Here is a 107,248-nt window from a genome sequence, read left to right on the forward strand (position 1 = left end):
GAATTAAAAGAGGGGTAAAAAATTGGCTAAAAGAAGCTCCCCAAACACACAAAAAATGTTATGGATTGAATTGTGTCATCTAAAAATCCATACGTTAAAACCCTAAACCTCAATGAAACTGTATTTGGAAATAGAAACTTTAAGGAGGTAAATAAGATTAATTGAGGTCATAAGAGTGGGGTCCTAATCTCTGAGAGAACTGGTGTCTTTCCAAGAAGAGGAAGAGACATTGGGGGAAGGGTGTACATAGAAAAGTCCATGTAAGGACACAGTACCAAGATGGCCATCTGTAATCCAAGGAGAAAGACCTCAGGAGGAATGAAACCTGCCAATACCTTGATCTTGAACTTCCAGCCTCCAAAACTGTGAGAAATAAATTTCTATTGTTTAAGCTGCCTAGTCTATAGTATTTGTTGTGGTAGCCTTAGAAGACAAGTGATGGGACCTTCAGAAAGGAAAAGAACAATGGAATGATGATATATAGAGCTGAACATAACAGGCTATTCTTCACCATTATAGTTTCTTTAATTATACTTTGTGTTTGAAGCCAAAATTACAACACCATTTAATATTGTGCTTAATGTATGTAATGGAAACACTTAAGAGAAAAAAATTGTATTTTAAAATTGGGAAGAGTAAAGGGATCTAAATGGAAGTGTTTTCTACACTTCACTCAAAGGAGTGAAACCCTGACACTGTAGGTGGTGATAAATTACAGAGGCATCAGGAAATACCCACAGCAACAACCAAAAAAACTATACAAAGCAGTGTACGAAAAATTATTCAATAAAAAAGAATCTAATGCTAAAAACGTTCAAGTAACTCACAAGAAAGGAAAAAGGGAAAAAACTCGGAAAAATGAGAAACAAGGGGACAGCTAGAAAACAAGTACTAAAATGGATTTAAGCTCTAACATGACAATAACTAATTTAAATGTAAGTAGTATAAATACACCAATTAAAAAATAGAAGTCAATTATTTGTCAGTAAAGTTAAAAAACTAAAAATAAAAAAAGATAAAGTGGATAACACACATGAATGATTATATGCAGTCTATAAGAAAATAACTTCAAAAGTAACAGCAATAGATAAGTAGAAAATATAAGGATGGAAAATATATGTCATTGAAATATGAATTAGAAAAAAGCAAGAGAGACTTAATAATAACATCTAATAAAATAAACTTCAGAGCAAAAAAAATTGTTAGGAACAAAAATGGATATAATAAAGGATCAATCAATCCACCAAGATATAGCAAATCCACAGTTTGCGGGCAACGCATAACAGAGTTTCAAAATACATGAAGCAAAAACTGATAAAGATGAAAAGAGAAATAGACAAATTCACAATCGTAGTCAAGGATCTCAAAAGTGAACTAAAAACAATTGATAGAACTACTAGAGATAAAATCAGCAAGGATATAGAGGAATGAACAAATACCACCAGCCTACTGGATTTGATATTTATAGAATACTCCAACCAACAAAAGCAGAATACACATTCCACTCAAGTTATCATGGAACACTCATCATGAAGACCATGTCCTAGGTCACACAACAAACTATAATCAATTTAAAAGAATTTAAATAATACAGAATATACTTTCTGACCATGATGAAATTAAATTACAAATCAATAACTGAAAGACAACCAAAAAATCTCCAAATAATTGGAAATTAAACAAAACACTTTTATTTTTATTTTTTTAAATTTATTTATTTTTATTATGGTAACATTGGTTAATGAAATCTAGTAAGTTTCAGGTGTACAATTCAACAGTAAGACATATATATATATCTTCTGCCTCATCTACCGCCTCCTTCTTCCCCCACCCCTTACCCTCCGGTAATCACTAGTCTATTTTCCATGCCCGGAAGTCTCTGTTTATTTGTCCTGTTTGCTTGTTGCTTTTAGGTTTATATCCTACGTATTAGCAATATTAAGTGGTTTTCAACTTTTTCTGTCTGGCTTATTTCGCTTAGCATGGTTATCTCGAGGTCCATCCATGTTGTCGCAAATAGCAGTATGTCATCTCTTCTTATGGCTTAGTAATGTTCCATTGTATATATGTACCACAGCTTCTTTAGCCATCTATTGTAGGATACTTCAGTTGCTTGATGTCCTAGCCACCATGAATAATGCTGCTATGAACATCAGTATGCAAATATCTTTATGGATATGAGTTTTCAAGTCTTTGGGGTAAATACCCAGAAGAGGGATTGCTGGATCATATGGTAGGTCAATTCTTAGTTTTTTGAGGAACCTCCATAGTGTTTTCCATAGTGGCTGTACAAATTTGCAGTCTCACCAGCAGTGTATGAGAATTCCTTATTCTCTGCATCCTCTCCAACAATTGTTATTATTTGTCATATTGATAACAGCTATTCTAATAGGTGTGAGATGGTTTCATATTGTGGTTTTGATTTGCATTTCCCTAATAGCTAGCAATGTTGAGCATCTTTTCATATGTTTGTTGGTCATTTGCATGTCTTCTTGGGAGAAGTGTCTGTTCAGGTCCTCTGCCCACTTTTAGTTTGGATTGTTGGTTTTTTTGTTGTTATTGAGTTGTATGAGTTCTTTATATATTTGGATATTAGGCCCTTATTGAAGGCATTGCTTGTAAAATATTTTCCCATTCGGATGGTTGACTCTTTACCTCGATGACAGTTTCTTTTGCTGAGCAGAAGCTTTTTAGTTTAATGTAGTCCCATTCATTTATTTTAGCTTTTACTTCCCTTGACATTGAAGCCAAATTCATAAAATCCTCTTTAAGTCCAAGGTCCTTCCTTGAGTTTAGTTCCTATGTTATCTTCTATGCATTTTATTGTTTCAGGTCTTATATTCAGGTCCTTAATCCATTTGAGTTAATTTTGGTGTGTGGTGATAGACAACAGTCTAGTTTCATTCTTTTGCAGGTGACCTTCCGGTTTTGCCAGCACCATTTATTGAAGAGGCTTTCTTTTCTCCACCGTATTTTTTGGCTCCTTTGTCTAGAATTATTTGCCCATATAAACATGGGTTTATTTCTAGACTTTCAAATCTGTTCTACTGGCTTGTGTTTCTGTTTTTCTGCCAATACAATGCTGTTTTGATTATTGTCACTTTGTGGTATAATTTGTACTCGGGCAGAGTGATGCCTCCAGCCTCATTCTTTTTTGTCAGGATAGCTTTGGCAATTTGGGGTCTTTTGTGCTTCCATACAAATCTGATGATTGTTGGTTCTATTTCTTTAAAAAATGCTGATGAGATTTTGATAGAGATTGCATTAAATCTGTATAATACTTTAGGTAATAAGGTCATTTAACTATGTTGATTCTTCTAATCTAAGAATACGGAATATCTTCCCATTTCTTTGTATCTTCTTCAAATTCTTTTAATAGGATCTTATAGTTTTCACATGTTTTGTTAGATTATTCCTAGATATTTTATTCTATTTGGTGTATTACAAAAGGAATTATTTTTTCCACTTTTTTTCTGATACTTCATTATTAGACTATAGGAACGCTATGGATTTTTGAACATTGATTTTGTATCCAGAAATTTTACTGTATTTGCTTGTTGTTTCTAGTAGTGTTCTTGTGGAGTCTTTAGGGTTTTTTATATAGAGAATCATGTCATCCACAAGTAATGACAGTTTGACTTCTTCATTTCCTATTTGGATGCCTTTTATATATTTCTCTTGTCTGATTGTACTTGCTAGGACCTCCAAATGTTATATCAAATTACAGTGGCTGTAGTAGACAGACTTGTCTTGTTCCTGATCTTAGAGAAAAGGTTTTTAGTTTTTTACCTTTAAGTATAATGTTGACTGAGGGTTTGTCAGATATGGCCTTTATTTTGTTAAGATACTTCCCTTCCATACCGATTTTGTTAAGTGTTTTGATCATAAATGGATGCTGTATCTTGTCAAAGGCTTTTTCTGCATCTATTGATATGATCATATGATTCTTATTTTCTAACTTGTTTATGTGGTATATCACATTAATTGATTTGCGTATGTTGAACCATCCCTGTACCCCTGGTATGAATTGATTGTGGTGTATGATCTTTTTAATATGTTGCTGTATTTGTTCGCTAGTATCTTATTTAGGATTTTTGCATCTGTGTTCATGAGGGATACTGGTTCATAGTTTCCTTTTTCTTTGTACCTTTATCAGGTTTTGGAATCAGGATATTATTGGGTTCATAAAATGAGTTAGGCAGTGTTGCCTCCTCTTCGATTTTTGGAAGAGTTTGAGGAGAAAAGGTATTGAATGTTCTTGAATGTTTGGTAGAATTCACTAGTAAAGCCATCTAGTCCTGAACTTTTACTTTTTGGTAGGTTTTTGATAATTGTTTCAATTTGCATACTGCTGATTGGTCTATTTAGATTTTCCATTCTTGATTCAGTCTAGGAAGGTTGTTTCTTTGTAAGTACTGGTTCATTTCTTCTAGGTTATTAAATTTGGTGTTATATACTTTTTCATAGTATTCTTGTATGAACCTTTGTATTTCTGCAGTGTCTGTCATCATTTCTCCTCTTTTATCTCTGATTTCATTTGTGTCCTCTTTTTTCTTTAGTGAGTCTAGCAAGGAGTTTGTTAATTATATTAACCTCAAAGAACCAGCTCTTTGTTGCATTTATTTTTTCCATTTTGTTTGTTTGTTTGTTTTGCTTTCAATATCATCTATTTCTGCTCTAATTTTGATTATTTCTTTCCTTCTGCTGACTTTAGGTTTCATTTGTTCTTCCTTTTCTAGTTTTTTAAGATTAAGCGTTAAGTTGTTTATTTGGGCTCGTTCTTGTTTTTGGAGTTAGGCCTGTCATGATATGAACTTTCTTCTTATGACCTCTTGCTGTCCCAAAAGTTTTGATATGTTGTAGTATCATTATCATTCATTTATATTTATCCCTTATCTCTCCTTTTATTTCTTCTCTGACCCAGTTATTCTTTTGTAACATGTTGTTTAATCTTTATGCATTTGTGGTTCTTCCTGCTTTCTTTTAACAGTTCATCTCCAGCTTCAAAGCATTATGATCAGAGATTATGGTTGATATGATTTCAACCCTCTTATATTTGTTAAAGCTATCTCCATGTCCCAGTATGTGGTCATTCCTAGAGAATGTTCCGTGTGTACTAGAGAAGAATGTATAAGCAGCTGTTTTGGGATGGAAGGTTCTATAAATGTCAATTATGTCAGTTGGTCTAATATGTCATTTAAGGATGTTATTTCCTTATTGATTTTCTGTTTGGATGATCTGTCCATATCCGACAGTGGGGTATTTAGGTCCCCTACTATGATAGTGTTTTGGTCTGTTTCTCTCTTTAGCTCTGTTAGTAAATGCTTACATATTTCAGGGATTCCTGATTGGGAGCATAAATATTAATAAATGTTATGTCTTCTGGGTACATGATTCCCTTTATCATTATGAAGTGTCCCTCAGTATCTTTCTTTACCTTTTTGATTTCGAAGTCGATTTCATCTGATATTAGTACCACTACTCCTGCTCTTCCTTGAATGTCATTTGGTTGAAATATCATTTTCCACCCTTTCACTTTGAGTCTATATTTGTCTTTGGAACTGAGGTGTGTCTTCTGGAGGCAGCAAATGGTTGGGTTTTGTTTTTTGATCCAATCCACAACTCTGTCCCTTTTTATTGGTGAGTTCGGTCCATTTACATTTAGGGTGATTATTGAATATGATATTTTCCTATAGCCATTTTATCTTTTGCTTTCTGGTAGGTTGGTGTTTCCAATGCTTCTTTGTCCATGTGTTTCTGTTTTTTTTAATTTTTGTTGTTTTTTTTTGTGTATTTTGCTTCTTGTCCTTCTGGTTTTAATGTTATACACTTCAGTTCTGAATCTTTGTCGTGTGGTTACCATTGCATATATGTAGAGGACTGTTACATATATGTGTGTATGTGTGTGTGTGTGTGTGTGTGTGTGTGTGTGTGTGTAGTAGTAGTAGTAGTAGTAGTAGTAGTAGTAGTAGTAGTCCATTTTCTTCTGCATGTGCCTTATCTCCATTCCCCTTTTCGAATTTGGATCTTTGAATCCTCCCCTTTTCTGTTATTCTTGTCCCTATGTATGCTGAATGTTCATTTGTATCTGACAATAGCAAATCTCTTCTTATTGTTTAAGCTTATAATGCCTGTTCTTAATAAGAGTTGCACTCCTCTACTTCTATCTGCTAGTCGCCTTACTCATAAATATGTACTTTTTTTGTCATTTTGTTTTAGGTGAGCTTAACCTTTTCAACATATCCTTTAATGCAGACCTCGTAGTGGAGAATGCCCTCAATATTTGTATGTCTGGAAAGGTCTTTATTTCTCCTTCATATCTAAAAGAGAGCTTTGCTGGATATATTATTTTTGGCTGGTAGTTTTTTTCATTTAATAGTTTGAATATTTGATTCTACTTCTTTCTTGCTTGTAGGGTTTGTGCTGAGAAGTCTGATGATAATCTAATGGATTTTCCTTTATAGGTTACCGTCATTTTTTCACTTGCTGCCCTGAGAATTCTTTAATACGATGTGTCTTGGAGAAGGCTTTTTTGGGTGAGATAATTGAGTGTTCTGTTGACTTCTTGAATTCCAAGTTCCAGCTCATTCCTTAGATTTGGGAAATGCTCATCCACTATTTGTCTAAAAATGCTTTCTAGTCTCTGCTCCTTTTCCTTGCCTTCGGTAATGCCCATTTTTCTTATGCTTCCTTTCCTGGTGGTATGAGCTTGTTCTTGTACGTCTCTTTCATTATTTTTCATTCTTTGGTTTCTCTTTTCTTCTTTCTGATTTATTTCTAGATTTCTGTCGTCGATATTGCTGATCCTTTCCTCCATTTGGTTCATTCTATTTCCCAGGCTTGCTATTTCACTCTTCATCTCTCTCAATGTGTTCTCGATCACCAGAGGTTCGATTTGGTTTTTTTAAGGGTTACAATCTCTTTGCTAAAAGACTCATTCAGCTGATCTAGTTGTTTTTTCAATTCCTGGAATTGTTGATATGAATTATTTTGGATCTCACTGAGTTTTTTCTGAATTCTCTGTCATTTACGTCTCATATTTCTATGTCTTTAGGCTTATTTTCTGAAGATTTTTCTCTTTCTTTCTGAGGTTCCTTGTCACCTTGGTTGTTGATGGTGTTTAATGGACTATTTCTCTGCCAGGGCATTAATGGAAGTATATTCTGTCTTTTCTTTCCTAGGAATATTTATTATATAAAGATCTCTCTTTAGTCTGTGGTTAAGAAGGCAATTTTTTTGTTTGTTTGTTTCCTATAGGTAGTGTCTAGGCCTCTTGGATTCTTGCTTTACATAAAGTCTTAAAAATGTCTTTTTTTTTCTTATAAATATTCAATCATGTTCAGTTTCTGTCAGTGTTAGTGACAGTTTCAGTAGCGTTTGCTCAGATTCCCCTGGGACTCTGTGGTGTTCGGTCTTGGAGGATATAGGGGGAGGTGCTCTCTGGGTTGAGGATGGGGGCTCAGCTCAGCCTCCTGTTTTGCAAATGTGGCTGATAATAATCAACTGTTGTTTCTCTGGCTGATAATAATCAACTGTTGTTTGTTGTCCTCACTCTTCTGCTTTCTGTCCTGATCCCTCAGCACTGCTCCTGCATGGAGCTCACAGGTCTCCCAGGCAGGGCTGTTCAGGAAACTTGCCAAAACTTCTCCTCTCCCCCACCTCCTACAGGGAGCTCCGGCTAGGAGAGGCAGCTTCTTTGTTTCTCCCAGTCTATTGCCTGACTATTGGGGTTGTGACTTGTGATAGCTCATATTTGCAGATCCCACATTCAGATGTGCTGGTATGCCAGTTGAGTGTTTTATTGTTGAATTTTAGATGTTCAGTTTATTGTTGTTTCAAGGGCTGATGAGGAAAGGTTTCAGCGGTGAGACACCCAGTTGAAAAATCGCATGAGGAGCTGACATGAGGACTAGACTGCAAGTCTTTATTATGGGGACAGCTTGACTTTATGTAGGTACAAGAACAATAGTGGCATTTGGCCACGCATGTCGGGTATAGCAAGCTGATTCATTTTTACATAAGCTGAGCACAGGTACACTACAGTGTCTTATGTGACATGCTAGATCTGGGGTCATGTCCTTAGCTGTGATCCTGAATTGCATCAGCCAGGCCTTGCCCTGGGACCCACAGATGCCCACTACCATTGTCACCATTTAATATTGTTCTGGAGATCCTGGACAATGCTGTAACAAAAGAAAAGTAAGAGGTATAATGAACATCTATCTAGGAGAAAAAAACACAAAAGGACCAACAAACAATTAGAACATATACATGAGTTCAGCAAGTTTTCCCGATCAACTTAAAAATATCAATGACCTTTCTCTACACCTGTAGTAACTGACTATAAATATAATAATAGATACCAACTACAATAACTAAAAGTATAAAATATTGAGGAATTACCCAAGAATCCAAAATCCCTCTATGGGAAAACTCAAAAAGTCTAATAATGGAGACCAAAAGTCTGAATAAATACAAAGACACCCCAAATTCTTAGGACAATTTAGTATTACAAGTAGTGATTTTTCCTAAATTAATCTATGAATGAAATGCAATACCAGTCAAAATTCCAGTTGGATATTTTTGAGGAACTCACTAAATTTATTTTTAAAATATATATGAAAGAATAAAAATCTATGAATAGTAAAGTCAATTTTAGAGAAAACAAAAGGGGAGAGTGTGTCCTTCCAGATTTAAGACATACTAAAATTTTTGTAAAGACATAGTAAACTTGGCACAAAAACAAATGAATAGACCAAGGGAACATGATAGCTTAGAGACCGACCCATGTTTGTATAAGACAATATAAGATAAATTATAAAAAATAATGGGGAAACAATAATTTATTTAGTGAGTGATTTGGGGAAAGTCTCACTATATAAAAAGAGTAAAAATAAAATTGGATACTTACCTCATCCCAGATATAGGAGTAGACTCTAGATGGGTTGAAAACCAAAATGTGAAAGATAAATAGCTGAAATCAGCAGAGAGCTAAGAGTGCTGAAAAGTCCTTAAACAAAACTTCAAAAGCACAAACTGTAAGGAAAAAATATCAATGGTTCTCATCACATAAAAATTCAGGCTAGTGTTCAATGAGACAGCTAAGATAAAGAGACAGATATTTAACAATGCAATTGCATGAAACTATAAGGGGTTATGACCTAGTGTAATCCAGGACCCCCTAGAAAAGTAAACAAGTGAAGGGTGGAATTCAAATAGAAAAATGGGGAAAGACTACGTACAAAATATTTTCAGAATAGGAGATCCTAATTACTGCTTGAGGTTGATAACCAAGGAAATAGGGGAATGATATTATTTAGACAAATGTTTGGTTCTCCAGGAGAAATAAGGAGAAAATGATTTAAGGGGTTGCTTCTTGAGATGCATGCGCTGAAGGTAGGAACAGTTGGGGTGGAAATCCTTCAATACGATTTAATTTCTTAACCATTTGCACATATTACTTTGTTGATATTTTTAAATTAAAAAAAAAAAGCACTAATGTCAAATGGCCTTATTTATATCTAAAAGTCCCTTGGTCTTTTAAAAAGTTAAAAAACATATCTTACTTAAGAGTCACCCAGTAATAATTACACCTGACCCTTGAACAACACAGGTTTAAACTGTGAGGGTCCACTTATATGTGAATTTCAAACGTCAACTATATTTTTCATCTGCAGGTGGGAACCCTTGGATGAGAATCCAAATATTGAAGGGACAACTGTAAGTTATACAAAGATTTCCAACTTTGTGGGGGTCGGCACCCCCAAACCCCACATTGTTCAAGGGTCAACTGTATATTGTAAATATTGCATAAGAATGAAAATTTAAAAATATAACTCCAAAAATGATGGCAACATATTATTCACAAAATAGAAGGATTCGAATAGTTATGGATAAGTGTTTGACAAATAAAAAACAGATCTAATAAATCTTATACCAATTAAATATGTTCCAGTTACTCTACAAGGCTTTTTTTAAAGCAGATTATAATATAAAAACACATTAAACAGAAAAGTTAGATTAAGAATGCAATAGACATGAAATATAACAGTGAAAGAGTGCATAGAATATAACCCAATACACTTTTATTTCTAAAGTGCTTTATAGTTTCCAAAGCATTTTTCTTTTAAATATGAATTTCATTTTTTAAAAAAACTGAAGCAAGTTTATTACTGAATTCTCAAGTAATGTCAGAAAATAATAAAGAAACTGCCATTTCCCAAAATTCAAGCACCTGGAAATAACTACCACTGACATTAGCTGAACATCAATCCGGATATCTTACTTTGGAGACAGATGTATATCACAGATAGACAGCTAACAATTTCAGGGTTCTTAGATATATATAATCAACAGAGAGAGAGATAGCACATTGAAAATGTGATCTTGCACCAGAGGCTCTGTGATTTGGTGGGCAGGCACATAGATGTGGAGCCAAACCGCATGGGTTCTTATCCAGATTCTACCTCTCACTGGCTGCATGATGTTGAACAAGTCACCTCTCTGTGCCTTAGTTTTCTCGACCATAAAATGTAGATATCAATAGTACCAACCTCACATGATTTTCGTGAGGATTAAAAAGTGCTCAGAACAGCATCTGGTACATTGTAAGCCTTCAATCAAGGAACATTTTTTACCTGGGTCTGATTTGAGGTGAAAAGGCATAGAAGGAACATAGGCAGGTGAGGGTAAGGATAGGAGGAAGGGCCTTTGCTGGTCTGAGCTCTGAGCACTCTTGCCATTTTGTCAGAGGTTCTAAGTAGAGGTTTATCTATCATTTGGGGAGGTGTTCTACTCTTCCAGGTCCCAGGCCGCTCCCTAAGGCTTTCAGGGAGCCTGTGAATGGGATGTCTCTTGTCTCTTCTAAAGCCCATTGTGAGTGGTTGAGGATGTTTGACAGATAATTGGGGGAGAATGTTTTAATTTCTTTGCTGGCTTTTACCTATATTTTCACCTTCTCCCCTTTTCATTTCATTCCCAGAATCGGCGGTCTCCTAGCACCCATTGCATCATCTGGTCCTAGAATCATGGTGAGGAAGGCAGGCCATGTACAACTGTTCCCATATTATTAACGAGAAATTAGCTGTCATGGAGGTAAATCCATGTGCTCAGGGCTGTATAGCAACTATGAGGAAGAGCTGGCATTGTGAGTCGATACCAAGAGCACATTGCTCTTGTCCTAGACATCTCCTTGCTCAGTGTCTGTGAGGGTCAGGTCCCATTGGTGCTGGGAGGACAAATATAAATAAATATAACCCTTCTACCCCCATGGACTTTCTACCCTAGTCTGTTTAGAAGGGGTTTCCATCCACATAGCTGGTGGCAGCATTGGACCTTTGTACCTGAGAGAGTTAATCTCCTCATCAACATGTTTGAAGGAGATACAGTGCAGATACACCATGTTGATTTTAAAATATGATAAGCTGATTCTAACATTCCTCTAGAAGAGAAAAAGTATAAGGATGACTGAGAACACTGTAAAAAAGAGAAGGATGGGACACTTATCCTATCAGATACAAAAATATATAGAAATTTATAATAGTTGGGAAATTTTAGTATTGGCCAAGAGAAGTCAAATAGCTAACCAAGTGATGATGAATCCATAGGAAGAAGTATTTAAAGGGGAAGGAATCCATAGGAAGAAGTATTTAAAGGGGAAAGAATAGCCTTCTTATGGTTCTGGGTGGGAACACCTTTATAAGCAGGACAAAACTTTCAGGCCGTAATGAAAGAGACTGGCAGATTTGACAACAGAAAAATTTGAAGCAGTTGTAAAGAGAAAGATATTAAGCTCAAGAACAGAAAGAAGAAAAATATATTTGTGATATACAGACGTACCTCATTTTATTGCATTTTACAAATATTGTGTTTTTACAAATCGAAGGTTTGTGGCAACCTTGTGTTGAACGAGTCTAACAGTGCCATTTTCCCAAGAAGCTCAGATGATGGTTAGCATTTTTTAATTGACGCGTGTACATTTTTTTAGATATAATGCTATTGAACACTTAATAGACTACAGTATAGTATAAAGGTAACTTTTATATGCACTAGAAAACCAAAAAAATTCATGTGACTTGCTTTATTGTAATATTAACTTTATTGTGGTGGTCTGGAACCGAGGTATGCCTATAGATACCTGATAAAATGTTTTTTGGTATCTATCAAAAGAAAGTCTTTGTAAACTCTTAGACTCAGATTCCAATTCTAGAAATCCACATCACAGAAACTCCTGCAGAGGCAAGCAAAATTACATGTTTAAGGATGTTCACTCCTGCATTTTTTGTTATAGGAAAAAAATAAGAAGCTTCAATGTCTACCAAAAAATTGGTCGAATAAATTGTAACACATTCAAACTACAGAATATTTAGCATGGAATAAAAGGAATGTTAAGTCAGAGCAATGCAATTGTTCTGTTTTTGTGTTTTAAAAAATCCATTTGAGAATATAGGTACACGTATAAATGCTTCTAAACCATTCTTGGGGGAACTCCAACAAACTGTGAAGAGAGATACCCTTGGGAAGGGAGTGGAATGGCATAGAAATAGGATTTTCAAGTTTTATTTTTCATGCCTTCTTATTGTTTGGATGTTTAATATGAATGTTTATCATTCATATAATTTAAAAAATATAAGCAATAGGAAAGCAAGTCTCCTTTGTCACCAGGGGTGAATAAGAACCTTGCGCCTTTATCTTAAGCTGAGAGTAAAACAAGCCAGAGGTCACCCAGGAGTTAGGGGACTGGAAACAGACATGTTGGAGCCCGGGGGCCACGCACACTCACAAGTCCCTTTCATGCTCAGCAGAGATTATGGGTTGTCAAGGACAGTATCAGGTTGCTCAGAGAAAGCCATCTATGATGGGGACCCAGGCCTGCCTGTGTGGAGGCAGCCTTTAGGGAGTCCTGGACTCCAGACCTCACTTCCTAGCTTGGAGCTTGTGAACTGAGAAAGAGCTGAGTTGTAAATACTTCTTATCTGGAAGGAGCTGGGAAAGCGATCAACACATCGCATTTTCCCCTTTCTCTTTTAGGGGCATTGGCTGACGATGCACTGGTGCCTGAAGACACATGCTAAGAATTGTTGACTTCAGCTGTAGCCCTCTGTGTGGGAGGCAGAAGGGTGGGCTTGGAATTTATCGTCAGGAGGTCTGGATTCTCAACACAACATCCAGGAAGCTGGTTCTAAGGCATGCATGTAAATTAAAGGGAATGGAAATATTATTTTTCTTGGAAGTCTTCAGTATTTGGGGTGGCTTCTGTAGAGCACTGAAGGAAAAATCATGAACCTGAATGTCATGGAAGTCACATGAGAGGAGAATGACTTCCTCCTGGGTCCCATAGGAGGTAAGCGATCTGTAGTTCTGTATGGAGTTCTTTTTGCCAACTTGTCTCTGTCATGTTATTATCATTAAAAGTGACAACATATAATAAGTATTTGCTACGTAATTTTAAGTACTTGCTTGCATAATTCTCACCATGGCTTTGTGGGCTTGGACATAATCATTCTCAATTTGCAGATGAAGAAACTGAGGCACAGAGGATTTAAGCCACTGTCCAGGCTCACATGGATGGTAAGTGGTGATGTGGGTCCTCATCTAGGTGAGTTGTCACTAAAACCTGCACTCCTCTGCACTGTGCATGAAACCCTCGGAGGCCTCCTGGGATGTTCCAGGGTCTGTGGAACAAATAAAGGTGAGAAGACAAAGTGTCCTTGCAGTAACACACAGCAGAGAGGGTGCCTCAAAAAAAGGGCATGGAAGTCATTGAGTAGGGTGGGATGGTATGGGGATCTGAGGGACAGATACTTTCTGCCAATATTAGTGACAATTGCAAGAATGAAGCCCAATAATTGAAGATTTCTGGCTGATGCATTATCATCAAATTGGGACATTGGTGGTGTGATAATTAAAGGGCCTCTGTGTGTATGGTAGTTCTTTCTCATTGACAGAGGTCTGTCTGGAGGCAAGTAGAATTTTGCAACTTGGCCTGAGTGAACACTATGAGAGCAGTCGGATTCAGATAATTCAGACAAATATAGTCCCTTCAGCTCAATCTTCTATTTCATAGGTAAGAACTTGTCCAGTGAGGAGCAGGGTCTCGTCCAAGGACTCACGACTATTGAATAAATGAGCTAGGACCAAGCTCTGCTCTCTAGCATTTTGTTCTCACATTTGCCTTGGTTCCCAGCTCTGCCTCTTCCAATTCTAGAGGCTGCTGGTGTTCCTTGGCTTGTTGGCTGAATCTCTCCAACCTCTGTCTACTTACTGCCCTCTTCTCTGGGATCATCTCTGTGTGTCTATGGGTCATCCATCTCCTTCTGCCTCCATTTTGTAAGAACACTTGAGATGGAATTTAGGGTAATAATTCAGGGTAATCTCATTTTGTAATTCAAGGTATATAATTCAGGGTAATCTCATCTTTATATCCTTAACTTAATAGCAGCCACACAGATCTCTTGTTCTAGATATGGTAACATTTACAACGTAAGGGATTAGGACTTGATTCTTTGGGTGGCTATCATTCAGCCTACTACAATATCTAATTCTTGGCAATATTTGTTGAAAAGACTATCTTTTCTCCCATTGAATTGTCTTGGCACTTTGTCGAAAATCAACTGACCATAAATATATGGGTTTATTTCTGAACTCTGTTCTATTGATATGTCCTTGAATCAGTATCAATCAGTATCATTGTCTTGCTAACTGTACTATTACAGTAAATTTTAAAATCAGGTAGAGTAGGTCCTCCAACTTTGTTCTCTTTGTTTAAAAAAATTGTTTTGCCTACTATAGGTCTTTGTATTTTCATATGAATTTTAGAATTGGCATTGGTTTCTACGTAACAGTCTGCTGGACTTTTGATAGGAATTGCATTGAATCTATAAATCAATTTGGGGAATCTTCCAACCTATGAACATGGAATGTCTCTCCACTTATTCAAATCCTAATTTCTCATAGCAATATTTCAGTTTTCAGTATATAAGTCTTACGCTTATTAAATTTATTTTTTATTATTCTTTTTAATGCTATTATGAATGGAATTGTTTTCTTAATTTCATTTCAGATTGTTCATTGGTAATATATAGAAATATAATTCATTTTTATATATTGATCTTATATCTGCCTATCTTGCTAAACATATATATTGCTTTAGAATTTTCTACGTATAGTGTCATGTCATCTGCAAAGAAGGGTATTTTTTACTTCTTCCTTTCCAATCCAGATGGCTGTAATTTTCTTTCCAATAAGGAAAAAAATGCTGATTGCACAGGCTAGATTCTCTGGTAAAATTTTGGATAAGAGTTAAGGCTTTTTGTGTCCATGTTCATGAGGGAAATTGTATGTAGTTTTCTTATAACTTGTATGCAGTTTTCTTATAATTTGTCTGGCTTCAGTATTAAGGTAATATTAACCTCAGAGAATGGAGACATGTTCCCATTTCTCCTGCTTTTCTGAAAGAAATTTGTAAGTGATTTGTATCACTTCTTTAAATAGAATTCACTAGTGAAATCATATGGATCTGGACATTTTTATGGGAAGATTTAAAATTAATTCAATTTCCTTACTTGTTATAGGTCTATTCAGATTTTCTATTTCTTTTAGTTTGTTTTGACAATTTGTGTCTTTCTTGGAGTTTGATTTAGTCATTTAAATTGTCTAATTTGTTGGCATAAATTTGTTTGTAATATTCCTTTATAATCCTTTTATTTCTGAAGAATTGGCGGTGATGATTTTGGTCCTGATTTTGGTAATTTGTGTCTTCTTTGTTATTTTCTTGGCCAGTTCAGCTAAGGATTTGCCAATTTTATTCATCTTTTCGAAGAAATAACTTTTGGTCTCATTATTTTTTAAAATTTATTTATTTAAATTAGTTTCAAGTATACAATACATTGGTTAGACATCTATATTGTTCATAAAACAATCCCCCCAATTGCTCCCTCCCTCCCCTGGCCCTCCACTTAGCCATCATATTAATGCTAACTGCATTCCCTGTGCCTTGCTCCCCATCCTGGTGTCCAACTATTAACGACTAATTTGTACTTCTTTAATCTTTCACCATTCCCAGCCCCCAACCCCCCTTCCTCTGTCACCAAATTGTTCACTCTATTTGTGAGTCTGTTTTTGATTAGTTCTTTTTGTTCCTTAGATTCCACATATCAGTGAAACCATATGGTATTTATCTTTCTCTGACTTATTTCACTCAGCATAAGAACCTCTAGGTCTATCCATATCATTGCAAATGGTAGGATTTCATTTTTTTAATGGCTGAGTAATATTCCATTGTACATATGAATCATAATTTCTTTATCCAATTGTCTGTTGATGGGCATTTAGGTTGCTTCCATATCTTGGCTATTGTATATTGTGCTGCCATGAATATTGAAGTGCATAGATCTTTACGAATTATTATTTTGGTTTTCTTTGGGTAAATACCCAGAAGTGCAATTGCTGAGTCAAAAGTATAACCATTTTTAATTTTTTGAGAAACCTCCATACTATTTTCCATAGCAGCTGTACCAATTTGCAATCCCACCAACAATGCACGAGGTTACCTTTTCTTTGCATCCTCGCCAACACCTGCCGTTTTTTGATTTATTGATGATAGCCATTCTGACAGGTATGAGGTGATATCTCATTATGGTTTTAATTTGCATTTCTCTGATGATTAGTGACCTTGAGCATCTTTTCATATGTCTGTTAGCCATCTGTATTTCCTCTTTGGAGAAGTATCTGTTCAGGTCTTCTGCCATTTTTTAATTGGATTGTTCTTTTGCTGCTGAGTTGTATAAGTTCTTTATAAATTTTGGATATTAACCCCTTATCAGATGTGTCATTAGCGAATATCTTCTCCCAGTCGGTTTTCTTTTTATTTTGTTGATGGTTTCTTTTGCTGTACAAAATGGTCTCATTAATTTATCTATTGTGTTCCTGTCTTCTATTCCATAGATTTCCTCTTTTATCTTTATTTCCTGTCTTAGGCTTGCTTTGAGTTTAGCTTATTCTTTTTCCAGTTTTTAAGGTAGAAGCTTAGGTTGATTTGAAACCTCTCTTCTTTTTTGATACAGGCATTTAAAGCTTAAATTCTTTTAACCACTGCGTTAGCTTGTGTTACATAAATTTTGATGTGTTGTATTTAATTCATTCAGTTGAGAACATTTAAAAATTTTCCTTTGTGATTCTTCCTTGATCCATGAGTTATTTAGAAGTATGCTGGTTAATTACCATATATATGGGTAACCTTACTTTCTTTCTGGTTGTTATTTACAGTGGGCTATTCAAATCTTTAACTATCATTGTTAAATTATTTATTTCTCCTTTCAATTATATCAGTTCTGCTTTATATATATTTAGGTCTCTTTTTAAGAAAATATATAATTGTGTTTTCTCTATGTATTGTTTTACCCTTTTATCATTCTGAAATGATATGCATATCACTTTTCATCTCTTTACTTTCTACTTGTGTCTTTGAATGTAAAGTATATCTTTCATATACATCATAGTTTTTTATTTTTATTTTTTTAAATTCAGCCTGCCAAACTCAGTCTTTCAAATGAAATGTTTAAACCATTCACATTCTAATGGAATTCTTAATATAGTTTTGGGCTTTTACTGTTTCATATTTTTATATCTTTGTTGCTCCTTTACTGCTTTATTTTCTGTTATTTTTTAGTTTACTGTTTTAATTATCCTAATTTTTGAGCTATTTTTAATACTTTGTGAGCTATTTTCTTATTTTTTGCTCTATTAATTACAATGAGCATTTTATCATAATCTACTTCAGAGTAATAGTTACCTAATTCTGATAACATATAAAGCTTTTCTATTTTTATTTCCCATTTCTTTGTGCTATTATTGCCATCTATATTATGTGTATGTTGTAAACTCCCCAAAAGCGGTGTTATAATCATTACACGATCATAACTTTTAATTGAATAAAGGGAAAAAATGGGAAATATATTTATAATTAAAAAAAATTTACCTGCATATTTATCATTTCTAGAGATCTTCATTTCTTCCTGTAGATTTGAGTTACTGTTTGGTGTCCCTTTTGTATTTAGCATCAACTTCCTTTAGTATTTCTTGTAAGGCCCATGTACTAGCAATGAATTCTTGCAGTTTTAGTTTTCTTAGGAATGTCTTTTTTTCTCTTTCATTTTTTGAAGGATAATTTTGCTGGATATATAATTCTTGGTTGACAGGTTTTTCTTCCAGGACTTCAAATATCTTTCCACTGCATTCTGGCTTCTGTTGTTTCCATTAAGTCAGCTGCTAATCATGCTGTTGCATGATGAGTCATTTTTATCTTGCTGCTTTCAAATCTGTCTTTCAACATTTTGACTATGGTCTGGCTGTGAATCTCTGTGTTTATGCTACTTTATATTTGTTGAGATTTTTGAAAGTGTAGATTAATTTTTAAAATAAAATTTAGGAAGTTTTTAGACATTATTTCTTCAAATATATTTTCTGCCCTGTTCTCTTTTTTTCCTCTCTTCTGACTCTCCCAGACACATATGTTGAAATGCTTGATCTTGCCCTAGAGGTGTCTGAGGCTCTATTCATTTTTTTCAATCATTATGTTCTTTCTTCTCCCTTGTGGGTTATTTTCAACTTATCAAGTTGTTGATCCTCTTTTGTATCCCTTAGTGAGTTTTTTCTTACTTTTTAACTCCAGAATTTTCATATCTCTTTTAAAACAAATTCTGAGATTTATTGATTCATTGTTAATTTTTATAAACATGGTTGAACATATTTGTAGTAACTGCCTTGACATCTTTGCTAAATGCAACGACATATGGTGGTGATCAAGATAGCTTCTATTGGCTGGTTTTTCTATTATGGGTCACACCTTTTTTGCAAACCTTATAACGTTTGAAATTAATTCATGCTTTCTAGTGTGTAATCAATATTTGCAAAATTGTTTGAGAATAAGGTTTTCTCTAATATCTGGTGTAAACTTGATGTATTGCTATATGACCTATCTTATTATGTTGCTTAGGTCATCTATAGCCTTTTTTCCTACTTGACATTTGTTGGACTAAAAGTCGAAACCTCCTACTCTTAAGTGTATTTCTACTTTCCCTTGAATCTCTATGGTATCTGTTTTGAGACTGTGGGTTGTGATATTTATTCATAACTGTTATATGATTTTGAATTGTGCCCTTTAGCAAAACATGCTTAATGCCTATTAGTCTGAATTCTACCTTGAAATATCAGAATTTCTATCTCTTTTGTTTCCATTTTTCTTTATGTTCAGACTTTCTGAGTAATTAAGTTTGGTTTGTTTCTTGTTTATAGCATAGAGTTGTATTTTGCTTTGCGGACCAATTTAAAAATTTTTCTTGGAGTGGGCATTAATTGAAAGCACATTTACTGGCATGATTTATGTTTGGTCTCAAATCATTCTATTCATTGTATTAACTGTGTATAAGGTGTTATAGTTTATTTTTCCTTGTATGAGGTTTAATTTATTTTGCTTAAAACAAAATCTATGAAGGTTTGTATTTGGCTATACTAATTATCTTTACACTCATAACTTCTTATAATGCCCTTAATCTTTTTTTTCTTAATCTTCTAGCATTTCCCTTGTTCTAAATATCCTGAACTCCCAATGTCTTCACAATGAGCTTGTTTGCATTTTTCCTCTCTCCCATATTAGTATCATCTTTGTCAGAATATATAACATTTACATATTATTTTTCCACTTGTCCCATCTTTAGTCTTGTATCTAATTATATTCATTGCTCATATCTATCTTTTTGATGGAATTTTCTGTTATTTCTGGATTACATGAGGCTGTCTCTGAGTAGATTCTTCAGGAAAGGCTCATGAACACAGTATTGAGCTCTAATTTTAAATTGTTTTTCTATAAACTTGTTACATGAAAGACCGCTATTCTGGATATAAAGTCCTTGATTCACTTTCATTTTTTGCCTTGGATCTCTTGAAAATGCTGCTTCACTTTTGTTTTGCTTTGTATGTTGATGCTGAGAAATAAATTTTTGTGTTCCATCATCCTTAAGCCTCCTACTCCATTCTCTTTATCAGGCAATAAGTAGGGAAATAAAGTTTAAGTACTCTCTACAGCAGAATCCATACTGTAAGTATGGGTTATGGTTGTTTGATGTCACCATATAGACAGTGTTTTAGGAAGATGGAGATAGATTTAGGTGGCCACGATTCTCCTCAAACATCTCTATCAATCATCTGGGACAAAGGTTTTATGTCCATAAGGAAAGATGACATCAGGTTCACACATCAGATTATTGTCTTATTTCATAGATTTTAAGACAAACCTTTCTCACTCACATTACTATCTGATATTGAAATGCATCTTACAATTGATAGCATATTACAGACAGCAGAGTTGTTTTCTTTAGTGGTACCTAACATAAACACACATGGTCAAGTTAGTGGGGTTCTGAATTGGAAGTACTGCTATCTTTTCTGACTTGATTTGCCTCAAATCTCCAATTTTTTTTGAGTTGAAACCTCACTGTAGACAATAAAAAGGGCGCAGTCATTTGTCTTCTTCCCCCGTGGGCAACTGTGCTGAGTGGAAATAGGCTCCCAATGATTCAAATGCTGCTTGCCACAGCCACTGCCTTTCTCAAGAGGATTATTCTAGTGCACCTCAGAACTAAGAGAAATTTGTAACTTGCTTCATATTTGAGAAGACTGTTTTTTCCTTGGCATTCTGCCTCATTTTTATACAAATTTATCATTTCTAGCAGATATTTTTGGTGTTGTACATTATTGGATTGTGGTCACTCCATAGTTTTAATAAAAAGACTTTATTTTTGTTTAAATTGTTGGTATGTTTCAAGGATTGAAGTTAAACAATGTGTGTTGTTCCACCATCTTTCCCAGGAACTTCCAATCCCTTTTGAAAAGTAGCAATAAACATGTAGATGTTGCAATTTTGACTTAGAAAGTATAAAAGCAGCTGAAAAGTTACTATCCTCATCCCTTTATAAAATAATGGTTCTGGTGTTTCTGTAGTTCTATGCAGCCAAGGTTTAAACTAGTAAGAACTTAGGAAACTTCAGATACTGTACACTGAAATACTAAGAAAATAAATTAATATTTTCAAATACCCCTCCCCACAAACAATACCACTCTAGATTTACAAAAGCAAGAGACTATTCTGTTGAATACATTACATACACAAATAGACTCATTATCGGGAATGTAGATTTATTTCATTAAAAATAAAACATTCATTCCCAGAGTACTGTATCCATTAAAGCAGCAGCAGCGATCACAAGGCACGTATATGAAATATCTCAAGCAAAATCGAAACCAAACATTAAAAAATGTGTTATTTAAAAAGATGGTGAACACAGATTATAAAAATGACATTTTTAAAAACAATTTTCTTCCTTTACCTTTAATATGATAGGAATAATGGTGTAATATTTATGCAACATCTTGTGGCACATATCACAAACATTTATACCACCTAACATGATTTGCTAAAGAAAAAACCGCTAAAGTACAGCTTAAAATGTTTATTTATAGTGCTTTACATTATTTTTTAGATATTTGGAATTAATAAGCTGAAAAGAAAAGAATTCTTTTCCTTAGCTTAGAAAAATCCTAGTTATATGTCCCTAGGCAAACCCACCATACAAAAGAGAAATATACTGAAGATATTCTAAAATACCGAGGACATGATTTATATTTGGGATCATCACAATAACCCTCTTTCCTAAAAACAGAGTAGAGGTCAACACATAATAAATGTAAAGGTCAATTATATTAAAATAAGATAGTATCTGATTTAAATTATTGCTCACATAGGAAGTATAATGACAAGTCTCCGGTTAGGGATGCTAAGATTAGCTGTTAGAAATTGTGTGCAATCAATATTTAGTGTATATAAAATTTCCAGGATTCAAATATCTTATAAAGTTTATAATAATTGCACAAAAAGTGTTCCGTTATATAGTAGCCACCATTGAGCTTCACACGATGAAGACTGTAAAAGATGTGGTTGAATTAGATCTTCAAGAATATATTTTGTGTCATCTATGCTGAAGTGTTCCTCTAAGCTGTAATGTTGTAGACAATTTTCTATGAAATCTTAAGGAGTGCTTAGAGAATCTTCACTAGCAGAAGGAGAGAAGATAAACTGAAGCTCCATTTTTTAAATAATGAAAACAAAAAAAAAAGAATAGAAAATACTCGTATAATAAAACATTTAAATAGTACTAAACAGCATGGTTTAAATATCAGTTATATGCTGTCATTAGTTTTCATTACAAAAAACAAACAAAAAAATCAAAATAAAAACAAAAAAAGAGTTCCTGGGCTTTTAGATGTGTTTTCTTTGTAAAAATAACCAGCATCTTTCTCAAGGTCGCACACCGAATCCACATCCACAGCATCTGGCAACAATGCAGGTAAAAGGCTCGCTCATTCCTAACAATACCGAGGCCTGTCTACATGTTGTGTGGCAGGGCAACCACCAGGCCCTGAGACAGACTATAGCAGGACAGCCTGGGCCACCTCCTTGATTGTGGATGCAGCTTTCTCCAGTTCTTCTTCTGTTTGTTCCACTGTGACCACAACCCTAATGCTGAGAAATAAAGGACACAAAAAATCCACCAGTCAGCTTGCCACGGGTTTTTGTGAATGAAGCTAATGGAACACAGCCCACTCAGTAGCTGACCTGTTGTCTACAGCTGTTTTCTCACTTCTATGTCAGGGTGAGGAAGTGTGGCAGGGACCCTGTGTCCTGTAAGCCTAAAACATTCATTACCAGGCCATTTACAGATGTTTGCCACTCCCCACTTAGACTGTTAGTATGTGTCTACTTGAAATAACCCTGCAGTGGGGCTCTGCCCAGGATGTGAGGAAACTTGGTCTTTTTAAATAATCTAATGCTTCAAGCAGTTATAGGCCCAAAACAAGAACTCTAATTTCTCAAATTAATGAATTGATTGCTCATATTTATAATTCAGTAAGTCATGTAGAAGTTCTATAATACTTTGGGGCAAGACGGACATTTTCAAATTTTCAGGAAATTGAAATGACAAGAAATAACAGCGTCTCAGGGCAATTCTACCTCTGTCTCTCTGCAAACATCTGCTTCATCCACTGGACACATTTACTGAGATGTACTGTGCTGGGCATGGAGCCCCAGGGCATAAAATAAACATGGCCCCTGTTCTCCCAACATATTGGATTATACTTCTGGATGTGTTAGAAATAAGAAAGCAGGATCTTTAGGGTGCTTCTGAGCTGCTGCTATAGTGGTCTTCCAGAATCTCGGCCTGGCCATCCATGTCTGGACAGCACTCTGACTCTGGTGCCCCTAGCTACTCCTGGGGCCTTCCCTAGGTTCCCTCTCACTGGTGCCTCTCAAGCTTGTGCTCTGGCTCCCGCTACACACCTGGAGGTCTCCATGCCACGGTATGCCCTGCTAAAAGGCTGATGCCCATGAGATCGTCTCACATATTCCATTTTCTGGGCTTGGCGTATGCATTATCTGCTGTCAGATATCTGAGTCCCTCCTAGGCCAGAAGGAACTATGGTTTCCTCTTTCGTGACCTCACTACCCTTGTGCCATGACCCTGAACATGCCATGCTTTGGGTGTCTACCTCCTTCAACTATACTGGATGTGCTTAGAGAGCAGGATGTTTTGTTAAATCATGAATCAAAGCGCATGCCTATGCAGGGCTTTCTGAATTCCTCAATTTTTCCTGCCACTGCTTTATTTCATGGGTGTTTTGTAAGTTCATCTGCTGGATGAATTGCCCACATGGTGTTCCACCCACAGATGAGGTAAGCACTGCGACCGAATATGCCCCTCTGCAGGACTGTCCTCAAGGTAAAAACTGCTGGCATGGTGTGTGCCACTTCAGGGGTGTGGTAGATATTTGCTAATTGAAACTTCCACTGTCCCAGTCTGTTCTGATATCTCGGACATTTCTTTAAGTCAACTAAGGGGGTACTGCGAGTCCTGAGGGGATTTTCAGTTATCATTTGAAAACATCTAGTTTAAGAACAGAAAACAGGTGATATACTATGTTTTAACGGTACACATTCCTCCTTGCTCTGTGAGTCTTTCCCAAAATTTCACAACATAACACATTTCATACAGATTTCAGAGTAGGAAAGAAAATAAGGTCATACTTTAATATTCACCAACCTTGGAGGAGGGAGGCACTTCTCTTCTTTTTCCAAGTAACGTGCCTGAGTTAAAGCGATGCTTCTGTTCATGCACTGTATGAAGAAAAGGAATACATTTGCATCTAGATGCAGACACTGTTATATAATTAAAACAGGGGGGTATACTGAAATGCTATCTTCAACAGTAATTTTAATTCATTTTTCCAACTATAACTGCTAGAAGATAAAACTAAAATATCACAACATAATCAAGAGCAGCACTGTTCTATAGAATTTTCCACAGTGATGGAGGTGTTTGTTCTGCACTGTCTAGTACAGTAGCCATGAGCCCACGTGGCTATCAAGCACTTTAAAATATGGCTAGTGCCACTGGGAGACTGAGTTTTTAGTTCTACTTAATTTAAGTTTAAACAGTCACAGGTAGCTAGTGGTTACCATTTTAGACAAAACAGAGTTAGGACACAGGGGAACAATGGCAGCAAAGCCCTGTAGGCTAACCAAGAGTTGCACTTAAGAACAACGCCAGCAGAACATTTCGGAGAGAAACTGCTCATACTTCAAATACTAGCAATACCTCTGATTCCTGTGTGCTACATTTTGCCAGGTGCTACCAGGCACAGAAGAGCCTGGTGTCACAAATGTTTTGCACGGCTTTCCCATGCATTAACCACCTGCCAACATTAAAAAACAAAACAAAACAAAAAAACAAAAAAACTAAAACATTCTCTATCAAAATAAAGCGTAAAAATCAGATCAAGGTAGTAGGTTACAGGGGGTTCTTTTATGGTGATGAAAACGCTTTGGAATTAGAATGATGGATGCACAATCTTGTGAGTATATGAAAAACCAATCAACTGTATACTTTATTTATTTATAATTTATTTTTTTTAGGCAAGGCAACCTTTGGTTGACCTCACAGATTGCAAGAAACTTGTCAGCTTACAATCTCTTATTTTTTATGCCTACAGCACCTGGTCTTCCTAGGTGGTCTCTCATCCAAGTACTAACCAGGCCCGACCCTGCTTAGCTTCCAAGATCAGATGGGATCAGGCTTGTTCAGGGTGGCATGGCCATAGACTCAACTGTATATTTTAAAGGTAACTTTTATGGTACGTGAATCATATTTTTAAAAAAGAATCAATCAGAGCAAGTGGTGGTATAAGGAGAGAACTATTATTCCCTGTGTGTGGCAGTAAAGCATTTGCCAGAAACTGGGCTGTTTTGTAAGCTGCAAGGCTGGTTTTTCTCTGCTAGGAAAATATGGAAAACAATACCAGGCAATGATGATAGACTTGTGCTGCTTCTACATTCTGGAAGTGTACCTGGAAAAGTTCACTCCTGAAAACATCTGGACTGGCTGATTTTAGCCCTGGCTAGTTAAGGAACATTATAAACCAACCTTCAGTATGTAAAAACAGTGTTTTGTCAAGCAACTCAACAAAAACTTGACAAGACTTCTACGAAGCTTAAACAAGTTACATTCCATGATTCTTTCCTCTCTCTCAAATACTGAAAAGAAAGAGAGGAGTGGGACAAAGGATTTTTAAGATGGAAGCTGTGATGACGCCAAGAAACGGTAAAAACTTTCTTTTTCCTTCCTACAAATGCAGTTTCCAGCCAGTATTTTGTTCCCTCTCCAAAGACTATGTTCTCTTCTCATTCAGTTCTCAAGATGATTTCTTGAAGACAGCCCATGTCGTGCTGGGGCCCAGACAGTATTTGGTGACCTGTGAGTTGTCCAGTGACTTTCACATTCTCTTTTCCATTATGAGGATAATCTGTGTAAGTGGAATATATTAGTATCCAGTCATTTCATTCACTTGCCCTCTTCTGTGTGTCTCTCTGCATATAGTAGTAAGACCTAACCTGTTGCTGTCTAGTGAGAAAAGAACAGATGTGGATTTAACAAGGACATGACATCCCATATGGCATCTAGAGAAGGCCCATGTCCCGCATACAAAGCGTGTTCAGAGAATTGTCCTGAGGAGGTTTAGGTGTCCCTGTAGACTCCAACATGGGACATGCAGCTTCAAAGGCCTGCTCTGCACCAGTTGCGTCTGTCATACCACCAGGGCAATCCAGTTTAGGAAACAAACTTGCTGTCACATGGAGGCAATGTGATGAATTTGACTTTTAATGCCTCGTCTGTTTAGCTTCTACTTAATTTATAAACTTGTTTTGGTATCACATTTGTATACGAACTGTAATCTCAAGGATGCTGTACTTCTTTTTATGTCTGTAAGCATTTAAGTGACATTACGATAAAAACACCAAGGCAGTAAATGTGGTCTATGGGATGTCTGTCCTTTTAAAGACCTGCCTTTTTTCACTTTTGCAGAGGTGTACCTGAGGAGACATCTATGATATTTCTTTACTCAGCAAGGCATAAGCCCTCACTCCAGCCCAATCCTTTGTAAGCTGACACGTTTTCTTAATTAGGAATCTCACATTATGGGTTTGGTTTTATTTTGGCTTTTTAAGATGACTGACTCCAGAAGGCCACAAAGTGTATGAACCTGTCCAGGAATCTGTTATTCTAGGTGATACGGTTCATACATTGTAGGCACAGGATGCCCAAAGCAAGCTGTGAAGCCAGAGGATGGTTTCACACTGTGGTCTCCATAGCCACGTGACTATAGGCGAGGGTCTGACCTCCATGAGCCACAGCTGGAAGAAGGCATATGACAGACGGCAGCCATCACAATTACCCTGACTCTGGGCAGCAGGGGCTTGGAGAGGAGCCTCCAGAATGTCAACAGGAACAAGTAGGATAAGGGAAAAGAATATAGCCCATTTTTGCTTTCAAATACATAGTAAATGCATTTCAGATTCAAGTAAAAGGCAGTGCCACCCCTGGGCACATGTGCTCACGGAGCTGCAGGGCCACTGGACAGTTTTGAGGGGGAGCGGCAGCATGGAGGATGCCAAGGAACGTAGCTCTGCCGAACAGAGAAGGGCGAGTGGTCTTCCCCAGTGAACATTTTCTGATTAATAAGATTAGTAGTAAATTGACTTTAAGATGATAAAGATATTGAAATCAACTTCCCAAATCAGGCATGGCAACAAAGTGGTCTTCTTCCTTTTTGGTTATAAGAGTATTATGGCCTGTTTCTGAGCTGTGCTGGGGGTTCACTCCTTGACAGTCAGCTGTTCAGTGCTGCATGCAGTCTGTCACTATACACAATGCCATACCCGCACATATACAGAAAGCCTGGCTTGCTTGCTCGAGTGCACGCGCGCGTGCGCGTTCTCTCTCCTTCTATCTAATCTATTTATTTTTAGGCGAGGCAACCCTTGGTTGACCTCACAGATTGCAAGGATCTTGTCAGCTTACAATCCCTTATTATTATTATTATTTTTTATTTTTTACGCCTACAGCATCTGGTCTTCCTGGGTGGTTTCCCATCCAAGTACTAATCAGGCCTGACCCTGCTTAGCTTCCAAGATCAGATGGGATCGGGCTTGTTGAGGGTAGCATGGCCGTAGACAAGCCTGGCTTTCTAAATAGTAAGCGAATGGGTTTTCTGGAAGGCTAGTTATTCAGAGAAGAAGCGAAGTTAATTTTAATACAGTGTGGCACAGAACACAACACCTTCAATAAGAGGTGAAAACCCTTTGATGTGATATAAAAATGGACCCAATGGGATGAACTGTGTCTGTCATAGAGACATACTACAGGCAGAGTCAGACACGGGCAAGGCTGGGCATCAGAACAATTCTCCGAAAGGGGTGGCCAGCCACTTGTTACACCCTATCCCTGGGGGCAAAGAGAGCTGTCTTAAAAATGACATTAAAAAACTGCTTGGGATCAGGGGAGGGGTGGTACAAGGAGATTCACTTGATTAACTAGATACTTACTTGATTTACAATTTCCTGAAGTAGTTTAACATCCTTTTCTCTTGATCCAGTGCTCTCTGCTAGCTGCAGGTGAAATGCTGGAGAAACTGCCTCCCCCACCACTTTTAATCCAGAAATGCTGAAGAAGGGAAACATATACAAACACACACAAATCAAAGCATAAATCCCTCCCAGGCTCAGATATTTCTCATACAAATAATTTTAACAAAGTCTGCATTAATAAATGTAACAGAAACCTGTGACTTTTACGGGAAATATCCTGTGGTGGGGTTCCGATTCTGACAAAGAAAGGTTAAATGCAGTGCTCCTACTCTAGGACCCTGGAATGCTGTTACTGTGTACACTGCAGGGAGGGAGGCACCTACTCTCGTGGTTACCTCTGGTTCACATGTCACAGAAGCACAGGAGTCATCTCTAGTTTCTCACCAGGAGGTGTGCAGGCCCTGCTCCCTCACCCACCTTGGCTCAGGTGGCCACTCCTCATAGGCTGCTCAGCCCTTAGATCTCAGCCCTGTCATTTCCTTTCCTCATCTGTTCTCCCATTCTTCCACTGCTAGAGCCAGACACACCTGGTCCCAGCCCCAGTATCACTTCCCAGGGGCTTCCCTCATCATCCACTTTAGGAAAGGGTCTGCGTCATCATTTTCTATTACCTCCTCTGTTTGTTTCCTTCATGGACTACTTATTACAGTTGATGATGTTTCCTTACGTAGTCCTTAGTTTGTATCTTGTCTTCTCATAAATTATAGGGATGATTTCTGACATTGAAAGTGTTATAATTTGACTACCAGTAACAGCTTTAGATTAAAAAGTTCCCTTATTATTTGCATGCTTAATTTTAAATTTTACTTGAGTTAACAGTTATTTTCTTCTTTCTTACGATTAACAGCATAGAGATCTGCTGCTTCTCAGAGAGAAAGACATTTCTTTAAGTATGAAACCCTGTATTTTCAAATGATTATTATGGATGTCATGAGAACTGTATTTAGTCAGGTTCATTTAGTCAAGTCTATTTTATCCTATAATAAAAATACTGTTTGATTTTTGACCTCCTAGAACACAAATGGTAATACTTATTTATCTCAAATTAGGCTAAACATTTTAGATTGCTTTCATTTAGTTTGTTTTACCTTGAAAGATGTGTTTTTCTCTTAGAATGGAATGAGTACAGAAAGCACTTGGTAGCATATTTGATTTCTCAAATACGTCTAGGACTCAACAGCTTTTACTCAGTGAGCACCACATGTCACGTTATCATGTGAAGTGCTGGAAGCTAAAGTCATCTGGCTTTCAAAGGTAATACACCATGCTATGATTTCTCAATAAACCAGGGTGAGGATTTGAATCATAAAATCGTATTTTGTACCAGCCTAGGAATCAGTATTTTGGTAGCTTCAATAAATGATTGAGCAGTTTTTCTACTTTTCCTGCTTTATGAAGCCACTGTATAAGACCAGGCTTGATATTTGTTTCTTCAAAGTTGGGCAGGACTCCCTCCCAACTTTGGCCGCACCTCTTTAAAGCTCTACCTTCAAAATCCAAACACTTCCCACTACTACTATGAAGGTCAGAGTCACCATCACCTTTTGCACACAGTAATGTGATAATCTCCTGACTGGTTCTCCTTGCCTCCAAACTTGCCACCGCGTAATCTAATCTAATCTGATCTGATCTAATCTAATATTTTTCACAAATCAAGAACGATTTTGCTAAGACAGAAGTTTAGTCACATCACACCACTCTTTTGGTTAGAACAAAGCCATGGCTTCTCATGTGAGCTAGGTTCTGGTTGTGGTCTCCAAGGCCCAGCATGCCCTGGTCTCATCATCTTATCCTTATCTTCTACTATGTTCCCCCAGTTTTTCCCCCTTGCCACGCTGGCCTCCTTGCTGTTTCATCTCTTGTTCCCTCTAAACATCTAGATACCTGTGCGATGTGCTTCCATACCTGCCTTACTGTGTGTTTAGTATGAGATGCCTACAGATTCCTTCAAGTAGAAAAACCGAGTAAACCACTGGATATGAGAACTGGAACCCTAATGAGTGGGACAGACTGGAGATACAAATTTGGGAGTTGCCCACATACATGTATCATGAAACAATCTGAATCTCCAGGGGTGGAAGAACACAGTTCTCCAAGGAGGTGACAGAGAAAAGAATACCACAGACTAAGCCCTGCTGATGAGGATGATGCTAAAAGAAAGGCTTCAAAGGAGACCAAGATGAAGCGATTCAAAGACGCAGAAGAAAACCATAGTGTGGTGTAACAGGATCCAAAGAAATAAAGAGCTGCAAGACGGAAAGAGCAGTCAACAGTGTTGAAGGCTAATGAGGTAAGTAAGGTGAGCTCTGAAGATTGTATGCTGGATTTAGCAACAAGGAGTCATTGGTGACCTCTACAGGAACAATCTGGGTAAAGTATAAGAACAGAGGCAGATTCAGTAGTTTCAAGTGTAAATGAGAAGGATGTGTACAAAACACAAACAACTCTGGAGACAACTAGCTACAAGGAGAAGCAGAGCGACAGGCTAGCTGCTAGAGGAAAAGGGGGGTCATGGAAAGAGGAATTTGAGAGGGCAGAGTGTACCTGAATGCTAATCGCATGACTCAGGAAAGAGGAGAGACTCATTACAAATGAGAGGGACAACCAAGGGTACTCGATCTTTAGAAAGAAAAGCGTTATGGTTAGAGTAATATCTTTGTAACACAGGGTAAGACTAGTTCAGACACCTGTAGGTGTGTAGATTTGTTAAGGAAAATGAGGGAGTTTCCAAGTGACAGTGAGAGACAAGACTGTCAGCTAAAAGTTGGTGGAGTGAGAGGGTTAGGGACATTGCAGAGATGAAAAGCTATAAAAGATGAAAATAAGCAAAGGACTGGATTTATAAAATAAACACATTAACACTTCCAGACAGAATAAAGGGCACGTTCCTGAATTTATAGTGACTCCAATGTGCTGGCCTATGTCGGTATATTAATATTTTATAAACCAATGTAACTGGAACCAATATAAGTAATATCTCTCTACCATAAATCATGCAAGAACTTGTATTACTATTATGTAGACACACCCAGAACTTTCATTATTTCTGTCCTTACTTTATCTGGAACAGCTGTGATCTGCTCATTTTTCAACTGTCCTTTTCTTTTAGAAAAGTTTTTAGTTTCCATTTCTGGCAATGGAGAGAGGACTTTCACGACCAAAACGGCATGTTTCTCCTCAGGAAAAGGCAAAAACAAACACCCTGGGCAATGTGAGATCATTTTCTCTAACACCAAGAATCTGCCTGAAGATGTTACCAACCTGAAGTTTTTTCTCAACTCCAGAGCAATCTTAAAGAAAATGTAGTTAAAACAAATAAAAACAAACCACTCATATGGTTCATTTGTTTCTTTATCTTGTATTAACTGAAAACTTAATAATTTTCTAAAAGTAACACGGACAGTATGAACACACTGTCATTTAATTACATAGCATATAAGCATATCCTTTCATTTGTACAGATGTGGAGAGATTCTTCAGTGTTTAGGAATCTGTAGGCATCTGTAGGTTATTTCTGGTGGTAGAATGTCAGATTATTTGTTCTTTTCATCTTTGTATCTTCTATATTGCTATAATATTTTATCAATCTATCATTTTTAGAAAAACAAAATCATGATTTTTTAAAACAATACAACAGATGTTCTGGTTTCATATACACACATTTGAGTGAACTGAGTTTTTGGTTTTTTAGTTGCAATTCAGTCAAACTGACCCAAGTCTATCAAATGTATTCAAAACCAAAGAGATGATATACAAATTTTTCATTAGTTGTTTAACTGTGGTATGGATTAACTTTAAGTTTGTTGAAAACATATAAAACTTACCCTTGTAAAGCTTTATGAATTTGTTTGCACTTTTGCTTCAACACTGCAAAAATACCTGAATGAAAAAAATACATTTGATAGTACAGCTGCTCTTTGAACAGTATGAGGGAGTGGGATGATTAGGGACACTGAACCCACTGCACAGTTGAAAATTCGAGTATGACATTTGATTCCCCCAAAACTTAAGTTGTCCCTTGGTATTTGCAAGGACACCAAAATCCACGAATGCTTGTCTCCTATATAAAATGACATAAATCAATGCATATAGTCAGCTTTCTGCATCCTTGGACTTCCAACCACGGATCGAAAACAATATAGGTATTTATTAAAAAAAACTGTGCATCAGTGGACCCGTGCAGTTCAAACCTGTGCTGTTCAAGGGTCAATTGTAAATTCGGAAAATCTGATATTACTAATCTAAAAATATTTTTTAAAGTTCAGTTCAAGTTCATCAAATTAAAATGCTGCAAATCCTTCTATATATTAATAATACACAAATAGACAGCCAGTAACTCCTCTGAAGACACAAGCTTTTGTTCTTGGTACATACTGACACCTCCTCACTCTGCTTTCAGCAAAATTGGGGATGAGGTTTTCTACAACAAAACAATGCCTCTCGTTTTTATCAACACTACAAACAAACTGGCTAAGAATAAAAGTACAAATATATTTCTTATTTCTGGGCCCTAAACAATTTGGTAAAAGATAGAGACTGTAGTAATCTTTTCCTTGATATTTTCCCTTTACTCAAGAAAAATTTGGAAACTAAAATAACTGAGTGGAAGACTGAAGGGGCCAGTCTATTTGACAAGCAAGCATATGAACATGCACACAGAAACACATTTCTTGATCCTCTGAATTAAAACTAAAGTTGAAAATTTAGAAATTTAGAAAATTTAAAATTCAGAAATACCAGGTAGTGCTTTTACTGTTTTAGGCTTTGGTGAAGAGGCACGATCATAGCCATAAGCCACACTTTAAATTTAATCAACTTTGTCTGTTAAGTAAGCTTCAGTGGTTGGTAAACTAGGTGCCAACTGATGACTCAAAGGCTGAAGGGGAAACTAGACAACAGTTATAAAATTATATATTACAAAAATTAGTAGCATACTTCAGCAAATTTCTCAAAAAAATGATAAACCTAAAGATAAGTGGCCCAGAGCTGAACCCCTCCTTTGGGAATCTTCACCCACCAAGAGAGCCAGTTGCGTTGGCTCCAGCCCTGGGACCAGGGGAGAAACTCTAAAGCTAATCTCTGAGGTAGGAACAACTGCTTCTCTGTTGTTCTTTCTATAAATGCCTGATAATGAAATTCCGAGCCAGACTTTTGTTTGATAAATCATTTCTTCTAGGTAATTCCTCCAAAAAGCACACCAGGAGCATGGCTAACATAATCTACAATGTCTTTGACCTCCTGGGTTTGTAGGTTATACCTGGATTCTCTTCCATGATGTTGAGGGCCTCAATTGCAGCAGCAGCTAACAGGGGAGGTAATGAAGCTGAAAAGCAGTATCCCTGACCGGAAAGTCGCTGAGAAGAAACAAGTTAAAAACATAAATATATTTCTCTTTATTTTTTGGCTAAAACATCTAAAGGCACCAAATCTCTGCATCACCTACTGAACAGTAAGTGCAAGTGGTGGGATAGTAAGATCCAGGCATGTATAAAAGTCACACATGTAACAAAAACAAGACATTTTCTTAAAAAGGAGATATTTTCTAAATATAAATATTTTAACAAATTGACTCAAATAAAAATTGTGGTAAACTCTGAATGAAATATTGTAATTACGAGTTACATTCTGAGGTGACAGGGCAATGAGTTTCAGTTGCTTTTGTTTTTAAAAAGAACCTACCTGATGGTCAATTACGAAAGACCTGCCACAGCAAAAACCCCCAATAGAAGCAAGTGAATTCTCCATGTTGGCACTGATAAGATCAATATCATCGATCTGCCAGAAAAGAGGGACAGTGCCAATTATTCCTCAATTAAAAAACAACAACAAGAACAACAAAAAGACCAATGTCAAGCCTAGAGACAGTTTCATCACTAATCATGTCAAATCTGGATTCTACAAACTACTTATATGAGAACAGAAGATAAACCACACAAAATCTATCATTAAAAGGATTGACTGATGTCTCAAAGGCTGCCTGAAAGTGTCTTGCTTTAAACTTTTTGCCATTTCATCATGCATTCAAAATTTATACACAATGGAAGAGAGAGATAAATTAAAAGATGAAATCCAAAGCTATATGATACTAAAAATATTCAGAAGCACAAAAGTAAGATCACTTCCTAACCTTTTCCACAGAAGGTACTTGAGGTAAATAAAAATCTATCAGTTTTGAGCACTTTATCCCTCCTTGCATTCCATTTACCCTTCATCTTTCAAAAATAAAATCAATTTATCCAAATACACATTGCAATAAATTCTTTGACCAAACTAGACAAACTGGGCAATTGGATAAACCTAATGTGCCCCGTGGGCTTCTGAGTTCCCACTATCATCTCAGCTCCACAGTATTCCTTTGATCCTCACTTTCTGTGCCAGCCCCCAGAACCAAGTTCCATTATGGCTATGGAGCAGCCATTCAATAATTACTCACTGATGGCCATGATAATGACTAGTCAAATCACATCTGGTGTTTTTCTAAGTGTTCCAGAGATCCAACAAAGAAACCTGTGCACTCTTATCCATTTTTTTTAAAAAAACCTATTATTATGAAAAATTTCAAAATACACAAAAGTAGAGAGAGAACAGAAGAAAGAATCCCATAATTATCAAATCAGGGACAGTCTTGTTCCATGTCTAGCCCCTGATTATTCTTGTTTCTTTGGAGCAAATCACAGACTTCATATGGTTTCATCTATAATATTTCAGTGTGTATTTCTAAAAGGCATGTAAAAAATTTCTTAAAATCATCAAATATTTGGTGGTTAAACATGTCTCACAAAGCTTGTTTTTGTTTTACAGTATTTGTCTGAATCGGGATCCAAATAAGGACTATACACTCTGTACTTACTAAAGCCCTCATACATATTATCTCTGTGACAACTGCTGAAAGCAGTTAGAAAACTAAAATAGTGATATTAGTGACTTTTGCTTCTTTAAAATTTTCATGTCTTTAAAATTTTCTATTGTAAATTTTGAATTATGTTTCTTTCCATTTATCTTTGATTTCTCAGTGCACGTAACTGCCAAATGTCAGTTTGTCTCTGAAGAGCATGTGTCAATCTAACTTTTCTAGGTCTGTTATGGGTAGTGAGATGCAGTTAATCTAAGGTGATTTTATGTTTTATAGTTGAACTTCTTAACACAGGTTGCAAAACTTTTATGCACAAGATCTGGAGAAAAGCTTCCTTGAACTTGACTACACAGTAGAGAGTAAAGATGGTTCTCCAGATGGCCAACTTGCTCCTCCCTGAGGCATTAGGAGCACAAACCACTAAGATTGGGAACAGCTGGGGCTCACTTTTCTTCAGCAAAAGAAAACATGACAAACTCACTCCAGTTGTCTGGGACTTTAAAGGGGCTTTGTGAATTCGTGCCAGTGGTGTTTCTGATACTACATATCTATAAAGGCATGACTCTATCACCCCCATACACACAAATTACAGAAAATATAGAACTTTGAATATTAAAAAGAACATCCTTTCACTGCCATCATATATACTTTCTAAGGACTACTTAGGCAATTCTTACTGACTTTAAGAAAAAAACAGAAGGCATATTTAACTGTTTCTAAAGGAGAAACACTGAAAGCCAGGATCAAAAGCTACCATGTAAACAGAAGACAAATTCTATATGATTAGCCACTCTGAGTTTACAGGTTCTGAGGGAAGACAGGCCCCCTGATCTGACTGACCTGATTCTCTCTATGAGCGCAGTGAAGTGACAGACGTTAGAGCTGCACAGCCCTGTACATCCATGAGGAGCACTGTCTGTTGCCTATAAACCTACCCAGCAGAATAGAACCACATATTTTCAATATGAGGGAATGTTCTAAAAAGGAGAACTTACATTGATTCCAAAATGTTCGGTGACTCCTCGGCCATGCTCCCCCAGGACTCCAAATGAAAGACTTTCCTCCAGGAAGATCCTAGCTTTGTATTTGTATTTTAACCTCACCTAAATGTTAATAAAACATAACTTTAAGATACTAACAATTAGCAACAAATAAAACATACAGGGAAGAACAAAATTGAACCTAAAATGAAAAGGAGAAAAAACCATGTTCCGTTGATCCTCAACATAGGAGGATTCTTATTTGTGAATCTGCCTACTTGCTAAAATTTATTTGCAACCCCAAAATTAATACTCAGAGCATAGGAGCAGAGTGGTGAAAACTCTTGAGACACCTGATATGGACATTTAACAGGTGACTGCTTCAGCTTATATTGTAAGTAACTGTCCTTTTCACAGTCTATTTATTGCCATGTTTTTTTTTTTGCATTTTGTGATTTTTGTTGGTAATCTTGTTTAGAATGGCCCAAGTATAATATTGAAATACTGTCTAGTGTCCCTAAGTGAATAAGGCTGTGATGTGCCTTATGGAGAAAATACGTTAGATAAGCTTCATTCAGGCATGAGTTATGTTGTTGGCTACGAATTCGATGTGAATGAATCAACAATATTTATTAAATAAGGTGTCTTTAAACAGAAACATATAAAATGAGGTTATATATTGAGCAACTGATGAAAATATAAACAGAGGCCTGCAGAAAACTAACTCTGTGCTTGTCCTAGGAACAACAGTTCAAAATTCCGTAATTTATTATTTGCAGCATGCTTATAGAACATAACTACCACGAACAATAAAAACTGACTGTACTTCAGATACTCTAAAATAATTCAATTTAACTCAGTAATACAGAGAGCACAATGCCAATTTTTACAGAGGGAAATGTTAAGATATTATGAGTATAGATATGTAATCTATCTGTTAAATACTGATCTGATTACATAAAAACTCCTGGAGAAATGTATGCATTCTTCCCTTAGTGGCACTGTGTTTTAATTTGGATTCATAGCATTTTTTGTAATGCAGAAAGCTTTCATCAATATATCTTCCCATCTGTTTTCCCCTTTGCTTTCAGGCTTATAAGAAAGTCCTTTCCCATCAAAGGTTCAGATGCACATTTACCTCTACATTTTTCTAACTATTTCATGTTATTTTTTTGTTTACACATTGAGTTGAACATATCATGTTTATAGACCCCCCAATGTTTAATTGATTTACTCCTATATGATATGTATGAGATCAGTTTCACAGGTGAATTTAAATATAGTGATTATTAACCATTGAATTTATATATATATGAGAAATTGACATGTCAAATATTCCTGTGACTCATACATCTTTTCCTGTGCCAGCATCATACTTTTAATTCATGAAGATTTAATTACTAAGATCTTTTTCCACTGAAACCACAGAAACAATGCACAAAATGTATAAGATGGTTTGATGTCCCATAACACATCTCAGATAATTTATTTTTTAATTATCAAGATTTTATTGGCTAATCTTGCTAATCAATATCGTATTTGCTAATTGATATCAAAAAGCCCAAAGAGGCCTCACTGGGCTTTTTGCTGAATGTTCATTAAAAATGAATAAACTCATTTGGGGAGAATCAAATCTTTTCAACAATGACTCTTTTCTATCCATTAATATAAATGAGATAGTTTCTAAAAACATGTTTCTGCATACATTTATGATAGTACTGTTACACAAATAGACAAGTCAGTGAAAGAAAAGTAATCCCAGAGTCAAACCCTAATTTGTATATCTTTACATACTCAATACTTATATATACTTGATCTATTCCTACACTTTATGTTTTGTTTCATTGCTTGGCTGTTTCATTGCTTGCCCATCGGCTCTGTTCTATTATTGCAGCACTATAGCATACATTTCTAGTATCTTTTGGCCCACTCTCTCTCTCTCTCTTATTATTCTATCAGTCTTTGATACTCACAAAAACAAGGAGAGGTGAATAAATACACCTCTTTTATTGACATTTAGGATGTACCTACGTTTTCTCAAAAAATAGTGAAAAATTTTAAAAATAAGATATGAAATCCTTAAATTTATTTGATTGATGGGCTCAGTGATTCAAACTTATTTATTTTTAGTGCTATTAATTTTTTATTGTCTAAAAGAAAAAAATTAATGAGTGTCAACGTCAGTGTAGTGCTTTTCATATATACAGATTTCAATTTTATTCTGAGGCAATATTTTAATTTATTAAATTTATTGGGGTGACACTGTTTAATAAAATTATATAGGTTTCGAGTGTACAATTCTATAATACATTATCTGTATCTTGCATGTGTGTTTACCACCCAAAGTCGAATCTCCTTCATCATCATTTATTTGACCCCTTTTACCCTTTTATACTCCCTTCCCCCTTTTCCCTCTGGTAACCACCATACTGTTGTCTGTATCTATGAGTTTTTGTTTGTTGCTTTCAATTTTATATCTGAAAAATCATGATTCTTGACTTTTTCCATCTGACTTATTTTGCTTAGCGTAGATTCAAATTTCAATGGTCAAATGCAAGGATGGTTCAACATAGGAAAATCATTCAGTGTAATACATCATAATAACAGAATGAAGGAAAACCACATAATAATACAACTGATGCAGAAAAAGCATTGGACAAAATCCAAACCTTTCATGCAAAAACACTCAACAAATTAGGAATAGGAGGGAACTTCCTCAACTTGATAAAGGACATTTATGGAAAACCCGCAGCTAACATATGGTCAGTGGTAATAGCCTGAAAGCATCCTCCTAAGATCAGAAACAAGACATGATACCCACTCTCGCCACTTTTAGTCAATATTGTACTGGAAGTTCTATCCAGAGCAATAAGGCAAGAAAAAGAAATATAAGACATCCAAATTGAAATGGAAGAAGTACCGTACCTATTCACAGATGGCATCATCTTATATATAGAATAAGATTCACAAAAATACTATTTGAGCTAATAAACAAGTTCAGCTAAAGTTGCACAATACTAGATCAATACACAAAAATCAGTTGTATTTCTAGATACTAGCAATGAACAATCCAAAAAAGAAATTAAGAAAACAATTCCATTTATAACAGCATCCAAAAGAATAAATACTTAGGAATAAATTTAACCAAAGAAGTACAAGACTTGTATAGTGAAAACCATAAAACATTGCTCAAAGAGATTAAAGACAATCTAAATAAATGAAAACACATTTCCTGTTCATGAATTAAAAGACATAATATTATTAATATTATTACTTCTCAGAGCAATCCATCCATATATTCAATACAATTCGTATGAAAATTTAATGGAATTTTTGTAGAAATGGGAAAGCTGATCCTAAAATTCAAATGGAATTTCAAGGAACCCCAAATAACCAAAACAATCTTTAAAAAGAACAAAGCTGTAGAACTTACATGTCTTGATTTCAAAATTTACTATAAAGCTACAGTAACTGAGACTGTGTGGTACTGACATAAAGATAGAAATATAAACAAATAGAATGAATTTAGAGTCTAGAAATAAGCCCATATAACTACAGTTAATTGAGTTTTGACAAAGGGTGCCAAGACCATTCAGTGTGAGAACAATAGTTTCTTCAACAAATGGTGCAGAGACAACTGGATAACCACATACAAAATAATGAAGGTGGGCCCCTCCCTCATAGCATATACAAAAACTAAGTCAAAATGATTCCAAGAACTAAAATAAGAGCTAAAACTATAAAACTCTTAGAAGAAAACACAGAGATATATCTTCATGCCACTAGATTTCACGACAGATTTTTTAGATAAGACACCAAAAACAACAGTATGAGCAACAACAAAATACTAGATAAACTGTACTTCATCAAAATTAAACTTTTGTACATTAAAAGACGCTATAAGGAAATGAAAAGTTAAACTACAGAATGGGTCAAAATATTTGTAAAGCATATATCTGATAAGGGTCTAGTGTCCAGAATGTATAAAGAATTTTTATAACTTAATGACAAAAATACAAACAACCCAATATAAAAATGTACAAAAGACTTCTATAAACATACTTCTAAAGAAAATACACAAATGGCCAACAAATACAAGAAAAGAGGCTAAATGTCATTAGCGATTTCAGAAATGCAAATTAAAACCACATACTTTACATCTATTATGAGGTCAAAAATTAAAAAAAAAACAAGTAAGTGTCAGTGAAGATTTGGAGAAACTAGAACCGTCCTCCATTGCTGGTGGGAATATAAACTGGTACAGCCACTATGAAAAATAGTATGGCAGTTCCTTAGTAAAACATAAAATTTCTATGTAACCCAGCAATTACAGTGCTAGGTATATACACAAAGGAATCGAAAAGTGAAAACAAGGACTCAGACAAATACTTGTACACAAATGTTTATAGCAGCACTATTTATAACAGCTAAAACGTGGAAGCAATCCAAATATTTATCAATGGATAAACAAAATGCCAAATATCCACAAAATGAAATATTACTTAGCATTAAAAAAGAATGAAGTACTGATGAAATATGAAAACATTAAGCTAATTGAATGAATCTAGACACAAAAGGTCATGTAATATAGTAGTCCCCTCTTAGGCTTAGTTTATGTTCTGTGGTTTCAGTTATCTACAGCCAACTGCAGTTCAAAAATATTAATTGAAAAATTCCAGAAATAAACAATTCATAAGCTTTAAACTGTGTACTCTTTGGAATAGTGTGATGAAATCTTGAGCTATCCCACTCTGTCCTGCCTGGGACATGAATCATCCTTTGTCCAGCGTATTCACACTGTAGACACTCCGCTAGTCGCTTAGGAGCATTTGGTTACCAGATCAACTATCATGATATCACAGTGCTTGTGCTCAAGTAACCCTGATTTTACTTAATAATAGCCCCAAAATGCAAGAGTAGTGATGCTGGCAATTCAGTTATGCCAAAGAGAAGCTGTAAAGTGCTTCCTTTAAGTGAAAAGATGAAAGTTCTCAACTTTAGGAAAGAAAAAATTGTATGCTAAAGGTGCTAAGACCTATGGTAAGAACAAATCTATCCGTGAAATTATGAAGATGGAAAAAGAAATTTGTGCTTGTTTTGCTGCTGCACCTAAAACTGCAAAAGTTACAGCCACAGTGCATGATAAGGCTTAGTTAAGATGGACAAGGCATTAAATTTGTGGGTAGAAGACATGATCAGAAAATGCATTCCAATTAATGGCGACATGTTGCACCAGAAAGCGCTGAGCCCTGAAGACTTCAGCAAGGGACTCCCCCGAAAGAAGTGACCACACTGACATAACTTTTATTACAGTATATTTTATTATTATTGTTGTTACTCTTACTGTGCCTAATTTGTAATTAATCTTCACCATAGGTATGCAGGTATATATAGAGTTTGGTAGTATCTGCAGTTTCAGGCATCCACTGGGGGTCTTGGAACATATCTCCTCCCACAGGTAAGGGGGGATGACTGAATATCATTCCATTTACAGAAATATCCAGAAAAGGTAAATCCACATAGACAGAAAGCACATTGGTGGTTGCTCAGGGCTAAGGGAGAGGGAAAATGGGGAGTGACTGTTTAATTGGTATGAGGTTTTCATTGGGAGTGATGAAAAGTTGTTAGAACTAGATAGTTGATGGTTGTGCAACACTATGCAAGTACTAAATGCCTTGTTTTATGTGTATTTCACCTCAATTAAAAAATCTCTAGTCATGGTTTCTAAAAACATATTGTTCTCCTTGTTAAAAAGCTGAGTTTTATAAAAGACATATTGTATAGCTTTATTTATATGAAATTTTATAAAAGGCAAAACTACAGGAATAGAAAGTAGATCAATGGTTGCACTGGGCCAGGTTTGTGGGTACTGACTACAAAGGGGTATGAGGAAACATTCTGCAGTGATAAATCGATATTTTCTACATCTTGACCACGGTGGTGGTGATAGGGGTATATACATCTGTCAAAACTTATTGAACTGTACACTTCAAGTGTATTTTATGATATGTCAATTATACCTCAATAAAGTTAGTTTTAAAAGCTGAGTCTTGATTACTCTTTAAAGGCCATAGTTGGCATCATTTAATGTTAATCTACTTCCCTGGTATGATCAGAATGTGCTTATGGTACCTATTATGCAAAGCAATGCAGATGTTATACATTAAAAATGGTCATAAACAAAAGGCAAACTGCCAAATAGTCTGAATACTAAAATAATTAATAATCACGGTTGCTTACCAATTCTGGAAGAGGACAAATAGTTCCAGTATTCATGTATAACCCTTCGACTACAATAAAACGTCGAGTTACACGAGCCTTGCGAGGATTCTTTAAAACAAAAATAAAAAATTCAGACATTTTAAATTTCAGTGACTCTAAATACAGTCTGTTGTATGCACTTTCCCCTTGCAAGATTCATCAAAATAAGTAGACAGACAGACAGGTAGGTAGTCTGGATGAATTTCAAGCCCAGGTTTAAGATACTGTTACTATGAGATGAAGATAGTGCTTTCTTCTCTCAGGCATGTTTTTCAGTTCACACAATCAACTAGGCTACCTTACACACACACACGATCCCCAGGCACTGAGAATATTAAAACAAAAACTAAACCTTCCAAGTCCAGAATGACTGGGAAGGGGCCCAGGGAATTTCCTGGTGAGATAGGGATGTTTGATGTCATGACAGGGGCCATGATACTCAGGTTACATGGGTCTAACCAGTGGTCAAAACTGTATGGCTAGGATTGTGCATTTCAGTGTCTGTAGATTTTATCTAAAATAAAAAGAACTATAACAATGATGTCAATCATCAACATAGAGATGTAGTAGTAGGGAGTCAGGTGGAAGATAAGATGATACAGGCTGGGAGAAGGGGAAGGAGGCTTCATTACACTATTGTTTCCTTTGAATGTGCCCCAAACTTTCTGTAACAAAAGTTAAACAGACAAACTCTGCTTTCCCTAATCAACCAAAAGAACAGATGAAAGCCTTTTCCTTCCTTATTCCTCACTACTGGGTCAAGTAAAATTCGACTATGACCTCATCTGGTAATGTCTGAAGCCAGGGAGGTAGAAGGGCTTTTTCAGACAACACACACCTTCCCACACCCCACTGATGGTGGGCTGCTAATAAACCACTCATGCTGCTGAATTTGTAGATGCTTCAGGTGTACTGGGCTGAAAAACAATGAGATCCACAGAGTTTGCTACCATCTTCCTACTCAAAGCCTTCTTGTCTCTAAGCTTCTGTCTGATGGATAACTAAAAACTCAGATATCAGAGCTATACTTTAATGAATATTTTAGAACCCATACTTGGAATGCTCAGAAAGTGTCTGTTTAAATATGCAAAAGTATCCACTGAGTTTCCTCGGTCATCTCCACTCGGTTATTAACACAAACCCGAAGGCTGGGGGTCCTGGATGAGGACATAGGGGCATCCTGCCTCTGACTACCTTTCAAAAATGAAGTATTTTTCTTAGGATTTAAAAATATTCAATGTAGAAATCTTGTGAAATAAAAAAGTACAAAAAAGAATTTAACAAATTAGCTTATCACACCATAAATTGATAACTTTTGTCTCTCTTGTACATACATATCTTTATAAATTAATTTGTTCAAATCAGGATTTTACTGCAGTAGTTTTAGGACCTGAGTTTTAAAAACATTATGTTATGAATATTTCCACATTATTTAATATTATTTAAAACATGATTTCGGGAAAGATATAATATTCCACCTTGTAGATATTCAAAAATTAATGATTCTTCCAATGTTAGGACTAAGGTTGTTTCTCTTATTTTGCCTTTTCACATTGTATTGTGAATATCCTTCAATCTTTGACACTACTTCTAATAATCTTCTAAAGACAGCACCCCAGAAACAAGTCAGAAGGGTATGGATATTTAAGAATCCTGGAATATATTTGCTCACTTACCCTCTAGAAAGGCTGTCACTTGAAACTCTTCCCAGAATTACGGGACGGCTCTCTGTCTCATCACAGATATCAGTGTTTGGCATAGATTATTATTATTAAGAAATGTTCCCTACTTGAATAGGCAAAAACTCCTGGCCTAATTTTTCTAATTATTAGCGAGGCTACACTATTTTTCACTTGCTCATAGTTATTTGTATTTCTTCTTTGAATATATTTGTATTCTATTTTTAACAACTGTCATTTAACTATTTTTAGAAGAGTTAGTATGGAACAAGAGAACCCTGAAGGAAAAAAAAGAAAAGAAAATCATCTTGGGAAATCAACAACAAAAAAATTTGATTCAAACCTAAATTAAACTGCAATATTTTTATTTACTTTCAAGGGAAAGATGAACATTTAAGTAAAAAAAAATCCCCAAATTTAACATTTATATTTATGTGAAAATGAAAGTGAGAAAGAATTATTTTTAAAAAGCAAAATGTAAAGTTATTTAGAAAGCCAACTCTTAGCAGGAAAATATAAATTCACTAGCAAAAAAGGTAAAAACTCTAAAATAAAAATAAATTTCAAGATGATTTCTTGTTATTCATAAAGAAAGTTCCATGGATAATAATTCTGGTAAAACACACATATGAGAAACTTGAAATGTTTTCCAAATCTGTACAATACCAAGTTGGTAAAATAAATTCTATAGCAGACTGATCAGTGTTCTTCAATCTGGTAGCATTCTATTATTAAATCAGAATAAGAGACATCTTTTGATAATATGTAGAAATAAAGTCATCAGTGGAATGGTCTCAATTTTAAGATTTTCCCTACAGATTTTCCTAAATTGTGTAACTATAAAACACTGGCCTATTGCATGTCTGGCATAAAATAGCAAGAGTCTATGCATATTCATCATAGATAAAAATTCATCATAGAATATATATATTCACTAAATGCTGTTCTTAGGCTGTCATCTAAACAAAGATGACAGAATCCTAAAGGAATAATGCAAATATCTGGAAAAAATGGAAATTAACACAAAAAGGTACATGATGAGTATTTTTATCAGTTACTCTAGTAACGAATGAGCTGTATTGGAAAAGTCCACCACTTGCAAGTGGTGTTTGAGACAAAAGCTGTGTTGACCAGGTTCCTTGTATAGTTCACATATAATGGTTCCTGATGCAGAACCATAGACCAGAACTACTTTTTTCATCCAGGTGACCAGAAGAAAATAAATGATAATTCGAACAGTGACACTTTGAACATTTCCTCTGCTACACTCTAATTGAACAGTGAGGAGTGAGTTCCACTCCGCCACTCCCCAAAGGGAAGAAACAGTGTTAAGTGGCTGCAAGATGGCAGGAAACCATGTTTGGGGTGGCTGTTTCTCACAGGTTGCAGCTGCTCAGAGCTCCGGCATGAAGTGGGGGTGGGGAGAGTCTCATTTTGTTCATAAACTAATAAATTAAAGATCTGCTGAAATTGTTTCTTCTACTTAATTGATATGTGATTTATTCTGATATGAATTAAACTATTTTGAATTCTACAGGTACATCTCATTAACACCCTAATGAGTTTCAGTGCTATTTCTGTCGAGGTGAAAGTGTATATCCTCATACCCTCAAAGTGCATGCTCTTTTTCTCTCTGTCTTTTAGAAAGGTGCCTGGATTAATTTCTCCCAACCTGCCATATATAATTATGGCAGTGATGAGGCAATTACAATCAGACTTGGCTCTTTAACATGAAGTACATTTAATAAGCAGTAACGCCCTTATATCCAAATGTGATCCACAGGCAAGTTTTCATGACAAATTACCATTTCATATATAATTTAGCCGGTTAGAAAGTACAAAAGAACTGCATAATTTTCTTCAAAAGAATACCTTTTGATCTTCGATCTCTTGTTCTTTTAGTAGTTGCTCCAGGTCAGCCATATCATTATGCTTAAATAACTTAATGTCACTACGTGATGCTTGTAATCCTTTCTGTATAGCAAAGCAGGCAGCTCTGTCTCTGCAAGAAAGAGACACCCACCAAAGTGGAGTTTAGAGGGCCTTGTCAACATTCTTAGAAAAGGAATGCTTCCTTTTGTAGGTTGACCAACAAACAATTGTTAATGTGAACACAGCAAATAAATAAAACATGTTTGAACATTTATACATTGTTTTGCACTTCACTCTGCAAGTTCTTTTCACAAAATTACCATATTGATTCTATTTCAAGAACCACACTCTTGCCATATTTTCACCTCTCAGAAATCAGCATGCTTCTTATTATGGATAGTATCTCGGTTTACTCACAGTACTTTTCTCTGAGAACTGTGTGAAACATTGTGTATGTCACCATCAGTGGCATCTGATTTGACTGCCACACTCTTCTACCATTACTTTGTCATGAGAAGCAATACTGGATCATTGATTCTATAGAACCTAGAGAAGAACTCTGGGTCTTGCATATTAAACTTCAGTAAGATCTTCTAAATTGGGTTAATTTGGAGGAAGCATATTTTTTAAATTAAATTGTATTATTTAAAAGTATATGCAAGACTTCTACTTTTGGGAAGATGGAGTAGATGTATTTTCCCTATTTTTCTCATTAGGTACAACAAAACCCCCTGGACATTACGTGTAAAACAAACAGAAGACAACTCTGAAAAGTGCAGAAAAAAAAGCAGACCAGGTAGGGACTTGAGAAATGACATGAAATGGGTTCTCTGAATTTTCCTGACTTGGAGCTGATGAAGCTGGCCACATGGAAATGCCAGAGGCACAGACCAAAAATGCTCTAACAGAAGCCTCGGCTCTGTAGCTAAAGGGACAGGAAAGGGGGCATCCCAGTAAACAATAACAGCTCTATTATAGCCACACCACAGAAAAACCTAGGCTCATCTCTTCCATACCAGCTAAGGCTGAGTGGGGGAGGAACCTGGACTCTGACTCTTGTGAGGCTACAACAAGGCACCCCAGCACCCCCCGTTGGTGTCCGTAAAGGGAGGTGAAACTTTTATTCATGCTGGACAGTAATAAGTGGCTCTCTCCACTGTAGTGTCAGTGACACCATGTGGAGAGCCCCAAGTTCCATGCCCCCTGCAGTGAGAGGCACCCTCCCTCTCTTGGCATGGGTTATGTCAGAGGAAGCTCAGGGGAGAGTAGATGGGAGATAAAAACACCTCACCTTGGTGTCAACAGAGGCTGAGTGGAGACCCTGGATTTGGATCTCCACCTGGCAGTAATGAGGCAGTAGTACCCCCCTGTCCTCTGGAAGAGTGTCAGAGAAAGCCAATTAAAACAGTAGATTTAAATAAAACATCAACTATAATAACATAATATGAAAATGTTCAGGTTTCAACCAACTATCACTTGTACGTATACTAAGAACCAGAAGACATTAAACAGAATGAAAGAAAATAATAAAAAATACCAATACTGAGGTGACAAAAATGTTTCCTCAAAATATTAAAAATAGAATTATCATACCATTCAGTGATATAGAAATTGTACATCTGGGAATTCATCTGAAGAAAATGAAAACACTAATTTGAAGAGATATATGCATCCCTACATCACTGCAGCATTATTTACAATAGCCAAGATATGGAAGCAACCTAAGTGTTCACTGATAGACAAATGGATAAAAATGATGTGATACATATATACAATGGAGTATTATCAGCCATAAAAAAGAATATAATCTTGCCATGTGCAATAACATGGATGGACCTAGAAGGAACCATGCTGAGTGAAATAAGTCAGACAGAAACACAAATACCGTATGATTTCACTAATATGTGACATCTAAGAAAACCAAACAAATCAAAACAAAAACAGACTAAAGATTAATAGAGGAAACAAACTGGTGTTTATCAGAGTGGAGCGTGGTGCGGGGGCGGGGGGGCAGGTATTGAAGGAGATTAGGAGGAACAAACTTGCAGTTATAAAAATTTAAGTAAGTCATACAGATATGATATACAGCACAGGAACTATGGCAATAATATTGTAATAACTTAGTATGGTGACAGACGGTAACTAAACTTATGTGGGGATTATTTCGTAAAGTATATAAATATCGAATCACATACACCTGAAACTAATGGAACATATTGATTATACGTCAATCAAAAAAGTTTCAATCAGCAATTATGAACACACTCAAAACAAATGAAAAAAACAGAAAACCTCAGCAAAGAAATAGAAGATATAAAGAAGACTCTTATGGAGATATTAGAACTGAAAAACAAAATAACCAGAAGAAAAAACTTGGTGGATGGGTTCAGCAGCAGAATGGAGGAGACAGAAGAAAGAATTACTGAATTGAAAGATGTAATAATATAAATTAGCCAATGTGAACCATACAGAGAAAATAGACTAGAAAGAAAAGAACAGGGCCTCTGGGACAAGTGGGACTACAACAGATGATGCAACATTCATGTCAGAGGGGTTGCAACGAAGAGAAAGAGGATGGGGCTAAAAAGGTACTCAAAGAAATAACGGCTGAAAATGTCCCAAGTTTAGAAAGAGGGTTAAACCTACAGATTATCAGAGAAATTCATACATGTAAACCCAGAAGAATAAATGCCAAGACAATTATAGCCAAACTTCTGAAAATGAATGACAAAGAAAAAAATCTTGAAAGCAGCCCAAGAAAAACGACACGTTACATGTAAGAGAAAAACAATTTAAATGGCAGCAGATTTGTCATTAGAATCCATGGAGACCAGAAAAAAAGGTGTCATAATATATTTCAAATGCTGAAAGAAAAGAAATGTCAACCAACATTCCTATAACCAGCAAAAATATCCTTTAGGAGTGAAGGAGAATCCAATGCATTCTCAGTTGAAAGAAAACTAAGAATCTGTCATCTAGACCTCCTCTAAAGAAAGTTCTCCACATAGAAACATAAGTAAAATAAAATAAAGAATTTTAGAATATCAGGAAGAAAGAAAGGACATTACATAAAAAGTATGGACAAACACACTAGGCTTTTCTTCCCTCTTGAGTTTTCTAAATTATTTTGGTTAAAGTAAAAATTATTACACTGTCTGATGTGGTTCTCAATGTATGTATCGGAAGTACTTGAAATAATTACGTTATAAACAAGGAGAATAAAGAAATATAAAAGAAGGTAAAGGTTTTATAGTTGAACTAGTAAAATGATCAGTAGAATGTGAAAACTTATGCATATATATATAATGTAATATTTAGAGCAACAATTGTAAAAATGATACAAAGAGAAACATTACAAAACACTATGTATAAATAAAAATGGAATTCTAAAACATAATCAATTAACCAACAAAGAGGCAGGAAAAAAAAAAGAACAAAAAATAAATAAAATGGCAGATTTAAGCCTTCACATATCATGAATGATTACAGCAAACATAAACGGCCAAACATACCATTTAAAGATAGGGATTGGCAAAGTGGATTAAACATGACCCAACCATATGCTGCATATGTGTATGTTATGTACAATATACATTATGTACAATAAATATATTATGCAAACATTTATAAAGGGAAAGCAGAATTGCCTATGTTAATATCTGATAAAGTAGACTTTGGAACAAAGAAAATTACCAGAGACAAAGGACATTATGTAATGATAACAAAGGTCAAATAACCAAGATGACTTATCCTAAATATGCACTAAATAGCAGAGCTGCAAAAGATGAGAAGCAAAAACTGATAAAAGTGAAAGGACAAATAGACAAATCACAACTGAGAGAACTACTAGACAGAAAATCAGCAAGGATATAAAAGAACTCAACAACATCATTAACCAACAAGCTCCAACTGTCATTTATAGAACACTTCACTGAACAACAGCAGAACATTTGAAACATATTTCAAGATAGACCACATCATGAGCCATAAAACAAACTGCAAAAAATTTGAAATCTCCAATTATATGGAAATTAAAAAATATACTTCTATATAACCCATGGGTCAAAGAGAAGGTTTAAAAGAAAGTAACATACAATGAACTAAATGAAAATGAGCAAATCAAAATTTGCAGGATACAACTAAAGCAATGACAACAGGGAAATTCAAAGCCCTAATGCATTAGAAAAGAGGAAAAGTCTCAAATCAATAATTTAGGTCCCCACCTCAAGAACCTAGAAAAAGAAAAGCAAAATAAGCCAAAAATGAGCAGAAGGCAGGAAATAATACTAAAAATCAACAGAACTGGAAACAAAAATACAATGGAAAAAAAAAATCAATAAAACAAAGAGCCGACTGAAAAAAATCAACAAAATTGACAAACCTTAGCAAGACTGACAAAAGGAGAGTAGACACAAATTACAAGTTATAAATGAAACGGGATATCACTGCAGGCTCTGCAGACATCAGAAGGATAAGAAGGGAATATTACAAAGAATGCTACACATATGAATTTGACAACTTAAAAGAAATGGACCAGTTCCTTGAAAGACACAATCTCAACTCTCTCAATAAGGATAATTTGAATAGCCTTATAAGTACTATGGAAATTAAATTTGTAAGCAAAATACTTCCAAAAACTAAATCTCAGATCCAGTTGATTTTACTGGAGAACTCTACTAAACATTTAAAAAGTTAACAACAATTTTATACATTTTCTCTAGAAAACAGAAGAGGAGGGAACACTTTCCAATCGATTTCATGAAGTATTATCCTGACGCCAAAACCAGACAAAGTCTAAAAAAAGTAAACATCATTAGCTAGCAGGGAAATGTAAATTAACACAATGAGACACCTCTACACACCTATGAGAATGACTTAAGGATACTCTTAAGGATGTGGAGAAACTAAATCTCTTAGCTGCTGTGGATGGGAATGCAGAATGGCACAGCCACTCTGGCAAATAGTTTCTCAATTTCTTAAAACACTAAATATGTAATACCATGTGATCTAGCAACTACACTCCTTGGCATTTATGCCAGAGAAATGAAAATTTACATTCACAGAAAAACCTGTATGTGAATGTTTACAGCAGCTTTATTTGTAATAGCCCCAAACTGGAAACAACTCAGATATCCTTAATAGGTGAATGGTTCAACAAACTGTGATGCATCCATACCATGGAATATGACTCAGCAATTCAAAGGAAGAAAGTCTTCATCCACACAACAACTTGAATGAATCTCCAGAGAATTAATGCTGACTAAAGAAAGCCTATCCCAAAATGTTACCTATTGTATGACTGCACTTGCCCAACGATCTTGAAATGACAGAACAGGAATGGAGAACAGATTAGTGGTTGCCAGGGATTGAGTGGGTAGGGTGGGAGGGATATGGGAGTGGCAACATGAGAGATCCTTCTGATGATGGAAATGTTCTGTATTTTGACTTTATCAATGTCAAGTTTCCAGCTGTGAAACTGTATTATAGTTTTGCAAGAGGTGATCACTAGGAGAGACTGTAAAGGGCATACAGAATCAATGTATTATTTCTTAGAAATGTATATAAATTACAATTACTTCAAAATAAAATGTTGCATTAAAAAAGGTATATGAAGTAATATGAAGTAATATGAGCACAGACTTAGTAAAGTAACTGGGACAGACTTTAAGTACGTGAACAATCACTGTGCTGAGACCTACGCTTGGCAAAGCGTTATGTTTACTAAAAAGAAAGAAAATGAAGCATAGGATCTTTTGTCTATGCCTTTATCAAAAACAATTTCTCAAGCAATTTACTATTGCCATTTTTACCTCTAATGTTCCTTTCAACTGAATTTCAAGCAGACTATTAAAAATTCTGTATAAGAGAATAATTAAGTTGTCTAATGACTCACTAGAAACTGAAGTTCTAAGACACTGGGTATAACATCTGGAAGTGAATTTGGCTTAAGTTTGATACTGGATGACATTATACTTGTAATTATGCTTTTACTAAAAATCCAGAAACAATGTTTAAATCAGTCGTTCTCAAGTTTGTGATGTCTTTATTATTTGATTTTTTAACTATGTGCAAAAAATTAATGAAAATATTCATTTTCATGGTCACATCAAGAAGCACTACTTCAGGGCAGGTGCTGGAGTGCTCCCAGGTTGTTGCAGGGTGATGGGCAAGAATGGGCCACATGTACTCTGAAGTCCCCGGGCAGAGCCAGTGTTGCAGCATGTGCTTGAGCTTACTGCACTAGCAGGAGTTCCAACAGCAAGAGAGAAGCAGTAGGAGGCTGCAAGGGCTGAGGAAAGCCAAAACCTGAAGTCCAATCAATCATTTGGACCCCTCTTTTGAGCTCCAGCCTCCGTTCATTCATTTTTTGAACTGGTATTTTACTAAGCACTATTAAATGGCAAATGCTATCCCAGGCAATGAACTAGTATAAACTGTTGCAAGTGCTATAAAAGAGTACAGTGAGTCTGAGGCAAGATGGGTAGAGAGCAGAGGATGTGTGTCTGTGTGTGCACACATGTGAGCATAAGGAAGGTATGAGAAGCAGAGTGACTTTACAGGCAGTGTGAGTGCCCACGTGGTCTAGATTCACAATGATACTATACTCCTCTGGCTTTAAGATCTTCTCCACATGCAGCAGGGGATCTTGACCTGAGAGGCTGGGGAAGGCTTTCCTGCAGAGGTGATACAAGTGCAGGGTGAGGAGGATAAGCAAGAATTAAGTAGAAGAGATGAGGAACAATATTCTAGGAATAGGGACTAGCATGCGCAAAGGCCCTAAGGCAGGAGAAAACTAGCACTTAAGGCTGATGAGGCTACAATGTGACCACCTGAGGGAAAATGGTAAAAAAACGAGCCTGCAGAGGTAGTTTATAACACACGAAAGGCACAAAAAAGCATACTAAAGACTTGGATCCTTATTCTAGGAACAATAGAAACTCTTAAATGGAATGTGACATTTTGCATTTTTCAAAAAAGGTTATTCTAGCTATGATGTTAAAAAGGAAAGAAGCAGCAAAAGTAAATGGCAAAAGTAGATGTTTTTTTTTAAAATTAAAAGTCATTTAATAGTCTACTCAAAAGATAACAGAGGCTTGAACTAGAGGCAGGCACTTCTGACAGGTGTAACCAGCTGCCTGGGCTGTGCTAGCCCACACCCTGCTCCTCTCTGCTCTTCCCCTCCAGCAAATGGCAACACCATCCATCCAGTGCACATACATGGAAGCATGTAGATTTACTCATAAGAAGTTAAAGATGTCCCAAACTCATGGCTTCTATGTTCTTAACAAGCCATAAAACAAGACCAGCAGAGACTAGGAGTTGGGGGTGGAGGTGATGGTAAGATGGTAAGTGGAGTGACTCTGCCACGTAGTGTAAGTGAGTTGTGACCACAGATTCACAAGGATACCACACTGTCACGGAGCTGCATAAAGAAGGCAGATGGTTGGCCTCATCCTGGGAAAGTCTGGCCTTCTTAATATCAATAAATAAAATCATAATGAAAGATAACTGAGCACCGATAACTTTAGGCATTCTTCTAGTGACGGTTTCAAAAATTCTATAGAACTACTTTGGCCAGGGTGACTACATATTTCTTTAAAAACAAAAAAATCAATATTATTTCAGGCAGATAACCTCTAGCAAAGGAATTTTCTAGGCGGATCAATATTATTTCCAATAGAATTTTGATTAGAAATGTAGGTAAAGGTTACTTACACAAATATAATGTCCCCTCTCTTAGAGTAAGCAGGAATAGCACTGGCTATGGTGGCGAATCCATATGAGTAGAGAATGGCTTCTTCTGTCTTCATAAATTTTGCTAGTCGGTCTTCCAAATCCAAGTGCACATCTGTTTCAATAATAAAAAGTTAAATGGTTAAACTGTCTTATAATTTTTTTCTTCACTAAATAATAAAGAAAATAAGCAGTTTAGTTATTAGTACTGTCACCTTATGGCCAAAATGTAATTATTTTTAAGTTATAAATTATATAAGATCTATTAAGATCTTATACTATTTCTAAAATTTGTGAACTGAATCAGCTACTCATCATTTATCCATATGATGTTACTACTATAACAGTTCCAACTCAGGGTTTTGCTTTGATAACACCCTAGCCCAAGAACTCAAGGCCTAGTGACTTTACCTGCTTTGAAATCCCTCAACCAACCATTTCACCTGCTTTGAAGTCCCTCAGCCAATAGCAACAGTACTTTACCAATCTACAACATGAAATTACTAATGCAATTTTGCATTTTAGCAGAAGGTACCAAACCAGGGACTGAGACAACTGTCAACCAACTTTTAACAGGAAAAGAAATAAAAATGAAAAATAGTTCATTTATAAAGAACCCCATATGCTCTGCATCAAGACAGTAAAGACTTTCAGGAGTGGCTGAAAGTCTTTGTATACTAGTTCATTGCCTCTAACAGCTGGTGTCAGTACTTAGTTGTAGCACCTGCCATCACTCTGCAGGACTGAGTTTCTGTCTGAATTCCTTTTTAAGTGTTCTGGAGAATTAAAATTTACAGTACAAAAGAGAAATATGGTCCTCTTATAAAAGCAGTTTAAGAAAAACACTGATGTAATAATGAGAATAAATAGTAATTGTTAAAACTGGTAATTTTTTCTCTCTTATATCATGGTTCCTTATAGCCTTTCACCTTCCCAGGTCTAGTCATGAGGTTTCATGTCCTAGGATGGAGGGACCAGTGATGTCTAGAATAAACTGCATTAACTGGCTTTAAACCTGAAAATTTCAAAGTGGCCTTAAAATGAGGCATTATTCAGGAGAGAAAAAAATGTTTTTAAAACTTACTTTAGCTCTTTAACTACAACAAGACCCAAGCCAGGAGAACAGGATCGGAGTTTTACCACATGCCCTGTGCAAGGAGAACTCAAGCTAATCAGAAAGGATGCGGTCAGGCCCCTCTAGCTTTGGAGCTTCATGGCAAAAAGGAGGGAGGTCACAGGTGATAAAGGCAGACTTTGAGGCTGTGGAAGGGGGAGTTGCAGTGTGTCATGTCCACTGAGGAGAACCTGGAAGTCTAGGCAGCAGCAGGGGCTCCAACATGGTCCCCAGTGAGGGGTGATACAGAGGGCTGATGGGCCAACAGAGCCCTCTGGCCTAGATGTCAAGGTCCCATGTGTGGGAGCATCACTCCAAGAGACCGGTGAACCCATGCCCTCAGCATCAGCCTTCTCTTTAGGGAGCAATGGCACCTCACTCCAGAGATCAGGGAGAAGGCAGAGTCCTCCGCTTCCTCACACCAGAGGGACAGGTATGCCCCTGACTCTCATAGGCATTCTTGATGAGAACAGAGAGAAGGACAGGACCCGAAGACCTGAGATACACAAAGGAGACAATTTAACCCATTTGGGTACAACACTTTATTGTGAATGGACTAAATGTTTCCACTGTAAGGGATGTGGTTAACTGTCAAGGGCAAAGTTTTCACCACCTTCCAGGGAGGGACAATTAAGTAAGGTCAGTTCAGCTACAGCAAATAAAGAAACAACTTCTTAGCACATTTGAATAAAGTGTCTAAAATCTGTAAACCCACTCACTGATTTATGAGGCAAGCTAATCTACTGTGATGCTTTTTAACTAGTAAAAGGAAAAATTAAGGATTATAAAAGTTGCAACTTCACGAAGGACTAAATTAAAAAAAAGTAGTCAGATGAGGGGAATTCAACAATCTTCTCAGTTAATTTATTAATCAAACATTTAATGAATATCACATAAAGACATACTCTGATTAAACACTGGATCAAGGAGAAATACAGGGTTTCTGACATGGATCAGGGAGAAATACAGGGTTTCTGACACTTGACAAAGTGACACAGCTAAGAGAGGCATTTGGCAGCTGTCAATGGAGAACTTCAGGCTAGAGAGCTGGTACAAGGTGAAGCCGTGCCTTCAACTGACAGGTCTGAAACACTTAGTCCCTTCCACACTCAGAACCACCACATATCCAGTGATTTCTGACTAAAGACAGAGAACACTCAATGGTGAACCAAAGGTGAGGGAGAGAGCTAGCTACTGAGTAAGAGATGGGAAGACACACATGGTCTAAACTAAATCCCAGCTGGATAGCAAGAGAAATACATTGAGGAATTAGAAAATTTAATAGCAATATCCAGAAACTGAAGCCCACTTTATTTACAGATTTCTTATAGAATGTTATAGAATGACACTGTGAAAATGAACTATTTATCCCATTCTGATCAGATAATGATAAAAAACTAAGTATGTTTCTTCCCATTTGCAAGCTAAAATATGTATATGAACATAGTCTATTATAGAAAAAAAAACACGAAAATCATTTGATTTCCATTACTAATTGGTTATAGTCATTTTATAGAACTGACATTTTCATTATATCAACATTAAATAAAAATGAGGTCTTTACAATAACAAAGAAGAATGTATCCATTTGATCAAAATGGTACCAAAGGGGCATTAGCTCTTCAAGCATCAGGTCTGTGATATCAACATCACCAAATGTGAGCACCTGACTGCTTGCCTTTCTATGAAAGATGCTGCCAGTGGAAGGTTTCAGAAAAAATCTGGTAAGAATTAGGAAACAGCAAAGCACTAGAAAACAGTCACCTCCCATGCAGCTGAGCTCAGACATGTCTTCCTCTTCCTTCTCCTTAGTGCTCTCTGGGCGCCTCCCTACAGACAGGTCTCCACCACCTGCCACTTCTCACTTCCAATCAAACATAAAGGCAGGTCCCCTGTGGAAGGCCTCCTTCAAATTACAATGCTGCCTCTAAACTGGACTATCTACCCTAAATCTTCAAAATTTAGCTACAGTGCATTATACTTTCATTCAATATATCTATTTCATAAAGAAAAACATGCTTTGGATGTAAACTACTTTTGCTAACTACAAAACGGGTTTTAAATCATTCTTTAAACTTAGCTCTAAAGGACTCTTTCTCTTGATTAGTGATGAGACAGTAAAACAAAACTTGGCTTTGTTTTGGAGCCTCAGAGTTAGTTATCCAGTTTATAAAAATTGTATGTTAGGAATACTCACAACCATTTTTATGTCATTGCCATAAAGTGGTAAGAAGAATCTCTATATAATAAATCAATGACTTACTGGTTCTTGCCTAGTCTTAAAAGTTTAAAAAAGACTGACCTTGTCCTCCTCTGATCTAAAGACACTGGGTTTCAGCTGATGTCAGCCTTGCAAAGCAGGTTTTGTCATAGGTAAACATGGATAAACTGCCTAACTTCTCCTGATGTTTGATAGCTACTGTGTGCAATGAAGGAACTCTTTACCCAAGGGATGGGGAAGCAGCAAACAGAACTGCCAGGGTGTGTTCTCCAACTTCTAATGTCTGTCTTGTGTGTGTATGATCCACTTCACTGACTGGTGCCATAGCTTTGCATGGAGTGAGAGCAGAGCACTTCATTCTCTGATTCACTGCCAGAAGCAAACACAGTAGGAAAGAGGCCACGGAGGGATGTGGTCAGAAAGCCTCTGTATCTTCTCCCAGAACCTGCTTCCCTTTTCAGAACCTGCTCTATCACCAGAAAGTAAGATCTGGGGGTAGGGTCAGTACAGGGTGCCTGGAACCCTGCAAAGGGCTTGCTCATGGCAATCACAGGGGGTTCAAATCTAGGCTCTCTCATCACTAAGTGTGAATCCTGGATAGGACTGAAACTGCTCTGTGCCTCCTTCTGTCAAATGGGTAATAGTTGTACCTGACTCAAGGGCTGTTTTGAGAACCACTGGAGTTAATGCTTATAAAACACTCAGAACAAAGCCTGGCATGGAAAATGCAATATGCTATGTGTTTGTTCAATTAAGTCATATTTCTAGAATTACAATTCTAAAAATATAAATCAAAATTCTAGAATTTTCTCTTTTAAAAGGGAAAAGGTTGCACTATCTTCTAATTAATTTATTCAAATCCTGGATATTTAAGGACTATCTTATATTAAAGTTACTTGTTCAGTTTCCCATTTATATTATATAATATCTTCTCTTAATCTGATAAGAGGAGACATCAACTTTAGAATAAACCAACTATGTTTTCTCTTAAGGCTTTCATATTTTCATGTTATATACTGTTAGTTTTTTAATCCCTTGAGACTTGGGTAATTTCTCCTAAAAGTATGAGTATTATAACTTACGCACTCATTAGAACATAACTACAGTGCTGAATGTTTGTCAAGATGTTTTCACATGTAGTATCTTACAAGATTTTTACCAAAACGTTCTAAGTTGTGCAAACAAGGAGTGTTCCCCTCCTGCTCTGTGCAAACTACACTAGCATGACTGGTAGGAAGAAGTGGCAAATCTAGGAATTTCATGATCCAATGCTCTTCCTACTGGTTTTGTTGAGTACTCTAAAACAAAGAAAAAAATATGTTTAAAAATAAACAAATGAACAATTATTTACTGCTGGCTTTAGAACACAATTCAATGCCATTCTCTCTTACCAAGAAACCCTGACATTAAGTGTCTTTGACCTAGTTTAAGACTAAAGAGCCAGGTAGGCATTACATACGCAAAGCAGATTCTGGGCACTGGCAATAAACCACAGCTATATGAGATTTGTATGAATTATAAACAAAACAAATAAAGACATTCTCAACAAGAGAAACTATCAAAGTGCACTGGGACTCCATTAGCCTTACAGGAAAAGAAGGCTCCACAATCTGATAAAACCACTTACTTGCTCAGTTCTAAAATACACATTAAAACAATAAAATGGGAAGGTGGAAAAACTTCTGATCATACAGTCCTTACAAGACTACCATAAGAACCTGCCAGGCCTTTAGGAGGCAGAACTTTTAGCCTAAGAAATTAGATGAATTTTGACTCAATAGTTATTTGATTTTTCTTTTTCTGTATTAATCATCTAATAACATCTAATATGTTACTATGAAATAAAAAAAGTTTTAATAACAAGTGATTTCATTATCTGAAAAAGAGCTAAGAGAGAGAATATTTTCATCTTTGAAAACAGATGCCTGAATTTGATACTTCCAGGAAAAAAAGAAAAGACAAAATTAAAAGCAACCTTTTGAGGATCCAGGGAAAGAGACTCTAGGCCTCATGAATACACAAGCAACTACAAACAAGAGGAAAGGAGCCCTCAAGTCTGCTTTATTGCTCAGTGCAAAGGGCAAAAGAACCCTAAACATTTAAGGTAAGTTAAATGTACAGGGTATTTTAGAGATTTGAAATTTAGCCTTACTGACCTGGAGTAGCTTCTCTGATCTTATCTAACACTGAAATTTCAAGGTAACTTAATATCACTTATGATAATTAAACTGATTACTTCCAGAATAGGAAACACATAGAAAATATCTTGTTAGAAAACGGAAAAGGAAACATATGGACAATATACATCCAAAGAAAGAAAAAAGATGACAAGTAAATATGGGCAACTATTAAGAAACAAGACAAGTTTATCCATAGGACAATGTACTAGGAAAACATTACACATGACTATAAGCTATAGGTTTAGTGTCTTGTTACGAAAACACTACAAATTAACCTTCAACCTTTGCCAGATGCCACAGTCTGAAGCTTCAACCACAGTTAGAATAAATATGACTCAGTGACCAATAAAGTTGTTTACAGAGGAGCTGATATATAACAATGTGTCCATTATACTGCCTCTGGTGATCCATTCAGACACCGGAACAATCAAATCCAATTTAAAACACTCCAACAGCAAGGTACAGAATGTGTGTGGTATACTACTATTTTTGTAAAAATGAGGGGAAATATACATGTATGGAAGTGGTTTGTATATTCTAAAAAAAAAAAGCCTCTGTTAGAACTGATAAACTACTGATTGATAGTAGCTGTCTTTTTGTGGGGTAGGATGGTAGTAAGAAAGGAAAGACTTTTCACTATCTCTATATACCTTTGAAGTTTATATCATGGCCTGAATTATTCAATCAAGAAAATTATTTAAAAACCATTTATCCAAATACCCCACATTTGGAAGCACAAAGCACACTGTTATACATATTAAATTTCAGGTGATCCAACTGGAAAGTTGACTGGGCTATCCTAATAATGCACTTCCACAGCTCTTGGAAAACTGGTCTTGAAGATTTAAAACATTTGTTTTTTATGACTTGATTTAGCAATAAATCTCTTATCTGTCATCTCAGATTAACACTCAAGCAGGGGCCAAGGCCACACACACAAATAAAATCTACTAAAAAGAGAGGCTTTTAGGAAAGTAACTACTTTAGCCCAGCAAGCAGATCATAGAAAGCAAGCCTTGTTGATCAGATTACAACAACCTCCCTCATAAAAAATGCTGTTTCTAGTTTTCTAATACTTTTCAAGAAAAATCATTCCCTATGGATCAAAACCAAGAAATCAACCCATGTTCACACTAGGCTAGAGAATAAAGGGAGACTGAGCTGAGCTCGTTTAAGTCTTTGATCCTGCCATTAATACTGGGAGTCAGCATAACTTGGTTTCTAGTTTTAGGGCCGAAGTTAATGAGCTGTGTGACTGTGTGGCAGTCACTTAACCTCTCTGGGCTTTCTATTCCTCTTATGAATAATTGGGATGCTGGAATACAAGATTTTTAAGATCTTTTCCAGCTGTAGGATTCTTGTACACTAACTCCAGTCACCTGTTTCCAATATAAATAATTTAACCATCAAGCTAGCTAAGGAATAAAGAAAGGTGCTCCCTTAAATAAAAACATCTTAAATGTTAAAGTGAAAAAAAAACACACACACAAAGACCCAGAGGTAGAAATGAGTATAGAAGCTCTACCTTCCCCACACTCTAACTCTGACATTTTGTAAGTCAGAATGTTATTTCCAGTAGTATATTCATTTAACAGTTATTTAGCATTTTTGAAATTTTCAGAACCAAATAATTATGCATTTAATAAACATAACCACAAAATGCCAGGGTCATCTTTGACAACTCTCAGGTAGTTTGTAGTGTCTGAAATCACACACTCATCCTAATATTTAGTTAGCCTGTCCTGGGATCACCTGAACACAAGAAAATCAATGATCCTTCATCTTTATCCCAGAAGGAAAAAGCTACAGAGTCTACTGCCCCCCAATCTGTTCTTGCCTTTTTTCTTAGCATGTGGTGGCTGCCCAGCTAGGCTATTTCCTTGCCTCCTTTGCAGTGAAGCATGACCTGGGTTATGTTCTCACCAATGTAATGTGGACAGAGTGATGTGCAGTGCCACCTGCCCACCTAAAAGGGTACTGCTGCCCTGCATTCCTGTTCCCCACATACTTCCTACATGGCAGCCACGCAAACCAGGAAGGTCTCCTCCACACTGGAGCAGAGAAGATTAGGATTTCTACACAATTATGAAGAGCAGAACTGCCCACAACCGGACCCTTCCCGTTACAACTGTCATGCACAACAGAAACAAACTGTGTCTCCTCATACCTCTGGCCTCTTGAGGCACATGCAATAGCAGCTTGGGCTTAGACCTATGAGGTACACACCTAACGTACCTACAGCTCTTCTCCACAAGTGTCATTGAACCCCAGATCAATGCACCTCCCACCAACGGTTCCAAATACACACTAGAAAATTAGGCAAGAAATAGCACTCACCAACTTAACAACATAACTAATTAAGGCTATCTTTTGCTGAGAGTTTTGAAATTGAATAGAATCTTAATTCTTGAAAGTATCAGTCTGAAAAATACAACAAAAACATACCAAATGTGCCATAAAACCCTCTAGGTCCACAAGTCCCCACACCGTACTTCTTTAGAGATGCCAAAGCTGCTGCCTTTGGGGAAGAAAAGAAAATTAGATTTTAATAATTTATCTTTAAGAGTTCAAAATTTACATTTCCTATTCATTAACCTACATAACTCCTCCCTCCCTCAACCATTTTCCTTCCTTTCTCAGAAATGACATTCTAACAACAGAATGTAAAGAAAAGTCAAACATTAAGGGTTTAGGGATAACTTAAAACATAGAAATGTTCTATTAGTTCGAATATCAAAACCTGATTAACTCAATGCCTTTGTAGTTTCTGGTATTTTGTAGACATAGTCTGTCCTCAAAAATGTTTACTAGCCAACACTCTCAATAGGAAATAGAGTAATTTCTTAGATACATCTCCAACTATCTCTAGGTCTGGCTTGTACAACACTAAGCCTCATTAGACATTCCTGCCACCATCTGTGTAAATCCAGGTCACAGTTCTTCCAGAAAAGAGTAATGGTAGACACTTATGGAGCCCTTTCTAAAATTGTGCATTTGTCTTTGATTTTATGTCCAGTTTCTTAAGTCAGTCATGCTATCTGTCCACTTCAGCATAGGTGCTGCTTACCTTGACCCTAGGGTCATCCAACAATCCAAGAAAATTAAATGAGGCAAAGTTTATACATTTTTTTCCATTCACTATGATGTTGTGGCTTGGAGGGCTGGGGAAAAGAGACAAGAGTGGTTTACTTCAGCAGGTATTCATGTTATAGCACACACACTATGACATTACCCTGGTAGTAGTCAGGATATACAAATGTTACCATTCTACCCTATTTGCATACCAGTCTCCTAGCTCTTTAACTTTTTATTTTAAAAAGTAAAATTAGACAATGGTATATTAAAAATCAGATACCCTGTCATTAATTCCATTCTTAATAGGCTACCCTGCACTACTTACATTAAAAAGTGAGCTTGAATTTCAAGATGGATGGATGGCAAATCTTTGTTTTGATTTTAAATTCACGTAAGAAAGAACAGCTAAATAAAGTACCTCAGAAAAATTCTGGGATAAGATAAAAAGAGAGGAAAGTATAAAAAAGACCAAGATCAAAGGCAAGAATAGGCAGAACAAGTTATGATCTTACAGTTAAGTCATTTACAAATAAATTTATCTATAGGAAGCCACGAAAAAAGTAAGTGGACAAGTGCCTAATTTCTTAAGTTAATGCTGGCATACTATTAAGAGGAATTCCTAGGTCACACCTGAAAAAAGAAAGTTTTTAAAAGAATCAGAAGCGTGGATCCAAGTATGGCTGGGGCAGGAAGTGGGCTCTTGAGGAGACAATTTGTCAAGTCCTTTGCTGACAAACACTCTAGCTCTAGGCCATGCTTCAAAAACACAGGGCCATGAGCTCTTTATTAAAGGGCTGTGAGACCAATTTAGTCAGTCACAACCAGTCTATTTTAACTAAAGAAAACCCTTAGAATGGAATGGAAATGTCACAATACACTGCATAGGGGAAGAGAAAGGACTGTGGCCAGGAACTTATTATGCATCTGCACTGGTCTGCATACTGGGCTGCAGCCAGGAAAGACTGAGAAACTGCTCTCACTGGTATGTTTTAACAGAACTGGTTTTCTATGAGAAAAATAACAAGATGCAGGAAAACTAGGGAAGGGAATGAATGACAGCTTGAAGTAAATTCACAAAATCAGATAAACTCATAAAAGCCAAGATGACTCACTGAAAAGAACACAGGCTGTAGTCAGTCAGACAGATCTCATCTGCATTATTGCTACTGATGGCTTCTGAGACTTGGGGACATTACCTGGCGTCCGTGAGCCTCAGTTTCTTCATTTACAGAATGAGGAGAGAACCTTTCTCTCAAGGTAATTGTCATCATAAAAGTGCCTGTCCCATAAGAGGTGCTCTTTAAATATTTTCTTCCTTCTTCCCTATGGCTTCAAGGGCGTCTTCTATTTCAAATCACCCACTGTGATTGTGAATCCATCGCATCATTTAGCTTCCTAATTCTCAAGGCTTCTTTAAGTTTCTCAAGTCCTCCCTGGTGTGTAGGTTCTGGCACTCACAAAAAGATGAAAAAAAAAAAACACCCATGTAGACAACCCTGTAGTAATGGTTGCTGCTATGAAAGTCAAGGCCATTCTACAAAAACTGTAACACAGAGAGAAATCAAACTATCAAGAGTAAACACACCCAAAGCCTCTGACCACAGTCAAGAGGCAGCATGACACAGGGATGTCGGGATCTGATTTCTGTCCAGCACTTGGAACAGGGAAGGAAAACTGTTTCATGTGAGAAATGAAAGGCTCACACCTGTGCCCAATGCAGGCTCCTGACACAGGAATCCTGGAGCATAAGACCTTTCAGGATCACCTTGCAGAAGCAAATAAAACCAACCTAGAAAGACATCTCCACAAGCGAGGTCTCAAAGGACTAGAAAGAGGGAAAATAAAACCCTTTCCAATCAAAACCCACAACCTTATTATTAGTGAGAGTCATTAATTATTTGGATGAATAAAGGTTCGTGAATGGTAAGTGAACTTAGAAATAGGGAGGATGGTGCTTTACCAGAAAGAATAAAATATAACAGATCTCTGTTAACATCAGGTTTGAAACTGCAAGAATAGACAACCAGACCAATGAAAGAATCTAGTACTCAAGAAAACTGTGTATACATAAATACTTGGCAAATGATAGCAGTTGCCCCACAAACCACTAAGTTATACATAGATTTTTCTCTATAAAGAAAAATAAAGTTGCAGAACTATGTACAAAGGTGAATTCCAGACATATTAAAAACCTAAAAGACATCTGGAAAAGATAATAGAAGAAAATGTAGAAGAATGTCTTTGTGAACTTAGAGTAGGAAATGATCTCTAAAACACACAAACCATGAGGCCAAAATGGATGAATCTGACCAAGTCAAAATTAAGAATTCTGGTTCAACGAAGATACCTAAGACAAAGTTAACAGATGTGTGATGAAGATATTTACTGTATTTCATTGAATCTAAGAAGGCATAACTGTATCTTGTCTGCAACAAGGAAGAAAAACACTGCCAATTAAAAAGTAATGATATTTACTTGTCATCTAGAATTTTTTAGTTTATATTTGATGAAAACATCTACTAGGTATTCTTAGGCACAGATTCTTGTTACACTCTTTTGTACTTATGAAAAGGAAAATGTAAGCAAGTTAAATCAGTCAAGACATGCCTAACCACTTTACCCCAGTTCTGACCATCTGTTCTCCTCTACTAAGTCATGCATACCATGGATATTCACACAACATTCTGCTACTTGCCATCAAGTATCCCAGCATTACTTTGCAGGATGCTCCACTATCATCCATGAGATTACCTGACAAGTTAGTGTCACCCATTCTCTAATGTTTAATGCTGGAACTTTGCTATTGGACTAAACTCCTAGTTCCATCTTTTGCCAATGGAATCAGGTTTCTAGAAAGATAACAAATAAACTAAAACTCATAGACACAGACAACAGTTTAGTAGTTACCAGAGGGAAAGGGAGGTAGAAAAGGGTAAAGGGGTCAAATATATGATGATGGAAGGTTTGCCTTTGAGTGGTGATCACACAATGAAATATACAGATGATGTAATATACAACTGCACACTTGAAACCTATATAGTTTTATTAACCAATGTCACCCCAATATATTTAATAATTAAAAAAAAAAGAACGTAAGCTATTATTATTCAAAGTAAGCAGAAATTTGACAAAGGGATGTTCAAAGCCTTAGTCACAGCAGCCTGTGTTCACCTGCTCGGAAGAGTCTAGCCATTTCTCCTGCCATCAGCTGATTTAAATACCAGTGTGCATAACTCAACTGAAGTTCTGGCAGTAAGCACAACCATGACCAAGGTTATTGGTACACAGGCAATGATGACCCCCGCCCCCACCCAGTTAACAATGACTCTCAGCAGCTGTAAGATTCACTCCATTTCAGAGATCTTAAAATAGAGGGCAAAAAGTGTGTCTTTGAATCAATGTAATAGAGTACTACACCAAAAACTGACCAAAGATTAAAATCAACATGGTATATGGAATTTGCTAATCAAAAGACAGGCTGGGAATCAGCAGAAAAAGAGGTAAAAGAACAGAAAGGAAAACCCCGGCAGCTAATAAAGAAATGAAATGATATTTAAAGGTTCAAATAATCAGAGAAATGCAAAATAAAACAATGTTACTAACCCGGGCTGGGGGGAACTATGCTCACATATACTAACTCAGGGGAGCATAGATGGGTGGATCATGATGGAGAAAAGTCCCAGAGGTATATCAAATGAGCATGTACCCCATTCCTGGCTGTATACTCCCAGAGGGACTCAAACAGGTCCACAGGGGATATTAACCACAGGATTTTTTGTGGCCTCTTTTTCCTTGAGATGGAATTTTTTACCACCTCGAGGAAAATGGCTAAATATTGGTGACTATACCCATCGGAATAATTTGTAGTGGTCAGAAGAAATGAACAAAAAGTACATCTAACACCCCCATCTCTGTTTGCCCTGCTTTAATATCTCTTTATACCATTTAACATTAGCTAATGTTATATTTATTTCATTGTTGATCTGTCTGCCCTAAGAAAACTAAGATTGTGATTTATTGTTATATAAACCAATGTGCTCAGCACATTCCTTGAACAGGCGCTCAAATACTTGTTGGAAAAAATAAGTGTTGAGAAAAAATCTTGTAAAAAATTCAGAATGAAGTCTAGAACAGAAAATTAAAAACATACATTCATAAAATAGTAAGTTATGAGGTTTCAAATATACATACAATATATAAATAAAATGTAGCATTTTAATAACATAGAAATGTATAACACACGAAATGATGATGAAAGCGTAACAAGGTACTACAGTGAGGTACCTTCGTGGGGAGAATGGATGTGGGCAGAAGGTTAATGTCTGTGTCTCCAAGAAAGGCTCAAAAATGGAGAAAATAAAACAAAAGAGACTCAACTAAACCAGAAGACAAACTTCTGGAGAATTTGACTGAGGAGACCCGAAACCCACAGATGTGTCATTATACAGATCTGTATAATAAAGTTACATGTATATATTTTCCATATCCATGCCCAGGAGAATCCTATAAACTATTCATACCAACATATTTGAAACATGAGAAATGGACAATGACTAAATGATGGTAAACAAAACTTACTCTAGAAGGAAAGCCGAATAGCTTTACAAACTAAATGAAGACACTGAATCAGGATTCAAAAAATCTATATTCAGTAGAACACACACAGGTAATACACAGTGTCCCAAATATTATCAAAACAAATCCTGCAATGTATAAAAACCAAATTCATGCTTAAATAGGTTTATTCTAGGGATGTAAGGATTATTTATTAATAGAAAAACCTACTAGTGACTTCTGATAAACAAGACAAAAGAAAAAAAAAAACATTTCAACCTCTGGTCCCTTCTGATACCTCACAAAAAATGCCTACAAAGTCTAAAGGTCTAACCTTACCAATCCCGGGACATAGGAGATGACAGTAACGCCCAAAATGCTCCCAATCTTGGGACACGGCTCTCTGTGACAGTGGGGAACGTGTGGGGTGAACTATAAGAGGACAGCCTGAAAACCTTCACCTCCCAGGCTGGGATCATGACTCCTTGTGAGAGTGGGGAACAGGAGGGGTGGACTAGTGGAGGATGGCTCAGAAACCTTCATAAGCAGCAATCGTTACCTCAAATTTCCTTCTCACCCTACAGAAAGGCTGGAGATTCAGTCTCTAGAAGGGCTGAATATAAACTGAAAGTCTGAAGGTCCAGTGAGGGGACAGATGTCACTCTAGAAACAGAAATTAAGCATAAACCTACATAATAAAATATGAGACACTGAGCCTTCCACCTCCAACTCAGTTCTCAGAAAGCTAGAAATCAGGTTTACCTCCCTGCCCCCAGCACACTGGAAGATTCCTTTTTGGTGAAACTCAAAGTTCAGAGAAAATAGAAAATGCTGAGATTGGGGTCCCCTAAGATAAATGAACAGGTCCCTGTCCAATTATCCTAGAGTGATGCCCATCACCAGTCAGGAAGTTCAATCCATTTACACAGGGCTTCCAGTTAGCATTTCAGTATCTCATTCTTAAAATGAATGGACAATCTAACATTTATGGTCAACTGATTTTCAAGAGAGTGCCAAGACAATTCAATATGGACAGAACAGTCTTTTCAACAACTGATGCTGAGACAACTGGGTATACATGTAAAAGAATGAAGATGAACCCCTATCTCACACCATTATAAAAATTAACTCGAAATAAATCACAGATCTAAATTTAAGAGTAAAAATTATAAACTCTTAAAAGAAAACAAAGGTATAAAATCTTCATAATCTTGAATGAGGTAAAGATTTTTAGATTTAACACAAAAGCACAAGCAACAAAATAAAAAATAGATTAACTGGACTTCATTAAAATTAAAAACACTTGTGCTTCAAAGTATACTATGAGAGAAGTGATACAAAAACCCACAGGAGAAAATATTTACAAGTCATATATTTGATAAAGGCCTAGTATCCAAAATATATAAAGAACTCTTACAACTCAATGATAAAAAGACAGATAAACTAAGTAAAAAATGGGCAAATGACTTAAGTAGACAATTCTCTGAAGAAGACATATTAATGGCCAATAAGCGCACATGAAAGGATGTTCAATATCATTAACCATTTGAAAAATGCAAATCAAAAGTACAATGAGATACCACTTCCTACCTATCAGGATGCCAATAGTCAAAAAGACAGAGAGTCAATGTTAGCCAGGATGTGAAGAAAAGAACTCATACATTGCCCTGGGATGTAAACTGATTCAGCCAGTTTACATCCCAGAAGACAGAATGGTGGTTCCTCAACATAAGTTACCGTATGACTCAACAACTCCTCTTAGGTAAATACCCAAGAGAAATGAAAACATATGTCTACACAAAAAGTATGTATACAAGTATTCATAGGAATGATATACATGTTTTTTTTTTTCCCCATGCATTTCCAAGTAGAAACAACCCAAATGCCCATCAACTGAGGAATGTGGAAACAAAATGTGATCTATATACACAGTAGAATATTATTCGCTCATAAAAATCAGTGAAGCACTGATATATGCTACAACATGGATGAACTTTGAAAATATTATGCTTAAGAAGGCATACACAAAAGGCCACGTATTGCATGATTCCTTTTATGTAAAATTTCCAGAATAGGCAAGTTTATATGAAATGTCCAGAAGAGGCAAATCTAGTAAGTAGATTAGTGGCTGTCAGGGCCTGGGGAGTGACTACTAATGGGTGTGGGATTTCTTATTGGGGTGATGAAAATATTCTGGAGTTAGATGGTGGCGATGGTTACACAACTCTGTGAATATACTAAAACTCACTTAATTGTATACCTTACAAGGGTAAATTTTATGGTATGTGGATATATCTCAATAAGGCTGTTATTTCAAGAAAAAGACATATCCAAGTTAATTCATTTATTTTTGTGTCAACTCAGTATTGAATGTAAAGAAATATTGCATAAATTGAAAAGTAACTCCTAATTTATCAATATCAACAAAACATCATAGTTTTTGTGGTTTTTGCAGACTATTTTCATAATGCTGTTTATTATAATGAAAATATTCTGTATACTGGGGAAAAAAAAGACACTAAGGATCACTAGACATTGAGAAAGCGTCTAACAGAGCAATAAAAACAGATAAAACAATCACTTTAGTGTGAAAGAGTAAACTAAAAACTAATTTTAAGACCTGTAAAGTTTCAAAAACTTACCTTCCATAGGCCTTCCTCAGAAGTCCACCTGTACTCTATCAATATCTGGGAGTAAACCAAGAGAGAGGGCACTGACAATGCAGGAAAGACACAAAGGGAATTCCAGAGCTAATGGTGAGGTTGAAATTCCAAGGCCACCCTGGGCAGCAGCTCAGTACAGCAACCAGTCAAGACTGAAGCAGGACAACAATAGTTCCAGGAAGAATAATGAAAGTGAACCCAAGAGATAACTCCTGCGTCTGAACATTCTGAATAAAGATTTACATTTTCTTGGAGGAAGATAAAGGGATGAATTAGACTGTTACATAAAACAAGCAAGCAAGTGGACCAAAAAAAAACCCCGATTAACTCTAGAGAAAACAAGAAAAGTAATTAAAATATTCTGCATATTGAAAAAAATGGACACTAACCTAAATTAATGAACGATATTAATGCAGTCATAAAAATGCAAACACTAATCACATGATGCAATAATAGAACTATATTGGGAGAAAGGGGAACGACAGGGCAGCAGCGTGTGGCTGCGCAGCTGGTGTCTTGTCAATGGTGCCCAGGGAGCCACACCACAGCCAAGGTCCACATCAGACTGTTGCATTTGCCAGAGGAAGGGTGGTTTTTCTAGTCCACACGAAGACAACATAGGGGCTACTATGGACCTGGAGATAGCCAAGTGTGCATTTTTTTTTCAGAGAGCCTAAAATTAATTTACCTCCTAAAATTAATAAATGTAATTAAACCTGGGGGGAAAAAGAAATTAAGAAATAACATTATAAGCAAGTTCCTTCAAATAAGAGATAAATATAAAGTGGTTACTTCTACAGAGTGGGAATCTGAGGTGAAGAAGGGTGGCATGGTGGATTGCAATTTCTGTCATAAAAATTTACATATATGCATAACTAATTAAAAAAGTCTATCAGTATAACTCAATATAGTAACTAATTAGAGGAGAAAAGTCATAACCATCTCAACAGATACAGAAAACATATTGGATAAATTTTAATATTCTGATTTATAAAAACAAAAAGTTCTGTTAGCAAACTAGAGAAAGGAAGGCCCTTAACTTGATACAGGTTATCTCTTAAAAGCCATCAGGAATAGGACACTGAGGCCCTTGCTACCACCCATATTCTACACTACATGCAAGTGTCCCACCTACTTCAATAACACAGGAACAAGAAGAAAAAGACACTTCTCATGACAGAAACGAAAACACTCTGTAACCTAGGGATGAATCTATTAGTCAATACACAATGTCAATTTCTGGTTGTTGGGAAAACTAAGGAATGGTATGTGGACTCTCTCTGTATTATTTCTTACAACCACATGAGAATCTACACGTTTCAAAATAAAAGCAGAAACAGAAAAGACAGACCAAGTCTTTACAAAGAAAATCATGTAGCTTTATTGCAGGACATAAAGGACTTAAGTATACAAGTGACACACCAAGTACATGGTGATGAAATTCAGTATTAGGAAGATTTCACTCCAAATTAATCGGTAAGTTCAATGCACCGCTAGTCATAAACTCAATTTTTAGACAAATGCACCGCTACTCATAAACTCAATTTTTGGACAAATTTGATCACAGTGAAGAGTGACGAATCAAGAGTAGCCTAGATGGTTTTGAAGAACAGGGAGGTGAAGGACCGATTCTTATCAAGGCCTCTTCTTAAGCCGTATTTATATGAGTGAGGTTCTGGCACAGGGAGAAACAAATACACCGAAAAAATAGAAACGAAGCCAGAAACAGATCCTTTACAAGAGAACTTAGTGTACAAAAGAAGAGAAATTTCTAACCAGTCAATAGGTAAAAAATGGACTATTCAACTAACAATGCTAAGACAACTGACCATCACAAGGAAAAAAGGCAAATTAGACTTTTGGGGTAGGGAAGGATTTCTTCCACAAGATTAATGATTTGTAAGTTTGATTTTAGAAAATGCAGAATTTTTTTAAGAACAAAGAAATCCATGGTAGTGAAAAATACAAGGCTCTCACAGATCAAACCAGAAGTAGGACACACTGAAAATTTCCTGCATCACATTTTAAACAAAATACTAAATATTTTCATGACAACAGGCATATGTGGAAAAAGTATAAACATAAGCAAAGGAAAAACACCCACCAACTTTAAGATAGTGGTTATCTAGTGTGGGAGGCAAGAGTAAGTGATAGATGGGAAGGGGTTACTTTAGCTATATTTGTAACATTTTACTTTTTTAAAAAACATTTCAACTAAAGGTAGCAAAATGTTAATGCCTATTAATTCTAGATGGTTGATACAAATGTGTCTGATATTTCCTGTATTTTAAAAATACTTCTTAAATAAAGCACATACAATAAAGCAAAGATAACTAATAGAACTAAAAGTAAAATCGAATAAGATACTGAAAGAAAGAGGAGAGGTAGCCTAAGTGAGCTAAAGTTTCATAATTCATATTATGAGAGTCAACAGGCGTTGTCTATAGTTAATCAATCAAGAAAGAGTAGTGTAAGCATGCTATTACCATCTAGTTATAATTGTAACCTGCAGCAAAAGAAAAATCAGAAACAAAACCAGGTGAGAAAAAGCAGAAGTGTTGCTTTTCATTTTAAGTATGTTGACCATTTGACATATGTGCATGTACTATTTTGAAAAAGAGGTATTTTTATTTTTTAGAAAAAATGGACAAACTATAATGCCCGAATTGAAAACTATAAAAAATGCCCATACCATTCCTAAAAAAATTTTTTTACATTGAGAAGTAAAACAGTTAGTTCTGATCTGTGGAAATTTCTACATGTTTTACTGCAGTTAAAAAAGGAACACCAATTGAACCACTGTATACTTTGTCTAGTTTACCTGCATGAAACCAAATACAAATCCTTCAGTAGCAAACAGATTTACCCTGAAACAATGTTGTAGTTGAGAGCTGGATGGTCTTTTGAGATAGGAGGAACAAGAGGTTCTGGTTGCCACTCTTCTATCAATTCTTCCTTTTCCTATAGAAGAAAAGGTGTTAAAATACAGCACAATGCTAATCACTGGACAGTGACTCCAGCAGTACCTAAATTTTTTGTTGTTATGGAACCGTCATAATGAACACATCCAGAAAGAGCTGTGTGGCTATCAATGAAAGAGAATCATTTTTGAGTTTTGGGCACTTAACTTCTTCACCTCTTCTACAAGCCAAAGGCTCTTTTTCCTTATAGTTTTGCAAATAAAATAAGAAAATTTTATTTCTATGCTCAGGATTTTTCTCTGTGGGAAATGGAAGTATAACTTATAGTGATTATAAAACAAAAAGAAAGTCTACAACACAAAGATGAGAAGCATGATTTCTGCTAAGTCAGCTTAGCATTTATTCTAAGACAACACAGAAAGTGATACTCAAAGTGTTTATAGAGGTGACTGTCATGGGACAGAATCAACCAGATCACAGAGCACTGTTTCTATAAGCCATGTGCAGGGATTCAGATGTAGCTGAAATACAGAAAAAAACTCTCTTATAATTATTATAATGCGATTTTGTTTGGAAATTTCTCACAAAAAGCTACTTTGTTCCTTTTACCTGTTACTTCATGCATTTTAAGTATTTTGACTATTTTGAGTTTATTATCCTTTCTTGACTCAGAATAAAAGGTAATTCTGAGAATGTAGTTTGGATATACAGGATAAGATGGGGCACTTAAATTAACATGACGGCCACAGACTCTTGCCTCACAGATAGACCTCTCAATAGTTCCAGTCTCATACGTCTGGTCAAATGCTTCTGTGCATTTTTCTTCTGATAGGCAACTCCAGAGCAGGACCAAGAGCATATTTGCCTGATGTTCAGGCACTCAAAGATACTGGCTGAATAAATCAGCCAATAAAGTCCTCATCTGCTTCTGACCTTATGGTAGAGAACAGCAGCCCGAACTGGCCTGGAGTACATACATGTCATGCACTTGCTACTGTGCAGACAGCTGTTAGAATCCACTCAAGATGCTCTGGTATTCAAGAAATTCTGGAGGTCTATCAAACTGAGGAAGTCATTTCTCACTCGCAACACTCAGGTTTTTTCTTCTACTACTTTTAGGGAAAGATGTCAGTAATTACCAAATCTTGTTCTAAGTTTGCTTTCAGAGGTTTACTCTAAAATTATGTTTATGTAGCACTCTAAAACATGTACATATGTGTGGATCGATATGTTTAAACTAAAACTAAGAAAATTTAGATTAATCAATCCATTTAAAAAGCTGGCCTAGAAATCTGTTTCATGGCCACCTAATGATTCACAAGGAGTTTCTAAATACTGAGGATAAAAAGAACAGATGGGATTTCTAGCCTGGAAGGCCCAGTCTTACTGCAATGCTATCGAAAGAGTGTTCCACAGCACATTAATCCCACAAAGTATTCACAAAATAAAAGGTGAAGGAGAGAGGTCTGTGGTCAGGTTTAGGGTATTCCTTCAAACAGAGGTTCAAATATTCACTGGCATATTAAAGATTGCAAGAAATCATGCAATGAGACATTTCTATTTTGCTTTACCCAGGTTGCCGAAACTTTTGCTCTAAGAACCATATGCTGCATGTTCCCTAGGGGGCAGTGTCTTACTGTTTCGTGATTAATGATCAGCACAGCAGCAGCTAGCTAGTGAAACCATGGAAGCAATCGCACATTGCTGTGGTAATTCCACTCCACTTGCATTTTCTTCTGTGAATGCTTCAGAAAGTAAAGAAAATCCCAGTGCTTCATCTTTGTGCTGCACTCAATGTTGCCTTGTGAACAAAAGTTTTATAGATTTTGTGGGGAAACATGTCTCATAGACCCTGCCTCCCTAAGTATTCTGGCACAACAATTCGAATGACAGAAACTATGCTGCAGTCAAATCTGCCCTTCCCCTCCAACACTGAGGCATAGTCACTAAGTACTCCTACCTGAGTGAGAAGGGTAAGCATCTTTTCCTCAAGCCCCCTTGTCCCTCATAGTAATGGGATGCAAGTGGGCAACACCATAGATCCTCTAGACACTTCTGCTTCCTAAGGTTTGCCTGGCTTGGGCTTGAGCTGGGTCCCTTGCCATATAGAACACATCGAAACTGAAATTTGCTTTGGTGTGGGGAAGTGGGGAGTATGTGGTGAGGAGGATTCTTTCCAACTCTGAATTTCCTTTACAAAGACCACAAGGGAAATCTTCACTCATGCTTCAAAAATAGTAGGGCTTTTCCCTGAGCAAGTCCTGTAATCTTGCATATGGATATGTAAAATCCAGTAATTGTCTATGCTTCCCTTTCATCACCTATTCATAAGACCTCTCTTTATCCCTGGCAAAGTGGAGAGGTCTGTAACATGGTGCTCTTCTAAGTAGTTACTTTACCAGGGCTTCCCTGTATTTTGCCTACCCTGATATTTCATTCCCTTTGATTTCCTTACATTACAGAAAATATTTTAGCACCTTTTAGCATATAGTTGAGCCACTACAAGTCCTTTTTGGAAAGATGTAACAACTATAATAATATACCAAATAACAGAGATTTAATTTCTTACCTTGACTGTAAGATCAGATCGTTCCTGTAATTTATAAGTTTTAGAGAAGAGAAGTCTGATTATCCAGAGTATCAGAATTCCTTCCAAGATAAGATGGTAAGCAGGAGCCTGACAATTAAAAACAAAACAAAAAATGAACACTTCTAAAACTTGCATATAAAATTTAATGTACCTGCAAATACTGCTTCCCTATGACCTTTAACCTATTACTTCTTAAAATTTACTTTCAAAGCTCTTTTCATTTCTACTCATTCCTTTTCCCATTTCTAACAGTGGGCAATTTCTTCTACATAATAAAAATCTCTAATACTGCAGCTTTAAAACCTCTTCAGAAAAAAAAAAATCTTTAAAATAATAAAATCTTACACAGAATCCCAACATGTCAAACAATATCAACTATCAGATCGTTTAGGTAATTCAAATTTTTACTGATGGGAAATTACCATAACAAACATTTCATGGTTTCACAAGCCTACAACCCCATCTGTCATGGATGAGTTAAGAGTGTTATTTGGAAACTAGTTTCCACAATTCTTAAACAGTTTTGCACATCTTACTACATTTTCTGTATTCCTGATCAGCCTCTTTAAATCCTTCTTGGAATGTGACAGAGAAAAAAAAGACTTAAAAAATGCTTAAAGGGATAGCAGGTCTTTTTTCTACTGTAGTTCCCCAAAAGTATGTAGTGTTGTCCATGTCAATAGGCATAAAGACACTTTAATGAAATGTCTTCTTTTCAGCTTCTACATTTCCAGGATAAAGACCATGCTGACTTCTATGTTTTGTCCAACGAAACACAAAAAGTTCATGTGGAAGATTCCACATATCAAATAAACCCCAGGCAGTCAGTTACAGGGTGCCCTACTCCAAAAGGTTGTCAGTGGAAAATCATTTTAAAAAGGTGTTTAGAAACATAAACACAAATTATTTTCAAACATTGGAAAGAAAGCGATAATGATTAACCACAGTCTAAAAAAAATCAAGAACGACAATGAGACAGGAAAGCTGCTGACAAATTTGTATGTAAGCTTCCAGGTCGATGTACAAATAAATTTCAAACTATATATATATATATATATTACATACACACATTGCTATCTTTTTTGGGCACACTATACAAGACTCCTCAAATTCTACACACCAAGAGTATAGAAAGTGAAGCAAGAACAGAAATTTCTCATTAAGATGATTTTTTTTTTAATTTGCCAATCTCCCTTGAATATAATTCATTTAAGAAGAACTCTAGTCTAAATATCCTTTTAGTTTTCTCAATAATTGGATTCTAGTAGGCAACTATCTGCCCAAGTCACTAAACATTCCACTTCACAGAGAAAGCATCCTAAGAAAAATTTATACTGTCTACCGAATTAATAAAACTCACAAATGCAGCTTCTTTTCTTGGAAATGTTACATCCGGGAGAACTTCTACCAAGTCTCACTCTTGTTCAATTAAGGAGTTTTCAAGAAGGGAGCAACAAAGGATAACAGACAATTATTCATTTATGCAACAAATAATAAAATTTTAGTGGCTCATCTGTTTTTACTATAATTAACCTAATGTTGGACATAACTTTTGCCACATTCACTCTGTCAACTGTTTTTCAGAAAGTCTTGATAAGCCTTGCAATAGAAGACACCATCATCGCCCAAGCCAGAGAGCAGCAATGTTAAAATTTTTTTCAATTGTCAAAAGAAAACCAAGGTTCACTTTCTAAGCACAGCGACTTTTGCCTAAATCCTCAATCATTTGGCTTTCTTGTAACACAACCCCTCGACAAATACAAACGCCAACTTATTACAATTCTTTCCCCTATTACTTGCTCCACAGTTCCAAGTACCAGACTTCCTTAGGACCTCCCCAGACGGGGCAGTACTACTGTATTTTCACCAACCTGTTTTACCTTCAGTCCCAGTTCTGGTGTTTGAGGACCAGCCTCTCTCCCGTGCCCCCTCCCTGCGCCCAGACAGGATCCAGGGTGGGCTCCGCGCTCGCAGCTCAAACCGAGACTCTCGATTTCTGCTCCCGCGAGTCCCTCCATACACTTCGCGACGGGGACCGTGTGCCCCCACGAGCTCTTCCAGCGAGACACCGAGGGTCCGGGAGTGATGGGGCCAACCCTTCTTCCCGCCCCCCACCCCCCACCCCCCGCCTCTGACCACAGTCCACAGGAGCCGGCACGCCTCCCCCGAGCCAGGTGTGGTTGGGGGCCGCTCGGGCTGCCAAGCTCACCTCATAGAGCGCCTGTACCATCTCCACCAGCACCCATTGCTCTGTCGCAGTCGCCATGGTCAGCTGCCGGGGCCTCCTTCCGGAAGGCGGGTCGCAGGTACGCTCCAGCGCGCGTGGCGCGGCCCAGTGACGTCATCGCGCCAGGGGGCGGGGCGGAGCGGCCGAGCGCTTGACTCTGTCCTCTCTTCCCCGGCACTGAGAAGCTGGGGCTACGCGGGGTGGGCAAAGCTTAGGGCCCTGGAGGGTTGAATATGGACTTAGGGCATCGCCAGACGTTCGGGAGAGGTGGGAAACAGCAGGCTGGTTCCTGGGGCTAGTGTTTCCACGTGGCCATTATATGCCAGGCCCCTGCCGTGTTCTGGGGATGGAGGGATCAAATGGCCCTTGGCCCCCATTTGGGCGAGTGTTATTAATATAATTGAAAACATAAGTAAAAATTTCAGAATGTAATATCATTAAAAATACAGAAATGTAAATAAAAATAGCCAACTCTTATATAGCACTTACTGTGTGTCATGCAGATATTAAGTCACTAGCAGGTAGGTGTGGAACATTCCAATGTCTTCATAGTGTCAGAGGAAAGAATATCCAACCTATAGAAAAGTTTTATAAGAGTTTATTAGAGCCAAAAATTTGAGGACATGCCTGGAAACAATCTCCCGGATTGAAAAAATGCTTTGGAGTATTGCAGTTTCGCAGTTCATTTTATACGTTGGAATCAAAGGAGAAGACCTAAGGGAGGTTCCATAATATAATATCCATTGGTGAAAGATTAAAGAGGCTGGAGAAAGCAAAGCGGAAAAATGTCTAGGATTGAATGAAAAGTAAAATGGAGAGATACATACTTCTTTTACATTGCTGGATGCAGGGTAGTTAACAATAAACAGATGGTCTTGTGCTCTGGTGCTAGCTGTTGTGACTTCTAGAGGTCTGGAAAAGAAAATTCCTCAAAGTTATGTTATCTTAGATGCACGAAGACAATAGAAAGTTTCACTTAAAGTAAAGACTGACCTTTATCATGAAAGCTACAGGCCTGGGACTTGAATACCCACCATGATCCACTTAGGAATTTTTTTATGTTTGTAATATCTTGTGTGGTTACTTTCAGTCACCGAATTTGTTAAGGCCTGCCATGTGCTTTCACCTACCCCGAGCCTGTCGGTTTTAGTGTATAGCCCCCTTTTCGGTTCACAGTAGGTATATACAAACACAGTGTGCATACACATTTCCTTGCATTGGATTTCTTAAATACAATTGCAATCATAGGGATAATGTTGTCCTACAACTTGCTTTTTTCTATTATTTTTTCTTGTAGTTTTTGGTCTATAAATCTTGTATTTTTAAAGGCTGAAGAAGACTATTTTCTTGAAATATTTTCTTATACTTCTTGTTCCATTTTATTTAAACATTTTCCTACTGGTGGACATTTAGATTTCCCCTTATTTTTTCCCTGTTACAAATAATGCTGCAGTCAATATATATGTGCGTATATCTTTCTGTGTATGTCAGAGCGTTTCTGATGAGCTTCCTCAAAGTGAAATTATAGTCAAAGAGTATACATGTTGTTAATATTGATAAATACTGCCATACTGTTCTCCAGAATGGCTCAACCAATTTAAAATGTTTGAAAGTGTGGCTGCACTCTAACCCATGATAACTATAATCAATCTTTTTAAAGTTTTTGCCAATTTAATGGAGATAAAATGATACCTTACTGAGTTTTATTTTCCATGCTGCTGGTTATTCATGAGGTTTAGCAACTTTTTATGTTTATTGGCATCAATGGTCCTTCTGTGAGTCACCAATTCATATATTTTGCCCATTTTTCTATTGGTTATTCTGTATTTTCTTATAGCTCTATAGGAGCTCTTTATACATTTCGAATATCTTATGTTTTCCTATTTCATGTTTGACAGTAATTTTTGCTGAGTTTCTTCTAGTTGTTTATGTTTTCTGTCATACCTACATTTTAAATTTTATGTAATGTATTAGTCTGTTCCTTTATTACCTCTGGGTTTGTATCTTGCTTAGAAAGACCATCTTTACCACATGTATGTTTTCCTCCCATATTTGCATCAGTTTGTTGTAGTTTATAGTTAGCTCTTTAATTACTCTGGAAATTATATTTTTGTATGATGAGAGGTATGGGCCTTATAATTATCTTTTCCTAAAGGAATAACAAAATTTGCCAGTGCCATTTATTTGCCTAATTCTGACTTTTCCCAGTCCTGTGAAATGACACTAGCACTATGCATTACATTTCCAAATGGAGTTGGCACTAATTACCAGATGATGTCGGAGCTCTGCCAACACCCCCCAGAATCCAGTACAGTATGTCTTTTGCCTACTCTAGGTGCTTTTATTCCCAACAGCCATCATCTGCATTTTTAAGAGGCTTACCTTCAGGCTGCCAGAATCTATGTTTCCTTGCTCATGTGGACAATTGGAAGGATCTGAGAAAGTTTGTTTTCCCCAGGCAGCCCATCACTAATGGTTGCTGGGATATAAATATTGAAGCTTCCTTGCCCCCCAAACCATGACAACTCTGAGGGGCGAACTTCACCATCTCCCCTGGATTGAGTCAGTGGTACTGCTAATTCTTTTACACACCATCAAGAAGTAGAGTCTATGTTATCTTATCTTGTGGTTGTACATATTTTTGTGACAGCTTCTACAGTAGAATGCAGCTTCCACGTAGAGAGATCACATAGAGTGAGAAAGAGATGGCCAAAGGGTCTGAGCTCCAACCCCCAGCTGTTTGAGTCTTACCAGTCCAGGTGCCAGACATATGAGGTAAGACACCTTCAAGATGGCCCCAGCTGTAGCCACCTGCTGGTTACAACCACCTAAGAGAGCCCGAGTGAGAAATGCCTAGCTAAACACAGACAAACTCAAAATTTGTGAGCAAATTAGATGATTGTTATTATTTTAAGCCTCTACTTTGGGATTGTTTGTTATATAGCAGTTTTATTTTGTTTTATTTTCCTACGGCTGCCATAACAAATTATTACCAATTGGGTGGCTTAAAACAACAGAAATTTATTATCTCATCGTTCTGGAGGTCAGAAGTCCAAAACAAAGGTGTTAGCAGGTGATGAGAGGTATGGGCCTTATAATTATCTTTTCCTAAAGGAATAACAAAATTTGCCAGTGCCATTTATTTGCCTAATTCTGACTTTTCCCAGTCCTGTGAAATGACACTAGCACTATGCATTACATTTCCAAATGGAGTTGGCACTAATTACCAAATTCACATCTGTCTCACATACAAAATACATTCACCCCATCCCAACATCTCAAAAAGTCTTAACACTTGTCTATTATCCGCTCGAAGAGTCCCAAATCTTTTCATCTAAGTCATCTAAATCAGGTAGGGGTAAGTCTCTGGGTATAATCTATCCAAGGGAAAAATTCTTCATCTATTGACCTGTGAAACTAGAAGATTACATACAAAATACAATGGTAAGACAAGTATAAGATATATTTCCATTCTAAAAGAGAGAAAATGGAAGTAATAAAGGCATCATTAGTTCCAAATAAAAAAATCCACCAGGGCAAGTTTTATTTGATTTCAATCTTTAGAATAATCCTTTGTGGCTCAAATCTATATCATCTGTGCCCACAGCTCTATAGGCCTCTGTACTCGTAACAGCTTGATAGGCCTTTGCTCTCATTTCTCCAGCCTCTACCTCTGCATCCATAGTTCTGCCCTCATGGTAATTTTTCCTTTTTATTGACAGGCAGCATATGCATACAGCTGAATAGCTCTATTACCCCATTTTCTGCCTATAGAATTTCTAAAAATCAGTACTCTTGCACTTTGTCCCATGTCTATCCCTTCAGGCCAAGCTGGAAGTGTTTGTGTTATGTAACATTCTCAAAAACCTTGTGAGCCTTCCATATATGTCATGAGGATTCATGCCATTAGACAAGAGGTTCCCCAACAGTTGTTTCCTGAATAACCCCATCTCTATTCTTGGCTCTGCTGAGAAGTTTGAGTGGAGTCATATGCCTAATCTTTTCAGCAAAAGTTTGTCTAGCTGCACCCTTTGCTCTTTCTCCAGAGCCTACTTTCCCAACAGTGAATCTACTAATTTTTTCATCCTTTGTAATACAGATAAGCCAAGAACATTTCAGTTCATCAGGTGCTGGTTTCTTTTTTGCTTAACAGTTCCTTCCTCAATTTATCTTTTTCCTTACATTTTATTATGAATAACAGAAAGAAACCAGTCCACACCTTCATCACTTTGCTTAGGAACTTCCTCAGCTAATTATCCAAGTTCATCACTTACAAGTTCTGCTTTCCACATAACTACAGGACACAATTTAGCCAAATTCTTTGCCACCATTTCACAAGGATTGCCTTTCCTCCAATTTCCAATACATGGTCCTCATTTTTCTGAGCCCTCAACAAAAATGCCTTTATCATTCATATTTGCCAACATTCTGTTCATGATGAGAGATGCATTTTCTGAGATAACAGAAACTTTCCCTATCATACTCTTCACTTCCTTCTGCGCTCTCACCAAAATTGCCTTAAAGTTCGTGTTTCTACTAGTAGTCTCTTCAAGGAAGTCTAAGCTTTTTCTCCCATGCATCTCAAAATTCTTCCAATCTCTACCCATTACCTAATTCCAAAGCCACTTCCAAAGTTTTAGGTATTTGTTACAGTAGCACTCCACGTCCCAGTACCAAAATCTGTCTTAATTTCCTAAGACTGCTGTACTTAATTACACAAACTCAGTAGCTTAAAACAAGAGACATTTATTCTTTTATAGTTCTGGAGGTCAGTCATCCAAAATCAAAGTATCTACAGGGCTACACTCCCTCTGAAAGCTCTAGGAAAGACTTTTTTCTTGCTCCTTCCAGGTTCTGGTGGCCCCATGCTTTCCTTGACTTCATCGCTCTAATTTCTGTCTCAATCTTCACATGGCATTCTCTTTTATGTGTCTCTCCTCTTCGTTTCTTAGAAGGAAACTTGTCATTGGATTTATGCCCTGGACAATTGAAGATAATCTCATCTTGGGATCTTTAATTATGTGTTATGACCTTTTAACTAAATAAGGTCACATTCACAGGTTCTGAGGACTAAGACATGGACATGTCTTTTGGGGGGCCACCATTTAACTCATTGTAGCCTTCTTCCCTCCCTGGTCCTACCACCCAACTCTCCCAGAAGTTTTTACTGAGAATGCTTATTAACAAGTCACTTTCATACAAATTCTTGTCTCATGGTTTGCTTCATGGTTTTACTTGGAGTCTCTATTTGATTATATTAATCTATTTGTTCTTACTAAATATGATATTGTTTTTAAAAAATTAAATTATTTATTTTGAGATATTTGTAGATTCATTTGTAGTTGTAAGAAATAATACAGAGATATCTCATGTACTCTTTACCAAGTTTCCCCCAGTGGTAACATCTTGCAAAATTACAGTGCAATATTACAAACAGGATATCGACATTGATACACTTAAGACACAGAACTATTTCCCTACTACAAAGATCCCTCAAAGTTGCCTTTCTATAATTATATCCATTTCCCTTCTTCCTCTTCTCAGTGCCTGGCCCCTGAAGCCCACTAATCTTCTCTGTTTCAATAATTTTGCATTTTCAGAATGTTATCTAAATGGAATCACACAATAAGGGACCTTTTGGGATTGACTTTTTAAATGCAGTATAATCCCTGACGATTCAAACAGGAGATTGCATGTATCAATATTTTTTTCCTTTCCATTACCGAGTAGTATTCCACGGTACGGGTGTACCACAGCTTGTCAGGCCACTAACAATTTGAAAGACACTTGCGTACTTTTCAGTTTTAGGTTATTAGGAATAAAGCTGCTACGAACATTTATGTATAGGTTTTTTTCAATGAAAGTTGATATCAACTTTCATTCCTCTAGGATACATACTCAGTAGTGTAATTGGTGGGTCACATGGTAATTTTGTTCAGTTTTACAAGAAACTACCAAACTATATTTCATAGCGGCTGTACCATTTTTTCATTCCCACCAGCAACATATGAGTGATCCAGTTTTTCTGCATTCTCACCTCATGTTGTCACAATTTCTTACTTTGGCCATTTTGATAGGAATGCGATTATATCTTATCATGGTTTTAATTCAAATTTTTATATGCCTATTTGTTATCAAATAAAGATGACAAAGGTCAATTAACTTTGGTGAAATGTTTATTCATGTCTTTTGTTCATTTTCTAATTGAATTGCTTGTTTATTACTGTTTAGTTTTGAGAAGTCCTTATATATTCTAGATACTATTCCTTTCTGGGTAAGTGGTTTGCACCATATTGTTTAAATACACTGTAGCTATTTGGTGTTTTGTTCTTGGTGAATATAGCATTTGAGCTGGTTCATTTGAGCTGGTTCATTTGACACATACTCAATCACCATTCCCTCTGTTTTCCTCTACTGTAAAGGTAGGAAAGCTAAATAATTGGTTTTCCTAGTCATCTTCGAGAGGTAATGATAGCTAAGCTTTATTGAGACATTTAAGTTGTTTCTACTTTTTGACCATTATGAACTTTCATGTGCCAGTTTTTGTGTGGATATCTGTTTTAATTTCTGTTGGGTATATACCTAGGAGTATAATTGCTGAGTCATGTGGTAACTGGATGCTTAATATTTTGAGGCCAGACTATCTTCCAAAGCTTCTGCATCATCTTACATTCTTACTAGCACAGTGTGATGGATCCAATTTCTCCACATCCTCACCAACATTTGTTATCATCTCTTTTTGGTTATAACCATCCTACGTTGGGGTAAAATGGCATCTCATTGTGGTTTTGGTTTGCATTTCTCTAATGACTTAAGATATTGAGCGTCTTTTCATGGATTGTTGTATATTTGATTGAAGAATTGTCTATTCAGATTCTTTGCTCAGTTTTTAATTATGTTTTTTTTTCTGTTGTTTTATTGTATTGTATCTACTTTGTACTTTCAACATGGGTAGTTATTTAACTTTCATTAGTTATGTTGAATTACTTTTAATTAATGATATATTTGAGTATTTCTTCTTGTCAAGTCTTTTTGTTTCCTTCTTTTGAAATGCCCATTGAACAAATATCAGACCTTCCAAATCTATCTTACATGTCTCTCAGGTTGACTTTGTCCCCCTCACTTCCCTCCTTTTTATTCTTTTGTACCACAAAATGTGAGAATATCCAGAGTGATATTTCAGCTCAATAATTCACTTTATAGTCATACTTATTCTACCACTCAACCATGTATTTATTTTTAAAAATTATAATATATTTTTGTTGTTAAAATCTCTCATTAGTTCTTATTCATAACAACCAGTTCTTCTTTCACGAAGCTACATTTTCTCTTTATTTACTCATCTAACTGATATTTAGTGAGTATCCACTATAAACCTAAGGAGACAGAGACAAAGAAGTGAATACATAGTCAAGAATCTCCTCCTTCCTGAAGCTTATATTCTACTAAAGGAACCAGACAGAAACAAGACAGACAAGTAAGATATATAGTACCTTAGAATGTGATAAATGCTGGAGAGAAAAAAATAAAGAAGGGAAGGGGGATATAAATTCTTGGAAGGGTGGAAATTTTAGGTAATATAACCAAGGAGCCTTACAGTGAAGCTGAATTTTACTTAAATACTATTCAGAAAGAGGGAGCTAGCCATGCAGGTATCAAATCAATATCTTTGTCCTTTTGTACTACACACCACAAGAATTTCTCAGCTTCTATGAACTTTGCAGGTAAAAGTTGCAAAGGTCCCAAGGTTGGCACATCCTTAGAATGTTCAAGACCTGTGTGGCTGGATTGCAGTGAGCCAGAAGGAGTGGAGTAGGAGGTGAGTTTAAGAGTGAAGAGGGAACCAGGTGCTATGGAATTTGTGTGTCATTCTGAGGACTCTGTCTTTTCCCATATGACATGGGGCTATTGGAGGGTTTTGAACAGAAGAGTGACATACTCAGTCTTTCATTTGTCAGGGTTGCTCTGCCTGCTATGTTGAGAATTGGATGTTAGAAGCAGTATATCAGCCAGGGTCTAACCAGGGAAAATATAGCACTTTGGAGTTGACAAAGCAAACCTGACACCTTGCTCTGAGCCTAGCCTTACCACACATGAAGTTTACTTTGCCACAAGTTCTTCATACACCTTTAATGGCAGCTACCACCTAAGCAAGCAGCTCAGCTCAGGTCCAACAAGCCAGGACCTAAGTCAGCTGTACCCTGTATCTTCCTTTCTGACCTAGGGCCAATACATAAACTTTTTCTAGAACCAGCCTGACACTCATCCATATGCCACCGTATGGGAAAGGACATTTCAAGGAATTGGCACCCTGTGGGCCCACCCATTACTGTCTTCCATCTTTAAAAAGAAAAGCCAAACCCTTGTATTGACTTTCTTTCCTTTCCTCTTTCACTCTCCCTTTCCCCCACACTTCCTCCCTGAGATCTTGACCAAAATAACCTTCTCAGATGCACTCTATTGTCTAAAGTTCTGCTTTCTGGGAGGAAAACCAGTCAGTCAAGAAAAACTTTGCATTTCAGAAGAAACTAGAAAACCAACAGGAATAACTCATCTCTTCTCACATTGACAAGTCTCCAATTTTCTTAAATTGATCAAGTCTAGTGCCAGTGCTTAGGTCTATTTCCTGAAGGTTCTCCTCCCTTAAGGAAAGTGACTTTATCTGACATAATGACCGTCACAGATATGTAATCATCATGTGAACAAAATGCTTTTTTCCACCAAAGAGAATAATGAATAAATTGGCTGTAACTTATGTTTCTTTTTAAAAATAATGCTGTGTCTTTTAACCTGAGAGCCAATTGTTCTGAAATCTGGACTCCTTAGCAGCTGCAGGGTTGTTTCATTTTATATTCAATAGTATTTAAAGTATATAACAGAAGCAGCAGAAGCCAAAAAAGGGATGAAAAATGGGACAGACAAACCAGAGTTCTGCAGAACAGGAAGCCAGGAAAGGGGAGGGAGCAGGTGTGGTGCAGAGCAGTGTGCCAGGTGAGGGAAGGGTGAGGCCATCTCTGAGGGCAATGGGCCCAGGACCAATGCAGGCAGGGAGATGGTCAAGATGCTACTATAGCAACCCAGGTGATTTGTAAGGTTGCACACAGAGGGAGCTGCAGAGAAATGGTGGTGTTCTGAAGGGCTTACTTTGAAAGTAAGATTAAGATTTGCTGATGGATTAGATCAGCAGTCCCCAACCTTTTTGGCACCAGGGACTGGTGCTCCTTTAAGAATCTAATGCTTGGGATCTGAGGTGGAGCTGAAGTGGTGATGCTAGCACTGGGGAGCAGTTGCAAATACAGACGAAGCTTCACTAGCCCACCTGCTGCTCACCTCCTGCTGTGTGGCTCAGTTCCTAACAGGCCATGGACTGGTACCAGTCCACAGCCTGGGGATTGGTGACCCTGGATTAGATGAAGAGTAAGCGGGAAAGAGAGAAGTCAAGGTTTTGTCCTAACAAGAATTGTGTTGCCAATGACTGAGGTGAGGAAGGAGGCAGGAATAGCAGGTGTGGTGAGAAATATCAGGTGCTGGGTTTGGGATGGGTTAAGTTTGCCGCTTCTAGAAGGCTGCCATTGAGATGCCAAGAATCCAGCTGGATGAATAGGTTTAGAGTTGAGGGGAAGGATCAGAGCTGAAAATGTAAATTGAGAGTTGTCTTCAGAAAGAGGGTGTAGTGTTTAAACACACCTGACAAGATCGCCTAAGGGAGCGAAGGAAGAGGAAGAGGCTCAGGGATCCCAGGGCAGAGCCAGCTACAGAGACTGAATGGAGCATTAGATGGTAAGAGAAAACCAGGAGAGCATGGTGTCCTGGAAGCCAAGGAAGAAAGTGCTTCATGGAGGAGAGAGTGGCCACCTGTTAAAACACTGCTGAAATGCCAAGTAAGATAGACAAAGAAGTGGCCATAGTTGCAAATGACATCGGCATCAATGGTGACCTCGACAAGAGCAGCTGTGATGTATGCAGTGGTGCAGATGTGATGAGTGATTTAGATGGAAGTTAAATGGAGTGAGTTGTAGAAACTGGGAAGAGCGAGTATAAATAAGTCCACTTGCTCCTCTGAATGTATAATTATCCTCATCTTTGTGTTTCCAAGTATTTGATTTATTAACTGTTTTCAGGAACATTAGTTCTCTTCATATGTTGGTTTTCCTCAAATGCTGTGATGGTTTTAGATTATGTGTTTGATGTTTTCAATTCCCTGTTTGTTTTACCTGAAATGCTGAATATTTTATCTCAGGGTTACCACCAGATATGTGTTGCTCTTATTGGTATTAAACAATCCTCTCTGCCCCATATAGTGCTTTGTGCCTTAGACTCTGTTTTGTTTGATGTTTATAGTTCTGTACCTCCTTTTTTGGCTAGATTATTCCCTTGTAACATTTTTATAATGTAAAAAGTATACATCTAATTTATTTTACTAATAGTTACATGTCTCAATGTGGATATGATATATTTATGATACATTCATATAAAAATTTTAAGTGCATATTATCATATGATATGATACAATGTGTACCTATGTACATACTATCATGGAAGTGCTTGACATTAAGCTTTTGGTTGCTGAGGCATCCATTTCAAAAGACATCTATCTTGAGTCAACATATTGCCAGCTGTATGACACAGCTATTAGCAAAACAACCAGATAAATAATTAGGTCACCACCATCTATGAAGTTCCCTCTTTCAGAAAGCCTCAGGTAACCTAAACAACTGACTGTTTGAGTGACTCTGCCTCTCTCTTCATGCACCCCAATTCCTGCTCTTATGCTTTAAATTTGTCAATAAAAGTGAACCCGAGAAACCCTAGACATCCAACCCTTGAACCCTAATAAAGGCAGAACTTCTGATTCTCTCTCTCTCCTCCCACCCATTCCATCTCTCCATAATCTCACTATATGGCCGTTGGGCATGCCATACACCCTCCACAACCTTGGAGTGATACATCTTCTTCCTCAAAGCTTTCTGATGGTTTCTTGCTGAGGTGCGTCTTGAAATTACAAGAACCACAAGGACTGGTCCACGTATAACACCGGCTCCAGTAGGGAATGTCTGTGGAGGCTCTCCACAAATAGTACAGCCCAGGTGAGTGCTCCTGGAATTCCTATCCAAGAGCATCACTGTCAATAGGCTGAGACCCCGCCCCCTGCCACACACATAGGTATTATATGTAGTAATATTAAACATTTTCAATATATTCTGCTGTGTACTATATGAGTTCTTTCAAACTGAAGAGTTGTGTCTTTAGTCCTAGAGTTCCAGAACAATTTAGTTCTAGAGTTCTAGAACAATTTCTTTGAGTATTCCTTTGACTATTTCTTCCTCATGTTGTCTCTTTAAACAACTTCTATTTCTGGGAGAAAATATTTATAAACTATATATCTGATAAGAGATTAACATCCAAAATATATAAAGAGCTCCTACAATTCAACAACAAAAATAGTCAAACTACCCAACTAAAAAATGGGCAAAAGATTTGAACAGACATTTCTCCAAAGAAGGTATACAGGTAGTCACTAGGCACATGACTATTGAATTAAAAACTTAAAAGTGGTTAAAATGGTAAAGTTTGGTGTGTGTGTGTGTGTGTGTGTGTGTGTGTGTATGTATATTATATATATACACATACACATATATATGTGTGTATATGTATATACATATACACACATATATATATAACCCATATGTATATATATATACACATACACATATATATATATATAACCCATATATATATATGTGGTGATATATATATATGTGGTGATATATATATAATATACATGTTATATATATATCACCACATATATATATATGTATATATATACACACACAATAAAATCTTCCTTTTCTTTATATATATATATATATTTTATATATAAATTAACTTTTCCTCCAAATTTCCAATTTTTGTCCTTTTTTCAATTAGGTAAAATTCCTGATGTCAATATTCTTATCCAATAATGTTATCTTTAGTTTTGCCTATTCAGTCCATTAGACCATGAATTTAAAATTTAATCTCAGTGATTATTTTTATTTTCTAGGAATGTTAATTATTTAACATTCTGGGGCAGGGGTGGCCCTCCTCTATCTCAACATTCTGCTTATTGCGCTTACCCTGTGCTGTGAATCTAATCTTGGGCCTGGGCCCCAGCCCACTCTGATTTGCCCCCAAATCACACAGAAGTAGCATTTTCATTTTGTCTTTGTTTACATATCCATGCACTGCCTCTGGCACTTGATCTGTTGCAGCTTCTAACTTTTGATGGTAGAGCGTATGTGCATCGACTTCAAGTCAAATAAATGATTTAAAGAAAAAAATCATTCATTTATTCATTCATCAACAATATATTTATGTAGCATTTACTTTCTTAGGCACTGCAGACATAGAAATGCACAAAATAGTAGCATCCTGATGTCAATATTCTTGTCCAATTCTTGCCCTCCTGGATCTTACATTCTTGTGGATAAATAGACAATAAACAGATAAATGACTAAATGTGTGATTTAATGTCGTGAAAGGCTATGAAGAAAAGGAAAGTGCTTTGGGAGACAAAGGGTTACAGAGAGTGGAAAGGGAGAACTGTCGTTTGAATATAACTTTTAATAAAGTAAGGGAATGTCATTTCTGAATGTTTGGTGAATAAGCGATCTAGGCACTGGAAAGATCAAGTGATAGGAAAATGGAGAGTTCAAGAAACACCAAAGATGAGATTCCTGCTCAAGATGGTGGAGTAGGAAAACATCGTGCTTGCCTTCTCTCATGACCACATCAAAATTACAACTAAACTGCAGAACAACCATCACTGAGAATTGCCTGAAGTTTAACTGAACAGAAATCCTATAACTAAGGATACACAGAAGAAGCCATCCTGAGACTGGTAGAAGGAACAGAAATGTGGAATGGGCTGGTCTCATATCTGTGTGTGGAAGATAAAAATCAGGAGGGATATCTTAGCTGCGGAGGTCTCTCCGGAAAAGCGAGGGGTCCCAGCCCCACACTGAGTCCTTCGGCCCAGGATTCCAGTGCTGAGAAGAGAAGCTTCCACAACTTCTGGCTGTGAAAACCAGTAGAGACTGTGGCTGAGTGAGATGGAGGGAAGCTAGACTCCCAGGCACCTCTCTTAAAGGGCGCATATGCAGACTTACTTGCTTGACAGACTCATTGGCTTTGAGTTTCAGCACTAGGGCAGCAGCTTGAAAGGTGCTAGTGTTATACAAAGAGGATTGAATTGTTTGGCTTTAGGGTGAGGTATGGAGGAGCAGCTTTCTTTCAGACAGACGTGCTGGCAGAAGCCATTGTTTCTTTGTTGAGCCCTTTCACCTCCCTGAATGTGGAGGCAGGGAGCCACCATATCTGAGTCTCTATCAACCTGGTGAACACAGGTTGCTCTGCCCAGGTGATTCCCTGAGACCCTCCCCCACCCAACTTGCAGGCCCACCCAAGTCACTTCCAGTGGCTTTTTTGTACAAATGGCCTGTATTGGCTCATGCTGCAGACTTTCCTAACATCTCTCAAAGGTTCACAAAACACAAACAAGTAGCATCTGCCCCAGACCTTTGGCTGAGCAGCCCCAAGCACAGCACAAGTGGCACCCAGCCTCAGTTTACAGCTCGGCTTCTTGAAAGACCTTCCAAGTCCAGAGTGGGTGGCGGCCATCTGAAGATTCCTTGGTGGCTAATGCCAGAGGGACCCAGTGAGGGTATAGGCCGCAGCTGAACTTGGCCTGTGGGGCCCCATCCAGGAGGGCCTGGTGGCTGGCTTTGGCCAACCTGGAGCACCAAATAGGGCCAAATATAAATTCAATGCACCCAAAAGGTAGACTTGGCGGGGATCAAAGCCCTGCTAAAGCGATTTGTGCTCTGCAGGGTCAGCCCCTATATAATAGCTTCTCTACTGGATTCACAGCCATTCCTCACAACCAATCGGCCTGAGGGTCAATCCCTCTCATTGACATGCAAATAGCAATCAAGGCTCAACCATAATAGGAGGGTACACATAGCCCATACAAGGGACACACCTGGAGCACCTCACTCATGTGACCAGGGAAGACTGCGCCACTGGGCCCCACAGGGCCCCACAGGACATCTGCATAAAACCACTCTACTAGGAACAGGAGACATAGCAGCCTACCTAATACATTGAAACACACACACACACACACACACACACACACACACACACACACACACACACACGGAGTAAGCAGCCAAAATAGGGAGACAAAGAAATGTCTCAAATGAAGGAACAGAACAAAGCTCTAGAAAAAGAACTCAATGAAATGGTGACAAGCAACTACCAGAAGTAAAGTTCAAAACACTGGTTACAAGGATGTTTAATGAACTTAGGGGAAGAGTAGATGAGCTCAGCGAGAACGTTAAGAAAGAGATAGAAAACAAAAAAGAACCAGTTAGAAATGAAGAATACAATAACTGAAATGAAAGATATTTTAGAGGGAATCAACAGTAGATTAGATGAAGCAGATGATGAATCAGCGATTTATAAGAGAAGGAAGCCCAATCAGAACGGTGAAAAGAAAAAAGAATTCCCCCAAATGAGGATAGTTTAAGGGTCTTCGGGACAACATCAAGCATACCAACATTTTCATCATAGGGATACCAGAAAAAGAATTGAGAGAGAGAGAGAGAGAGCAAAGAATTGAAAACCTATTTGGAGAAATAATGACAGAAAAGTTCCCTAACCTGGTGAAGAAAATAGACATATAAGCTTGGGAAATATGGAGAGTCCCCAACAAGATGAACCCAAAGAGTCCCACACCAAGACACATCATAATTCAAATGCCACAGGTTAAAGACAAAGAGAGACTCTTAAATGCAGCAAGGGAAAAACAGTTCATTACCCACAAGGGAGCTCCCATAAAACTGTCAACTGACTCTCAACAGAAACTTTGCAGGCCAGAAGAGATTAGCATGAAATATTCAAAGTGATGAAAAGCGCAGACCTGCAACTAGGATTACTTTACCCAGCAAAGCTATGATTTAGATTTGAAGGTGAGATAAAGAGCTTTCCAGACAAGAAAAAAGCTAAAGGAGTTCATCAACATCAAACCAGTATGACAAGAAATGTTAAAGGGACTTTAAATGCTGCTTCCACTCATGTGGCCAGGAAGTGTGATCTTACACCATGCCTGGAAAATAGCCAGAAATACTTAGTGAATAGCACTGATGGCTAGCACACAGGTGCTTAAAAACTGATCTACTGTGATACCCTTTCTCAAGAAACTTTTGGGTGACATGCTGCTCCTGGATGAGTCAGCAAAACAAGATGACATGGGACAACTCACACAGAAAAGGAGAGGATCCCAGGATGACAGCTGTGGGGCAGGCCTGAAGTATGACCAGGTCAAATTAGATTAAGGGGATGGAGGGCAGAAGGAATGGACTGAGGGAGGTTCAACACCAAACAAATCAAATCCAAGGGGTGGCTCCATAGTGTAGTGGTTAGCATGTCTGCTTTACATGCAGAAGGTCCTGAGTTCACGCCCCAAGTGGAGCCACGGACCATACCCTGGGTACGCCAGGCCCTGGGGGCGCCATGTCCTGAGTGCATGCCGGAGTGTGTGGCAGGAGACGCCCCACCTTCAGAGATCCAGTTCTTAAGGGGCAATGGCAATGTCCATAGGTCAGGGGTGGAAGGGGGCGGAGGAGGGAATTAGGGAATTAATGAGGGGAAAAAAAGAAAAAAATCCAGAAGAAAAACGTTACAGAAAGGAATCCCAATTTGGCTTAACAGTGAACAACATTTAAAGTCATTTAGAACACTCTAAATAAACTTAACCAAAAAATGGGTTATTTAAAACTGTATTGAGAAGGTGGGGAGTTGGTGAAATGTGTGTGTGTGGTGGGGGTAGGGGGGGGTGGGGTAATTTAAGACTCCAGAATCTTCATCTTCTGCAGTAAGTTGTTAATTAACAATAGCAAAATAACAACATCATAAATAACAGAATAGCAAGCTATGTAAAAATGTGAGGACATTTTCAGAAGTAACTAAAAGAAGTGTTGCCTTTTGGAAATGGGAATCTGGGGTGGGGAAGAGTGGGCCTGGACTGTATTTTATTTTAAACCTTGTGCTATCATCTGAATTTTTAAGCTACAATACATGTACTGCTTAGAGAAAAATAAAAATTAAACCAAAATTATATCTTTAATTGTTCTTTATAACATTTTACCTAATATATTTAGCATTATGTGTCAGTCACTGAAATTAGTGATTTATGTGTAGTAAACAGTAGAGTAATATCATATTGGAGATTTGGAGAGATTTCTGTTTGGATCTAAAATCAAATAGATTTGTTGGCATAAAAATTAACTCTGAAAATCCCTTAAATTCCCATAACTCTACAAACATATCAAGCATGTAGTTTTGTATATATACCCTTGAATCCATCCCTGCAACTCTTCCTTAGATAATGTTTCTTAAGGCTCTTGATTCATTATTATTATTATTATTATTATTATTATTTTATCATAGGGGTATAAAGTTGTGTTCAGACTGCTAAGTTTATAAGTCACTTGTAATCTATACATCCATTTGTTTATTTCCCCTTTGTCCCAGATCCCCTTTCCTATTCTCAGCCTAGGTCCTTCTTCATACTCACTCTAATGTTTTTTAAGTATACTTGTAGCCTTATCAAATATGCAGTGACACTCATCATGCAAATCATTCACGAAAATGTTAAAAATGAGGTCACTTCATCCCTGGATAGTTCTTGTCCTATGGCTCCACAACGTTATCGAAGACTCTGGTTCTTCTGGGCTCTTTGCTCTACTACCCAGAATGTTTAACTTATTTTTAAGATAAATATCAAGATTATTTCAAGACCAGTACTTCTCACTGGCTGTAAGGCAGCAGCTGATTGTAATCAGTTTTGCATGATTCCATGTTCATGTCCAGGCAAAGAGAGAGATTAGTTTCCTGAGTTTTTTTCTTAAGAACAAGGAAGCAACTTTCTCAGAACCCCTCAGAGCTCTGCTCAAATCTCCTGGGCCCAAATTAGCTCAGATTTGCCCACTCCTGAGCTAGTCAGTGTATAGGAGAAGAGGAATGATTTGTGGGAGGAACTGAATGGAGTCAATTACAGTCCTCTAAAGCCACCTCACTGGTCTCCTCATTTTATCTTGTTTTCCTCCAATCTATTCAACACAAGAACCATCTGATGGTGTCACTCATCACTTAAACTCCTTCAATGGTATGGAAGCTAGACTTCAAAGATGGCCCTCTCACTAAATTACACCTCTCAGTATTCTCCCTGAGATGTAGATTGGGTCTGTGATTTGCTTTTGAATAATGATGCTGGGTGACTTCCAAAGGTAGGCCATCAAAACTTTTCTGTTTCTGCCCAAGTCTCTAGGAACATTTCTTTTCTCTTTTCTTTTCTTTTTTTTTTTTTTTTTGTTTGAATACTCCCTCTAGGAAGTATTCATGATACTTTGAGACATCGAAGCCACATGAAGAGGCCATGTGTAGGTACATTGGTTGACAGCCCTAGCTGCATTCCCACCCAACAGCCAACATCAGCCACCAGCCATGTCAGTGAGCTACCTCGGGCATCTAGTGGAACTTTCAGATGACTGCAGCTTCCCTATGACTACAACCTGTAAGACCTCAAGTGAGAACTACCCAGCTGGGCATAGTCAACCTATTGAGCTATGAGAGATAACAATAGCAATAGATAACTGAAACAAATGCCCTTCCATATAGATCAGTTCGTGTTGTATTTGGCTGTGAGTAAGAGGATACCTGACCAAAAATGACTTAGAGGCCTTTAATGATCCAATATACTGAGAAGGCTGTGGGAGGCAGATTTAGGATTTGATCAGTGGCTCAGCAATGTGGAGGACAGAGACTCTCCATGTTTCCATTCTGCCATCCTCAGCATGGTGGCTTCGTGTCATTAGGATTGTCACAGATTTCAAGTGGACATGGTGCCACATAATCACACACAGTTGGGATGAGAGGAACAGAGAAAAAGATCTCTCTTCTTGAGCTCTGAGGCTTTTCCCAGAAGTCTAATTTTTTCCAGGAGTCCTCCAACATTCTTCCACTTATACTTTATACGCCCACCCCCGAGAAGCCACTGGGTAGCGGGGAAGGGAGTGGAATTAGCCAGTCAATTATGACTCATCTTTTAGGTCTAGAGGCTGGGCCTACTCTCACCAAGACCAAAGGATCTCTGCTCACTGCCTGAATAAAATGGGGTTCAGTTTTCAGGAAAGAAGGGATGGAATCGGATGTGCCCAATCCTTAACTATCCCTTTGTCCTGTGCTCCATCAACTAGCTTTTCCCTTCCAACTGCCTCTGCATCTTTTCACACATAGCTAGAATGAACACTCTGAAGAGAATGCTCTCTTCTCCCAGCCTAGATCTAAGATATGTATCCTTCATATCTCAGCTCAAACACCACTTCCACAGGGAACTTCCCTTTACTGAGCTATATGCTCTCTCAGGACTCTACACTTCTTGGTTAATGTAATAAAGCCTAAGTTTATAGTTGTACATGTATGGATGGATAATGTCTGTCTTCTCCATACACCAAAGAGAGAAGTTGTGTAAATATTTTCATCACTATGTTCACAAGTATCTAATGGATAATAAATAAATAATTATGAAATATATGAACACCTGTGTTTTGTTCTCTCAACTTCACCCACACCTCACTATGCTGGTATTGTGTAAACACTGAAGTCATTTTTAAAAGTTATTCTGAATCCTAAATCCTAAAAAACTTCAACGTGATGATCTTAGATTGTTAATACATTAAGTTCCATTTTGCTTAAATAGAGCTTATTTTATGCTTGGTGAAATTTTTAAGTTTCAGTTCAGGATACTACAAATAAGCAATTTATAATAATAATAAAGAGCCTTATTCATCTTTCAAGTCTACAATAACCATGTTGCACATTTTTTTTAATGTTCAGATTAACATGATTAGGAGAGCCCCTTAAAGAGGGACAAAGTATATTGTTCTAGAAGCTAATGTATTTTATTAATAAAAGCAACTCTCAGTGCTCAGGGGTGATTCTGCAGCTGAATTTCTTGGGGGCTAAACCTTTGTATTGGTGGAAGTCTTAAAGGGTAGACTCTTTGCTATTGGGCATACTTCTGTGCTAATATTCCATAGATAGATATTAAAAATAGTATCTCCATGCTTTATTATAAAGAAGAGGAAACACTGTTCTAAGTTATGGTTTGCACTTATGAATATCCCTCCTATACATACTAGCTCTGCAACCTTGGGCAAGTTGCTTAACTGCTCTGTGTTCCAAGTTTCCTCAATTGTAAAATAGAGATAAGATTGTTGTGAGGATTAGATGAGTTAGCACATGCAAAGTGCCTAGAACAGTGGCTGGCCCCTGGTTAGTTCTGTTTAAGTGTGGTTATTATTCCAGTATCTAGCACAGCAGCAGGATCTCAATGTAGAGTCAGAAAAACATGGGTTCAAGGTTTGAATACAGGCTCCACCACTTCACCAGCTCTCTAGGACCCTTGATAAATTACTTAACTTCTCTAAACCTCTGTATTCTCGTTCATGTTATAGAGGTATTAATATCTACCTAATGAAATGAACATTAAATTGAATCAAATTGTGGCTGTAAGTACCTGGCAAACAGTACTGCATTCACCTGATTCCTCAGCAACTGAGAAGTCCTTATGGCAGGCCAGAGCACCTGAGACTGGAGGGCATTAAGGACGTTCAGAGCAAGTGATCAAGTTCAAGTTTAGTCATTTTTCAGAGGAAACAATTTTGTGCTGGTCTTAGCCTGTCTATAACCAATGTTGAGGCAGGACCAGCCCTTGTGGTTTTTATGATTGCAAGACATCCTTCAGCAATAACCATCAGGAAACTTTGAGAAGATACAGATTTATTTCTGGAAATTACACAGCATACTGTGTAATGGAGTGTTGAGAAAGGGAGTGGTGGGGAGGAAGGGAGAGAGAGAGAGAAGGGGCATGGACCTGGGGTTCTGCTTTTATTGGAATGGATGGATGGTGAGAGCCTAGAGATTCTCGGGTTCACTCTTTAATGGTGAACTTAAAACATAAGAACAAGAATTTAAAGTTCAAGAAGAGAAAAAAATTTACAAGTAGCCCAAATGGTCAATTATTTAAATCAACCAAGAGTTCTAAAACAGAGGAACCTTGGTGGGGGGAAGCAGCCTGGCTCTTTATCTAGTTGTGTGCTGGCTTTGTGTTTATTGGTGTTAACTGGCTTTGAAGTGGATACCTTTTTGAAATGGATGCCTCTGAAATCAAAGCTTAAGTTGACTTAAGGCACTTGCATTAGAAAAAAAAAAAAAAGTCTCCAAATGTCAGAACTTACACTATACAAATCAGCACCAGAAGGAGAGGGGAAAAGTGAGGTGTTTGAAATCTCCCATCAAGTTAGAGACAAAGATGAGAAAAACTCATGTTGTAAAAAGAAAAAACTAATGTGTGTCACTGTGTTTTATGATAATATGTTTTGTTTTATTATATTTACTTTGTTATTTTGGAATAGCCTTGTATTCTGGAAGTCGTAGGCACTTCCTGTGGTCCTGCTTTTACCCAATGAGGTTCAGAGAAGCAAAGGATAAATTAGTTGCATAAGCCAGTACCACTAACCCGTTACTGTCTTTCGGTAGCCCTATCACAGGTGGTGAATTTTCTCTGCTCCTCTGAAGAGGAGGAACCAGTGGACAGGTACTCTGGGGCCCCTAGGGCACTGGGAGGCCCCAGTACCAGGATCCCAGGTCTTTAACAACTTTCTATTTCTCTTCCCAATAATGAACAGAATATAAACATTCTTTCAAATGACTATATTGATTTTTAATGAAAACTAGTTTTTTAATCACCAACCATTAAAAAAAATCTACAAAGAGCTCAATGCTGTGTCAGATAAATATTTGGAATGTAGAAAATGATCCTAGTGCCTAATCTCTCTAAACTTCATTGAACCAGATGGGGGACCTGGAGTGAGCCCTGAGCGAGTTGGTGGTATCTGACTTGGAGTGGCTCTGGGGCCCACCATGGCATTGAGAATTGCAAGGCATGAGCTCTGGGCCCTGACTGGTACTGCAAGGGACTCCTTGAAGCAACAGTCATGGATTTCGTCTCCCAGATGACTTGCTGCTCAGTATGGTTGCTCTGAATCAGGCACTATAGCTGACCCAGAAGCCTGCCTGAACGGGCCTAGACCTGCCTTGCTTTTTGCTCTGAACTGCTCTCCACCTCCCGCAAAGAACAGATTAACACACTTTTCAAGTGTGGGCACTCTTTTATTCTTTCAAAGGAAACAAAATTTGATCAAAATCAAGTTTCCAAAACAAAGTCTGATCTTCTAGGGAAGATAAAAAGAGCGAAGTGCACACATGAGGTCTGAGGAGTTAAATTTAACAAAGAAACTGCTTACAGAAAACTTTAAAGATGAGTTTGAAATGCTAAAATGAATATACGTAAGAGAAAAAGCCTTGTGACTGTGTTTGTTGTCCTTCGGTTGTGTCCTCACGCTGGGTCCTGGGAAAGATGCTGTTTTTAGAAAGGACCCCACACACACTTTAGTTTTCAGCTCTGCTGGTGGTCATACAGACAGAATTATGAGCTTAAAATTACCAGGAGACTTAGGTGGGCCTGGATAAAAATAACTGCTATTTTGAAGGTGAACCTTCTGGCACTACAAGATCTGTGCTTTGTGTCAGGGAAAGTGAGGAGTGCAAAGTGGCGAGGGGGCCAGGTGAAGCCCCACACTCACCTTCCTAGCTATGCGAACTCTGGCACATTTTTAAAACCGGCGTGCCTCAGTTTCCTTCCCTGTCAAGTAGGGATAATGGTAGGACTCGTTTCCTAGGGCGACCGCGAGGTGTAAACAAGATGGCATATACTGTGTTCAAGAACCGGGCCTGGCATGTAGCTAACATTCATATACCTTTACTATTTTTATGTCTGAAAAAAATCCTGATGTTTTAAAATAAAAAATTTCTACAAATTTCTACATTATTATTTTTCTTTCTGTTCTATGTTATTTTCTGCATAATTACAATAGACTTTGTTTATGAATACATACCTATCATGTTTTAGACTTGCTGCTGGAAGCTCTTCTGGAGCTCATCTCCATACCTCCTCATAAACATCTTAGCCATACCGGTAGGGAATGACTGCAGGTCACACAGGGTTTCAGACAATGAACTTGTGTTGGTCAGGGTAAACCTCCTGGAACAGGAAGACGAACTGGGCCATTTAAGGAGGTGAAGAAGGAACTGAGAGGTGATGAATAGGTGGTTGGGATGAGGATTTCAGGAGACTGGAACAGTCTGGGAAAAGGCAGAGAATGGGGTACTTTCCACCCTGCACAGTGACAGAGAAGATGAGAAGTCAGAGCTACTCAGATCCTGCCAGATGGTAACTGAATGCCCAAGTGTACCCTCTTCCTGCTCTACTGGTTGAGATGGATGACTTGCATTTGTCATTCAGGAAGCAGCTTTCACATGCCATTAGCATTTCCATTTCAAAATGATTCACAATCATGTACAACAGAATCCTTACCGGTTTTATACATTAGAGTAGAATATATACATTATGTATATATTTGTATGTCTACACATCCCTGCATGTATTCATGCATTCGTGTGTGTGGATTGACATACTACTGACCACTACTATGAATAGCTTGAGGATAATGAGATATCTTGATATGGGGTGCTGGGGGGGGGGGTGATGCTCAATATGCCTGGTTTCCTCCTTCCTTCCTCCTTTTCTTTCTCTCTTCTTTTTCATCTGTTACATTTCTTTGTTAGGTGAAAACTCTGAAACAAAGTAATCAGGTCAATCCTCCTTGTTAGATAGTCAAGGAGCCAGAGACTGTGGACCTTGCTTGGGCTCCAGGTGTGATGTGAGCATGAAATTAAAAAAAAAAAAAAGAATTTAAGTTGAATTTTTTCAGGAGGGAGATGGGCACACACCTGGGAGCTGGAGGTGGAACAAGAGGCCACAGCCCCTTGAGAGGGAGAAGCTCAGTTGGATAGGTCTGGCTTCCAGACCTAGCTTTTAGACTCTGAGCGCATTTAAAAAAAATCTCTCTGTTTTCTTGGTTTTCTCATCTTTATTTTATATTTTATTCATTATTTTATTTTATTTTATTATTTTATTTTATTTTATTTATTTTATTTTATTTGTGTCACAGACTAGAGGAAATTAATGTAGTACTATTCCCAGTACCATGGGAATAGTGATGCCTTCTTGGGTTATCATGAAGATAAAATGGTTTAATAACTATGAAGCACCTAGCACAGTTGTAGACAGCAATAATTAGAAGTTGTTGTCATTAGAAAAGTTCCAGTTTCAGTGGGGACAGATGTGCAGGGAACCTTTACCAGAACGTTGGAGGATGTGTCCAGAGCCAGTTCAGGGAGGAACCAGGTGACCTGATAGGAACCTAAGCTACAATGGAACCATACATGTCTGCCAGTGGTTTGCTCTGGGTCATCTAGGGTGAAGAAAGCATTCGTATGTACCCTGAACAAAAATATGTTCAGACCATAAAGCAGAAGGACTTCAAGACATGCTTCTTCCTCCCATATCAATGACTAAGATTTAAAGGAAGGAGTCAGACACTTGGCACAGTTCTCTTTGGCACAGTGAACAAATGTGACCCTTTGGTGACTAAGCACCCTCTGTACTTGGTGCTAATTTGCTCGATGTCCTGGGGTGAGCCATTCTACCTCTCTTGACCTTAATTCCTCTCATGATCTGTAATCAAGGGGGTTCGCTAAGATTCTTTCCCACTAACTGTCCTTTGTGGCCATCACAGTGGCCTTTGTCTCCCCGGATGAGCCTAAGGATTGGTTGAAATGAATTGAATCTGCCTGGGAGACAATGTAGAGTCAGCCGATTGTGAAATGAGTAGAGAGCAACACGAGAGCCCATTATGAGTTGCCATGTTGGTCCAATTGGTAGGTGCTCAGAGACGAGCTGAAAGAAGTTGTGGAACCAAGGCAGTGCCAAGGAGAGCCTGAGGGACTTCTAAACTTCTCATAGTCTCTGTTAGTCCCCCTCTCCACTCCTCACAGGTGGATCCCTGAAGTCCTTCCTTCACCCAAAGTCTGGACTGAGTTGGATTCAATTAGATTTTTTACATGAAACTCTATCATGCCATTTATTTGCAACCTCAAGCTCTGAGTGAATTGTATTTTTACATCACAGACTGGAGGGAATTAACAACCACTCTTTTTTCATTCCAAACAGGTGAGTGTTCAGGTGTGTTGCAGTGCTAGTCATGAACCCAGAGTGAATCTCATTGTTTGGGAAATGGTGAAGGAGCCAAAGAAAGTAGGACTGTCCTGTATCTTCTTGAATATCTTGATTAAAATTAAGTGCAGGTTTTCTGGAGTCAAACATTCAGGATCCACAAGGAGCAGGACCAGTTTAACAACATCCTGACCTCCTTTGCTGAGTTCCTGTGAGCTGGATTTCTCAATAGTAGGTTTGCACAACAGCATTTAAGAGGTTTAAAAGGCTACCCATTTTGACACTGTGTTCCCTTTTTATTCCTATGATTAAAGGTGGATTTAAATCCTAGTGATGCATTTCTAGAGAGAGTACTTTTCCCAATCCAAACCATCGTTGTTGACATATGAATTCTAAAGTCCTTCAGAATTCCCGAAGGAATGAGCAAGTGGTTAGAAATTTACTAAGATACCTGAAACACTTTCTCACTTCCTATAAGGAAAATCAGTAATGTAATCACTATAAAAATAATTACAAAACAATGTTGCTTATGTCTCTGTTACTTCTTCTTCTTTTTAAATTAATAAACTGTTTTCTAGAGTAGTTTTAGGTTCACAGCAAAACTGAGCAGAAAGTACAGAGATTTTCCATGTACCCCTGCACCCAAGTAAGCATAGCCTCTCACATCATTAAAATTCTCTACCAAAGTGGAATGTTTGTTACAATAGATCAACCTACTCTCACACATCATAACCATTCAAAGTCCATAGCTTACCTGAAGCATTGTACATTCTGTGGGTTTGGATGACTGTATGATGACATGTTTCCACTGTTATAGTACTGTATAGAATAATTGCACTGCTCTAAAAACCCTCTGTGCCTGCCTATTCATCCCTCCCCTTAGCAACTGATCTTTTTACTGTCTCCATAGTTTTGCCATTTCAAGAATGTCATAGAGTTGGAACCATATAGTATGTAGCCTTTTCAGGTTGGCTTCTTTCACTTAGTAATTTGCAGTTTAGTTTCCGCTGTCTTTTCGTGACTTGATAGTTCAGTTTGTTTTAGTACTGAGTAATATTTCATTGTCTTGATGTACCACAGTTTATCAATCCATTCTCCTATTTAGTTGCTTCCAAGTTTTGGTAACTATAAATAGAGCTGCTACAAACATCTCTGTGCAGGGTTTTGTGTGGTCATAACTTTTCAATTCATTTGAGTAAAACTCAAGGAGCTCCATTCTGGGATTGTATGGTAAGAGTATCTTTAGTATATACCCAGACATAAACATACATAATCAAATACATTGCTATTGTTATTGTTATACACTGCTATTATTATTTTGAACAAATTGATATCTGTTAGGTCAATTAGAATAAGAAAAATACAGTTGCCCCTTGAACAACATGGGTCTGAACTGCTTCAGTCCATGTATACATGGATTTTTCAAAATAAATACCTAGACTCTTTTCGATCTGCAGTTGGAAGTCTATGGATATGGAGTGCTGATTGGATGCTTTAATCTATGCCATTTAATACAGGAGACTCAAAGCATTCTCCTTCACTTTTGGTATCTCTGGGGGTTCCTGGAAGCAGTCCCCTGCAATACAGAAAGACAACTTAAATTTTGGGGGAGTCAAAGGTTATAGATGGATTTTCAAAAGCATGTGGGTGGGAGAGATCACTGTCCCTAACTCCTGTGTTGTTCAAGGGTTCAATGGAAAAAATTTTATTTCACCTTCAATTTATTTTATTATTATTTTTTTAATTTATTTTTATTATGGTGATATTGGTTAATGAAATTCACTAAGTTTCAGGTATACAATTCAACAGTAAGGCCTTCATGTATATTGCATTGTGTGTTCACCACCCACAGATAAATTTCTTTCTGTCACCTCATATTTGACCCCTTTCACCCCATCTACTTCCTACTTCCCCTCTTCCCCCTCACCCTCTAGTCTCTCGTAACCACTAGTCTACTGTCTGTGTCCATGAGTCTCTGTTTGTCCTGATTGTTTGCTGCTTTTGGGTTTATATCCCACATATAAGTGATATCATGTGATTTTCAACTTTTTCTATCTGGTTTATTTTGCTTAGCATGATTATTTCAAGGTACATCCGCATTGTCCCAAATGGCAGTATTTCACCTCTTCTTATGGCTGAGAAATATTTCATGTGTATATGTACCACAGCTTCTTTATCTAATCATCTATCATAGGACACTTTGTTGCTACCATCCTGGCCACCGTGAATAATGCTGCTATGAACAGCAGTGTGCAAATATCTTTCCGGATATAGGTTTTCAAGTCTTTGGGGTATATACTCAGTAGAGGGATTGCTGGATCATATGGTAGATCAATCAATTCTTAGTTTTTTGAGGCCATACTGTTTTCCACAGTGGCTGTACCAATTTGCAGTCCCATCAGCAGTGCATGAGGGTTCTTATTTATCCACATCCTCTGCAGCCCTTGTTATTACTTGTCTTGTTGATTATAGCTATTCTAACAGGTGTGAGATGGTATCTCATTGTGGTTTTGATTTGCATTTCTCTAATAGCTAGCAATGTCGAGCATCTTTTCATTTATTTGTTGGTCATTTGTATGTCACTTCTTGGGAGAAGTGTCTGTTGAGGTTCTCTGCCCTGAACAGGATTGTTTAGTTGGATTTTTTTTTTATATTATTTTTAGATAGATTGGTTTTTTTTTTAATATATATATATTATTATTGTTATTGAGTTGTTTGAGTTCTTTGTATATTTTGAATATTAGGCCCTTATCAGAGGCGTTCCTTGCAAATATATTTTCCCATTCGGATGGTTATCTCTTTACCTTGTTGATGGTTTCTTTTGCTGTGCAGAAAGAAGCTTTTTAGTTTAATGTAGTCCCATTCATTTATTTTAGCTTTTACTTCCCTTGACATTGAAGCCAAATTCATAAAATCCTCTTTAAGTCCAAGGTCCTTCCTTGAGTTTAGTTCCTATGTTTTCTTCTATGCAATTTGTTGTTTCAGGTCTTGTATTGAGGTTCTTAATCCATTTGAGTTAATTTTGGTGTGTGACGATAGACAATAGTCTAGTTTCATTCTTTTGCCAGTGGCTTTCCAGTTTTCCCAGCATCATTTATAGAAGAGGCTTTCCTTTCTCCACTGTATGTTTTAGACTCCTTTGTCAAAATTATTTCTCCATGTAAACATGGGTTTACTTCTGGACTATTGATTCTATTCCACTGGTCTGTGTGATCTGCTTTTCTTCCAATACCAGGCCGTTTTGATTATTGTCACTTTGTAGTATAATTTGAAGTCACGCAGAGTGATGACTCCAGACTCATCTTTTTTCCTCAGGATAGCTTTGGCAGTTCGGGGTCTTTTGTGCTTCCATACAAATCTGATGATTTTTTTGTTGTATTTCTTTAAAAAATGCTGATGGGATTTTGATGGGGATTGCATAAAATCTGTATAATATTTTAGGTAATAGGGTCATTTTAACTATGTTGATTCTTCCGATCCAAGAACATGGATATCTTTCCATTTCTTTGTATCTTCTTCAATTTCTTTTAAAAGGGCCTAATAGTTTTCATTATATTGGTCCTTCACATGTTTCATTAGATTTATTCCTAGGTATTTTGTTCTTTTCGTTGCAATTGCAAAAGGAATTATTTTTACTACTTTTATTTCTGACACTTCATTATTAGAGTATAGGAGTGCTATGGATTTTTGAACATTGATTTTGTATCCAGAAACATTACTGTATTTTCTTATTGTTTCTACTAGTGCTCTTGTGGAGTCTTTAGGGTTTTCTATATAGAGAATCATGTCATCTGCAAATAGTGACAGTTTGATTTCTTCATTTCTTATTTAAATGCCTTTTATATCTTTCTCTTGCCTGATTGCACTCACTAGAACCTCCAATGTATATTGCATAACAGTCGTGAGAGTAGACAGCTTTGCCTTGTTCCTGATCTTAGAGGGAAGGTTTTTAGTTTTTCACCATGTTGGCTGAGCGCTTGTCATATGTGGCCTTTATTATGTTAAGGTACTTTCCTTCTATACCAATTTTGTGAAGTGTTTTGATCATAAATGGATGCTGTAACTTGAAGAAGACTTTCTACATCTATTGATATGATTATATGATTCTTATTTTCTAATTTGTTTATGTGGTGTATCACATTAATCAATTTGCATTTGTTGAACCATCCGTGTGCCCCTGGGATGAAGCCCACTTAATCGTGGTGTATAATCTTTTTTAATATGTTGCTGTATTTGGTTCACTGGTATCTTATTTAGTATTTTTACATCTGTGTTCATGAGAGATACTGGTCTGTAATTTTCTTTTTCGTGTTAACTTTACCAGGTTTTAGTATCAGAGTAATATTAGCCTCAAAATGAGTTGGGAAGTATTGCCTCCTCTTTGATTTTTTGGAAGTGTTTGAGGAGAATAGGTATGAAATCTTCTTTGAATATTTGGTAAAATTCACTGGTGAAGCCATCTGGTCCTGGACTTTTACTTTTTGGTAGATTTTTGATGATTGTTTCAATTTCCATACTGCTGATTGGTCTATTTAGATTTTCCAGTTCTTCTTGATTCAGTCTAGGAAGGTTGTATTTTTCTAAGTACTGATCTAGTTATTCTAGGTTATTCAATTTGGTGTCCTATACTTTTTCATAGTATTCTTGTATGATCCTTTGTATTTCTGTGGTGTCAGTCGTAATTTCTCCTCTTTTGTCCCTGATTTCGTTTATTTGTGTCCTTTCTCTTTTTTCTTTAGTGAGTCTAGCCAGGGGTTTGTCAATTTTATTAACTTTTTTCAACAAAGAACCAGCAATTTGTTGCATTTATTTTTTCTATTGTTTTTTTGTTTTCAATTTCATTTATTTCTGCTCTAATTTTGACGATTTCTTTCCTTCTGCTAACTTTAGGCTTCATTTGTGCTTCCTTTTCTAGTTTTTGAAGATGAAGCATTAGGTTATTGGGCTCGTTCTTATTTTTGGAGATAGACCTGTAATGATATGAACTTTCCTCTTATGACTGTTTTTATAATTCGTTTCTATGTATCTCTTAATCTCTTTTTTCCTTTCTTCTCTGACCGAGTTATTCTTCAGTAGTATGTTGTTTGGTCTCCATGTATTTGTGGTTCTTCCTGCTTTCTTTATGTAGTTGATTTCTAGTTTTCAAGCATTATGATCAGAGAGTATGTATGGTATGATTTCATCCCTCTTCTATTTGTTGAAGCTATCTCTGTGTCCCCATATGTGGTCAATCTGGAGAATGTTCCATGTCACTAGAGAAGAATGTATAAGTAGCTGTTTTGGATGGAAGGCTCTGTAAATGTCAATTATGTCCAGTTGGTCTAATGTGTCATTTAAGGATGTTATTTCCTTATTGATTTTCTATTTGGACGATCTGTCCATATCAGACAGTGTGGAATTTATGTTCCCTACTATGATGGTGTTTTGGTCTGTTTCTCTCTTTAGTTCTTTTAGTAATTGCTTTATATATTTTGGGGATCCCTGATTGGGACCATAGATATTCATAAGTGTTATGTCTTCTTGGTGCATGATTCTCTTTATTATTATGAATTGTCCCTCAGTATCTTTCTTCACCTTTTTATTTTGAAGTCTATTTTGTCTATTAGTACCGCTACTCCCTCTTTTTCTCGGAATGCCATTTGCTTGAAATATCATTTTCCACCCTTTCACTTTGAGTCTATATATATCTTTGGAACTGAGATGTGTCTCCTGGAGGCAACATATAGTTGGGATTTGTTTTTTGATCGATTCTGCATCTCTGTCCCTTTTTATTGGTGAGTTCAGTCCATTTACATTTAGGGTGATTATTGAAATCTGAGGCTTTCTTATAGCCATTTTGTCTTTCGTTTTCTGGTATCTCGGTGTTTCCATTGCTTCCCTGTTCTTGTGTTTCTGTTTTCTTTATTTTGGTGGCTTTTGTGGATTTACCCTCTGGTCTTTCTTGTTTGATGTTATATACTTCAGTTCTGATTCTTTGGCATGTGGTTACCATTACGAATATGTAAAGGATAGTTATATATATATATATATATATATATATATATATATAT

The 107,248-nt window shown here is 37.0% G+C and overlaps 1 protein-coding gene and 2 pseudogenes across 3 annotated transcripts; all 3 read right to left on the reverse strand.

Moving 5' to 3' along the window:
* Window positions 1-21,172: 21,172 nt before the first annotated feature.
* On the reverse strand, window positions 21,173-77,082 carry SPTLC1 (serine palmitoyltransferase long chain base subunit 1). 3 transcript variants are annotated; one of them, XM_039852179.1, is made up of 15 exons: window positions 76,940-77,082; window positions 74,710-74,817; window positions 72,086-72,180; window positions 61,995-62,088; window positions 61,373-61,445; window positions 53,395-53,527; window positions 45,679-45,808; window positions 42,107-42,196; window positions 35,882-35,989; window positions 33,713-33,808; window positions 33,291-33,387; window positions 31,858-31,912; window positions 27,992-28,109; window positions 24,153-24,226; window positions 21,173-22,576 (listed from the first exon to the last, which is right to left on the reverse strand). In XM_039852179.1, exons 1-15 carry the CDS (start codon window positions 76,994-76,996, stop codon window positions 22,483-22,485), a joined length of 1,422 nt encoding a protein of 473 aa, XP_039708113.1. In that variant the 5' UTR covers window positions 76,997-77,082; the 3' UTR covers window positions 21,173-22,482. The 3 variants fall into 3 exon arrangements, with proteins under 3 accessions (XP_039708113.1, XP_039708114.1, XP_039708115.1); XM_039852180.1 differs by having other exon boundaries at window positions 24,137-24,226; XM_039852181.1 differs by lacking the exon at window positions 42,107-42,196.
* Window positions 25,093-25,211, reverse strand: LOC120594164 (uncharacterized; annotated as a pseudogene).
* On the reverse strand, window positions 27,503-27,621 carry LOC120594171 (uncharacterized; annotated as a pseudogene).
* Window positions 77,083-107,248: the final 30,166 nt, after the last annotated feature.

This window comes from Pteropus medius, unplaced genomic scaffold (genome assembly GCF_902729225.1).
Source record: "Pteropus medius unplaced genomic scaffold, Ma_sr-lr_union100, whole genome shotgun sequence".
In the NCBI taxonomy this organism is placed as follows: domain Eukaryota; kingdom Metazoa; phylum Chordata; class Mammalia; order Chiroptera; family Pteropodidae; genus Pteropus; species Pteropus medius.

What these genes read in the sequence shown, in the direction of transcription:
- SPTLC1 (XM_039852179.1), bottom strand. Translation starts at nt 76,996, where the DNA reads ATGGCGACTGCGACAGAGCAATGGGTGCTGGTGGAGATGGTACAGGCG. An exon ending in GATCTGATCTTACAGTCAAG is followed by an intron (nt 72,181 to 74,709) that starts GTAAGAAATTAA and finishes TTTCTTCTATAG; the next exon opens with GAAAAGGAAGAATTGATAGA. An exon ending in AAGAGATCGAAGATCAAAAG is followed by an intron (nt 42,197 to 45,678) that starts GTATTCTTTTGA and finishes TTTGTTTTAAAG; the next exon opens with AATCCTCGCAAGGCTCGTGT.